The 139,717-nt window shown below is 45.6% G+C and overlaps 5 protein-coding genes across 7 annotated transcripts in view; all 5 read left to right on the top strand.

Annotated features, from left to right (window-relative positions):
- The first annotated feature begins 10,473 nt into the window (after window positions 1-10,473).
- On the top strand, window positions 10,474-13,325 carry LOC133378942 (zinc finger protein 82 homolog). Its single transcript, XM_061613555.1, has 3 exons — window positions 10,474-10,490; window positions 11,482-11,487; window positions 11,999-13,325. Exons 1-3 carry the CDS (start codon window positions 10,474-10,476, stop codon window positions 12,693-12,695), a joined length of 720 nt encoding a protein of 239 aa, XP_061469539.1. The 3' UTR covers window positions 12,696-13,325.
- Window positions 13,326-39,493: 26,168 nt separating this feature from the next.
- On the top strand, window positions 39,494-40,076 carry LOC133378941 (zinc finger and SCAN domain-containing protein 31-like). Its single transcript, XM_061613554.1, has one exon. The coding sequence runs from the start codon at window positions 39,636-39,638 to the stop codon at window positions 40,074-40,076; it is 441 nt and encodes a 146-aa protein (XP_061469538.1). The 5' UTR covers window positions 39,494-39,635.
- A 339-nt stretch (window positions 40,077-40,415) lies between these two features.
- LOC133381412 (zinc finger protein 345-like) lies at window positions 40,416-47,181 on the top strand. The gene is made up of 4 exons (XM_061620503.1): window positions 40,416-40,494; window positions 41,187-41,269; window positions 41,522-41,648; window positions 44,875-47,181. The coding sequence occupies exons 1-4, from the start codon at window positions 40,440-40,442 to the stop codon at window positions 47,178-47,180; spliced, it is 2,571 nt and encodes an 856-aa protein (XP_061476487.1). The 5' UTR covers window positions 40,416-40,439; the 3' UTR covers window position 47,181.
- A 23,279-nt stretch (window positions 47,182-70,460) lies between these two features.
- On the top strand, window positions 70,461-114,658 carry LOC133378940 (uncharacterized). The gene is given in 18 exon segments (XM_061613553.1): window positions 70,461-70,973; window positions 71,254-71,335; window positions 72,028-72,110; window positions 72,362-72,488; window positions 78,120-81,189; window positions 97,064-97,337; window positions 97,377-97,487; window positions 97,782-97,863; window positions 98,071-98,153; window positions 98,388-98,514; window positions 102,504-103,464; window positions 106,204-106,315; window positions 106,632-106,747; window positions 109,513-109,936; window positions 110,188-110,269; window positions 110,565-110,644; window positions 110,875-111,001; window positions 112,900-114,658. Coding segments are annotated over 18 exon segments (7,806 nt in total). The 5' UTR covers window positions 70,461-70,556; the 3' UTR covers window positions 114,348-114,658.
- Window positions 114,659-137,981: 23,323 nt separating this feature from the next.
- Window positions 137,982-139,717, top strand: part of LOC133381415 (zinc finger protein 665-like) — an 8,712-nt gene continuing 6,976 nt past the window's right edge. Inside the window, exons 1-2 of one of the 3 annotated variants that reach the window (XM_061620510.1) lie at window positions 137,982-138,133; window positions 139,629-139,717. The exon at window positions 139,629-139,717 is cut by the window's right edge and continues 63 nt beyond it. The gene's annotated coding sequence lies outside the window, so the exon portion shown is untranslated. Of the gene's footprint in view, window positions 138,134-139,512 lie in introns of all 3 variants that reach the window. The other 2 variants (XM_061620509.1, XM_061620511.1) reach the window with 2 other exon arrangements.

The raw sequence follows: 139,717 nt of genomic DNA, 5'->3' as shown, positions 1-139,717 counted from the left end.
ATGGGAACCTCCAGGAAACCATATACATGGAGCAACCCCCTGGTCACATAGAGAATCCAGCGCTCGTCTGCCGCGTACACAAGGCTATTTATGGGCTTAAGCAAAGCACCCAGTGTTGGAACAAGAAATTACATGACATTCTGACTAAAATGGCATTCGTGCGTAGTGTAGCAGATCCCTGCCTATATCATTGTGACACAGATGGCAGAAAGACGTTCTGTCTAGTATTTGTAGATGATTTATTTATTTATTTATTTCAATTTATATACCGCCCTTAGCAGAATAGCTCTCAGGGCGGTGAACAAACAAGATAAAATACAATATATCATAATAAAAATCATAAAAACATATACAAACAAACAACAAAAAACACTACAAAAACACAATACGACAAAAATTTAAAAATACGGATTAAAAGATTAAAATGGTTAAGAAAATTAAAATGCCTGGGAGCATAAAAAGGTCTTTACCTGGCGCCGAAAAGATAGAAGTGTAGGCGCCAGGCGTACCTCTTCGGGGAGGCTGTTCCACAACTCAGGGGCCACCACAGAAAAGGCCCTAGATCTAGTAACCACCCTCCGGGCTTCCCGATGGGTTGGTACCCGGAGGAGGGCCATAGATTCTGAACGAAGTGAACGGGTAGGTTCGTATCGAGAGAGGCGTTCCACAAGGTATTGAGGTCCCACGCCGTGTAAGGCTTTATAGGTAAGAACCAGCACCTTGAATCTCGCCCGGAAGCAAATAGGAAGCCAGTGCAGACGCGCCAAGACAGGTGTTATATGCGAAGACCGACTGGTCCTCGTCAGTAGTCTGGCAGCTGCGTTCTGCACCAGCTGAAGCTTCCAAATTGTCTTCAAGGGCAGCCCTACGTAGAGCGCATTACAGTAATCCAATCTTGAAGTTACCAGAGTGTGAACAACGGAGGCGAGGTCATCCCTATCCAGATAGGGGCGTAGTTGGGCTACCAGACGAAGATGGTAAAACACATTCCGTGCCACCGAGGCCACTTGGGCCTCGAGAGACAGGGAAGAGTCAAGAAGAACCCCCAAACTACGTACCTGTTCCTTCAGGGGGAGTGTAACCCCATCCAGAACAGGGTTAACATCCACCATCTGAGCAGGGAAGGCATTCACCAACAACGTCTCGGTCTTGTCTGGATTGAGTCTCAGTTTATTAGCTCTCATCCAGTCCATTATCGCGGTCAGGCAACGGTTCAGCACATCAACAGACTCACCTGAAGAGGATGAAAAGGAGAAATAGAGCTGCGTGTCATCAGCATACTGATGGCAACGCACTCCAAAACTCCTGATGACCGCACCCAGCGGCTGCATGTAGATGTTGAAAAGCATGGGGGACAAAACCGACCCCTGAGGGACTCCGCAATGGAGAGTCCATGGTGTCGAGTGATGTTCCCCAAGCACTACCTTCTGGTGACGATCTGCGAAGTAGGAGCGGAACCAGTGCCAAGCAGTGCCCCCGACACCCAACTCCGCGAGTCTCCTCAGAAGGATACCATGGTCGATGGTATCAAACGCCGCTGAGATATCAAGAAGAATCAACAGAGTCACATTCCCCCTGTCCCTCTCCCGACACAGGTCATCATACAGGGCGACCAAGGCTGTTTCGGTGCCAAAACCGGGCCTGAAACCGGATTGAAACGGATCTAGATAATCGGTTTCATCCAAGAGCGCCTGGAGTTGGCTGGCAACCACCCGCTCCAAAACCTTGCCCAAAAAAGGGACATTCGCCACCGGTCTATAGTTGTTTAAATTATCTGGGTCCAAGGAGGGTTTCTTTAAAAGAGGTCTCACTACTGCCTCCTTGAGGCTACCAGGGACCACTCCCTCCCTCAAGGAGGCATTAACCACCTCCTTGGCCCAACCGGTGGTTCCAGCCCTGCCAGCTTTCACTAGCCAAGATGGGCAAGGATCCAGAACAGACGTGGTCGCCCGAACCATTCCAAGCACCTTGTCCACTTCCTCGAGCTGCACCAACTGAAACTCATCCAATAATGAAGGACAAGGCCGTGCTCCGGACACTTCAATGGATTCATCTGTCACAACATCAGAGTCAAGGTCCCTGCGGATACATACAATCTTATCTTGAAAGTGTCCAGCAATTTCATTACAGCGAGTCTCAGATGTTTCCATAGTATCGTGGGGGCCAGAGTGTAAGAGCCCTCGCACGACTTTAAAAAGCTCCGCTGGGCGACTTAAAGATGATCTAATAGAGGCAGCAAAATAGAGCTTCTTTGCTGTCCTTACCCCTTTTGTATACAACTTATTGGTGGCACTTACCAAGGCATGATTGTATCCACTGGGAGTTTTCCTCCATCTGCACTCCAGCCTCCTCCTCTCATGTTTCATCGCTCTCAGCTCCGGGGTATACCACGGAGCTGTATGAGCTCTACAGCGAAGACGCCCGCAACCAGCGGCGGCGATGGCGGCAACACAATCCGCAACAGTGAAGTCCACCGGCAGCAACGCGGCACCTCGGCGAAGATGACAACGCCCCGCGCGTAAATGGGCAGGCAGCAGCAATGGCGGCAGCACGGACCACAGCAACGGAGTCTCCAGCAGCGACACGCCCCCCAGCAGCAACGATTAGCTGATCTCGCTGCATGCTTTCACTACGTATCAGCTCAGACTCTGTTGAGATGATGAATCGGACTCTTTCCGTCTCTGCACTTCTCACTGGTTTCTCCATTGCAAATTCATATTGCTTGGATGTCCAGTTGCTTGGGACAGTGCAGCTTAATTTGAGCTGTAAAAATATATGATATCATGTATGTGTGTGATTCTGAATATGAGGAGAAAGCATTCAACACACAATTACAAACACAGATCAATATCAAGTGCTTAGGTCCCATACAGCAATTCCTGGGAACAGAGATACTTAGGCAGACAGATGGCAGCTTCAGGCTACATCAAACTGCACAAATACTGCAAATATTAAAGGAAATGGACATGGTGGAATGCAAACCAGTGAATACCCCCATGGTGGTAGATTTCCAAAGAGAACAGGATAGCCAGACAATGGCTAATTCCAGTATGTTCAGAAGCATGGTTGGCAAACTGTTATACATTGCAAACATATCCAGGCCGGATATTAGCAGTGCAGTAGGCATTCTTGGCAGGAGAGTGTCAAATCCCATGGAATATGATTGGATGGGATTAAAAAGGGTGATTAGATATCTTAAGGGTACCTGTGGTGTACAACTGTTAATATCTGCCAGTCAGGAGAACGGTGTTGAATGTTATGCAGATGCAGACCATGCATCCGACCCCACTACCGGAAAGTCCACTACAGGGATAGCCATAATGATTCAGGGGTCTCTGATTGAGTGGACTAGCAGGAAACAGTCTGTTGTGGCTGTCTCCAGTACTGAGGCTGAGTACATAAGCCTCTCTATAGCGTGCAATGAGCTCCTCTGGTATCAACAGTTATTGCAGGATATTGGACTAGCCATAGGCACGCCCTATATCGTAAAGGAAGACAACCAAGCTTGTATACACATGGCCAAATCAGAAAGTAACACTAAACGGACTAAACACGTTAGTGTTCGCTGCCATCACGTGAGAGACTGTATACAAAGTGGGCTAATAGAGCTACACCACTGTGAAACCACCAAAATGGTGGCTGATATTCTCACAAAGCCACTATGTGCAGATAAGCACATACAACTCTCAAAGATGCTGGGACTCAGATGGGACTGAGCATGTATATAAACTGAATGTATTAATGTATGTGTACAAGACTACTGTAAATAATAAATGTACACTGTGAAAAGAAATGTAAAACGGAAAAATGTGAAATGCAAAATGCAAAATGTAAGGAAATAGCTGAGCAACAGGAACCCCCGACAATGAGGAATGAGATGGGGGCTGTTAGCTCATTATGCTTAGTCATTCCCCATGTTGGGAATGGGTTAACCACAGCACAGTAATTATGTGAAGGTCACACAGCTGTACCAGATCAAAGGGGCTGGCTATAAAATACAAGCCCAGGGACCCAGGCTGTGTGGGGGAAGATAGGAGTAAAGCTTACGTTGGTGATTGTATTCTGTCTGCACGTTGATAAAGTTTGTTTCGCTTGCACTAAGCTTAACAGTGTCAGTGTGGTCTATTTCTAATTGCCGGTTCAGGAACGCTGTTACTCACACACCTCTGTGTCCTGTGCAACAAGTTAAGTCTGCCTTGTTGGTTCGGGGCACAAGAGAGCTCAACAATCATGTCGGCAAGACCTACTAAATCATATCCCCTTTCTGGTGGAGGAGAAGCTGTTGCTGTCGCCCCAGATCAGGTTGGGGAAAGACTCAGAAGTGGGAAAGGCTGGGGGCAGCCTGGGTGCCTCTCTGTCCCTGGGTCTGAATGAATTTTCCTCCTCCTCTTTGCGTCTCCCAAAGCCACCTCAACAAAAGCTGTGAATGCCATTTAAGAAGGTTTCTGTCCTTAGAACAATGACCAGCCGCCTCACCTTAACTACGTTTTCCACGTAGGTAGCAGATAATCTTTATGCTTGCTATGATGACAAATTGAATTATATTTCTTTTAGGATCCAGTGTCTTTGGAGGATGTGGCTGTGCAGTTCACAGAAGAGGAGTGGGCTTTGCTGAATCCTGACCAGAGAGCTCTGCATAGCGAAGTCATGGATCAATGCTTCCCTCCAGCAAGGCCACCTTCCAGGCAGCCTAAAGGAAGCAATTGTTATTCCCTTATTAAAAAAGCCTTCTTTGAACCCTTCCAGTTTAGATAGTTTCCGTCCCGTGTCCAACTTACCTTTTTAAAGTAAAATTATTGAGAAAGTGGTGGCCTCTCAGCTCCAGAGTTTCCTGGAGCTGACAGATTACTACGACTCATCTCAATCTGGTTTTAGGCCGGGTCATGGAACTGAGACCGTATTGGTGGCCTTAGTGGATGACCTCCGGAGAGAGTTAGACAAGGGGAAAATTTCTTTGTTAGTCCTTCTTGATCTTTCAGCAGCGTTTGACACGATCGACCATGACATTCTCTTGGGCCGCCTCTCCGAGATGGGCTTACGAGGCACTGTTTTTCAGTGGCTCCGCTCTTTCTTGGAGGGCAGATCACAGAGAGTACTATTTGGGGATTTTAGCTCTGATCCCTGGCCGTTGTCATGCGGAGTACCACAAGGCTCGGTGCTTTCACCGATGCTGTTTAACATTTACATGAAACCGCTGGGAGAGATCATCCGGAGGTTTGGAATTCAGTTTCACCAATATGCTGATGACACCCAGCTTTATTTTTCCTTCCCTCCGGATATGAAAGATGCCATCCTTCCTTTAAATAATTGTCTAACAGCAGTTAAGACCTGGATGACACAGAATAAGCTGAAATTGAACCCAGATAAAACAGAGGTGCTGGTGGTTGGGCACCGAACCAAGTTGGAAATAGGGAATGTACCGTTATTAGATGGAGTTTTACTCGCTTTAAAGACCCAGGTTCATAGTTTGGGTGTCCTTCTGGATTCGGCCTTGACTTTGGAGGCCCATGTCTTAGCAACTTCCAGAAGCGCCTTTGCCCGCCTAAAATTGGTTCGCCAATTGCGCCCTTTTCTGGAACCCTCTGACCTAACCACGGTTACCCATGCCTTGGTTACGTCTAAGTTGGACTACTGTAACTCGCTTTATACTGGACTTCCCCTTAAAATACTTCGTCAACTGAAATTAGTCCAAAGAGCGGCTGCCAGGATGTTAATAGGAGCAGGTTGGCGAGTTCACACTACTCCGCTCCTAAAACAACTACACTGGCTTCCAATTTCTTACCGAGTTCAGTTTAAAATCCTGGTTTTAACGTTTAGAGCTTTATCTGGTTCAGGCCCTAGTTATTTTTCAAATCATATTTCGTTTTATGAGCCTGCTCGTTCTTTAAGATCTTCATTAGACCCCGGCCTTAATATTCCTTCTTTTTCCCAAATTCATCGGACTGGTATTAGGAATAGATCATTTTCGGTGGTAGCACCAACTCTTTGGAATTCTCTTCCGCAGGAAATTCGTTCTTCCCCCTCTTTAATTAGTTTTCGTCGCCAAGTTAAGACTTTTTTATTTCGGTTAGCTTTTGAATTGTAATGTGAGAGATAATTTATATATTTTTATATATTGTATATTGTATAATGTGTTTGCACTATGTTATTGTTTTGGCCGTTTAGAATTCTTTGGAACTGAAGCGGGATATAAACTTTTTAAATAAATAAAATAAATAAATAAATGGAGGGGATTTGTGGGACTCTATCCTGTCTTGGTAAGGCAGGTTCCGTTGTAATTTGTTATGTGCCTTCAAGTCGATTACGACTTATGGCAACCCTATGAATCAACAACCTCCAGTAGCATCTGTTATAAACCACCCTGTTCAGATCTTCCTTTATGCAATCAATCCATCTATTGTTTGGCCTTTCCCTTTTTCTATTCCCTGCTGTTTTTCCCAGCATTTTTGTCTTTTCTAGATATCTTCTCCTTATGTGTGCAAAGTATGATATCCTCAGTTTCATCATTTTAGCTTCTAGTGATAGTTCTGGTTTAATTGTCTTTTTGCTGTCCAGGGTATTGGTCGTAATACCTGTTTTCAAATTCCATATTTCTACATTTAATGCACCCGAATATTCTGATGTACTGCCACCTATTTCAACTGGGATTCTTCATCTTCTGCAGATAACTTGAATGGACAGCCATCTATTCTCTCTGAACAGATCTCTAGTTATGCCCTTCTAAAACAATGGTCCAATTAGCTGGAATTTTTCACTAAAATGTTTCCCCAAGTGCTATAACACAGCATAGCTGAGCTCCATTTGAGTTTCTAATATGGCCTACGAGGTGCAACATTTGGCATTCTGGGCTTTGGGGAGACACATCCAAAGCTTCCCTCCTAGTTTATCCTTTTTCCTAGACCTGGAGCAGAGTGGTGGCAGTGCATTATAGGATGTGGGGGAGAGGAGGACCGTTTTAAGACTGGGGTAGCCATCATGGTGTGCTCCACAGATTCCTGGACTCTCACTCCCATAAGCGGTGACCATTGTCCACGCTGACTGGGGCTGATGAGAATGGGATTCCAACAAACTCTGGAGAGCACCACATTGTTATAGGGAAAGGGACTCAGATGGTAAGAAAAGCCTTCCCTATCATAGAATCATAGAATAGTAGAGTTGGAAGGGACCTACAAGGCCATCGAGTCCAACCCCCTGCTCAATGCAGGAATCCAAATCAAAGCATTTCCGACAGATGGCTGTCCAGCTGCCTCTTGAATGCCTCCAGTGTGGGAGAGCCCACTACTTCTCTAGGTCATTGGTTCCATTGTCGTATTGCTCTAACAGTTAGGAATTTTTTCCCGATGTTCAGTCTTAATCTGTCTTCCTGCAACTTGAGCCCATTCCGTGTCCTGCACTCTCCAAGAAGAGATCTTGGCCCTCCTCTGTGTGACAATCTTTCATGTACTTGAAGAGTGCTATCATATCTCCCCTCAGTCTTCTCTTCTCCAGGCTAAACATGCCCAGTTCTTTCAGCCTCTCCTCATAGGGCTTGGTTTCCAGTCTCCTGATCATCTTTGTTGCCCTCCTCTGAACCTATTCCAGTTTGTCTGCATCCTTCTTGGTGCGGAGACTAGAACTGGACGCAGTACTCAGGATGAGGCCTAACCAGTGCTGAATAGAGGGGAAGTAATACTTCACGCAATTTGGAAACTATATTTCTCTTAATGCAGCCTACTACAGCATTTGCCTTTTTTGCAGCTACATCACACTGTTGGCTCATATTCAGCTTGTGATCAACCACAATTCCAAGATCTTTCTCACATGTCGTATTGCTGAGCCAGTCTTATAACTGTGCATTTGGTTTCTTTTTCCTAAGTGTAGAACTTTGCATTTATCCCTGTTGAATTTCATTCTGTTGTTTTCAGCCCAATGCTCCAGCCTATCAAGGCCTCTTTGAATTTTGTTTCTGTCTTCCACAGTATTAGCTATGCCCCCCAATTTTTTATCAGCTGCAAATTTGATAAGCATGCTCTGTACCTCCTCATCCAACTCGATAATAAAAATTTTGAAGAGCACTGGACCCAGGACCAAGCTCCCACTTGTTACTTCTGCCCAGTTTGAGAAGGCACCATTGATAAGCACTCTTTGGGTATGATTCTGGAGCCAACTGTTGATCCACCTGATAGTTGTTCTATCCAGCCCACATTTAGCTATCTTGCTAATCAGAATGTCATGGGGCACTTTGTCAAAAGCTTTGCTGAAGTCGAGATATATTATGTTCACAGCATTCCCACAGTCCACAAGGGAAGTTACCCAATCAAAAAACAAGATAAGATTAGTTTGGCAGGATTTGTCTTTCATAAATCCATGTTGGCTCCTAGTAATCACTGCATTGTTTTCAAGGTGCTTACAGATTGACTACTTTATAATCTGCTCCAGAGTTTTTCCAGGGACTGATGTTAGGTTGACTGGTCTATAGTTCCCCGATTCCTCCTTTTTGAAGATAGGGACTACATTAGTTCTCCTTCAGTCATCGGGCACTTCACCAGTCCTCCATGATTTCACAAAGATAATAGACAATCATTCCGAGAGTTCTTCAGGCAGTTCCTTCAATACTCTAGAATGCAGTTTATCGGGCCCTGCCGATTTGAACTCATTCAAAGTGATTTAAGTATTCATTGACCGTTTGTCTATCAATCTCAAGCTCCAATCCTGCCCCTTCCACTTCATGTTTCCTGGGAGGGTCATAGACCCTTTTCTGGGAGAAGACTGAGCCAAAGTAGGAATTGAGCACTTCTGCCTTTTCTTTGTTATCTGTTATCATTTTGCCATCCTCATTGAGTTGCTGTGACACCATTTCTTTTCTCTGTCTTTTACTACGGACGTACCTGAAGAAAGCTTTTTTGTTGCTTTTAGCATCCCTCGCTAACCTCAGCTCATTCTCAGCTTTAGCCTTCCTGACGCCATCTCTGCAATTCCGTTGTACCTGCCTGTACTCTTCCTTTGTAGCCTGGCCTTCTTTCCACTTCCTGTATGTGTCCTTTTTTCTTTTCAGGTCATCTCTAAGCTTCTTGTGAAGCCACATTGGCTTCTTCTGCTGTTTTCCCCCTTTTTTCCTTGTTGGAATTGCTTGCCATTAAGCTTTTAGAATTTCCTTTTTTAGAAACTCCCACCCATCATAGACTCCTTTTCTCATAAGGGTCACTTGCCATGGAACCGTACTTACAATTGTTCTGAGTTTATGAAAATCAGCTTTCCTGAAGTCCAGGGTGCGTGTATGGCTACTCTCAGCTTTTGCTTCTGTTAAAATCAAGAATTCAAATATGGTGTGGTCACTTCCCCCCGGTGTTCCCGTAACTGCCACTTTATCCACCAAATCATCTCTATTGTCTAGAATCAAGTCCAGGATAGCTTATCCTCTGGTTGCTTCCTCCACTTTCTGTAGGAGAAAGTTATATCCAACACAAGTTAGAATTTTCTTTGAGGGACTGTGTTTGTCAGAGTTTGTCTCCCAACAGATATCGGGATAATTGAAGTCCCCCATTACTACTACATCATGCCTCCTCGAAACACTGGCAATTTGCTTTGCAAAAGTTACATTCTCGTCTTCTCCTTGATTGGGTGGTCGGTAGTAGACTCCAAGCACCACATTCCTTTTATTACTTGCCCCATTAATTTTAATCCAGATACTATTGGTGGAGCTATCAAGCTCATCTTCCTGTATTTCTGTGCAGGGATATATATTTTTAATATATAGTGAGACTCCACCTCCCTTTTTATTCCTTCTGTCTTTTTGAACTAGTTATATCCTTCAATTGCTATAGTCCAGTCATGGGAGTCATCCCACCAAGTTTCAGTTATACCTATCAAGTTGTAATTACCCTCCTGTATTAAGAGTTCAAGTTCGTCCTGCTTGTTTCCCATGCTCTGCACATTAGTATACAGACATCAAAGACCATGTGATTTATGGCTTGGCTTCCTTACTACGTTTTTCTAAGGATTGTTACTGGGCCCTGTTATAGCCGATCTCTCTGTTCCCGTTACTGTGCACAAGCCTTCGTCAGTCGTTACCACCAAGATTACATCTCCCTCCCCCTTACGATTCAGTTTAAAGCCCTCCATGCTGTGGCCAAGCACATTCTTCCCAGTCCTTGTGAGATGCAACCCATCACTTGCCAGCAGTCCATCTTCCAGGAAGCGTAGCTCATGGTCCCAGAATCCAAATCTCTCACGTCGGCACCACCTTCATAGCCATTCATTCACACATTTTTATTTCCCTTTCTACTCCTCTGCTATGTACTGGAAGGATGGATGAAAAAACTATCTGAGCCCCAAAGTCCTTGAGTTTCCTTCCCAGAGCTTCAAAGTGTGACATGATTTCTTCATAGCTCCGTTTGGCAGTATCGTTTGTTCCCATATGGATGAGGAGAAAGGGATACCTATTGGTGGGCTTGATGAGTGATGGCAACCCTTCCGTCGCATCTCTAATCTGACATGCTCCTGAGCGCGCTGTAAGCTAAGTGGTTTGCCTGCATTAGTAGGCCATTAAGATACATTCTCGTCTTGTCCTTGATTGGCTTGTCGACAGTAGACTCCAAGCACCACATTCCTTTTATTACTTGCCCCATCAGTTTTAATGCAGATACTCTTGGTGGAGCTACCAATCTCATCTCCCTGTATTTCTGTGCAGGGATATATATTTTTAACATATAGCGCGAGTCCACTTCCCTTTTTATTCCTTCTGTTCTTTTTGAAAAAGACAATTTGTCTATTTTTATTGATTTAAAACATGTACATCATCTTATTCTGAACAAAAATTCACAAGGAGTATAAAAATGGTTAGAGATCTATACAAGATGCTAGAATCACAACATAATCAAAACAGCAGTACACGAATCAGCACAAAGAAACTTTAAGAGTCACAAGAAATACAAATATAGATGAAAACAATGTTAGAATCCCAGAGATCTGACTCAGCAGCCATGCCATAGTCATTGGCCAAGTAATCCAGGAGTATTTGCCTGACTGGCAGCACATCTGAGGGCTCTTTCTGAGGTCCTTTAAGTGCTGAAGTGGGGGATTCACCTTGGGACCTTCTCCTTGCAATGGACTTTGTCTGCCACTGAAGGATGGAGCCTCCCCTTTTCATTCTCTCACTTCACTTGCTCCAGAGTTCAGAAGAGAATATCTGCAGTTGCTTTATTTACCTTGTCAACTTTGTAGGCTAGGCCGAATGAGAGTGATTGGCCCAGGACCACCCAATGGGATTAACCTCTGACTGGGAGCTGAACCCAGATCACCGTGGTCCAAATCCGACAGTCTGTATCACTCCAATTGTCAGTGAATGCCAGACAACAGAGACTGTTCAACCTGGAGTAAGATCCATCTTTCATCTAATTCCTGTCAATTCTTCCTTTATCACAAAAGTTATTTGGGATTGTTCAGTGATTTGAGGATCCATTTCTTCCCTCATGGTCTTATCAGTTTCTCTCTTCCTTGCAGAAGATGGTGAGTGGAAAGCCAAGAGGAAGGGAGAACTATGTGGGCAAGAGAGATGGAAAAGAGACAGATCTGAAAAGAGGGAAGAGCAGAGAAGGAAACCTGAAGCAGAAGAGAAAAGGAGGAATAAATCTTGCGCTTCTCAGGGCAGTGGCTACCATAAAACTGCCATACGATAAAAAACAGATCAAGGAAGAAAAAGAAATAAATATCTTCATTGTTTGAAATGTCTGAATTCTAAAAGAAAGTGTAAAAAAGCCCACTACAAAAACCAGAAAAGGGAGAAAGCATATCAATGTTTGGAATGTGAAAGGAGGTTTAGCTGCAAGGCAAGTCTCATTTTGCATCAAAGAATGCACACCGGTGAGAAACCATATAAGTGCTTAGAATGTGGAAAGAGCTTCAGTTGGAAAAACAAACTCGCTGCCCACCAAAGAATTCACACTGGAGAGGAACCATATAAGTGGTTGGAATGTGGAAAGAGCTTCAGGTGGAAACAACAACTCGCTGCCCACTAAAGTAATCACACTGGGGAGAAACCATATAAATGTTTGGAATGTGGGAAGAGCTTCCACTGGAAACACTTAGTGACTGCCCACCAAAATGTTCACACCAGGCAGAAACCATATAAGTGCCTAGAATGTGGAAAGAGCTTCTCTCAGAATAGCAATCTGACTTCCCATCAAAGAATTCACACTGGAGAGCAACCATATGAGTGCTTGGAATGTGGAAAGAGCTTCAGTTGGAAACAGCAACTCACTGACCATCAAAGTATTCACACTGGGGAGAAACCATATAAGTGTTTAGAATGTGGAAAGAGCTTCCGTCGGAAACAGCAACTCACTGCCCATCAAAGTATTCACATTGGGGAGAAACCATATAAGTGCTTAGAATGTGGAAAGAGCTTCCGTCGGAAACAGCAACTCACTGCCCATCAAAGTATTCACATTGGGGAGAAACCATATAAGTGCTTAGAATGTGGAAAGAGCTTCAGTAGGAAACAGCAACTCACTGCCCATCAAAGTATTCACACTGGGGAGAAACCATATAAGTGCTTAGAATGTGGAAAGAGCTTCAGTAGGAAACAGCAACTCACTGCCCATCAAAGTGTTCACACTGGGGAGAAGCCATATGAATGCCTGGAATGTGGAAAGGGCTTTACTAGAAATTCCTCTCTCACATTGCATCAAAGAATTCACACAGGGGAGAAACCCTAGAACTGCTTGGAACATGGAAAGAGCTTCAGAAGTAGCTTAAGTCTTTTATGTCATGAAAGATTTCAGAAATGGGGAAACCATATTATGAGTGTAGAACAGAGGGTTGCCGACCTGTTGCCTGTGCGTGTTTTGGAGGCCTGCAAAGCCCTTCAGTGGCACCCCAGCAAATTGCCAAGAGTCTTTATAATACATACTATTTATTCATCTCTTGCACACTACAACTAATAAAATGTAGTCAGTGACCTTATTATAGAAACAGAAAAATAGGGATACATATCAACATGAAAAAAGTTGCTGGAAATCCAATTAACATCAATGTATAAGACTGTGAAGGCACATCTTAGTTAAAACATGTAACAATTGTTGAAGGTCTTTTTGTGTGGGGGTGTGTATGGTGTGAGTGTGTGTTGTGGGGGGTTGCATCATGTGCCTGGGAGAGAGGAGTCAAAGTCGACTGGGAAGATTTGAGGTGGCCCCAATTAGTGTAGTGATGGGTAGAGGGAGATATGACGCTGTGTGGAGGACTTGCCAGGTGAGGGGAACTCGGCCCAGGCAGTTAACGGCTGTGCTGCGTTCCGGTCCTCCACACACCCACAGGTTTGTTGGTTGCCCTATCAGCCAGTTCTCCGATCTCCGGATGCTGCTCCTAAATGCCAGATCGGTACATAATAAGATCTCTCTCATCCACGATTTAATTGTGGATGAGGCAGCTGATCTGGCATGTATAACTCAGAACTGGGTGGGTGAGCAGGGAGGAGTTAGTCTCTCCCAGCTGTGCCCACCGGAGTACTTGGTTCAGCATCAGGGTAGATCTGAGGGCCGGGGAGGGGGGGTTGCTGTGGTGTATAGGAGTTCCATCTCTCTCTCCAAGCACCATGTCCATGCAACTACTGGTCTGGAGTGTTTGCACCTTGTGTTGGATCAGGGGGACAGATTGGGGATTTTGTTGGTGTACCGCCCACCCCGCTGCCCAACAGACTCCCTAACTGAGCTGACGGAGGTGGTCTCGGCTGTATTGTTGAGATCACCCAGACTGTTGGTGCTGGGGGATGTCAACATCCACGCCGAAGCCGCCTTATCTGGGGCGGCTCAGGACTTCATGGCTTCCATGACAACCATGAGGCTGTCCCAATATGCTACTGGCCCAACACACGTGGCAGGGCATACTCTAGACCTGATTTTTGCAACTGGACATGGAGATGGTGATCTGAATGTAGGGAGTCTTACATCAGCCCCTTTGTCATGGACAGATCACCGCTTGTTGAGGTTTAGACGTACAGCGGCTTTTCCCCTCTGCAAGGGTGGAGGACCCATTAAGATGGTCCGCCCCCGGAGACTAATGAATCCGGATGGTTTTCAAAAGGCTCTGGGGAGTTTTCCGGCTGATAGGGCTGGCGCTCCTGTCGAAACCCTGGTCGAACTATGGAATGCTGAAATGACCCGGGCAGTTGACATGATCGCTCCTGTGCGCCCTCTCCTATGTAGAGCTCATTCAGCTCCATGGTATACTTCAGAGCTGAGAGCAATGAAACAGAATAGGAGATGGTTTGAGTGCAGATGGAGACGAACTCCTGATGGATGCAATTATGCACTGGTAAGTGCCTATACCAAGCTGTATTTAGGGGCAGTACGGGCAGCACAAAAACAATATTTTGTTGCCACTATTAAATCTTCTATCTGCCGTCCGGCGGAGCTTTTTAAAGTTGTCAGAGGGCTATTACATTCTGGCCCTAGGGACACGGTAGAACTATCCGAAGCACGCTGTAATGAATTTGCTAGGCACTTCCAGGATAAAATCTCTTGCATCCGTCAAGACTTGGACTCCAGTGTTATAGCAGTTGAATCAAATGAGGTATCCGGAGCACAGCCTGGTCATGATTTTTTGGATGAGTTTCAATTGGTGCAGCTTGAGGACGTTGACAAGGTGCTTGGACAGGTGCGTGCAACCTCTTCTGTTCTGGATCCTTGCCCCTCTTGGCTAATAAAAGCTAGCAGGGATGGAACAGCCGGCTGGGCCAGGGAAGTGATTAATGCCTCACTGTGAGACCACTTTTGAAGAAATCTTTCCTGGACCCAGAAAATCTTAATAATTGCAGGCCGGTAGCAAATGTCCCATTCCTGGGCAAGGTCCTAGAAAGAGTGGTTGCAGACCAGCTCTAGACACTCTTGGATGAGACCGATTATCTGGATCCATTTCAATCGGGTTTCAGGCCCGGTTTTGGCACGGAGACGGCCTTGGTCGCCCTGTATGATGACCTTTGTCGGGAGAAAGACAGGGGAGTGTAACTCTGTTGATTCTCCTTGATCTCTCAGTGGCTTTTGATACCATCGACCATGGTATTCTTCTGGGGAGACTTGCGGATTTGGGAGTTGGAGGTACTGCTTGGCAGTGGTTCTGCTCCTACTTGGCGGGTCGTCTCCAGAAGGTAGTGCTTGGGGAGCATTGCTCGGCACCCTGGGCTCTCCAATATGGAGTTCCGCAGGGGTCAGTTCTGTCCCCCATGCTCTTTAACATCTACATGAAGCCGCTGGGCGCTGTCATCAGGAGTTTTGGAGTGCGTTGTCACCAGTATGCTGATGACACACAGCTCTACTTCTCCTTTTCATCCTCATCAGGTGAGGCTGTCAAGGTGCTGAACCGATGCCTGGCTGCGATAATGGACTGGATGAGAGCGAATAAATTGAAGCTCAATCCAGACAAGACTGAGATGCTGTTAGTAGGCGGTTCCCCTGACCAGATGGTGGATGTGCAAGCTGTCCTGGATGGGGTTGCACTCCCTCTGAAGGAGCAGGTTCATAGTTTGGGAGTTCTTTTAGAACCATCCCTGTCACTGGAGGCTCAGGTAGCCTCGGTGGCACGGAGTGCTTTCTACCAGCTTCGGCTGGTGGCCCAACTATGCCACTATCTGGACAGGGGAAACCTTGCTTCAGTTGTCCATGCCCTGGTAACCTCTAAATTAGACTACTGCAATGCACTCTACGTGGGGCTGCCCTTGAAGACAGTTTGGAAACTGCAGCTCGTGCAAAATGCGGCGGCCAGACTGATAACCGGGACCAGGCGGTCCGAACATATAACACCGATTCTGGCCCGCTTGCACTGGTTGCCTATATGTTTCCGGGCCCCGATTCAAAGTGCTGGTTTTAACCTATAAAGCCTTGTATGGCATGGGGCCACAATATCTGATGGAACACCTCTCCCGATATGAACCTACCCGTACACTGCGCTCCTCCGGGTGCCTACTCAGAGAGAAGCCCGGAAGTTGACAACAAGAAAAAGAGCCTTCTCAGTGGTGGCCCCCGAACTATGGAATATTCTTCCTGATGAGGTACGCCTGGCACCAACATTATTATCTTTTCGGCACCAGGTAAAAACCTTCCTCTTCTCCCAGGCATTTTCAGCATTTTAGTAGTATTTAATATGCATTTTAGTATCTGTTTAATTATGTTTTAATTTTTGATATCTTTAACTTATTTTAAATTGCTTAATATGTGGTTTTAATTGTATGTTAGATGTTTTTACCTGTTGTGAGCCGCCCAGAGAGCTTCGGCTATGGGGCGGTATAAAAATTTAATTAATAATAATAATAATAAGGACCGAGTTAACTTCTTAAGTCATGTCACAAAGCCAGAGTTAGAGTACATGGAAATACATGTCACAATACATCACCCATCAGATGCCATGGATGGAATAGATGTGAGGGTTCCCTCCTGCTTTCTTTGACCCCACCCCCACTTCAACAGAGCCAAGGGGGTCCTGCATGCTATAAAACGCTTGTTGAAAAAGAAAAGTCTTCAAAAGGCGCCGAAAAGATAAGAGAGATGGCACCTGCCTAATATTCAAAGGGAGGGAATTCCACAGGGTAGGTGCCGCCACACTAAAGGTCAGTTTCCCATATTGCACAGAATGAACCTCCTGATAAGATGGTATCTGCAGGAGGCCCTCTCCTGCAGAGCGCAGTGATCGGGATGATGGTCTTTCAGGTATCCTGGTCCCGAGCAGTATTGGGCTTTGTACACCAAAACTAGAACTTTGAACTTGGCCTGGTAGCAAATGGGCAGCCAGTGCAACTCTTTCAGTAGCAGGGTGCCATGTTGGCGTTACCCTGCTCCAGTGAGCAGTCTCACCGCGGCATTTTGCACCAGCTGCAACTTCTGGATCAACTTCAAGGGCAGCCCCACAGAGAGCGCATTACAGTAATCCAGCCTAGAGGTTACCAGTACGTGGACAACAGTGGTCAGGCTATCCTGGTCCAGAAATGGCTGCAGCTGTCTCACCAGCCAAAGCTGGTAAAAGGCACTCCTAGCCACTGAGGTCACCTGGGCCTCTAGCGACAAAGATGGATCCAGGAGCAACCCCAGGCTACGGACCTGCTCTTTCAGAGGAAGTATGACCCCATCCAAAGCAGGCAACTGACCAATTATCCGAACTCTGGAACCACCAACCCACAGTGCCTCCGTCTTGCTAGGATTCAGACTCAGTTTATTGGCCCTCATCTAGCCCACCACCAAGTCCAGGCAGTGATCAAAGGCTTGCACAGCCTCTCCTGATTCAGATGTTATGGAGAAATAGAACTGGGTATCATCAGCATACTGCTGACACCTCCCTCCAAAGCTCCTGATGACTGCTGCCAAGGGCTTCATATAGATGTTAAACAGCATGGGGTAAAAGGTGGTACCCTGTGGCACCCCACAGCACAGCTGCCAGGGGGCCGAAAGACAATCACTCAATGCTACTCTCTGAGAGCGACCCTGGAGATAGGATCGGAACCACTGTAAAACAGTTCCTCCAATACCCATCTCACCAAGTCGGCCCAGAAGGATACCATGGTCAATGGTATCAAAAGCCGCTGAGAGATCAAGTAAGAATAACAGAGTCGCACTCCCCCTGTCCTTCTCCCGATAAAGGTCATCCATCAGGGCAACCAAGGCCGATTCAGTCCCATAACCAGGCCTAAACCCAGACTGGGATGGGTCAAGATAATCTTTCATCCAAGAGTACTTGCAGTTGCTGCGCCACAACCCTCTCAATCACCTTCCCTAAGAAGGGGGTATTTGCAACCGGTAAGTAGTTGTCCCAAACCAATGGGTCCAGGGTGGGCTTTTTCAGGAGTGGTGGAATCACCGCCTCTTTCAAGGCGGCTGGAATCACTCCCTCCCACAATGATGCGTTGACCACACCCTGGCTCCACTTGGTCAGACCCCCCCCGGCAAGCTTTAATAAGCCAATAAGGGCAAGGGTCAAGAAGACACGTTGCTGGCTGCATCATCGCAAGCACCTTGTCCACATCATCAGGCCGCATCAACTGAAACTGTTCCCAAGAAATAGGAGCAGATGTTGCACTGGACACCTCATTGGGGACTACAGTATATGTAGATGGGGCATCAAGACTGCTACGGAGGCGAGCAACTTTACCCTCAAAGTGCCTTGCAAACATTTCACAGTGGTCCTCCGAGGGGTCTAAGACTCCATTTCCTGTTGGAAGCTGGCTAAAATGTAGTTGTGTAGGACACAGAGGGAGGTAGCAATAATATACAGCAGTCTATGTGCAAGAATACTTTACTTGTGCGTTCAGCATACAGCATACTGGTTACAGAATACAGGATACACGGCGGTGGCAGCAGTCCCCGACAGCATACAGTCTCGATATACGTTGCTCACTGTTAACTCCATCCAACTTTCCCCCACACTCAACACATTCCCTCCTGCTTGCTTTATAGGGCCTTGGGCTCATTAGTGGTTACAGCTGCCTGATAGCAGTAACCTGAGTCTCGTTATCTCCCTGGCTCTGCCCAAGAGTAGCTTAACCCTTTCCTACCATTTTTGTGAGGGCAACTGCTGGCTCTATGATAGCCAACATTCCCCACCTGGCATCACAAACATAACAATCCATCTTTTGCAGGGTGTGGTTACTATGCTATACATAATACATGATACATTTATAACATGGGGTACATTTACACATTCATATATATACAGGTTTACATAACCATATATACAGGTTCAAGTACATTAGGTTTCATCATATTCTAAGTGGTCAATCCAATCCCCTCATCCAACATTATGAACCAATTCCTATAGTCTCGTTCTGTCCAGTCATCTTTCTCTGGTGTTTCCTTTGTTACAGGGGTAGGTACTATTTTCTGTGTTGCTGCTTGCCTTTTTCTTTTGTCTACACTTGGTAATGTCTGCTTTTCTGCTTTGGTTTTGGGTTTTATCTTTCCTTCACTCTCTGTGATAATAGACACTGTAAATCTTTCTGGTGGTTGTCCGAAATTGGACCTTTGTGACCGACGTAGTCCGGTTTCTTGCTCTGAGCTTTCTAGATCTTCACCGCTCTGTTCTACTCTAGCTACTGTGCTGCTTGTCGGCTCTTCATCATCAGCCGAGTCAGCCTCTGCAGATTCCTGTTTCATTCCAGCAGGTTTGCTTTCTTTTCCTGCTTCACTGAGCGCTTGAGGTTTTAGCTCTTCACTGCTCTGTTCTGCTCTGGCTAATGTGCTGCTTGTCAGCTCTTCATTATCAGCCGAGTCAGACTCTGCACATTTCTGTTTAATGACAGCAGGTTTGCTTTCTTTTTCTGCTTCACTGAGCGCTTGAGGTTTTACTGCGCTATCTTGTGAAGCTGTGCTTTCTAAATATACCATGTCAAAGTGCTCTGTTTCTTCCCATGCTTTATCATTTGCATTAACACTCCTACCGACAATAACTCTTTCATCATTTGCATAAACACTCCTACTGACAATAACTCTTTCATCATTTGCATAAACACTCCTACTGACAATAACTCTTTGTTTGCCAGGCACCCACACTCTATATGATCTGCTTTGATAAGAACATAAGAACATAAGAAGAGCCTGCTGGATCAGGCCAGTGGCCCATCTAGTCCAGCATCCTGTTCTCACAGTGGCCAACCAGGTGCCTGGGGGAAGCCCGCAAGCAGGACCCGAGTGCAAGAACACTCTCCCCGATAGCCGATGATGTTTCCCTTTAATGCTCTTGCAGCCAATTTACCCTTCCTTTGCGCTTTAGGTATATTAGCCCAACAGGTAGTTCCAAAAGTTCGAATGTGGTTTAGCTTTGGTTTACATTTATACAACATTTCATATGGGCTGCTATTTACTGCCTTTGCATAGAGCCTATTTTGAACATAATTTGCATACATAAGGCTTTCAGCCCAGAACACTGAGGGTAATACAGAGTTTTTAAGCATAGCACGTGACATGTCCTGCAGGTATCGATTTCGGCGTTCCGCCAAGCCGTTCTGAGAGGGTGAAAAGGGGGCTGTTAGGGAATGTTTTATCTCTTGTTCTTTAAAGAAGTTTTGCAGCCCTTGTGATAAGAATTCACCTCCTCGGTCTGAGTATAGTTGTGCTATCTTTTTACCAAACTTGTTTTCAACCCATTTAACGAAATATTTAATTTGCGCAGCAGCTTCTGCTTTGTTTTTCAATAAATATACAAAACCATATCTTGTATAAGCGTCAACCAGTATTAAATAAAACCTGGCTCTGCCTTTTGATTTCCGGAACGGACCGGCTAAATCCATGTGGAGTAACTCAAACTCCCTTGACACTTTTATGTTACTTGTTTTCTCCACAGGCGCTGCAACAGATTTATGTTCTCTACAGACATGACAGTCTACATAATGGTTACAGCTTTTATAGGTTACGTCTAAGCTGTGCTTGGGTGTTGCTTGTAAGGTTGCATAACAAGCATGCCCCAGTCTTTTATGGTACATGTGAATGCATCCATTATGGGGTGGCTTGTTAGTTATAACATTAGCAGTTCTCTCTGGGATTTTAGCGATTACATACAGGGAATTTCTTATAGTGCCTCTAGCAACAATATTCGCACATTTCTTTATCTCACAAACCCCTTTTGAAAAGTTTACATCATAGCCCATTTTGTTTATAACAGATAATATATTTGAGTCAAGCTGAGGCACGAATAGAACGTTTGTTAACAAAGTATTTAGACATGGCATATACAACGTGCCCCTCCCTTTTACCTCTACAGTTTTCCCATCTGTCAAGATGATGCTTTCACTTGCAGGTGTTAACGTTTGAAAGAGAGTCTTTCGTGTTGCAATACAATGGCTTGCTCCAGAGTCTATCGCCCATAACGTTTCTTCTTCAGCTTGATTGGAGTCCTTTCCTGCTCGTACTACACGCACTTGGTTGAGTTCCTTCGGCTGTTTGTTCTTCCTCCGGGTGCAATCTTTACGTAGATGTTGATTTGAGCCGCATGTGTAGCATAGTTTCACAGCAGGTGCCTTCCCTCTTGCTTCTTTTGGCTCTGGATAGCTGGTGCCTTGCTTCTGGTTCTTTTCTTCTCTCCTTACCCATTCTTCAAGGAGTTTTCCTTTTACATACTCTAGTGTGAGAGTAGTTTCATCGATAGTCTCTAATGCGCAGACCAACGCATTCCAGGAGTCATTTAATGTTGACAAGAGTAAGTATACCTGTTGCTGGGGAGAGTAAATAATGTCCCTCTCCTGCAACTCCAATAACAGGCTACTTAAGGTATGTAAATGTTCATGCATTGAAACCCCTTTTTTTAGACGCAGCTGAAACAGCCTTCTAGCAATTCTTATTTTGCTCCCTGCTGTTTTCTTAACATGAACGTCCTTGAGGTTTTCCCAAACATTTTTCGCAGTTTGTTGATTTCTTACGTGGAGCAGCTGGCTGTCCTGTAGTCCTAAGATAACGCAGGCTTTGGCTTTCTCATCCATATGAAGCCATTCAGCGGAGGGTGGAGCCGTGGGAGGAAGACTTTCTATAACACACCACACTCCTCTGCGTAGGTACATCTCCATTCGGACCTTCCAGGTGGCATAATTGGAGTCGTCGAGCCTCTCCAGGGGCAACAATGATGCATATGATGACATCATTGCCTTTTTCTGCCTTCGTTCTAGCACACTGCACTTGCTTTACTTTCACCTCTGAGCATGCACAGACTACAATTTGAGCTCTGGGCCCATAACCCTGTGTTGGAAGCTGGCGAAAATGTAGTCGTGTAGGACACAGAGGGAGGTAGCAATAATATACAGCAGTCTATGTGCAAGAATACTTTACTTGTGCGTTCAGCATACAACATACAGCATACTGGTTACAGAATACAGGATACACGGCAACAGCAGCAGCAGTCCCCGACAGCATACAGTCTCGATATACGTTGCTCACTGTTAACTCCATCCAACTTTCCCCCACACTCAACACATTCCCTCCTGCTTGCTTTATAGGGCCTTGGGCTTATTAGTGGTTACAGCTGCCTGATAGCAGTAACCTGAGTCTCGTTATCTCCCTGGCTCTGCCCAAGAGTAGCTTAACCCTTTCCTACCATTTTTGTGAGGGCAACTGCTGGCTCTATGATAGCCAACATTTCCTGGAGTTGATGTCAAAAGACCCCTGACAATACAGAAAAGCTCCACTGGATGGCTACTTGAGGATGTGATGGAGGCAGAGAAGTGGGCCTTTTTCGCCGCCCTCACCGCCACACAATAGGCAGTTATGATGTTTTACTCGTGCCTGATCTGTCTCACAGGACGTCTTTTGCCACTTGCACTCTAGCCGACATCCAGCCTGTTTCATTGCCCTTAGCTCACTGGTGTACCAAGGTGCAAGCCGGGCTCCACAGTGCCGGAGAGGGCGCTCGGGGGCAACCGTGTCAAGAGCCAGACGCGCCTCGCTGTTCCACAGCATGACAAGGACTTCAACAGGGTCACCTGCTCTATCTCCTGGAAACTCCCCCAGGGCATTCAGGAATCCAGTGGATTCCATTAGTCTCTGGAGGCGGACCATCTTAATCTGTCCACCCCAGGGAAGAATCAGAGCCATAAGTCTAAACTTCACCAGGAAGTGGTCTGACCATGACATCCACCCCCCCATCTCCAGACCACCCCTTCCTGCATCTGGAGCAAAGACCAAGTCAAGGGTGTGCCCTGCTCTATGCGTTTGGCCAATAACAACTTGAGACAGCCCCATGTTTGTCATGGAGGCCATGAAGTCCCGAGCCAGAACACTAGAGGCAGCCTCTGCATGGACATTGAAATCACCCAGCACTATCATTCTGGGCTGCTCCAACGCCACCGCTGAGACGACCTCCACCAGCTCGGTCAGAGAAGCTGCTGGGCAGCAAGGTGGATGTTACACCAGCAGCAACCCTAGTTTACTGTCTCCTCAGCCCAACACCAGGTGCAGGCCCTCACAGCCAGCTCCAAGACAGAGTGGTTTCCTGGTGACAGAGATGGAAGTTCTGTAGACCACAGCAACTCCTCCCGCCCCCATCCCTGCAGCCTGTGCTGGTGCTGCGGTGAGTATCCAGGTGGGCAAAGTTGGGTTAGATCAACTCCTCCAAGCTCACTCACCCAGGTCTCGGTAATACACACCAAATTGGCACATTCATCCACAATCAAGTAATGGATTAGAGTGTTCTTCTTATGTACCGATCTGGCATTAAACAACAACACACACAGGCCAGTGGGCACAGCAGATGAGCAACGAGGAACAAAACCATCAGAGGAGTGGCAGCAAGGAACAAGGCGCAGATAGCCCTGCCTTTGCCTTCTATGGTAATTCACCACATCCCCATGGCTATATTTCCCTCTGCGGGTAATCACTGAAATTGGGGTGGCATCACCCATGTTCCTCCATGCTAAGACTCCTCCTAAATACCTATTATGGGCCCAACACGAGCCCACCAACAAAGCCTACCGGAGCGAATTATCCCAGTAGGCCTCTGCAAGGAGTGGGAACAGTCGCACCCATTCAAACTTACTCACACAGGGCCCATCTACTCCCCCTCCTGTCTCACACCCAGGGAGGGCCAGCCTTCTGCCAATTACACACTCTCACTCTGAAGGCATCTGGCGACTTTCTCCTATCGTGCAGTTCACTGCACAGGCTCCCACCCTGTGCAGGAACTACACATGCACCACACGCCCTCCCCACCACCAATCTCCTCTAGATTGGTTTAACAGAAAACAAATTAAGAAATAATAATAATAAAAAACAGAAAAAGTAATAGAAGGGGAGTAGCACCCTCGCCCTCAGGACTCCATAAGGGACTCCCCAAGGGGCAAACCCCTTTGGTGTCACCCCTTTGGTGGCAGACCCCCCGCCCAAGGGCAGCTGGGCTTTTATGCCTCCTGGCCCAGCCAGCAGCTGTTGCAAGGGGCTGCATGATTAACGCAGCCTCTCTGTGGAGCAAGGGGCAGGCAGGGGATCCCAGTCCTTGCAGCACTTACCAGGAACTTCAGCTGTCTCAACAGACAGCAGCCCAAAGGAGCTCGTAGCAAGCACCCAGATGCCAGATACTCACTCCCAGGGCAGGTCTTCCTCAGTCCCCTCATGCTGCAGCTGTTCCCAGTAAGTGTTAGTGAATGTTAACAAAGCCCATTCCCCCCCCCAAGCCAAATGTTAACACTTTGCAATGTGTCATCACTCCTCCTGACTGACACACGTAGGACCATCCAGGCTGGCAACTCCTGGGATGCAGAAGGGATCTTTCAACATTGAATGGAAAGCGCTACTGGAAAAGTGGCAACCTTTGAATCAAAGGAACCAACTTCAGCAGAACCCAACTGAAAATAACTGTTGTATTAAAAGGGTAAATAGGTGGAGACCGCAATCCAAATGTTAATGTAACATATTGCCTGGCTGCTCAGACACTGTATCTTGTACTGTACTCTGCTTTATAAGAAAACAATGCTTTGTCTAGAAGGGAGGGTTTAAGAAACCCATTTTCAGAAGAGAACTTTTTTCCTCTGTGCACTACTAAACTACAAGCGAAGCCATTATAAGCTTATGTAAATGATTTTAGCACACTCTTTGCACATTTTAAGCCATTATTTGGGCTATCCCATCACACTGTGCTGGGTTTGTCTGAGTGCCTGTAGCGCCCAGACGTTATTTTCTGCAAACGCTACTACACAGTAAGTGTTAGTGAATGTTAACAAAGCCCCTTCTCCTCCCCTGAAGGGAAATGTGAAAACTTTGCAAAGAGGCTTTGGGAGGTCTCCTGATTTGCAACAGCTATAGACCAGGGAGTCATGAAGAATTCCACTTACAGTGCAATGCAGAGCAGCCATTATTCAAGGGAAGGTGGTCCGTTCTGATTTACGTAGTTACAGGATTAGATCCATCTCTAGGGGAGATTTGAAACGTGGCAAATGTTCATGCTGCTCACAAGCGTTACAGATAAAACAGCACGTTCATCCTAAAGATGGAAGGAAATTCCAGCAGCCCAAAGGAGCTGGAAAGCGCTACTCGAAAAGTGGGGACAAGGGAAGATGGCGGCACCCGACTGCAAGTAACTGTTTTTCCTCCCACGTTTTCCTTTCATTTCTCGTTATCTGCTCTATTAACAAAAGCAACGCTCCCCAACATAGACCAGATACTAAATGAATGTTCGGGAAGCTTTTTAACTCCTTGTTAAAAATTGGGAAAGGGTCTAAAAGGATTTAAAAAGCTAAAGTCCTGACAAGTCCAAGATGCCGAGGGGCCCATTTTAGCTTCATCTATACAACAAACAAAGTTTAAAGCAATATCCTTAGTCATTAACTTGAGTAGGAAGAACTGCCGGGAAAGCACCGGGAAAGATCCAGTGCCTGCAAGGGAAGAGGACCATCACCGCCCAGGGAGGGAGAGCCATCTGCCTGCTTTGCTGCTGCTGCTGCTTGGTCAACATCTCTGCTCTCTCCTTCTTGGGCTCCTGCTCTGCACTTGGTCACCTTGCAGGACCAGGCCCCAGGTACTCAGCCAGCTGTGCCTGATACTGTTCCACCTGTCCCTTCTTTGGAGGGGATATATAAGCCGGCTGGCTGAGGGGGCTTGGGAGATCCAGTGCCTGCAAGGGAAGAGGACCATCACCGCCCAGGGAGGGAGAGTCATCTGCCTGCTTTGCTGCTGCTGCTGCTTGGTCAACATCTCTGCTCTCTCCTTCTTGGGCTCCTGCTCTGCACTTGGGCACCTTGCAGGACCAGGCCCCAGGTACTCAGCCAGCTGTGCCTGATACTGTTCCACCTGTCCCTTCTTTGGAGGGGATATATAAGCCGGCTGGCTGAGGGGGCTTGGGAGATCCAGTGCCTGCAAGGGAAGAGGACCATCACCGCCCAGGGAGGGAGAGTCATCTGCCTGCTTTGCTGCTGCTGCTGCTTGGTCAACATCTCTGCTCTCTCCTTCTTGGGCTCCTGCTCTGCACTTGGGCACCTTGCAGGACCAGGCCCCAGGTACTCAGCCAGCTGTGCCTGATACTGTTCCACCTGTCCCTTCTTTGGAGGGGATATATAAGCCGGCTGGCTGAGGGGGCTTGGGAGATCCAGTGCCTGCAAGGGAAGAGGACCATCACCGCCCAGGGAGGGAGAGCCATCTGCCTGCTTTGCTGCTGCTGCTTTGCTGGCATCTTTGCTCTCTCCTTCTTGGGCTCCTGCTCTGCACGTGGGCACCTTGCAGGACCAGGCCCCAGGTGGCGTTTTACGTAGCAAGAAGAACGGTCTTAGAGCTGGCATTTGGGCGCACAGAATACAGGACTGTGTCTTCTGTGTGGGTTTGAAGTGGATGAATAGGTGTTATATGAGTGTATGTTGTGAGTGAATGTGTATTTTTATGTATATGAGTTTTTTGTATTTATAGTTTTATCATGTGCCTCGGGAAGAGATTTTATCATCAAGAGGGGAGACCTGAGGGGGCCCCAATTGCCGTAGTGACGGGTAGAGGGAGGTATGGTGATATGAGAGGGACGTGCCAGGTAAGGAGAACGCAGCCCAGACATGTAGTGGCTGTGCCGCATTCTGGTCCTTCTCATACCCGCAGGGTTGTTGGTTGTCCTATCAGCCAACTCTCAGATCTCCAGTTGCTGCTTTTTAATGCCAGATCGGTACATAATAAAACCTCCCTCGTCCATGATTTGATTGTGGACGAGGTGGCCGATCTGGCATGTATAACCGAGACCTGGGTGGGCGAACAGGGAGGAGTTAGTCTGTCCCAGCTCTGCCCACCGGGGTATCTGGTTCAGCATCATGGTAGATCTGAGGGTCGGGAAGGGGGGGTCGCTGTGGTCTATAAGAGTTCCATCTCACTCACCAAGCACCATGTCCATGCAATCACTGGTCTGGAGTGTTTGCACCTTGTGCTGGGCCAGAGGGACAGACTGGGAATCCTTTTGGTGTACCGCCCACCTTGCTGCCCAATGGCTTCCCTAACTGAGCTGACGGAAGTGGTCTCGGAGATACTGTTGAGATCCCCCAGACTATTAGTACTGGGAGATCTCAACATTCATGCTGAGGCTACTTTGTCTGGGGCAGCTCAGGACTTCATGGCCGCCATGACAACCATGGGGCTGTCTCAATATGTTAGTGGCCCAACACATACATCGGGGCATACTCTTGACCTGGTCTTTGCTACTGGACATGGGGATAGTGATCTGGATGTGGGGAGTTTTACATCTCTCCCGTTGTCATGGACAGATCATTGCTTGCTGAAGTTTAGGCTTTCAGTAGCCTTTTCCCTCTGCAAGGATGGGGGACCTATTAAATTGGTCCGCCCCCGGAGACTAATGAATTCTGAAGGTTTTCAAAAGGCTCTGGGGGTTTTTCCGGCTGATAAGACTGGCGCTCCTGTCGAAGCCATGGTCGATCTGTGGAATACAGAGATGACCTGGGCTGTTGACACGATCGCTCCTGCGCGCCCTCTCCTATGTAGAGCTCATACAGCTCCTTGGTATACTCCGGAGCTGAGAGCGATGAAACAAGACAGGAGGCGGCTTGAGCGGAGATGGAGACGAACTCCCGACGAATGCAATTATGAGCTGGTTCGTGCTTCTACTAAGCTCTATGTAGGAGCGGTGAGGGCGGCAAAAAAACATTTCGCCGCCACTATTCAGTCATCTCTCTCACGCCCACGGGAGCTTTTTAAAGTGGTTCGTGGCCTACTTCATCCAGGCCTAAAAGATACGGCAGATACATTGGTAGCTCGATGTAATAAATTTGCTGAACACTTCCAGCATAAGATCTCATGCATTCGCCGGGACTTAGACTCCTATTTAATAGCAGTTAATCCTACTGAGGTGTCCAGAGCACAGTCTTGTCATGTTTTGTTGGATGAGTTTCAGTTGGTTCAGCTCGAGGACGTGGACAAGGTGCTTGGACAGGTTCGTGCGACCACTTCGGTACTGGATCCTTGCCCCTCTTGGCTAATTAAAACTAGCAAGAAAGGAACAGTTGGCTGGGCCAAGGAAGTGATTAATGCCTCTTTATGAGAGGGAGTGGTCCCTGGCTGTCTGAAAGAGGCGGCAGTGAGACCACTCCTGAAAAAACCTTCCTTGGACCCAGAGGATGTCAGCAGCTACAGACCAGTAGCCAATGTTGCGTTCCTGGGCAAGATCCTGGAACGTGTGGTTGCTGACCAGCTCCAGGCGCTATTGGATGAAACCGATTATCTAGATCCATTTCAATCGGGGTTCAGGCCTGGTTTTGGCACTGAGACTGCCTTGGTCGCCCTGTTTGATGACCTATGTCGGGAGAGAGACAGAGGGAGTGTAACTCTGTTGATTCTCCTTGACCTCTCAGCGGCTTTTGATACCATTGACCATGATATTCTTCTGGAGAGGCTTGCGGAATTGGGAGTTGGAGGCACTGCTTGGCAGTGGTTCCGCTCCTACTTAGCGGGTCGTCTCCAGAAGATAGTGCTTGGGGAGCATTGCTCGACACCGTGGGTTCTCCAATGTGGGGTCCCACAGGGTTCGGTTCTGTCTCCCATGCTTTTTAACATTTATATGAAGCCGCTGGGGGCGGTCATCAGGAGTTTTGGAGTGCGTTGTCATCAGTATGCTGATGACACGCAGCTCTACTTCTCCTTTACATCTTCTTCAGGTGAGGCAGTCGACGTGCTGAACCGTTGCCTGGCTGCGACAATGGACTGGATGAGAACTAACAAACTGAGACTCAATCCTGACAAGACTGAGATGCTGTTGGTGGATGGTTTCTCTGATCGGATGGTGGATATATACCCTGTCCTGGATGGGGTTACACTCCCCCTAAAGGAACAGGTGCGTAGTCTGGGAGTCATCTTAGACTCTTCCCTCACACTTGAGGCTCATGTAGCCTCGGTGGCCCGGAATGCGTTCTACCAACTTCGGTTGGTAGCCCAGCTACGTCCTTATCTGAGTAAGGAGGACCTCTCATCAGTGGTACATGCTATGGTAACCTCGCGTCTGGACTACTGCAATGCGCTTTACGTAGGGCTACCTTTGAAGACGATTCGGAAGCTACAGCTAGTGCAAAATGCAGCAGCCAGACTGCTAATAAGAACTAAGCGGTCTGAGCATATAACACCTGTGCTAGCCCGTTTGCACTGGCTTCCAATATGCTTCCGGGCCAGATTCAAAGTGTTGGTACTTACCTATAAAGCCTTATACGGCGCGGGACCACGATATCTGTCGGAACGCCTCTCCCGATATGAACCGGCCCGTACACTACGGTCTACTACGAAGGCCCTCCTCCGGGTTCCGACTCATAGGGAAGCCCGGAGAGTGGTGACAAGATCTAGGGCCTTCTCAGTGGTGGCCCCCGAACTATGGAATGGTCTCCCCGAGGAGGTGCACCTGGCGCCGACACTATCATCTTTTCGGCGCCAGGTTAAAACCTTTCTCTTCTCTGAGGCATTTTAATTCCTGTTAATTGTAAATTATTATATTTTGATTTTAGACTGTACAGTTTTGTGTACAGTTTTGTGTTATTTTTATTGTATTTTTAATGTTCACCGCCCAGAGAGCTGTTGCTAGTCGGGCGGTATATAAGCTTAATTAAATAAATAAAATAAAATAAATAAATAAACTGGGAGGCAAAGTGGTGAGAAGCTCTAAAACAAGCTAATGACAAGGCAACCTGAACTCCTTACCTTCACAGCCTTTATAGCCTTAAATTGCCGGCAATAAAACAGCTCTTCAGTCAAATTGCCTTATAAATCTTCCGAGCTCTACACAAAATCGTACCAACCTGGAGCAGAGAAATCGAAATGGTTTTTACAAGAAAAAGATATAGAGAGCTGGGTTTGGCTCTCAACTCGGAAGCAGCCCCTTTGAGATCCCGGCAAGCCAAAATAACCCAGTTCTTTTCACCAAATAACGAGCTACTGGCTAAGTTGGACATCTCTCCTGTGCCACCTCTACTGGATCCTGACAAGTTACTCGATTGGTCTCTAGACTATAAAACCTTTAAACATTGTTCTAGAGATTTCGAAGCTGTTCCCGCCACTTTAAATCTAGCAGCGGAAATTGAGGCAGCAAGGCAGAATGAAGATCCCCAGGTGACTCAGTTGCCTGAAGGTCTAACCCCAATTACACTTGAAAATGCACGCAAGGCACTTGACGAGGACCCTCCAGAACCTCTGGAACACCCAGATAATACAAATTCTTCCTTTTTGGTAGGAGGGGTCCTTTTTATCATGCAGGAATTGGACTTGATCAAATCATACATCCTGCAGTGTAATAACCTTTTGTCAACGCTTGTCAGCATTGCGACTATCCTCAAGCAAAGAAATTGTCACTCAACAGACACAAGTGATAAAGTAAACCAAAAAAAAGGGAAAGCCAAAATTAAAGCACAAACCAAAAAAAGGGATCAAGAAACAACCTTCAAAAAAAGGGAAAAACATGAAAAACCAGAAATTCACCAAATACAAGAAAATGGACTACAAATCTCTATTTAAAATTCTGGACCATTTGGACAAGAGCAGAAGAGAAGATTCCATCCAGCTGCCGGCCCCTCCAAAAATCTCTGAGCCGCTCTCTTTGGCTCCACCGACGGGGATTACCCCCGTCCCTCTCAAAACTACTTCAAGCAAAACAAATCTGTTAGTCGCCCCCGGGCCACAATGCCCACCGATCGCACAAAATTCTCCTTTACCTACCAGGGGCCAGGGTTCACCCTATATGTTGAATACCCTGACGGCCAGCCGGCCCCCAAGACCCAATTGGAACCTGATTTTGAACCCAGAAAAGGTGGTTCTAATTAACCTTCCGGGGAGCAAGGCCCCACAAAATCCCCAGGGGAGGAAAAGTCAGATAAAGAAACTGCTGGATAATTGTCTACCATGCTGAGTTCAGGGTGAATCCATAAAAAGTGTTGAAACTCTCCCTTCACTCTATGGCCCTTCTAGGACCATAGTTTCCTTTGAAAACTCTATTACAGTTCGGGCTATCTTGGCAAATTGATCTGCCTTTGAAGAGAGGGGAATTTTGGTAGCAAGACATTTTAGTAACGTAGCCATACCACAACCCTTGATTCCATCTTCTATAGGGCTAGCAAGAAAATGCTTGTCATCAGCAAAGCCCTGCAATATTAATAACCAAAATGAGGTCCACTCAATCGGTCTAATGAACCAGTTGCAGCACGAGCCCTTCGGGCCGCTCTCTCCAGACTCGCTCTCGGGAAAAGACCTTTTACCGGAAGAATTGCAACTAATTAAGACCTTTGAAGAGCTTCCAATGCCTGAGAGGAGACAAGTAATAGCAAGAATGACCAATCTGACAGCTCTTCTAGAAAAACTCCAAGTGGATAAAGTAACCAATTGGCAGAAGAAGGATGTACTCCAGCAAGAGCCAGTTGGCCACTCTTCACAAAATGTCCCAATATCGACATCAGTGTCCCAAAACACATGTTCTTCACCACCTTCGGCAACTTCCCGATATCCGCCCAAGCCCAGCCATCTGGTTGAAATTGACATGCCAACGCATAATTCTAAGCCAATCGCAAGAGAAAATAAGACCCGGGCTGAAACTAACCGGTGGGCCCACGAGAGTTCGAACCAAGCAGGTCCCTCGTGGTTACAAATGCGTTACTTGGCCCCTGACGAACTAGGTTCCCCAGTGAAACCATCACTCCCATCGGAACTAACGAAAGTTGGTTCAGGCCCCTTTTTCTCAAACGTCTGCACAATCATACCAGATGACCTCGTAAGTTTACCTCTATCTGACTCGATGAACTGACACAGTTATTTACCACAGTTACGAAAGCCCACTGACACCCAAATCCATGAGGGTAGCCCCTCTTCGACAAGCAAGCAGATTGGCCCTCCTCATCCGGACCTAACTTACCTTTCCTGGAACATTGCAGGTTGGAACAACAAGGCTAGAGACAGAGATTTTATAAACTTTTTACAAGCATTTGACATCCTCTGTTTACAGGAGACCTGGATCACTGACCAGGAATTACTTTCATTACAAGGTTATAAATCCTGGACGAACCCGGCTATCAAGACCGCAGCGAGAGGTAGAGCTTGTGGGGGCATTGCAACTCTAATAGCTACATCACTGAACGTCCTGGTAACTGTCCCGACTGAACATCCCCCAGATTTCTGTTTGCCATTAATAATTTCGTTTACCGATAGCCATTCCATATTATGTTTGAATGTTTATTTTCCTCCGTCCCATGCTCAGAATTGTGCCCAGAGTTGGATGCTCTTAGGGAACTATCTAGAAAAACTCACATGCGCTTACCCGTCATACTTGTTAGTAATCTGCAGCGAATTAAACGCTAGACTGGGACAACACTACCCATCCATAGACGAACTAGTAGGAGTAACTCTTGATGAATACCCTATTCTCCCTAGAGAATCAAGGGACATAACCATAAATCAAAATGGAAAATCTCTGTTCCGCTTTCTGATTAGCTTTCAGCTGATCTGTATAAATGGAACATATCTAGATTCATCTAATGGCCTATACACCTTTATTTCAAGCAGAGGCGTCAGCGTGGTAGATTATTTTCTAGGTTCCCCTCTTCTAATGCCCCTAGTTAAAGATCTTTTGATAATAAGCAGAGCGGACAGCAATCATCTACCCTTATGCTTAACGTTACGTGACCCCAGTCTATACACACGTCCACGCGTTTTTAAACCATTCCTTGATAGTATCTCTGGCTCAAGACGTACCAAATGGTCTGCGGACATTGAAAAGGCAGTCAAGCAAACCTTAGAATCAGCTCCAGCCCTTGACCTACGCAACCGGGCCATTTTAGCGACCGGGGACATTGTAGGACTATATGAAAAAGCGATTTTACCCTTAAAACCTCAGATATCCACCACTTGTCTCAAAACCCCGAGGGGATTTACCAATGAGTGGTTTGATTGGGAGTGTAGATCAATGAAGAGAGAGTTGTCCACCCAAATTAAAGTAATAAGACGAAATCAGTCAAATGAGGCAATCCAACGTTTACTCCAAATAAAGAGGTCCTATAAGAAGCTTATAAAGGACAAGAAACACCAATTTTACGTAAACAATTGGAGGGAATTGAAACTAGCCCACAGCAAAGGTAACGACACACTTTTTTGGAAACTTGTCCAGGGGGGAAATTCTCGCTGGGAAAATGTCCCAATCCCTCCAATTTTACCGGAGTCATGGATATCTCATTTTAGTTCCATATTTGGAGCCTCCTCGTTAACCCTCTCACTATCTACTCCAAGCCCACCAGATCTCCCTAAATGGCCTCCGGTTACAAGTGCAGAGATCGGCGATTTAATTTTGACGCTTCGCAAAAATAAAGCACCAGGGGAAGACTTGATGCCACCGGAGATCTTTTTGATGGATATAGCATGGTGGGGTCCTGTTCTAGCGGCCCTTTTCTCCCATATTAACACCACGGGAGATTTTCCGCAAGGATGGCATACCAGCATAATTGTTCCCATTTTTAAGAAAGGGGACCCAGCAGACCCCCGTAATTACAGGCCTATTAGCCTACTTGACATTTCGGCTAAGCTCCACAGGCGCTTCCTGCTTAACAAATTAGTGGAATGGGATGCGAAATACTCGATCATCCACCAAGTACAAGCCGGATTTAGAAAAGGCAAGTCCACCAGGGATCAAGCCTTTATTTTACATCATTTAATAAATAAAGTTGCGAAAGGGTCGGGTACATCTTTCTACATAGCCTTTATAGATTTCGCGGCGGCATTTGACTCAGTCGATAGGGAAATTCTCTGGCACAAGCTGGACCAGTCAAATGCCGATAAGAGACTGGTGTGGCTTATTAAAACCCTTCATCAATCCAACATCTCTAGAGTCCGGCTAGGAAGAAATGGGGCTCTATCCTGTAACATTCCAACCTCGAAAGGTGTGAAACAAGGGTGCATACTTGCTCCCTTTCTTTTTAATTTTTTTATAAACAATATAATTCCCTTATTATCTGCACCTAAGTTCCCCCCCCCCGCAGTAGGCACAAAAAAAATTTCTGTATTATTATATGCTGATGATCTGGTTCTATTTTCCCTGACCAAAATTGGCTTAAAAAGATTGTTGACCCACTTAGAGGAATATTGTAAAGTACAACATTTACAGATTAACCAGGCAAAATCAAAAATCATGGTCTGTGGCTGGTACAGGAAGGCCAAAAATAATTGGACACTGAGTGGGGTCAGAGTGGAACAAGTCCAGTCCTTTAAGTACCTTGGAATTTCCTTTACCAACACACTTTCCTGGAAAACACAGGCGGAAGCCATTAAACTAGATTCCGCCAGATCCCTAGGTCAAATAAAAAAGTTCTATTATACCAGAGGTGGCCAACTAATCCCCCCTATGTTAAAAATCTATAGAGCCGTAGCAATCTCTAAAATTCTCTACGGGGCTGAAATATGGGGACACGCCCTTAAACGCATGGTAGAGCCACTCCAAAATTCCTTTTTAAAACAGCTTTTGGGCCTTCCGCGAGGCACCCCCTCAGCACACGTCAGAGCCGAGCTGGGTATACATTCATTAACTGCAAAAACTGACCTGGCAGTCTTAAGATTTGGGAGGAAAATACTCCTGATGGAGGATTCCTCCTTAGTCAAATGCTGCTGGCATGAACAATGACTTAAAGGGGGTTGGACTCAACCTACAAAACTGTTAATTGACTACTACAACCTGTCAACTAAAGACCTCAAATTATTCTCGCCAAGGGAACTTTGTAACTGGGTCTTTAATTTTGACGAGGTCCAAGACAGATCCACGATAATGAGAGCTCCGTTCTCGACTTGGTTCCCCGGTTTCAAAATAAACCACTCTGTCGCCTCTTACTTAATTACCTTTCGTTGCCCCCAAAAACGCAGAGCCTTCACAGAGTTAAGGTTTCAGTCAATGCCCACTGCTTTTCTTGAGGGCAGATACAAGGACCTCCCCAAAAATGAACGTTTTTGTATCTGTGGGAACAAGGCGATCGAGGACCTTGCCCACTATATACTCTACTGCCCCCTCTATAATGGCCCTCGAAAGAAATTTCTAGACCCTTTTATCAAGCCCAGGATGGGCCTCGGCCCAGAAACCATAATTATAGACCTTCTGGCAGATAATTATAAAGAGGTTACCTTGGCGATGGCCAACTTCGCCTTGGCAGCGAAGCATATTAGAGCCCAACTTGTCAAAGTAAATAGTTCAAATTTCCCAACTTTTATAGCCAAGCTATGATGATAAAAATGTGTTTTACTGAAATGTTTTATTGTGTTTTTAAATTCAATATGTAATGGCCAATGGCTACAAACATTAAAGATTACTACTAGTACTCGAAAAGTGGCACCCTTTGAATCAAAGGAATCAACTTCAGGAGAACCCAACTGAAAATAACTGTTGTATTAAAAGGGTAAATAGGTGGAGACCGCAATCCAAATGTTAATGTAACGTATTGCCTGGCTGCTCAGACACTGTATCTTGTACCGTACTCTGCTTTATAAGAAAACAATGCTTTGTCTAGAAGGGTTTAAGAAACCCATTTTCAGAAGAGAACTTTTTTCCTCTGTGCACTACTAAACTACAAGCGAAGCCATTATAAGCTTATGTAAATGATTTTAGCACACTCTTTGCACATTTTAAGCCATTATTTGGGCTATCCCATCACACTGTGCTGGGTTTGTCTGAGTGCCTGTAGCGCCCAGACGTCATTTTCTGCAAACGCTACTACACAGTGTTAGTGAATGTTAACAAAGCCCCTTCCCCTCACCCGAAGGGAAAAGTGAAAACTTTGCAAAGAGGCTTTGGGAGGTCTCCTGATTTGCAACAGCTATAGACCAGGGAGTCATGAAGAATTCCACTTACAGTGCAATGCAGAGCAGCCATTATTCAAGGGAAGGTGGTCCGTTCTGATTTACGTAGTTACAGGATTAGATCCATCTCTAGGGGAGATTTGAAACGTGGCAAATGTTCATGCTCCTCATAAGCGTTACAGATAAAACAGCACGTTCATCCTAAAGATGGAAGGAAATTCAGATTGAACAGTTTCACTAAGTGTCAATCTATTGATGTATGTTATATTTGTACCAACACCATCAACTACGCAATTTATAGATTATATACTCCAGAAGAGGTAAAATATTTCACTAGAGAATTGATCCATATGTCTTGTGACAAAGGCCAAAATCTGCATATTGTGTTACATTTTAGATTTTTGATTTAAATGGACTCACTGACAAGTTTAGCTTATCCTACATACAGTACAGGATAAGCCAGTGTGGTGTAGTGGTTAGAGTGTTGGACTAGGACCTGGGAGACCAGGGTTTGAATCCCCACGTAGCCATGAAGCTCACTGGGTGACATTGGGCCAGTCACTGCCTCTCAGTCTCATGAAAACCCTCTTCATAGGGTCGCCATAAGTCGGAATCGACTTGAAGGCAGTACACTTACACACATATACAGTATAACATCTTTTTGAAATTAATGATGATAATCACCCGTAAAAGTATTCTCTTATTTATTATATATCTTGGTCTTTCGGAAAGATGAGTTTATACTGTTGTTCCCTGAGATGAGTGCAAGGGAGATATATGTGCGAAATATTTAATTGTGGTACGTGCTGTAATTAGTTATACATTTGCAGCATAAGGATGCTAGATGGTTAATAGTGTATTGTACTTACAGCTATGAAATCACCATCTAAAAGCATCTCTGTATAGAAAAGTATTCTTATCGACTAGAGAAGCACAACAAGGACTTAATTCTTCAAGAGAGAATTGTTATCATTCCTCCCAAGGACAGCTGAGAAAATGAACAGGGGAGATTGGAAAAGACAACAATACTTGAAACAGATTGTCCTGCTGTTTCTTAATTTGGGCTGTGTAATGTAAGTCTAACTTAAGAAATGGGAATCTTTCAACTTCTAGACCTTTTCAATTTTGAGTTCAATATGGAACCTTTTTACACTTTGGGTTTTGCTAGTGCTTATATGTTGATGGCTAGGTGTTTGGCATTGCGTGGCTCAGTGTACAAAGTAAGCAGATGGATTTCGAGTTCCCTTCCTCCTCTTAATTCCCATTCACAGGACCTCCATTGCATCCCATTGAGACTTCAGGACAAGGTCATCCCTCAATACAAGGCATGCTGTATAGTGTCTCAGGCTTTCAGAGCATCATTTTAGACTTCATAGCAAAGCCATACGCTGGGCAGGAGTCTCTTGCACTCCAGTGGAGGCGTTTTTTCTTCCTTTCTGTTAAACTGAGTTTAACCTTCTCTAAGTGACAAAAGTAGCTGAACTGACTTGGCTTTCCGGTTCCATTCATCTTCCAGATACAGCAACATATATCATCACATCTTCCCTTCTCACGCAAGCCAAACCAGTTTGGGAGCCTTGTCTGCCAGCCTCCCCATATTTCTATGATCTATATATTTGTCTTGAACCCCCAGGAGGGTCCAAACCCCCAGGAAGGAGCCACAGCTCAGTGGGTAGAGCAGCTGCTTTGCATGCAGAAGGTCCCAGGTTCAATCTCCAAGGACAGACTCCCTGCCTGAAACGCTGGAGAGCTGCTGCCAGTCAGTGCAGATCCCACTGAGCTAGATCGACCCCCATGCTCTGACTCGGTACAGGGCAGGAGCTCCGTGTCTTCCTCCGTTCTGCGCAACGCCTCTTTCCTTCTTGGCTCCCGCTCTGAGAGATCATCAGGAGGCTTGACTTCGTGAGGGTTAAAATAAACGAAACCAGATTCCTAGAAAGGAAAGAGGAGGAGGAGGTGCGGGAGGCTTCAAAGAAAATGCGGCTCCTCTCCCTCTGACGTCACTTCCTGCCGGGCTCTTCCCTTGGAGGAAAGTGGCTCCCTGGTCAAGAGCGCAGTTTGATCCGCCATTAAACGCCAGAAGCAGCAGCAGTGCTGCAGCGTCGGTGGCGCCTTCTGGGGTCTGGTAAGCCCCTTGTCCCTGCTGTGCATTTGGGCGAAGGGGAGTCCCAGGGCCTAGGGGAGGAGCTGCAGGGCGGGGGAGCCAGGAGGGGGCGGGAGACCCCAGATTGGAGCCCCACCCGGTGAAGGCAGAGGAGCGGCTGGAGAGCCCACGACAGCAAGGGAGACCCTCACCCCGTAAGGAGGTGGCCTCTGTTCTGCGACCCTTCAGGATCCCCCGTCAGAACATCCCCCATAATAACAGATAGACAAAGGGAATAGAACAGAAGAAAAAAGATAGGCAGGGCCTTGGTACAATGAGTGGAAAGTGGAGCTTCCTTATGCAGAAGCAGTATACCAGGCTTAGTGTGTTAAATGACCTCAGTTTGATGGCTAGACAGGAGGGGAATCCTGGGGGGGGCTGTATCCCTCAGAGCAAAAGCTCCTCTGTTCAAAGTCCCCTTCATTCTCATTTGGTGGTAAATACCCAAGCCCTGCATGGGTGGCCCCCTCTGAAACCTTGTGAGCATCCTCTGCCTTTACACCTTTGGTGGAAAGGTTTTCACAGAGCAGGGCGCACAGGAGGCCTGTTCAGCTGATCCATCCAAATCAGGGAGGAGAGCTACCTCTCCCTCCCCAGCAAGGCCAGGGCACCACTTTGAATTCAGGGGCAATTGAAAGTATGCCTATCAATGCCCCCGTTATTCACACACTGACTGGTGTTATCACACATGTGCCCATCCAGGCAAGTAACCCCTGGGATACAGAAGGGACCTTTAAGTGTGAATAGAAAGTGCTACTGAAAATTGGCAATCTTTTCATCAAAGGAATCAAACTCGGAAGACCCCGACTGAAAGTGAACAACCGTGTTTTATTAAAAGGGTAAATAGGTGAAGAGAGCCTACAGGACAGGGCAGCCCCCACCCGCATCCATATCCCATCACTCAATGCCTGCTGAGGTGAAGGTAAAGTCAGTTCTTCCTTAATTTATGATGACAATCCCAAAAATGTAGGTTCATTGCTTTCTTCCACCACATTATACTCAAAGATCTTTCCATTTCCTTATCACAACCAGGTCATAAACTCCAGGAACTGCAGCGTTCCAATTTAATTTAATATGCAACAATATAGCTCACGTTTAACTCTGAAGGGGGACAGTTCTAAAGATAAGCAAATCTATCAAGAGATGAAAGGAATAACGTATTTCATTCACAATTAAACCAAAATTCTGTATTCCAGGAGAGGCTTGTAAAAGTTCAGAGATAAGTTAGGGAGTATAGGATCTTATATTGAATTAGACAATTGTCCCATCTAGCTCAGTATTGTCTGCACTAACTGGCAGCGTCTCTCTAGGATTACAGGCAGGGAGTCTTTCCCAGCCCTACCTGGAGATTCAAAGTGGGACATTCTGTGTACAAAGCAGCTGCTCTACCACTGAGCTACAGCCTGTCTTCTGAAAGGGTCTCCCCTTTAGCTTGTTTTTAATTAAGAATAAGGGGGTAATGAGGATGATGCTGGTCCCTGGGTCCCTTTGGAGCTGCTGTCAGAGATCTGTCACCCATCCAGGGATCCATCTTCAGAGTAAGGCATAGGCCCCATCACTGGGTTTTTATCAAAGGTTATATGGTAGAAACAATAATCCTCACATTTCACTATTCTCACCCAGCACCTTTCCTGCTCTGCAAGCCTTCGGCCTCGGCATAGTGATCCCTGTTTGGCTTCGCTCATAGAATAAGTGGACCTGCTCCTTCTGAACGTGGCCTCAGAAGGCAGAAAACTATTCCCAGAAGCAGAGAAGGGATGAGGACCCCGTGAAAGGCCAAGAGATCAAAGATGGAACAGCAAGACCCAGCTACCCCTGAAGTAGGACATGACCCTGATGCCATCAAGATTGAGACCCATGCGGAGGAATTCCTGGGGGAAAATGTGCAGAAGATCTTGGGGGAGAATCCCCTCAGCTCAGATGTGCAGTGCCAGCAGTTCCGGCGTTTCCGCTACCAGGCAGCTGAGGGGCCCCGAGAGGCTTGCAGCCGACTCCACCTTCTTTGCCGTGAGTGGTTGAAGCCAGAGCGACACTCAAAGAACCAGATCGTGGACAAGGTGATCCTGGAGCAGTTCCTGGCTGTCCTGCCCCCAGAGATGGAGAGCTGGGTGAGGGAATGTGGGGCCGAGACCAGTTCCCAGGCGGTGGCCCTGGCAGAAGGTCTCTTGCTGAACGTGGCAGAGGACGAGAAGCAGGCAGAGCAGCAGGTAAGATGGCTGTCCCTGGTCTAGATGAAGCCTTCCAGATGTTGTTGAAGTAAAAGTCCTATAATCGCTGGCCATTCATGGTATTGTCTGGGGCTGATGTGAATTCGAGTCTGGTCCCATCTGAAGGGCACCACGTTGGCTACCCCAATATCAAGTATCTCTAAGAGTTTTGCATCTATCCTTCCTTTCTATATCAAATATTTATTTATTTATTTATAAAATAAATTAATTAAATAATAATAAAGGGTTTTGCATCTATCCTTCCTTTCTATATGAAATATTCCTGTGGTATTGCCTCTGTCACTCTTTTTCTAATTCTGCTCCCCATTATATGACTTGAGTTCTTATTATGCTTTTCAGGAAAAGGGTCTCTGTGCAGAAACAGGAATGGATTTCCCTGAGGCAGAGAGGACTCCATTGGACCCCAGGCAGAGGCCGCTGGGTAAAGATGAATGGGGCGTGTTTCCGTTTGGTCTGTCTCTGTTGATTTTGCCTGCGAGAACCAGTGTGATGTAGTGGTTAAGGGTTTGGACTACGACCTGGGAGACAAGGGTTGAAATCCCCACACAGCCATGAAGCTCACTGGGTGACCTTGGGCCAGTCGCTGCCTCTCAGCCCCAGAGGCAGGCAATCGTAACCCCCGTCTGAATACAGCTTACCATAAAAACCCTATTCATAGGGTCACCATAAGTCAGAATCGACTTGAAGGCAGTACAGTGGTTAAGGTGTTGGACTACGACCTGGGAGAGCAGGGTTCAGTCACTGCCCCTAAGTCCCAGAGGAAGTCAATGGTAAACCCTTTCTGAATACCGCTTACTATGAAAACCCTAAACACCATAAGTCAGGATCAACTTGAATTTCCATTTTCCACTCTTGTCTCCAGCCTTTTCCACAGCTCAGAAATGCTCCTACTTACATCGTAATTTTTTACGTGGGAACCATCACTTTGATTTCTGGCTTGGAGCTCAAATGAGGAGAGATGTTTTATCACACAACTGAAACATAAATTGTGCATAAATACCTGAAACTCACTCAGCTGAGAAGAACCCTTGTGCAGTTATACCTCTATGGTTTAATCTCTGACAATAGCATACGGTATACTAATGGCTTTTGGGCCCATTTTCTTTCTCACAGGGGATGGAATCATGTCAGCAAGACCTACTAAATCATATCCCCTTTCTGGTGGAGGAGAAGCTGTTGCTATCGCCCCAGATCAGGTAGGGGAAAGACTCAGAAGTGGGAAAGGCTGGGGGCAGCCTGGGTGCCTCTCTGTCCCTGGGTCTGAATGAATTTTCCTCCTCCTCTTTGCGTCTCCCAAAGCCACCTCAACAAAAGCTGTGAATGCCATTTAAGAAGGTTTCTGTCCTTAGAACAATGACCAGCCACCTCACCTTAACTACGTTTTCCACGTAGGTTGGAGATAATCTTTATGCTTGCTATGATGACAAATTGAATTATATTTCTTTTAGGATCCAGTGTCTTTGGAGGATGTGGCTGTGCAGTTCACGGAAGAGGAGTGGGCTTTGCTGAATCCTGACCAGAGAGCTCTGCATAGCGAAGTCATGGAGGGGATTTGTGGGACTCTGTCCTGTCTTGGTAAGGCAGGTTCCGTTGTAATTTGTTATGTGCCTTCAAGTCGATTACGACTTATGGCAACCCTATGAATCAACAACCTGCAGTAGCATCTGTTAAAAACCACCCTGTTCAGATCTTCCTTTATGCAATCAATCCATCTATTGTTTGGTCTTCCTCTTTTTCTATTCCCTGCTGTTTTCCCAGCATTATTGTCTTTTCTAGTGAATCATCTCTTCTCCTTATGTGTCCAAAGTATGATATCCTCAGTTTCATCATTTTAGCTTCTAGTGGTAGTTCTGGTTTAATTGTCTTTTTGCTGTCCAGGGTATTGGTCGTAATACCTGTTTTCAAATTCCATATTTCTATATTTAATGCACCCTAATATTCTGATGTACTGCCACCTATTTCAACAGGGATTCTTCATCTTCTGCAGATAACTTGAATGGACAGCCATCTATTCTCTCTGAACAGATCTCTAGTTATGCCCTTCTAAAACAATGGTCCAATTAGCTGGAATTTTTCACTAAAATGTTTCCCCAAGTGCTATAACACAGCATAGCTGAGCTCCATTTGAATTTCTAATATGGCCTACGAGGTGCAACATTTGGCATTCTGGGCTTTGGGGAGACACATCCAAAGCTTCCCTCCTAGTTTATCCTTTTTCCTAGACCTGGAGCAGAGTGGTGGCAGTGCATTATAGGATGTGGGGGAGAGGAGGACCATTTTAAGACTGGGGTAACCATCATGGTGTGCTCCACAGATTCCTGGACTCTCACTCCCATAAGCGGTGACCATTGTCCACGCTGACTGGGGCTGATGAGAATGAGATTCCAACAAACTCTGGAGAGCACCACGTTGTTATAGGGAAAGGGACTCAGACGGTAAGAAAAGCCTTCCCTATCATAGAATCATAGAATAGTAGAGTTGGAAGGGACCTACAAGGCCATCGAGTCCAACCCCCTGCTCAATGCAGGAATCCAAATCAAAGCATTCCCGACAGATGGCTGTCCAGCTGCCTCTTGAATGCCTCCACTGTCGGAGAGCCCACTACCTCTCTAGGTCATTGGTTCCATTGTCGTATGGCTCTAACAGTTAGGAATTTTTTCCTGATGTTCAGTCTTAATCTGGCTTCCCGCAACTTGAGCCCATTATTCCGTGTCCTGCACTCTCCAAGAAGAGATCTTGGCCCTCCTCTGTGTGACAATCTTTCATGTACTTGAAGAGTGCTATCATATCTCCCCTCAGTCTTCTCTTCTCCAGGCTAAACATGCCCAGTTCTTTCAGCCTCTCCTCATAGGGCTTGGTTTCCAGTCTCCTGATCATCTTTGTTGCCCTCCTCTGAACCTATTCCAGTTTGTTTGCATCGTTCTTGGTGCGGAGACTAGAACTGGACGCAGTACTCAGGATGAGGCCTAACCTGTGCTGAATAGAGGGGAAGTAATACTTCACGCAATTTGGAAACTATATTTCTCTTAATGCAGCCTACTACAGCATTTTCCTTTTTTGCAGCTACATCACACTGTTGGCTCATATTCAGCTTGTGATCAACCACAATTCCAAGATCTTTCTCACATGTCGTATTGCTGAGCCAGTCTTATAACTGTACAGTTGGTTTCTTTTTCCTAAGTGTAGAACTTTGCATTTATCCCTGTTGAATTTCATTCTGATGTTTTCAGCCCAATGCTCCAGCCTATCAAGGTCTCTTTGAATTTTGTTTCTGTCTTCCACAGTATTAGCTATGCCCCCCAATTTTTTATCAGCTGCAAATTTGATAAGCATGCTGTTACCGTGCACAAGCCTTTGTCAGTCGTTACCACTAAGATTACATCTCCCTCTCCCTTACGATTCAGTTTAAAGCCCTCCATGCTGTGGCCAAACACATTCTTCCCAGTCCTTGTGAGATGCAACCCATCACTTGCCAGCAGTCCATCTTCCAGGAAGCGTAGCTCATGGTCCCAGAATCCAAATCTCTCACGTCGGCACCACCTTCATAGCCATTCATTCACACGTTTTTATTTCCCTTTCTACTCCTCTGCTATATACTGGAAGGATGGATGAAAAAACTATCTGAGCCCCAAAGTCCTTGAGTTTCCTTCCCAGAGCTTCAAAGTCTGACATGATTTCTTCATAGCTCCGTTTGGCAGTATCGTTTGTTCCCATATGGATGAGGAGAAAGGGATACCTATTGGTGGGCTTGATGAGTGATGGCAACCCTTCCGTCACATCTCTAATCTGACATGCTCCTGAGCGCGCTGTAAGCTAAGCGGTTTGCCTGCATTAGTAGGCCATTAAGATACATTCTCGTCTTGTCCTTGATTGGCTTGTCGACAGTAGACTCCAAGCACCACATTCCTTTTATTACTTGCCCCATCAGTTTTAATGCAGATACTCTTGCTGGAGGTACCAATCTCATCTCCCTGTATTTCTGTGCAGGGATATATATTTTTAACATATAGCGCGAGTCCACTTCCCTTTTTATTCCTTCTGTTCTTTTTGAAAAAGACAATGTGTCTATTTTTATTGATTTCAAAGATGTACATCTCCATCTTATTCTGAACAAAAATTCACAAGGAGTATAAAAATGGTTAGAGATCAATACAAGATGCTAGAATCACAACATAATCAAAACAGCAGTACATGAATCAGCACAAAGAAACTTTAAGAGTCACAAGAAATACAAATATAGATGAGAACAATGTTAGAATCCCAGAGGTCTGACTCAGCAGCCCTGCCATAGTCATTGGCCAACTAATCCAGGAGTATTTGCTCTTACTGGCAGCACATCTGAGGGCTCTTTCTGAGGTCCTTTAAGTGCTGAAGTGGGGGATTCACCTTGGGACCTTCTCCTTGCAATGGACTTTGTCTGCCACTGAAGGATGGAGCCTCCCCTTTTCATTCTCTCACTTCACTTGCTCCAGAGTTCAGAAGAGAATATCTGCAGTTGCTTTATTTACCTTGTCAACTTTGTAGGCTAGGCCGAATGAGTGATTGGCCCAGGACCACCCAATGGGATTAACCTCTGACTGGGAGCTGAACCCAGATCACCGTGGTCCAAATCTGACAGTCTGTATCACTCCAATTGTCAGTGAATGCCAGACAACAGAGACTGTTCAACCTGGAGTAAGATCCGTCTTTCATCTAAGTCCTGTCAATTTTTCCTTTATCACAAAAGTTATTTGGGATTGTTCAGTGATTTGAGGATCCATTTCTTCCCTCATGGTCTTATCAGTTTCTCTCTTCCTTGCAGAAGATGGTGAGTGGAAAGCCAAGAGGAAGGGAGAACTATGTGGGCAAGAGAGATGGAAAAGAGACAGATCTGAAAAGAGGGAAGAGCAGAGAAGGAAACCTGAAGCAGAAGAGAAAAGAAGGAATAAATCTTGCGCTTCTCAGGTCAGTGGCTACCATAAAACTGCCATCCGAGAAAAAACAGATCAAGGAAGAAAAAGAAATAAATATTTTCATTGTTCGAAAAGTCTGAATTCTAAAAGAAAGTGTAAAAAAGCCCACTACAATAACCAGAAAAGGGAGAAAGCATATCAATGTTTGGAATGTGAAAGGAGGTTTAGCTGCAAGGCAAGTCTCATTTTGCATCAAAGAATGCACACCGGTGAGAAACCATATAAGTGCTTAGAATGTGGAAAGAGCTTCTGTCAGAATAGCAATCTGACTTCCCATCAAAGAATTCACACTGGAGAGAAACCATATAAGTGCTTGGAATGTGGAAAGAGCTTTCGTCGGAAGATACATCTGAATTTCCATCAAAGAATTCACACTGGGGAGAAACCTTTTAAGTGCTTGGAATGTGGAAAGAGCTTCCACTGGAAAAACTTACTCACTGCCCATCAAAGTATTCACACTGGAGAGAAACCATATAAGTGCTTGGAATGTGGAAAGAGCTTTCGTCGGAAGATACATCTGAATTTCCATCAAAGAATTCACACTGGGGAGAAACCTTTTAAGTGCTTGGAATGTGGAAAGAGCTTCCACTGGAAAAACTTACTCACTGCCCATCAAAGTATTCACACTGGAGAGAAACCATATAAGTGCCTAGAATGTGGAAAGAGCTTCTGTCAGAATAGCAATCTGACTTGCCATCAAAGAATTCACATGGGGGAGAAACCTTTTAACTGCTTGGAATGTGGAAAGAGCTTCCATCAGAAGATACATCTGACTTTCCATCAAAGAATTCACATGGGGGAGAAACCTTTTAAGTGCTTGGAATGTGGAAAGAGCTTCAACTGGAAAAACTTACTCACTGCCCATCAAAGTAATCACACTGGAGAGAAACCGTATAAATGCTTGGAATGTGGAAAGAGCTTCAGATGGGAAGTGCAATTCACTGCCCATCAAAGAACTCACACTGGGGAGAAACCATATAAGTGCTTAGAATGTGGAAAGAGCTTCAGTAGGAAACAGCAACTCACTGCCCATCAAAGTATCCACACTGGGGAGAAACCATATCAGTGCTTAGAATGTGGAAAGAACTTCAGTAGGAAACAGCAACTCACTGCCCATCAAAGTATTCACACTGGGGAGAAACCATATCAGTGCTTAGAATGTGGAAAGAGCTTCCGTCAGAAGACAAATCTGACTTTCCATCAAATAATTCACACTGGGGAGAAACCATATCAGTGCTTAGAATGTGGAAAGAGCTTCCGTCAGAAGACAAATCTGACTTTCCATCAAAGAATTCACACTGGGGAGAAACCATATAAGTGCTTAGAATGTGGAAAGAGCTTCAGTAGGAAAAACCAACTCACTGCCCATCAAAGAATTCACACCGGAGAGAAACCATATAAGTGCTTAGAATGTGGAAAGAGCTTCAGTAGGAAACAGCAACTCACTGCCCATCAAAGTATTCACACTGGGGAGAAACCACATAGATGCCTGGAATGTGGAAAGTGCTTTACTAGAAATTTCTCTCTAACTTTGCATCAAAGAATTCACACCGGAGAGAAACCATATAAGTGCTTAGAATGTGGAAAGAGCTTCAGTAGGAAAAACCAACTCACTTCCCATCAAAGTATTCACACTGGGGAGAAAACGTATAAATGCTTGGAATGTGGAAAGAGCTTCTTTTGCAAAGAGCAACTCTCTCCCCATCAAAGAATTCACACCGGAGCGAAAGCATATAAGTGCTTAGAATGTGGAAAGAGCTTCAGTAGAAAACAGAAACTCACTGACCATCAAAGTATTCACACTGGGGAGAAGCCATATAAGTGCTTAGAATGTGGAAAAAGCTTCCACCAGAAGATAAATCTGACTTCCCATCAAAGAACTCACACTGGGGAGAAACCATATAAGTGCTTAGAATGTGGAAAGAGCTTCCGTTGGAAACAGCAACTCACTCCTCATCAAAGTATTCACACTGGGGAGAAACCATATAAGTGCTTAGAATGTGGAAAGAGCTTCAGTAGGAAACAGCAACTCACTGCCCATCAAAGTATTCACACTGGGGAGAAACCGTGTAAGTGCTTAGAATGTGGAAAGAGCTTCATTTGCAAAGAGCAACTCACTCCCCATCAAAGAATTCACAGAGGAGAGAAACCATAGAACTGCTTGGAACATGGAAAGAGCTTCAGAAGTAGCTTAAGTCTTTAATGTCATGAAAGATTTCAGAAATGGGGAAACCATATTATGAGTGATGAACAGGGGGTTGCCCACCTGTTGCCTGTGAGTGTTTTGGAGGCCTGCAAAGCCCTTCAGTGGCACCCCAGCAAATTGCCAAGAGTCTTTATAATACATGCTATTTATTCATCTCTTGCACACTACAACTAATAAAATGTAGTCAGTGACCTTATTATAGAAACAGAAAAATAGGGATACATATCAGCATGAAAGAAGTTGCTGGAAATCCAATTAACATCATTGTATAAGACTGTGAAGGCACATGTTAGTTAAAACAGGTTACAATAGTTGAAGCCCTTTTTGTGTGGGGGTGTGTATGGTGTGAGTGTGTGTTGTGGGGGGTTGCATCATGTGCCTGGGAGAGAGGAGTCAAAGTCGACTGGGAAGATTTGAGGTGGCCCCAATTAGTGTAGTGACGGGTAGAGGGAGATATGACGCTGTGTGGAGGACTTGCCAGGTGAGGGGAACTCGGCCCAGGCAGTTAACGGCTGTGCTGGGTTCTGGTCCTCCACACACCCACAGGTTTGTTGGTTGCCCTATCAGCCGGCTCTCCGATCTCCAGATGCTGCTCCTAAATGCCAGATCGGTGCATAATAAGAGCTCTCTCATCCACGATTTAATTGTGGATGAGGCAGCTGATCTGGCATGTATAACTCAGAACTGGGTGGGTGAGCAGGGAGGAGTTAGTCTCTCCCAGCTGTGCCCACCGGGGTACTTGGTTCAGCATCAGGGTAGATCTGAGGGCCGGGGAGGGGGGGTTGCTGTGGTGTATAGGAGTTCCATCTCTCTCTCCAAGCACCATGTCCATGCAACTACTGGTCTGGAGTGTTTGCACCTTGTGTTGGATCAGGGGGACAGATTGGGGATTCTGTTGGTGTGCCGCCCACCCCGCTGCCCAACAGACTCCCTAACTGAGCTGACGGAGGTGGTCTCGGCTGTATTGTTGAGATCACCCAGACTGTTGGTGCTGGGGGATGTCAACATCCACGCCGAGGCCGCCTTATCTGGGGCGGCTCAGGACTTCATGGCTTCCATGACAACCATGAGGCTGTCCCAATATGCTACTGGCCCAACACACGTGGTAGGGCATACTCTAGACCTGATTTTTGCAACTGGACATGGAGATGGTGATCTGAATGTAGGGAGTCTTACATCAGCCCCTTTGTCATGGACAGATCACCGCTTGTTGAGGTTTAGACTTACAGCGGCTTTTCCCCTCTGCAAGGGTGGAGGACCCATTAAGATGGTCCGGCCCGGAGACTAATGAATCCGGATGGTTTTCAAAAGGCTCTAGGGAGTTTTCCGGCTGATAGGGCTGGCGCTCCTGTCGAAACCCTGGTCGAACTATGGAATGCTGAAATGACCTGGGCAGTTGACATGATCGCTCCTGTGCGCCCTCTCCTATGTAGAGCTCATTCAGCTCCATGGTATACTTCAGAGCTGAGAGCAATGAAACAGAATAGGAGACGGCTTGAGTGCAGATGGAGACAAAGTTATCAGAGGGCTATTACATTCTGGCCCTAGGGACACGGTAGAACTATCCGAAGCACGCTGTAATGAATTTGCTAGGCACTTCCAGGATAAAATCTCTTGCATCCGTCAAGACTTGGACGCCAGTGTTATAGCAGTTGAATCAAATGAGGTATCCGGAGCACAGCCTGGTCATGATTTTTTGGATGAGTTTCAATTGGTGCAGCTTGAGGACGTTGACAAGGTGCTTGGACAGATGCGTGCAACCTCTTCTGTTCTGGATCCGTGCCCCTCTTGGCTTATAAAAGCTAGCAGGGATGGAACAGCCGGCTGGGCCAGGGAAGTGATTAATGCCTCACTGTGTGAGGGAGAGGTCCCTGGCTGCCTAAAGGCAGCGGTAGTGAGACCACTTTTGAAGAAATCTTCCCTGGACCCAGAAAATCTTAATAATTACAGGCCGGTAGCAAATGTCCCATTCCTGGGCAAGGTCCTAGAAAGAGTGGTTGCAGACCAGCTCCAGACACTCTTGGATGAGACCGATTATCTGGATCCATTTCAATCGGGTTTCAGGCCCGGTTTTGGCACGGAGACGGCCTTGGTCGCCCTGTATGATGACCTTTGTCGGGAGAAAGACAGGGGAGTGTAACTCTGTTGATTCTCCTTGATCTCTCAGCGGCTTTTGATACCATCGACCATGTTATTCTTCTGGGGAGACTTGCGGATTTGGGAGTTGGAGGTACTGCTTGGCAGTGGTTCTGCTCCTACTTGGCGGGTCGTCTCCAGAAGGTAGTGCTTGGGGAGCATTGCTCGGCACCCTGGGCTCTCCAATATGGAGTTCCACAGGGGTCAGTTCTGTCCCCCATGCTCTTTAACATCTACATGAAGCCGCTGGGTGCTGTCATCAGGAGTTTTGGAGTGCGTTGTCACCAGTATGCTGATGACACGCAGCTCTACTTCTCCTTTTCATCCTCATCAGGTGAGGCTGTCAAGGTGCTGAACCGATGCCTGGCTGCGATAATGGACTGGATGAGAGCGAATAAATTGAAGCTCAATCCAGACAAGACTGAGATGCTGTTAGTAGGCGGTTCCCCTGACCAGATGGTGGATGTGCAACCTGTCCTGGATGGGGTTGCACTCCCTCTGAAGGAGCAGGTTCGTAGTTTGGGAGTTCTTTTAGAACCATCCCTGTCATTGAAGGCTCAGGTAGCCTCGGTGGCACGGAGTGCTTTCTGCCAGCTTCGGCTGGTGGCCCAAGTACGCCACTATCTGGACAGGGGAAACCTTGCTTCAGTTGTCCATGCCCTGGTAACCTCTAAATTAGACTACTGCAATGCACTCTACGTGGGGCTGCCCTTGAAGACGGTTCGGAAACTGCAGCTCGTGCAAAATGCGGCGGCCAGACTGATAACCGGGACCAGGCGGTCTGAACATATAACACCGATTCTGGCCCGCTTGCACTGGTTGCCTATATGTTTCCGGGCCCGATTCAAAGTGCTGGTTTTAACCTATAAAGCCTTGTACGGCATGGGGCCACAATATCTGATGGAACGCCTCTCCCGATATGAACCTACCCGTACACTGCGCTCCTCCGGGTGCCTACTCAGAGAGAAGCCCGGAAGGTGACAACAAGAAAAAGAGCCTTCTCAGTGGTGGCCCCCGAACTATGGAATATTCTTCCTGATGAGGTACGCCTGGCACCAACATTATTATCTTTTCGGCGCCAGGTAAAACCTTCCTCTTCTCCCAGGCATTTTCAGCATTTTAGTAGTATTTAATATGCATTTTAGTATCTGTTTAATTATGTTTTAATTTTTGATATCTTTAACTTATTTTAAATTGCTTAATATGTGGTTTTAATTGTATGTTAGATGTTTTTACCTGTTGTGAGCCGCCCAGAGAGCTTCGGCTATGGGGCGGTATAAAAATTTAATTAATAATAATAATAATAAGGACCGAGTTAACTTCTTAAGTCATGTCACAAAGCCAGAGTTACAGAGTACATGGAAATACATGTCACGATACATCACTCATCAGATGCCATGGATGGAATAGATGTGAGGGTTCCCTCCTGCTTTCTTTGACCCCACCCCCACTTCAACAGAGCCAAGGGGGTCCTGCATGCTATAGAACTGGCCTTTTATACACCCTATTTACAAAGGGATGGCTTGTTCCCATGGCTTTATCAATTTTGCTACCCACTAGAGTAGAAATTTTGGAAATTTGCATTTGCTGCCTCCCGGAAGCACTCCATATCTTCTTCTCACTTACTGGTGACAGTTCATGTAACATATTGGCTGTCTGCTCAGAGATTGTATCTTGTACCGTACTCTGCTTTATAAGGAAACAATGCTTAGTCTAGAAGGGAGGGTTCAAGAAACCCATTTTCAAAAGAGAACTTTCTTCCTCTGTGTAAACTACCAGCGAAGCCATTAAAAGCTTATGTAAATAATTTCAGCACATTATATGCACATTTTAAGCCATTATTTGGGCTATCTCTTTATTTATTAGTTGATGTATATCCCATCCTTCCTCCCAGCAGGAGCCCAGGGCAGCAAACAAGGCACTAAAAACATTTTAAAACATCATAAAAACAAAACTTGAAATACATTAACACTAAACAGCGTTAAAAACATCTAAAAAAAAAATTTTTAAAGGTTAAAAACATTATCGAAAAATAAGCAATTCTGACACAGAGACAGAAAGGGATAGCTCTCAACTTAAAACGCTTGTTGAAAAAGAAAAGTCTTCAAAAGGCGCCAAAAAGATAGGAGAGATGGCACCTGTTTAATATTCAAAGGGAGGAAATTCCACAGGGTAGGTGCTGCCACACTAAAGGTCCGTTTCCTATATTGCACAGAATGAACCTCCTGATAAGATGGTATCTGCAGGAGGCCCTTGTGAGGCGTCCTTCCCTGGCTCTCCCTGTCAGGTTCCTACCTGCTCGTGGTTACTGCCTGTCACTAGGCACCACCAGGGACTCCACAAGTCCGGCCCGCTCTCCCTTATGGTTTCTCTCCCCACTCTAGCACAGATCTCAACAGATCCCCCTGCTAGGCAACCACCAGTAACGTCCCAATACTAGTATTCCCAGATACTCTGAATACTGGTATTGTTATTCTCTTCACCGCTGCCACCATTTGTTACAGTTCCCCTTCAGCCTTGATCATTACCTTACCCTCCCTTCTGGTCTGTGAAACCCCAGCCAAGGATCAGGCCTTTGGTAAACCAAATTAAGTATTTATTACAGATAACAAAGCTAACAAGATTAACAAGATTTCTTCTTAAGGCACATAAGCATATGGTTTTACTCAATACTAATCCGAACTCCACCTCCCTCCTGGTAAACAATTCTCTAAACCCCACCAAGCAACCCACTCAGTTCTCTTCTCCCCCCAGATTCCACTCTCACTCCTCCCTTTATACATTCAGCCATTTTAAACACTCAGCCAATCATCTCGCATTCTACTGCCCATTCACTCCCCCTCTTTCACTCCACTTACCATGTATCTTCTAAAACAACAACACTTACCATATATACATTAATATAGGAACATCACATTTCCCCCCCCCCTTAAACAACAGCAGAGTATTATTCCTGTTCCAGGATTTATACGTCGCGTTAACAAATAAAAGTCTCTATGGGGAAAATGTCTTTCTTTGTTCCTCTGTCTGGTCACGTCACTGCAGTCCCAGCCACTTGCCTGGAAAGTCCATCGGCCAGTACGTTGTCCTTGCCTTTTATGAACTGGAAGTCCACTTGATAGTCCTGTAGGGCCCAGGACCACCTCTGCAGCATAGTGTTATGGTTTTTCATAGTCTGCAACCATAACAAGGCCCGATGATCCGTAGTCACTGTGAATCTTCGTCCCCACACGTATGGGTGCAACTTGTTCAGTCCCCACACGACCGCTAGGCACTCCTTCTGGACCGACGAATAGTTTTTCTCCCTCGGCGTCAGCTTGCGACTCAGGTACGCCACTGGATGTCTGGTGCCTTCTCTCTCCTGTAGCAAGACGACTCCCAGCGCCAGGTCCGACGCATCTGTAGCCACGATGAATGGTTTCTCATAGTCTGGTGCTATTAATATGGGTCCTTGGCACAGGGCTTGCTTCAGTAGATCAAAAGCCTTCTGACATTCATCCGTCCATACCACACGTTCAGAACACTTTGTTAATTCATACAAGGGGGTTGCTATTTCCCCAAAATTTCTCACAAACTTCCTATAAAATCCAGCCACACCCAGAAATGCCCTTACTTGTTTTTTGGTTAAGGGGATCGGCCACGCTTGTATTGCCTCCACCTTGCTCCATAAGGGGGTGATTTTCCCACTCCCCACCTTATGTCCTAAATAGATTACTTCCTTTAGTCCAAACTGGCATTTCTTAGCTTTTATTGTGAGGCCTGCTTTTCTTAAGGCCTCCAATACTGTTGTCAGGTGTTGGACATGCTCAGGCACCGACTTGCTAAAACTGGCCACGTCATCGATATAGGCCACTGCAAAATCTGACATGCCTCGCAACACAGTATTGATTAGCCTCTGAAATGAACTTGGTGAGTTCCTTAGTCCCATGGGTAAGGTCACAAACTCATATAACCCATCTGGTGTACTGAAGGCAGTTTTGGCTCTGGATTGCTTGTCTAGTTCCATTTGCCAAAATCCTTGACAGAGATCTAGTGTAGAGATAATGGTTGCTGCCCCCAATAACTCTAACATTGCGTCTACCCTAGGCATGGGATACGCATCTGGGACAGTAATTTTATTGATTAGCCGATAATCAATGCAAAACCTTGTCGTTCCATCTTTTTTCGGAACCAGGACAATACTTGAGGCCCAGGGACTGATGGATTCCCTGATCACTCCTAATTCCAGCATATCTTCCACCTCCTTTTTGATCTCATTCAAAACTTTCCCATTCACACGGTACGGAACAGATCTGATTGGGGCATGATCTCCAGTATCAATGGAATGTATAACTATACTGGTTCGGCCAGGTTTTAAGAACATAAGAAGAGCCTGCTGGATCAGGCCAGTGGCCCATCTAGTCCAGCATCCTGTTCTCACAGTGGCCAACCAGGTGCCTGGGGGAAGCCCGCAAGCAGGACCCGAGTGCAAGAACACTCTCCCCTCCTGAGGCTTCCTGCAACTGGTTTTCAGAAGCATGCTGCCTCTGACTAGGGTGGCAGAGCACAGCCATCACGGCTAGTAGCCATTGATAGCCCTGTCCTCCATGAATTTGTCTAATCTTCTTTTAAAGCCGTCCAAGCTGGTGGCCATTACTGCATCTTGTGGGAGCAAATTCCATAGTTTAACTATGCGCTGAGTAAAGAAGTACTTCCTTTTGTCTGTCCTGAATCTTCCAACATTCAGCTTCTTTGAATGTCCACGAGTTCTAGTATTATGAGAGAGGGAGAAGAACTTTTCTCTATCCACTTTCTCAATGCCATGCATAATTTTATACACTTCTATCATGTCTCCTCTGACCCGCCTTTTCTCTAAACTAAAAAGCCCCAAATGCTGCAACCTTTCCTCGTAAGGGAGTCGCTCCATCCCCTTGATCATTCTGGTTGCCCTCTTCTGAACCTTTTCCAACTCTATAATATCCTTTTTGAGATGAGGCGGCCAGAACTGTACACAGTATTCCAAATGCGGCCGCACCATAGATTTATACAACGGCATTATGATATCAGCTGTTTTATTTTCAATACCTTTCCTAATCGCTAGCATGGAATTTGCCTTTTTCACAGCTGCCGCACACTGGGTCGACATTTTCATCGTGCTGTCCACTACAACCCCGAGGTCTCTCTCCTGGTCGGTCACCGCCAGTTCAGACCCCATGAGCGTATATGTGAAATTAAGATTTTTTGCTCCAATATGCATAATTTTACACTTGTTTATATTGAATTGCATTTGCCATTTTTCTGCCCATTTACTCAGTTTGGAGAGGTCTTTTTGGAGCTCTTTGCAATCCCTTTTTGTTTTAACAACCCTGAACAATTTAGTGTCATCAGCAAACTTGGCCACTTCACTGCTCACTCCTAATTCTAGGTCATTAATGAACAAGTTCAAAAGTACAGGTCCCAATACCGATCCTTGAGGGACTCCACTTTCTACAGCCCTCCATTGGGAGAACTGTCCGTTTATTCCTACTCTCTGCTTTCTGCTTCTTAACCAATTTCTTATCCACAAGAGGACCTCTCCTCTTATTCCATGACTGCTAAGCTTCCTCAGAAGCCTTTGGTGAGGTAGCTAAAGGTTTGTTGCTAAAGAGATTCCTATAGGTTTTCAAAACTCTCAGAATCTCCTCTTTTACTTCCTCCTTCACCTCCTCTGACCATTCCACTTGATCTACCCCTCCTTTGTCTTTGCTTTCCTGTACCAAATCTGGAAGTTCAGGCCCACTTCCCTCAGGGAATAAGGTAACTTGCAACACCTGTGCATCCCTGGTATGGTAAGGCTTCAACATATTTACATGAACCACTTTGCTTTTGTTTAATTGGTCTGTGGTAATTACGTCACTGTGTCAAGCCTTTCTCTGATGGTATATGGTCCTTCCCAGTTAGCCTGTAATTTGTCATGTTTCCTGGGTATGAACGCCATAACCATATCTCCCACATCATACACACGTTCCCTGGCTGTTCTGTCATACCAGTAATGTTGCTTCTCCTGTGCTTGACTGAAATTCTTTTCCACCACCTCCATCATTGATGTTAATTTATTGCGGAATTCCAATACAAAATCTACTACAGATGTTTTGTACTCTCCCAGGGTTCCTTCCCATGAATTTTTTAATAGTTCCAAAGGTCCCCTCACTTTTCTAGTGAACATCAGTTCAAAGGGTGAGAAGCCTGTTGACTCCTGAGGGACTTCTCTGTATGCAAATAAGAAGCATCCAAACCGTTCATCCCAGTCTTGTGGGTGATCTTGAACATAGCTTCTGATCATGCCCTTCAAAACGCCATTGAATCTCTCTGTTAACCCATTAGTGGTGGGATGGTAAGTAGTGGTCTTTAGATGTTTTAGACCACAACATTTCCACATACATTGCATCACTTCTTCCATGAATACACTGCCTTGATCTGTCAGCACTTCATGAGGGAAACCCAGCCTCATAAAGATTTTTAATAAAGCCTCTGCCACTACAGGGGCTTCCACGGATCTTAGTGCTTCTGCGTCTGGGTACCTGGTGGCAAAATCCACCACCACCACTAGATATTTCTTGCCATGCCTTGTGGGTTTGGAAAAAGGGCCCACCAAATCTATTCCCACTCTATAAAAGGGTTGTCCAATTATAGGAAGGGGCTTTAAGGGTGCCTTAGACTTTACTCCACTTTTTCCCACCTTTTGGCATATTCCACAAGATAGACAATGTTGTTTTACATCTTTGGAGATGTTTGGCCAATAATAGTGTGCTGCCAATCTCCTCTTGGTCTTTTTTATTCCCAGATGTCCTGCACATGGGACATCGTGGGCTACCTCTAGCAATCTGGTTCTGTATTTGCTAGGTACTATTAATTGCTTCACTGGTTCATATTCATCCTTTCTCTCAGCAGGCATCCACAGTCTATATAAAATCCCATTCTCACACACAACTTGATTCCTCAGTTTGTCAGTGAAAGGAATCTGTTGGGTCAGAGCTTGTTCCTTTATCTGCTTCAAACTTATATCTTTTTGCAGCTCTTCCCTGAATTGATCTGCCTCATCATTATCAGAGACCACTTGATACAGTTTGTCTCCTTCAGCAGGCCTGCTAGTGGTTGCTATGGTGACCTGAGACTGGTTAACAGATTCCACCCTGTTTGTTTCAGCCCCCCTTAATATGGCTTCTTTTTCTCTGCCAATTTGCTGTCTGGTCACTACATAGATCTTTCCTTGGGCGCCCATTACATCCCTTCCCAGTATTACTGGTTCTTGTTGCTGGGCATTAATGCCTACTTTATATCGGCCCTCTCGGCCTCTCCAAGTCATATCCACCAGGGCCACAGGCAAACTTTCTGGTTGACCCCTCACTCCTTGGATAGTCACAGTTTCCTGAGGTAATATTACCTCAGATTTTATTAAATCTGGCCTCAGTAATGTCTGAGCGGCACCAGTATCAAGCAATGCCCAATAATTTGCCCCTTGTACACTCACTTCCTCTCTCAGACTTGAATCAAGGTCTGTTACTTCTGTCCAGTTTATCTGGCAGAACTGAACCTTTTTCGCTGTTTCTAAAGCCTTGGGCTCTGTTTTCACTGTCCTTGTCTGAGCAGGATTACTAATGGGGTTGGCAACCTCACATTGAAAACGTAGGTGCCCCGGTCTACCACATTTGTAGCATAATTTCTCCTCACTTTTAGGGTACACAGATCCACTCTGGGGTGTCCTGTGCCCTTCAGATTTTACTGGAGGACTCACTCTCTGTGGTACCACATCCCTTCTGCCAGCGTTATATGGTCTGGGTTTAAAATCTCTTGATGTTTTCCCCACCCAGCCAGTTCTGTTGGAGGCAAAGTGATCCGCCATCTCTGCGGCCTCCTGCACCGATGTAGGGGAACGGTCTCTGACCAGGAGCCTTATTTCTGGTGGTAACTGATGGTATAATTGATCCAATATCATGAGGTTTTTCACCTCCTCCACAGACTGAGCTTTTGCACTTGTCAGCCATTTCCCAAATATGTCCATCAGTTTTGCCCCCAGCTCCACGAAAGACCTTCCTGTCTGTATCTGGCAGTTTCTGAAAAGCTTTCTAAAATAATCAGGTCCCAGTCTGAATCTTTTAAACACTGCTTCTTTGAATTCAGCATAGGTGACGGGCCTGTCTGAGGGGAAATATTGGTATACCTCAGCCAATTCCCCTTTAATCAGGTTTGATAAATATTGCATGTATTTATCTTCAGGTAGCCCCCACAACTGAGCTGCTTTTTCAAAGGTGCTGAGGTAAATTTGAGGATCTTGACCAGGCTCATAGACAGCAAAGTCCTTTGGAGTAATTTTTATTTTTGCTCCATCTCTGTCCTTTCTTGTTTCATCAGAATGAAACTTCTCTCTTTCCAATTTTAATCTTTCCCCTTGTATCTCCGCATCCACTCTCATTCTCTCAGTTTCCATCCTCAATCTCTGTTTCCAACTCCCTCTGCTTGTCTTTTTCCTCAGCCTCCATCCTCAATCTCTCAGCTTCCAACTCTCTCTGTTTTTCCTTCTCTGCACCTTCCATCCTCAATCTCTCAGTTTCCATCTTCAACTTCTCTCTCAAGTACTCTATATAAGCGGGATTGCTTAAATAGCCTTCTGGGGTCTCTTCCCTGACCGGTTGTTTTTGCTGGGCAGTAGCAAATCCTATAAGTGCTACCCTCAATTCATCTACCCCTTTACCCTCGTGAGGTAAATTGAATGTTATGCACTTCTCCACCAGCTCCTCTCTTTTCATTTTTATGTATTCAGCCATGGTGTTTGAGTTCACTCACTCTTTGCCACACACTCTTTGCCAGTCACTCTCACAAGTAATCTTGTTTTGTTATTTCTGTTTGCCACACAACTATTAGGGATTGTCTAGTATTCGTATCTCACTGCTACAGCCAACACCTGTGACGTAGTCTCCTTTGTCACCACGTGTCTTTGGGACTCTCTTTGGTTCGTATCTGGATTCTCTGTTGTTCGTATCCCACCGCTACTGCCACCACATGTGAGGCGTCCTTCCCTGGCTCTCCCTGTCAGGTTCCTACCTGCTCGTGGTTACTGCCTGTCACTAGGCACCACCAGGGACTCCACCAGTCCGGACTGCTCTCTCTTATGGTTTCTCTCCCCGCTCTAGCACAGATCTCAACAGATCCCCCTGCTAGGCAACCACCAGTAACATCCCAATACTAGTATTCCCAGAGACTATGAATACTGGTATTGTTATTCTCTTCACCGCTGCCACCATTTGTTACAGTTCCCCTTCAGCCTTGGTCATTACCTTACCCTCCCTTCTGGTCTCTGAAACCCCAGCCAAGGATCAGGCCTTTGGTAAACCAAATTAAGTATTTATTACAGATAACAAAGCTAACAAGATTAACAAGATTTCTTCTTAAGGCACATAAGCATATGGTTTTACTCAATACTAATCCGAACTCCACCTCCCTCCTGGCAAACAACTCTCTAAACCCCACCAAGCAACCCACTCAGTTCTCTTCTCCCCCCAGATTCCACTCTCACTCCTCCCTTTATACATTCAGCCATTTTAAACACTGAGCCAATCATCTCGCATTCTACTGCCCATTCACTCCCCCTCTTTCACTCCACTTACCATGTATCTTCTAAACAACCAACACTTACCATATATACATTAATATAGGAACATCACAGCCCTCACCTGCAGAGCGCAGTGATTGGGATGATGGTCTTCCAGGTATCCTGGTCCTGAGCAGTATTGGGCTTTGTACACCAAAACTAGAACTTTGAACTTGGCCCGGTAGCAAATGGGCAGCCAGTGCAACTCTTTCAGTAGCAGGGTGCCATGTTGGCATTACTCTGCTCCAGTGAGCAGTCTCACCGCCGCATTTTGCACCAGCTGCAACTTCCAGATCAACTTCAAGGGCAGCCCCACATAGAGTGCATTACAGTAATCCAGCCTAGAGGTTACCAGTACGTGGACAACAGTGGTCAGGCTATCCTGGTCCAGAAATGGTAAAATGGTAAAAGGCACTCCTAGCCACTGAGGTCACCTGGGCCTCTAGCGACTAAGATGGATCCAGGAGCACCCCCAGGCTACGGACCTGCTCTTTCAGAAAAAGTACGACCCCATCCAAAGCAGGCAACTGACCAATTATCCGAACTCTGGAACCACCAATCCACAGTGCCTCCGTCTTGCTAGGATTCAGACTCAGTTTATTGGCCCTCATCTAGCCCACCACCAAGTCCAGGCAGTGGTCAAAGGCTTGCACAGCCTCTCCTGATTCAGATGTTATGGAGAAATAGAACTGGGTTCATCAGCATACTGCTGACACCTCCCCCCAAAGCTCCTGATGACTGCTGCCAAGGGCTTCATATAGATGTTAAACAGCATGGGGTACAAGATGGTACCCTGTGGCACCCCACAGCACAGCTGCCAGGGGGCCGAAAGACAATCACTCAATGCTACTCTCTGAGAGCGACCCTGGAGATAGGATCGGAACCACTGTAAAACCGTTCCTCCAATACCCATCTCACCAAGTCGGCCCAGAAGGATACCATGGTCAATGGTATCAAAAGCTGCTGAGAGATCAAGTAAGAATAACAGAGTCGCACTCCCCCTGTCCTTCTCCCAATAAAGGTCATCCATCAGGGCAACCAAGGCCGATTCAGTCCCATAACCAGGCCTAAACCCAGACTGGGATGGGTCAAGATAATCTTGCATCCAAGAGTACTTGCAGTTGCTGCGCCACAACCCTCTCAATCACCTTCCCTAAGAAGGAGGTATTTGTAGCCGGTAAGTAGTTGTCCCAAACCAATGGGTCCAGGGTGGGCTTTTTCAGGAGTGGTCGAATCACCACCTCTTTCAAGGCGGCTGGAATCACTCCCTCCCACAATGATGCGTTGACCACACCCTGGATCCCCTAGGTCAGATCCCCCCCGGCAAGCTTTAATAAGCCAAGAAGGGCAAGGGTCAAGACACGTTGCTGGCTGCATCATCACAAGCACCTTGTCCACATCATCAGGCCGCATCAACTGAAACTGTTCCCAAGAAATAGGAGCAGATGTTGCACTGGACACCTCATTGGGGACTACAGTATATGTAGATGGGGCATCAAGATTGCTACGGAGGCGAGCAACTTTACCCTCAAAGTGCCTTGCAAACATTTCACAGTGGTCCTCCGAAGGGTCTAAGACTCCATTTCCTGGAGCTGATGTCAAAAGACCCCTGACAATACGGAAAAGCTCCACTGGACAGCTACGTGAGGATGTGATGGAGGCAGAGAAGTGGGCCTTCTTCGCCGCCCTCACCGCCACACAATAGGCACAGTTATGATGTTTTACTCGTGCCTGATCTGTCTCACAGGACGTCTTTTGTCACTTGCACTGTAGCCGACATCCAGCCTGTTTCATTGCCCTTAGCTCACTGGTGTACCAAGGTGCAAGCCGGGCTCCAGAGTGCCAGAGAGGGCGCTCGGGGGCAACCGTGTCGAGCCAGACGCGCCTCGCTGTTCCACAGCATGACAAGGGCTTCAACAGGGTCACCTGCTCTATCTCCTGGGAATTCCCCCAGGGCATTCAGGAATCCAGTGGATTCCATTAGGCTCCGGAGACGGACCATCTTCATCTGTCCACCCCAGGGAAGACTCGGAGCCATAAGTCTAAACTTCACCAGGAAGTGGTCTGACCATGACATCCACCCCCCCATCTCCAGACCACCCCTTCCTCCATCTGGAGCAAAGACCAAGTCGAGGGTGTGCCCTGCTCTATGCGTTTGGCCAATAACAACTTGAGACAGCCCCATGTTTGTCATGGAGGCCATGAAGTCCCGAGCCGGAACACTAGACGCAGCCTCTGCATGGACATTGAAATCACCCAGCACTATCATTCTGGCCTTCTCCAATGCTACTGCTGAGACGACCTCCACCAGCTCGGTCAGAGAAGCTGCTGGGCAGCAAGGTGGACGTTACACCAGCAGCAACCCTAGTTTACTGTCTCCTCAGCCCAACACCAGGTGCAGGCCCTCACAGGCAGCTCCAAGACAGAGTGGTTTCCTGGTGACAGAGATGGAAGTTCTGTAGACCACAGCAACTCCTCCCCCCCCCCGTTGGCTATTAAACCGAGAAAGCAGAGGTTAAATTTCCACAAGTGAGCTACGTGACTTAGAAGCGAAAGTTGGCAGAGCTCGAGCCATCTTCAAGGACACGTTGCCATGCAACCTAGGCTCGGGCAGCTGGCCTTATCTATATAGAGGGCCAGCAGACACTTGTGAGTGTGGGGGTCGAGGAGTTTGTACAGAGAGAGCTTGTGATATATTGTCAGTAAAGTGACTCTGAAAACTTATTGCTTGTCCGGCTCATTGCTTCAACTGGCATCTAGCCTGTCACTATACTGTTCTGCATCCTGGGCATCTGCTTGCGCCAGATACAACATCCAACAAGTGGTAGCAGAGGATGGTTACCTGGTGCTGATGGTTACCTGGTGTTGAGGATTGCAGAAAAGCGGCAGAGAAAAGCCAGAACTGCAGACCAGCGAGAAAAACAGCAGAGAGACGGAGAAACCGAAAGCTGAGCTGAAAGCTGTGAGACAGCCGTGGGAAAGAAAAAAAACTAACTGAAGGACAGAGGTGAGAAGCTCTAATTACAAAGGCGGTGAACTGTGAAAAGTGAAAGTATGTCTGTTACGTTATCGGCCGGGATTCCCTTGGAAAGGCTGACAGGGAAAAATTATGGCACTTGGAAACAGAGAATGCAGGCTTTTCTAGTGAAAGAAGACCTGTGGAAAGCTATCGCAGAAGACCCACCCGCCGGGGTGCCTATTCTAGCAGATTGGAGAAGGCTGGATGAGAGGGCAAAGGCGTTAATTGTTCTTGCTATTGATGATTCTCAATTACTGCACGTGCGTGATGCAACAACGGCAAAGGAAACCTGGGAAACTTTAAGAAATATTCATGTGAAAAAGACTGCCAGTTCTAAAATATATCTTGCCAGAAGATTGTATCAGATGCGCTTATCTGGAGGTACAACCATGTCAGAGCATTTGTTGGAAATAAACAGACTGTTTACTGAGTTGTCAGAATGTGAAATTGAACATTCTCAAACGCAAAAAGTGTATATCACATTAGCTTCACTAGATTCAAGTTATGATAGTCTGGTGAGCTCTTTGGAAGCAATGGACGATGCCAATCTCAATATGGATTATATAGAAGGCAAACTTTTACAAGAATTTCAAAGGAGGCAAGAAATGGCAAAGCAGGAAAAGACTGAGTCTAAACACAACGTGGAAAAGCAGAACAACAAAGCAGCACAAGAGAGACTGTATGGACAAAAGGCATGTTATTTTTGTGGTTCCAAGCAACATCTTCAAAGGAATTGTGAAGCAAGAAGAAGAGAAAGAGGAAGAAAACCATGTGTACAGGTGATCTATGCTAGTAAGAATAAGCAATGTATTAACAATGAGCAGGGAAATAACTGTAAAGATTTATGGGCAATTGACAGTGGGGCAACAAATAGTATAATCAAAGATAAATCCATGTTTCATACATTTTGTGACGTAGAGGATCATGTAATAATGGCTGATGGAACTAAGAAACTTATCAAGAGTATGGGTACAGTGAAATTAGCAGGTTTCAATACCATTATGACAGATGTGCTGTTTGTTCCTGATATCGAATGTAACATTATGGCTGTGTCGAAACTCAATGAAATGGGGTTCACAGTAATGTTCAAAAGGGGTTCAGTGCATGTAATGAGAGGAGAAAAAATATTCATGAAAGGAATAGTGAGGAACTCATTGTTCTTCTTACACATGAAACAAACAAATCATGTACTCATGTGTGCTAATAAGAAACCCCATAATAATTGTGTTCATTTATGGCACAGAAAACTAGGCCATATAGGATATGAAAATGTGGTGAAAACAACAGAGAACAGTAATGATGTGACATTGAGAAACTGTGAAAAATATGTAGACTGCCACGTGTGTAAACAAACTAGGGCAGTTGTGGCTGCAAAGAACAAAGAAGCCATGCCCAGTACAAATGCACCGTATCAATTAATACACGTGGACTTAGTGGGGCCATTTCAACCTACTCAGGGGGGTGCAAGATATTTCCTGACAATAGTTGATGATTTTTCAAAATTCTGCACTGTTTATTTACTAAAAGCTAAAAGTGAAGCTGCAGAGAAACTGAAAAGATTTATTACAAAAATTGAAGTGCAGTTTGGTGTCAAAATACAGAGAATAAGATCAGATCAAGGAGGAGAGTTCTTAGGACACTCGTTTACTGAATACTTGGATAAAAGAGGAATAAAACAGGAGTTAACAGCCCCTTATAGTCCTCATCAGAACGGGTTAGCTGAACGCTGGAACAGGTTGCTTCAGGACTCAATAAGATCAATGCTATGTGACTCCTCTTTAACACAAGGTTTCTGGGGAGAGTGTGTTCTGTATTCAGCTTACATTCAAAACAGAATATTCCATAAGGCCACTGGAATGTCTCCTTATCAGAAATTGTATGACAGAAAACCCAGATTAAACCATTTGATTAGGTTTGGAGCAGAATGCTGGGTACATGTTCCCAAAAATAAAAGGACAGGGAAGCTGCAAAGGAGTGCAGACAAAGGGTACATGCTGGGATTTGAAAACACGTATTACAGAATATGGCTGCCAAAACAAAGGTCTGTAGTGTTAAGCAGAAGCGTGCAAGCAATAGAGCAGGATTGGGAAGAGAAAACATATGTGGAGTTGGGAAACACTGAAGGTAGTAATGAACAAGAACAGGCAGACACAGTACCAATAAAACAAGAAGAAACAGGCAGCAGTAGTGAATCAAGTTCTAGCTCTGAGAGAGAAACAGAGGAATCGCCAGACACAGACACTAAGGCAGAAATACAACCACGCAGATCAGAGAGAACAACAAAAGGTATTCCATCTGTTAGATTTAAAATAAATTCCATTAAACATATAGACTTCAGTAACTGGAAAAAGTGGGATGATGGAAATCATGAAGAGTAATGAAATATAATGAAAATGATGCTGAGATTGCAATGGAGTAACTGTATTACAAATGAAAGTGATGTAAACTGAAATAAAAGGAAATGTATCAGAAGAATAAAACCAAATGATGTAAAATGTAACACATGTAAATGGAAGAGAAATGTAACTGGCTGAATGTGGAAATTTAAGGTGGGGGATTGTTGGCTATTAAACCGAGAAAGCAGAGGTTAAATTTCCACAAGTGAGCTACGTGACTTAGAAGCGAAAGTTGGCAGAGCTCGAGCCATCTTCAAGGACACGTTGCCATGCAACCTAGGCTCGGGCAGCTGGCCTTATCTATATAGAGGGCCAGCAGACACTTGTGAGTGTGGGGGTCGAGGAGTTTGTACAGAGAGAGCTTCTGATATATTGTCAGTAAAGTGACTCTTAAAACTTATTGCTTGTCCGGCTCATTGCTTCAACTGGCATCTAGCCTGTCACTATACTGTTCTGCATCCTGGGCATCTGCTTGCACCAGATACAACATCCAACACCCCCGTCCCTGCAGCCTGTGCTGGTGCTGCAGCGAGTATCCAGGTGGGCAAAGTTGGGTTAGATCAACTCCTCCAAGCTCACTCACCCAGGTCTCGGTAATATACACCAAACTGGCACATTCATCCACAATCAAGTAATGGATTAGAGTGTTCTTCTTATGTACCGATCTGGCATTAAACAACAACACACACAGGCCAGTGGGCACAGCAGATGAGCAACGAGGAACCAAACCATCAGAGGAGTGGCAGCAAGGAACAAGGCGCAGATAGCCCTGCCTTCACCTTGTATGGTAATTCACCACATCCCCATGGCTATATTTCCCTCTGCGGGTAATCACTGAAATTGGGGTGGCATCACCCATGTTCCTCCATGCCAAGACTCCTCCTAAATACCTATTATGGGCCCAACACGAGTCCACCAACAAAGCCTACCGGAGCGAATTATCCCAGTAGGCCTCTGCAAGGAGTGGGAACAGTCCCACCCATTCAAACTTACTCACACAGGGCCCATCTACTCCCCCTCCTGTCTCACACCCAGGGAGGGCCAGCCTTCTGCCAATTACACACTCTCACTCTGAAGGCATCTGGTGACTTTCTCCTATCGTGCAGTTCACTGCACAGGCTCCCACCCTGTGCAGGAACTACACATGCACCACACGCCCTCCCCACCACTAATCTCCTTTAGACTGGTTTAACAGAAAACAAATTAAGAAATAATAATAATAAAAAAACAAAAAGTAATAGAAGGGGAGTAGCACCCTCGCCCTCGGGACTCCCTAAGGGACTCCCCAAGGGGCAAACCCCTTTGGTGTCACCCCTTTGGTGGCAGACCCGCCGCCCAAGGGCAGCTGGGCTTTTATGCGTCCTGGCCCAGCCAGGAGGTGTTGCAAGGGGCTGCGAGATTAACTGCAGCCTCTCTGTGGAGCAAGGGGCAGGCAGGGGGTCCCAGTCGTTGCGGCACTTACCAGGAACTTCAGCTGTCTCGACAGACAGCAGCCCAAAGGAGCTAGTAGCAAGCACCCAGGTGCCAGATACTCACTCCCAGGGCAGGTCTTCCTCAGTCCCCTCATGCTGCAGCTGTTCCCAGTAAGTGTTAGTGAATGTTAACAAAGCCCCTTCCCCCCCAAGCCAAATGTTAACACTTTGCAACGTGTCATCACTCCTCCTGGCTGACACGCGGGACCATCCAGGCTGGCAACTCCTGGGATGCAGAAGGGATCTTTCAACATTGAATGGAAAGCGCTACTGGAAAAGTGGCAACCTTTGAATCAAAGGAACCAACTTCAGCAGAACCCAACTGAAAATAACTGTTGTATTAAAAGGGTAAATAGGTGGAGACCGCAATCCAAATGTTAATGTAACATATTGCCTGTCTGCTCAGACACTGTATCTTGTACCGTACTCTGCTTTATAAGAAAACAATGCTTTGTCTAGAAGGGAGGGTTTAAGAAACCCATTTTCAGAAGAGAACTTTTTTCCTCTGTGCACTACTAAACTACAAGCGAAGCCATTCTAAGCTTATGTAAATGATTTTAGCACACTCTTTGCACATTGTAAGCCATTATTTGGGCTATCCCATCACACTGTGTTGGGTTTGTCTGAGTGCCTGTAGCGCCCAGATGTTATTTTCTGCAAACGCTACTACACAGTAAGTGTTAGTGAATGTTAACAAAGCCCCTTCCCCTCACCTGAAGGGAAAAGTGAAAACTTTGCAAAGAGGCTTTGGGAGGTCTCCTGATTTGCAACAGCTATAGACCAGGGAGTCATGAAGAATTCCACTTACAGTGCAATGCGGAGCAGCCATTATTCAAGGGAAGGTGGTCCGTTCTGATTTACGTAGTTACAGGATTAGATCCATCTCTAGGGGAGATTTGAAACGTGGCAAATGTTCATGTTGCTCATAAGCGTTACAGATAAAACAGCATGTTCATCCTAAAGATGGAAGGAAATTCAGATTGAACAGTTTCACTAAGTGTCAATCTATTGATGTATGTTATATTTGTACCAACACCATCAACTACACAATTTATAGATTATATACTCCAGAAGAGATAAAATATTTCACTAGAGAATTGATCCATATGTCTTGTGACAAAGCCCAAAATCTGCATATTGTGTTACATTTTAGATTTTTGATTTAAATGGACTCACTGACAAGTTTAGCTTATCCTACATACAGTATAGGATAAGCCAGTGTGGTGTAGTGGTTAGAGTGTTGGACTAGGACCTGGGAGACCAGGGTTTGAATCCCCACATAGCCATGAAGCTCACTGGGTGACATTGGGGCAGTCACTGCCTCTCAGCCTCATGAAAACCCTTTTCATAGGGTCGCCATAAGTCGGAATCGGCTTGAAGGCAGTGCACTTACTTACACACATATACAGTATAACATCTTTTTGAAATTAATGGAATTAATGATGATAATCACCCGTAAAAGTATTCTCTTATTTATTATATATCTTGGTCTTTCGGAAGATGAGTTTATATTGTTGTTCCCTGAGATGAGTGCAAGGGAGATATATGTGCGAAATATTTAATTGTGGTACGTGCTGTAATTAGTTATACATTTGCAGCATAAGGATGCTAGATGGTTAATAGTGTATTGTACTTACAGCTATGAAATCACCATCTAAAAGCATCTCTGTATAGAAAAGTATTCTTATCGACTAGAGAAGCACAACAAGGACTTAATTCTTCAAGAGAGAATTGTTATCATTCCTCCCAAGGACAGCTGAGAAAATGAACAGGGGAGATTGGAAAAGACAACAATACTTGAAACAGATTGTCCTGCTGTTTCTTAATTTGGGCTGTGGAATGTAAGTCTAACTTAAGAAATGGGAATATTTCAACTTCTAGACCTTTTCAATTTTGAGTTCAATATGGAACCTTTTTACACTTTGGGTCTTGCTAGTGCTTATATGTTGATGGCTAGGTGTTTGGCATTGCGCGGCTCAGTGTACAAAGTAAGCAGATGGGTTTCGAGTTCCCTTCCTCCTCTTAATTCCCATTCACAGGACCTCCATTGCATCCCATTGAGACTTCAGGACAAGGTCATCCCTCAATACAAGGCATGTTGTATAGTGTCTCAGGCTTTCAGAGCATCATTTTAGACTTTATAGCAAAGCCATACGCTGGGCAGGAGTCTCTTGCACTCCAGTGGAGGCGTTTTTTCTTTCTTTCTGAGTTTAACCTTCTCTAAGTGACAAAAGTAGCTGAACTGACTTGGCTTTCCGGTTCCATTCATCTTCCAGATACAGCAACATATATCATCACATCTTCCCTTCTCACGCAAGCCAAACCAGTTTGGGAGCCTTGTCTGCCAGCCTCCCCATATTTCTATGATCTATATATTTGCCTTGAACCCCCAGGAGGGTCCAAACCCCCAGGAAGGAGCCACAGCTCAGTGGGTAGAGCAGCTGCTTTGCATGCAGAAGGTCCCAGGTTCAATCTCCAAGGACAGACTCCCTGCCTGAAACGCTGGAGAGCTGCTGCCAGTCAGTGCAGATCCCACTGAGCTAGATCGACCCCCATGCTCTGACTCAGTACAGGGCAGGAGCTCCGTGTCTTCCTCCGTTCTGCGCAACGCCTCTTCCCTTCTTGGCTCCCGCTCTGAGAGATCATCAGGAGGCTTGACTTCGTGAGGGTTAAAATAAACGAAACCAGATTCCTAGAAAGGAAAGAGGAGGAGGAGGTGCGGGAGGCTTCAAAGAAAATGCGGCTCCTCTCCCTCTGATGTCACTTCCTGCCGGGCTCTTCCCTTGGAGGAAAGTGGCTCCCTGGTCAAGAGCGCAGTTGGATTCGTCATTAAACGCCAGAAGTAGCAGCAGCGCTGCAGCGTCGGTGGCGCCTTCTGGGGTCTGGTAAGCCCCTTGTCCCTGCTGTGCATTTGGGCGAAGGGGAGTCCCAGGGCCGAGGGGAGGAGCTGCAGGGCGGGGGAGCCAGGAGGGGGCGGGAGACCCCAGATTGGAGCCCCACCCGGTGAAGGCAGAGGAGCGGCTGGAGAGCCCACGACAGCAAGGGAGACCCTCACCCCGTAAGGAGGTGGCCTCTGTTCTGCGACCCTTCAGGATCCCCCGTCAGAACATCCCCCATAATAACAGATAGACAAAGCAAATAAAACGGAAGAAAAAAGATAGGCAGGGCCTTGGTACAATGAGTGGAAAGTGGAGCTTCCCTATGCAGAAGCAGTATACCAGGCTTAGTGTGTTAAATGGCCTCAATTTGATGGCTAGACAGGAAGGGAATCCGGGGGGGGGGCTGTATCCCTCAGAGCAAAAGCTCCTCTGTTCAATGTCCCCTTCATTCTCACTTGGTGGTAAATACCCAAGCCCTGCATGGGTGGCCCCCTCTGAAATCTTGTGAGCATCCTCTGCCTTTACACATTTGGTGGAAAGGTTTTCACAGAGCAGGGCGCACAGGAGGCCTGATCAGCTGATCCATCCAAATCAGGGAGGAGAGCTACCTCTCCCTCCCCAGCAAGGCCAGGGCACCACTTTGAATTCAGGGGCAATTGAAAGTATGCCTATCAATGCCCCCGTTATTCACACACTGACTGGTGTTATCACACATGTGCCCATCCAGGCAAGTAACCCCTGGGATACAGAAGGGACCTTTAAGTGTGAATAGAAAGTGCTACTGAAAATTGGCAATCTTTTCATGAAACGAATCAAACTCGGAAGACCCCGACTGAATGTGAACAACCGTGTTTTATTAAAAGGGTAAATAGGTGAAGAGAGCCTACAGGACAGGGCAGCCCCCACCCGCATCCATATCCCATCACTCAATGCCTGCTGAGGTGAAGGTAAAGTCAGTTCTTCCTTAATTTATGATGACAATCCCAAAAATGTAGATTCTTTGCTGTCTTCCACCATATTATACTCAAAGATCTTTCCATTTCCTTATCACAACCAGGTCATAAACTCCAGGAACTGCAGCGTTGCAATTTAATTTAATATGCAACAATATAGCTCACGTTTAACTCTGAAGGGGGACAGTTCTAAAGATAAGCAAATCTATCAAGAGATGAAAGGAATAACGTATTTCATTCACAATTAAACCAACATTCTGTATTCCAGGAGAGGCTTGTAAAAGTTAAGAGATAAGTTAGGGAGTATAGGATCTTATATTGAATTAGACACTTGTCTCATCTAGCTCAGTATTGTCCGCACTGACTGGCAGAGTCTCTCCAGGATTACAGGCAGGGAGTCTTTTCCAGCCCTACCTGGAGATTCAAAGTGGGACGTTCTGTGTACAAAGCAGCTGCTCTACCACTGAGCTACAGCCTGTCTTCTGAAAGGGTCTCCCCTTTAGCTTGTTTTTAATTAAGAATAAGGGGGTAATGAGGATGATGCTGGTCCCTGGGGCCTTTTGGAGCTGCTGTCAGAGATCTGTCACCCATCCAGGAATCCATCTTCAGAGTAAGACATAGGCCCCATCACTGGTTTTTTATCAAAGGTTATATGGTAGAAACAATAATCCTCACATTTGACTATTCTTACCCAGCACCTTTCCTGCTCTGCAAGCCTTCGGCCTGGGCATAGTGATCCCTGTTTGGCTTCGCTCATAGAATAAGTGGACCTGCTCCTTCTGAACGTGGCCTCAGAAGGCAGAAAACTATTCCCAGAAGCAGAGAAGGGATGAGGACCCCGTGAAAGGACCAAGAGATGAAATATGGAACAGCAAGACCCATCTACCCCTGAAGCAGGACTTGGCCCTGATGCCATCAAGATTGAGACCCATGCGGAGGAATTCCTGGGGGAAAATGTGCAGAAGATCTTGGGGGAGAATCCCCTCAGCTCAGATGTGCAGCGCCAGCAGTTCCGGTGTTTCCGCTATCAGGCAGCTGAGGGGCCCCGAGAGGCTTGCAGCCAACTCCACCTTCTTTGCCGTGAGTGGTTGAAGCCAGAGCGACACTCAAAGAACCAGATCGTGGACAAGGTGATCCTGGAGCAGTTCCTGGCTGTCCTGCCCCCAGAGATGGAGAGCTGGGTGAGGGAATGTGGGGCCGAGACCAGTTCCCAGGCAGTGGCCCTGGCAGAAGGTCTCCTGCTGAACGTGGCAGAGGACGAGAAGCAGGCAGAGCAGCAGGTAAGATGGCTGTCCCTGGTGTAGATGAAGCCTTCCAGATGTTGTTGAAGTAAAAGTCCTATAATCGCTGGCCATTCATGGTATTGTCTGGGGCTGATGTGAATTGGAGTCTGGTCCCATCTGAAGGGCACCATGTTGGCTACCCCGATATCAAGTATCTCTAAGGGTTTTGCATCTATCCTTCTTTTCTATATGAAATATTCCTGTGGTATTGCCTCTGTCACTCCTTTTTTAATTCTGCTCCCCATTATATGACTTGAGTTCTTCTTATGCTTTTCAGGAAAAGGGTCTCTGTGCAGAAACAGGAATGGATTTCCCTGAGGCAGAGAGGACTCCATTGGACCCCAGGCAGAGGCCGCTGGGTAAAGATGAATGGGGCGTGTTTCCGTTTGGTCTGTCTCTGTTGATTTTGCCTGCAAGAACCAGTGTGATGTAGTGGTTAAGGTTTTGGACTACGACCTGGGAGACCAGGGTTCAAATCCCCACACAGCCATGAAGCTCACTGGGTGACCTTGGGCCAGTCGCTGCCTCTCAGCCCCAGAGGAAGGCAATCGTAACCCCCGTCTGAATACAGCTTACCATAAAAACCCTATTCATAGGGTCACCATAAGTCAGAATCGACTTGAAGGCAGTACAGTGGTTAAGGTGTTGGACTACGACCTGGGAGAGCAGGGTTCAGTCACTGCCCCTAAGTCCCAGAGGAAGTCAATGGTAAACCCTTTCTGAATACCGCTTACTATGAAAACCCTAAACACCATAAGTCAGGATCAACTTGAATTTCCATTTTCCACTCTTGTCTCCAGCCTTTTCCACAGCTCAGAAATGCTACTACTTACATCATATTTTTTTATGTGGGAACCATCACTTTGATTTCTGGCTTAGAGCTCAAATGAGGAGAGATGTTTTATCACACAACTGAAAGATAAATTGTGAATAAACACCTGAAATTCACTCAGCTGAGAAGAACCCTTGTGCAGTTATACCTCTATGGTTAAATCTCTGACAATAGCATACGGTATACTAATGGCTTTTGGGCCCATTTTCTTTCTCACAGGGGATGGAATCATGTCAGCAAGACCTACTAAATCATATCCCCTTTCTGGTGGAGGAGAAGCTGTTGCTATCGCCCCAGATCAGGTAGGGGAAAGACTCAGAGTGGGAAAGGCTGGGGGCAGCCTGGGTGCCTCTCTGTCCCTGGGTCTGAATGAATTTTCCTCCTCCTCTTTGCGTCTCCCAAAGCCACCTCAACAAAAGCTGTGAATGCCATTTAAGGAGGTTTCTGTCCTTAGAACAATGACCAGCCGCCTCACCTTAACTACGTTTTCCACGTAGGTTGGAGATAATCTTTATGCTTGCTGTGATGACAAATTGAATTATATTTCTTTTAGGATCCAGTGTCTTTGGAGGATGTGGCTGTGCAGTTCACGGAAGAGGAGTGGGCTTTGCTGAATCCTGACCAGAGAGCTCTGCATAGCGAAGTCATGGAGGGGATTTGTGGGACTCTGTCCTGTCTTGGTAAGGCAGGTTCCGTTGTAATTTGTTATGTGCCTTCAAGTCGATTATGACTTATGGCAACCCTATGAATCAACAACCTTCAGTAGCATCTGTTATAAACCACCCTGTTCAGATCTTCCTTTATGCAATCAATCCATCTATTGTTTGGTCTTCCTCTTTTTCTATTCCCTGCTGTTTTCCCCAGCATTATTGTCTTTTCTAGTGAATCATGTCTTCTCCTTATGTGTGCAAAGTATGATATCCTCAGTTTCATCATTTTAGCTTCTAGTGATTGTTCTGGTTTAATTGTCTTTTCACTGTCCAGGGTATTGGTCGTAATACCTGTTTTCAAATTCCATATTTCTATAATGCACCCGAATATTCTGATGTACTGCCACCTATTTCAACTGGGATTCTTCATCTTCTGCAGATAACTTGAATGGACAGCCATCTATTCTCTCTGAACAGATCTCTAGTTATGCCCTTCTAAAACAATGGTCCAATTAGCTGGAATTTTTCACTAAAATGTTTCCCCAAGTGCTATAACACAGCATAGCTGAGCTCCATTTGAGTTTCTAATATGGCCTACGAGGTGCAACATTTGGCATTCTGGGCTTTGGGGAGACACATCCAAAGCTTCCCTCCTAGTTTATCCTTTTTCCTAGACCTGGAGCAGAGTGGTGGCAGTGCATTATATGATGTGGGGGAGAGGAGGACCGTTTTAAGACTGGTGTAGCCATCATGGTGTGCTCTACAGATTCCTAGACTCTCACTCCCATAAGCGGTGACCATTGTCCACGCTGACTGGGGCTGATGAGAATGGGATTCCAACAAACTCTGGAGAGCACCACGTTGTTATAGGGAAAGGGACTCAGACGGTAAGAAAAGCCTTCCCTATCATAGAATCATAGAATAGTAGAGTTGGAAGGGACCTACAAGGCCATCGAGTCCAACCCCCTGCTCAATGCAGGAATCCAAATCAAAGCATTCCCGACAGATGGCTGTCCAGCTGCCTCTTGAATGCCTCCAGTGTGGGAGAGCCCACTACCTCTCTAGGTCATTGGTTCCATTGTCGTATGGCTCTAACAGTTAGGAATTTTTTCCTGATGTTCAGTCTTAATCTGGCTTCCTGCAACTTGAGCCCATTATTCTGTGTCCTGCACTCTCCAAGAAGAGATCTTGGCCCTCCTCTGTGTGACAATCTTTCATGTACTTGAAGAGTGCTATCATATCTCCCCTCAGTCTTCTCTTCTCCAGGCTAAACATGCCCAGTTCTTTCAGCCTCTCCTCATAGGGCTTGGTTTCCAGTCTCCTGATCATCTTTGTTGCCCTCCTCTGAACCTATTCCAGTTTGTCTGCATCCTTCTTGGTGCGGAGACTGGAACTGGACGCAGTACTCAGGATGAGGCCTAACCAGTGCTGAATAGAGGGGAAGTAATACTTCACGCAATTTGGAAACTATATTTCTCTTAATGCAGCCTACTACAGCATTTGCCTTTTTTCCCGCTACATCACACTGTTGGCTCATATTCAGCTTGTGATCAACCACAATTCCAAGATCTTTCTCACATGTCGTATTGCTGAGCCAGTCTTATAACTGTGCACTTGGTTTCTTTTTCCTAAGTGTAGAACTTTGCATTTATCCCTGTTGAATTTCATTCTGTTGTTTTCAGCCCAATGCTCCAGCCTATCAAGGCCTCTTTGAATTTTGTTTCTGTCTTCCACAGTATTAGCTATGCCCCCCAATTTTTTATGAGCTGCAAATTCGATAAGCATGCTCTGTACCTCCTCATCCAAGTCGTTAATAAAATGTTGAAGAGCACTGGGCCCAGGACCGAGCTCCCACTTGTTACTTCTGCCCAGTTTGAGAAGGAACCATTGATAAGCACTCTTTGGGTATGATTCTGGAGCCAACTGTTGATCCACCTGATAGTTGTTCCATCCAGCCCACATTTAGCTAGCTTGCTAATCAGAATGTCATGGGGCACTTTGTCAAAAGCTTTGCTGAAGTCGAGATATATTATGTTCACAGCATTCCCACAGTCTACAAGGGAAGTTACCCAATGAAAAAACAAGATAAGATTAGTTTGGCAGGATTTGTCTTTCATAAATCCATGTTGGCTCCTAGTAATCACTGCATTGTTTTCAAGGTGCTTACAGATTGACTGCTTTATAATCTGCTCCAGAGTTTTTCCAGGGATTGATGTTAGGTTGACTGGTCTATAGTTCCCCGATTCCTCCTTTTTGAAGATAGGGACTACATTAGTTCTCCTTCAGTCATCGGGCAGTTCACCAGTCCTCCATGATTTCACAAACATAATAGACAATCATTCCGAGAGTTCTTCAGCCAGTTCCTTCAATACTCTAGAATGCAGTTTATCGGGCCCTGCCAATTTGAACTCGTTCAAAGTGATTAAGTATTCCTTGACCGTTTGTCTATCAATCTCAAGCTCCAATCCTGCCCCTTCCACTTCATGCTTCCTGGGAGGGTCATAGACCCTTTTCTGGGAGAAGACTGAGCCAAAGTAGGAATTGAGCACTTCTGCCTTTTCTTTGTTATCTGTTATCATTTTGCCATCCTCATTGAGTTGCTGTGACACCATTTCTTTTCTCTGTCTTTTACTATGGACGTACCTGAAGAAAGCTTTTTTGTTGCTTTTAGCATCCCTCGCTAACCTCAGCTCATTCTCAGCTTTAGCCTTCCTGACGCCATCTCTGCAATTCTGTTGTACCTGCCTGTACTCTTCCTATGTGGCCTGGCCTTCTTTCCACTTCCTGTATGTGTCCTTTTTTGTTTTCAGGTCATCTCTAAGCTTCTTGTGAAGCCACATTGGCTTCTTCTGCTGTTTTCCCCCTTTTTTCCTTGTTGGAATTGCTTGCCATTGAGCTTTTAGAATTTCCTTTTTTAGAAACTCCCACCCATCATAGACTCCTTTTCTCATAAGGGTCACTTGCCATGGAACCGTACTTACAATTGTTCTGAGTTTATGAAAATCAGCTTTCCTGAAGTCCAGGGTGCGTGTATGGCTACTCTAAAACTTTTGCTTCTGTTAAAATCAAGAATTCAAATATGGTGTGGTCACTTCCCCCCGGTGTTCCCGTAACTGCCACTTTATCCACCAAATCATCTCTATTGTCTAGAATCGAGGCCAGGATAGCCAATCCTCTGGTTCCTTCCTCCACTTTCTGTAGGAGAAAGTTATATCCAACACAAGTCAGAATTTTCTTTGAGGGACTGTGTTTGTCAGAGTTTGTCTCCCAACAGATATCAGGATAATTGAAGTCCCCCATTACTACTACATCATGCCTCCTCGAAACACTGGCAATTTGCTTTGCAAAAGTTACATTCTCGTCTTCTCCTTGATTGGGTGGTCGGTAGTAGACTCCAAGCACCACATTCCTTTTATTACTTGCCCCATTAATTTTAATCCAGATAATATCGGTGGAGCTATCAAGCTCATCTTCCTGTATTTCTGTGCAGGGATATATATTTTTAATATATAGTGAGACTCCACCTCCCTTTTTATTCCTTCTGTCTTTTTGAACTAGTTATATCCTTCAATTGCTATAGTCCAGTCATGGGAGTCATCCCGCCAAGTTTCAGTTATACCTATCAAGTTGTAATTACCCTCCTGTATTAAGAGTTCAAGTTTATCCTGCTTGTTTCCCATGCTCTGCGCATTAGTATACAGACATCAAAGACCATGTGATTTATGGCTTGGCTTCCTTACTATGTTTTTCTGAGGATTGTTACTGGGCCCTATTATAGCCCATCTCTCTGTTCCCGTTACTGTGCACAAGCCTTCGTCAGTCGTTACCACCAAGATTACATCTCCCTCCCCCTTACGATTCAGTTTAAAGCCCTCCATGCGGTGGCCAAACACATTCTTCCCAGTCCTTGTGAGATGCAACCCATCACTTGCCAGCAGTCCATCTTCCAGGAAGCGTAGCTCATGGTCCCAGAATCCAAATCTCTCACGTCGGCACCACCTTCATAGCCATTCATTCACACGTTTTTATTTCCCTTTCTACTCCTCTGCTATGTACTGGAAGGATGGATGAAAAAACTATCTGAGCCCCAAAGTCCTTGAGTTTCCTTCCCAGAGCTTCAAAGTCTGACATGATTTCTTCATAGCTCCATTTGACAGTATCATTTGTTCCCATATGGATGAGGAGAAAAGGATACCTGTTGGTGGGCTTGATGAGTGATGGCAACCCTTCCGTCACATCTCTAATCTGACATGCTCCTGAGCGCGCTGTAAGCTAAGCGGTTTGCCCTCACTAGTAGGTCCTCAAGATACATTCTTGTCTTGTCCTTGATTGGCTTGTCGACAGTAGACTCCAAGCACCACATTCCTTTTATTACTTGCCCCATTAATTTTAATGCAGATACTCTTGGTGGAGCTACCAAGCTCATCTCCCTGTATTTCTGTGCAGGGATATATATTTTTAACATATAGCGCGAGTCCACCTCCCTTTTTATTCTTTCTGTTCTTTTTGAGAAAGACAATTTGTCTGTTTTTATTGATTTCAAACATGTACATCATCTTATTCTGAACAAAAATTCACATGGAGTATAAAAAATGGTTAGAGACCTATACAAGATGCTAGAATCACAACATAATCAAAACAGCAGTACACGAATCAGCACAAAGAAACTTTAAGAGTCACAAGAAATACAAATATAGATGAGAACAATGTTAGAATCCCAGAGGTCTGACTCAGCAGCCCTGCCATAGTCATTGGCCAACTAATCCAGGAGTATTTGCTCTGACTGACAGCACATCTGAGGGCTCTTTCTGAGGTCCTTTAACTGCTGAAGTGGGGGATTCACCTTGGGACCTTCTCCTTGCAATGGGCTTTGTCTGCCACTGAAGGATGGAGCCTCCCCTTTTCATTCTCTCACTTCACTTGCTCCAGAGTTCAGAAGAGAATATCTGCAGTTGCTTTATTTACCTTTTCAACTTTGTAGGCTAGGCCGAATGAGTGATTGGCCCAGGACCACCCAATGGGATTAACCTCTGACTGGGAGCTGAACCCAGATCACCGTGGTCCAAATCCGACAGTCTGTATCACTCCAATTGTCAGTGAATTATTGATTTAAAACATGTACATCATTTTATTCTGAACAAAAATTCACAAGGAGTATAAAAAATGGTTAGAGATCTATACAAGATGCTAGAATCACAACACAATCAAAACAGCAGTACACGAATCAGCACAAAGAAACTTTAAGAGTCACAGGAAATACAAATATAGACAAGAACAATGTTAGAATCGGAGACTCCCCTGTTCATTCTCTCACTTCACTTGCTCCAAAGAGTTTCAAAGAGAATATCTGCAGTTGCTTTATTTACCTGTACAACTTTGTAGGCTAGGCTGAATGAGAGTGATCGGCCCAGGACCACCAAATGGGATTAACCTCTGACTGGGAGGTTAACCCAGGTCACCGTGGTCCAAATCCGACAGTCTGTATCACTCCAATTGTCAGTGAATGCCAGACAACAGAGACTGTTCAACCTGGGGTAAGATCTGTCTCCCATCTAAGTCCTGTCAATTCTTCCTTTATCACAAAAGTTATTTGGGATTGTTCAGTGATTTGAGGATCCATTGCTTCCCTCATGGTAATATCAGTTTCTCTCTTCTTTGCAGAAGATGACAAGTGGAAAGCCAAGAGGAAGGAAGAACTATGTGGGAAAGAGAGATGGGAAAAAGACAGATCTGAAAGCAAGGAAGAGCAGAGGAGGAAACCTGAAGCAGAACAGAAAAGGAGGAATAAATCTTGCTCTTCTCAGGGGAGTGGCTACCATAAAACTGTGATCCAAGAAAAAACAGATCAAGGAATTAAAAGAAATAAATATTTTCATTGTTGGAGAAGCTTGGAATGTGGAAATGGCTTCAGCTGGAAAAGCAAACTCAGTGCTCATCAAAAAATTCACACCGGGAAGAAACCATATAAGTACTTAGAATGTGGAAAGAGCTTCCATCGGAAGACACAACTGACTGCCCGTCAAGCAATTCACACCGGGGAGAAAGCATATAAGTGCTTAGAATGTGGAAAGAGCTTCAGTTGGAAAGAGCAACTCACTGCCCATCAAAGTATTCACACTGGGGAGAAACCATATAAGTGCTTAGAATGTGGAAAGAGCTTCACCAGATTTTCCTATCTCACTTTGCATCAAAGAATTCACACTGGGGAGAAACTATATAAGTGCTTAGAATGTGGAAAGAGCTTCCGCAGGAAACAAGCACTCACTGGCCATCAAAGTATCCACACTGGGGAGAAACCATATAAGTGCTTAGAATGTGGAAAGAGCTTCAGTTGGAAAGAGCAACTCACTGCCCATCAAAGTATTCACACTGGGGAGAAACCATATAAGTGCTTAGAATGTGGAAAGAGCTTCACTAGATTTTCCTATCTCACTTTGCATCAAAGAATTCACACTGGGGAGAAACCATATAAGTGCTTAGAATGTGGAAAGAGCTTCTGCAGGAAACAAGCACTCACTGGCCATCAAAGTATCCACACTGGGGAGAAACCATATAAGTGCTTAGAATGTGGAAAGAGCTTCAGTTGGAAAGAGCAACTCACTGTCCATCAAAGTATTCACACTGGGGAGAAACCGTATAAATGCTTGAAATGTGGAAAGAGCGTCACTAGATTGTCCTCTCTCACTTTGCATCAAAGAATTCATACTGGGGAGAAGCCATATAAGTGCTTAGAATGTGGAAAGAGCTTCAGTAGGAAACAGCAACTCACTGCCCATCAAAGTATTCACACTGGGGAGAAGCCATATAAGTGCTTAGAATGTGGGAAAAGCTTCCACCAGAAGATAAATCTGACTTCCCATCAAAGAACTCACACTGGGGAGAAACCATATAAGTGCTTAGAATGTGGAAAGAGCTTCAGTTGGAAACAGCAACTCACTGCCCATCAAAGTATTCACACTGGGGAGAAACCATATAAGTGCTTAGAATGTGGAAAGAGCTTCAGTAGGAAACAGGAACTCACTGCACATCAAAGTATTCACACTGGGGAGAAACCATATAAGTGCTTAGAATGTGGAAAGAGCTTCCACCAGAAAATCAATCTGACTTCCCATCAAAGAACTCACACTGGGGAGAAACCATATAAGTGCTTAGAATGTGGAAAGAGCTTCCGTCGGAAGATACATCTCACTTTCCATCAAAGTATTCACACTGGGGAGAAACCATATAAGTGCTTAGAATGTGGAAAGAGCTTCACTAGATTTTCCTATCTCACTTTGCATCAAAGAATTCACACTGGGGAGAAACCATATAAGTGCTTAGAATGTGGAAAGAGCTTCCGCAGGAAACAAGCACTCACTGGCCATCAAACTATCCACACTGGGGAGAAACCATATAAGTGCTTAGAATGTGGAAAGAGCTTCAGTTGGAGAGAGCAACTCACTGCCCATCAAAGTATTCACACTGGGGAGAAACCGTATAAATGCTTAGAATGTGGAAAGAGCTTCACTAGATTTTCCTATCTCAATTTGCATCAAAGAATTCACACTGGGGAGAAACCATATAAGTGCTTAGAATGTGGAAAGAGCTTCCGCAGGAAACAAGCACTCACTGGCCATCAAAGTATCCACACTGGGGAGAAACCATATAAGTGCTTAGAATGTGGAAAGAGCTTCAGTAGGAAACAGCAACTCACTGCCCATCAAAGTATTCACACTGGGGAGAAACCATATAAGTGCTTAGAATGTGGAAAGAGCTTCAGTAGGAAACAGCAACTCACTGCCCATCAAAGTATTCACACTGGGGAGAAGCCATATGAATGCCTGGAATGCGGGAAGGGCTTTACTAGAAATTCCTCTCTCACTTTGCATCAAAGTATTCACACTGGGGAGAAGCCATATAAGTGCTTAGAATGTGGAAAGAGCTTCAGTAGGAAACAGCAACTCACTGCCCATCAAAGTATTCACACTGGGGCGAAGCCATATAAGTGCTTAGAATGTGGAAAAAGCTTCCACCAGAAGATAAATCTGACTTTTCATCAAAGTATTCACACTGGGGAGAAACCGTATAAATGCTTGGAATGTGGAAAGAGCTTCATTTGCAAAGAGCAACTCACTCCCCATCAAAGAATTCACACCGGAGAGAAAGCATATAAGTGCTTAGAATGTGGAAAGAGCTTCAGTAGGAAACAGAAACTCACTGACCATCAAAGTATTCACACTGGGGAGAAGCCATATAAGTGCTTAGAATGTGGAAAAAGCTTCCACCAGAAGATAAATCTGACTTCCCATCAAAGAACTCACACTGGGGAGAAACCATATAAGTGCTTAGAATGTGGAAAGAGCTTCAGTTGGAAAGTGCAACTCACTGCCCATCAAAGTATTCACACTGGGGAGAAACCATATAAGTGCTTAGAATGTGGAAAGAGCTTCAGTAGGAAACAGCAACTCACTGCCCATCAAAGTATTCACACTGGCGAGAAGCCATATGAATGCCTGGAATGTGGAAAGGGCTTTACTAGAAATTCCTCTCTCACTTTGCATCAAAGTATTCACACTGGGGAGAAACCATATAAGTGCTTAGAATGTGGAAAGAGCTTCCGTCGGAAGATACATCTGACTTTCCATCAAAGTATTCACACTGGGGAGAAACCATATAAGTGCTTAGAATGTGGAAAGAGCTTCAGTAGGAAACAGCAACTCACTGCCCATCAAAGTATTCACACTGGGGAGAAGCCATAGAACTGCTTGGAACATGGAAAGAGCTTCAGAAGTAGCTTAAGTCTTTAATGTCATGAAAGATTTCAGAAATGGGGAAACCGTATTATGAGTGATGAACAGGGGGTTGCCCACCTGTTGCCTGTGAGTGTTTTGGAGGCCTGCAAAGCCCTTCAGTGGCACCCCAGCAAATTGCCAAGAGTCTTTATAATACATGCTATTTATTCATCTCTTGCACACTACAACTAATAAAATGTAGTCAGTGACCTTATTATAGAAACAGAAAAATAGGGATACATATCAGCATGAAAGAAGTTGCTGGAAATCCAATTAACATCAATGTATAAGACTGTGAAGGCACATCTTAGTTAAAACAGGTTACAATAGTTGAAGGCCCTTTTTGTGTGGGGGTGTGTATGGTGTGAGTGTGTGTTGTGGGGGGTTGCATCATGTGCCTGGGAGAGAGGAGTCAAAGTCGACTGGGAAGATTTGAGGTGGCCCCAATTAGTGTAGTGACGGGTAGAGGGAGATATGATGCTGTGTGGAGGACTTGCCAGGTGAGGGGAACTCGGCCCAGGCAGTTAACGGCTGTGCTGGGTTCCGGTCCTCCACACACCCACAGGTTTGTTGGTTGCCCTATCAGCCAGCTCTCCGATCTCCGGATGCTGCTCTTAAATGCCAGATCGGTACATAATCAGATCTCTCTCATCCACGATTTAATTGTGGATGAGGCAGCTGATCTGGCATGTATAACTCAGACCTGGGTGGGTGAGCAGGGAGGAGTTAGTCTCTCCCAGCTGTGCCCACCGGGGTACTTGGTTCAGCATCAGGGTAGATCTGAGGGCCAGGGAGGGGGGGTTGCTGTGGTGTATAGGAGTTCCATCTCTCTCTCCAAGCACCATGTCCATGCAACTACTGGTCTGGAGTGTTTGCACCTTGTGTTGGATCAGGGGGACAGATTGGGGATTCTGTTGGTGTACCGCCCACCCCGCTGCCCAACAGACTCCCTAACTGAGCTGACGGAGGTGGTCTCGGCTGTATTGTTGAGATCACCCGGACTGTTGGTGCTGGGGGATGTCAACATCCATGCCGAGGCTACCTTATTTGGGGCGGCTCAGGACTTCATGGCTTGCATGACAACCATGGGGCTGTCCCAATATGTTACTGGCCCAACACACGTGGCAGGGCATACTCTAGACCTGACTTTTGCAACTGGACATGGAGATGGTGATCTGAATGTAGGGAGTCTTACATCAGCCCCTTTGTCATGGACAGATCACCGCTTGTTGAGGTTTAGACTTACAGCGGCTTTTCCCCTCTGCAAGGGTGGAGGACCCATTAAGATGGTCCGCCCCCGGAGACTAATGAATCCGGATGGTTTTCAAAAGGCTCTGGGGAGTTTTCCGGCTGATAGGGCTGGCGCTCCTGTCGAAACCCTGGTCGAACTATGGAATGCTGAAATGACCTGGGCAGTTGACATGATCACTCCTGCGCGCCCTCTCCTATGTAGAGCTCATTCAGCTCCATGGTATACTTCAGAGCTGAGAGCAATGAAACAGAATAGGAGACGGCTTGAGTGCAGATGGAGACGAACTCCTGATGGATGCAATTATGCACTGGTAAGTGCCTATAGCAAGCTGTATTTAGGGGCAGTACGGGCAGCACAAAAACAATATTTTGTTGCCACTATTAAATCTTCTATCTGCCGTCCGGCGGAGCTTTTTAAAGTTATCAGAGGGCTATTACATTCTGGCCCTAGGGACATGGTAGAACTATCCGAAGCACGCTGTAATGAATTTGCTAGGCACTTCCAGGATAAAATCTCTTGCATCCGTCAAGACTTGGACTCCAGTGTTATAGCAGTTGAATCAAATGAGGTATCCGGAGCACAGCCTGGTCATGATTTTTTGGATGAGTTTCAATTGGTGCAGCTTGAGGACGTTGACAAGGTGCTTGGACAGGTGCGTGCAACCTCTTCTGTTCTGGATCCTTGCCCCTCTTAGCTAATAAAAGCTAGCAGGGATGGAACAGCCGGCTGGGCCAGGGAAGTGATTAATGCCTCACTGTGTGAGGGAGAGGTCCCTGGCTGCCTAAAGGCGGCGGCAGTGAGACCACTTTTGAAGAAATCTTTCCTGGACCCAGAAAATCTTAATAATTACAGGCTGGTAGCAAATGTCCCATTCCTGGGCAAGGTCCTAGAAAGAGTGGTTGCAGACCAGCTCCAGACACTCTTGGATGAGACCGATTATCTGGATCCATTTCAATCGGGTTTCAGGCCCGGTTTTGGCACGGAGACGGCCTTGGTCGCCCTGTATGATGACCTTTGTCGGGAGAAAGACAGGGGGAGTGTAACTCTGTTGATTCTCCTTGATCTCTCAGCGGCTTTTGATACCATCGACCATGTTATTCTTCTGGGGAGACTTGCGGATTTGGGAGTTGGAGGTACTGCTTGGCAGTGGTTCTGCTCCTACTTGGCGGGTCGTCTCCAGAAGGTAGTGCTTGGGGAGCATTGCTCGGCACCCTGGGCTCTCCAATATGGAGTTCCGCAGGGGTCAGTTCTGTCCCCCATGCTCTTTAACATCTACATGAAGCCGCTGGGTGCTGTCATCAGGAGTTTTGGAGTGCGTTGTCACCAGTATGCTGATGACATGCAGCTCTACATCTCCTTTTCATCCTCATCAGGTGAGGCTGTCAAGGTACTGAACCGATGCCTGGCTGCGATAATGGACTGGATGAGAGCGAATAAATTAAAGCTCAATCCAGACAAGACTGAGATGCTGTTAGTAGGCGGTTCCCCTGACCAGATGATGGATGTGCAACCTGTCCTGGATGGGGTTGCACTCCCTCTGAAGGAGCAGGTTCGTAGTTTGGGAGTTCTTTTAGAACCATCCCTGTCACTGGAGGCTCAGGTAGCCTCGGTGGCACGGAATGCTTTCTACCAGCTTCGGCTGGTGGCCCAACTACGCCACTATCTGGACAGGGGAAACCTTGCTTCTGTTGTCCATGCCCTGGTAGCCTCTAAATTAGACTACTGCAATGCACTCTACGTGGGGCTGCCCTTGAAGACGGTTCGGAAACTGCAGCTCATGCAAAATGCGGCGGCCAGACTGATAACCGGGACCAGGCGGTCCGAACATATAACACCAATTCTGACCCGCTTGCACTGGTTGCCTATATGTTTCCAGGCCCGATTCAAAGTGCTGGTTTTAACCTATAAAGCCTTGTACGGCATGGGGCCACAATACCTGATGGAACGCCTCTCCCGATATGAACCTACCCGTACACTGCGCTCAACATCGAAGGCCCTCCTCCGGGTGCCTACTCAGAGAGAAGCCCGGAAGTTGACAACAAGAAAAAGAGCCTTCTCAGTGGTGGCCCCCGAACTATGGAATATTCTTCCTGATGAGGTACACCTGGCGGCAACATTATTATCTTTTCGGCGCCAGGTAAAAACCTTCCTCTTCTCCCAGGCATTTTCAGCATTTTAGTAGTATTTAATATGCATTTTAGTATCTGTTTAATTATGTTTTAATTTTTGATATCTTTAACTTATTTTAAATTGCTTAATCTGTGGTTTTAATTGTATGTTAGATGTTTTTACCTGTTGTGAGCCGCCCAGAGAGCTTCGGCTATGGGGCGGTATAAAAATTTAATTAATAATAATATTAATAATAATAAGGACCGAGTTAACTTCTTAAGTCATGTCACAAAGCCAGAGTTACAGAGTACATGGAAATACATGTCACGATACATCACTCATCAGATGCCATGGATGGAATAGATGTGAGGGTTCCCTCCTGCTTTCTTTGACCCCACCCCCACTTCAACAGAGCTAAGGGGGTCCTGCATGCTATAGAACTGGCCTTTTATACACCCTATTTACAAAGGGATGGCTTGTTCCCATGGCTTTATCAATTTTGCTACCCACTAGAGGAGAAATTTTGGAAATTTGCATTTGCTGCCTCCCGGAAGCACTCCATATCTTCTTCTCACTTACTGATGACAGTTCATGTAACATATTGGCTGTCTGCTCAGAGATTGTATCTTGTACCGTACTCTGCTTTATAAGGAAACAATGCTTAGTCTAGAAGGGAGGGTTTAAGAATCTCATTTTCAAAAGAGAACTTTCTTCCTCTGTGTAAACTACAAGCGAAGCCATTAAAAGCTTATGTAAATAATTTCAGCACATTATATGCACATTTTAAGCCATTATTTGGGCTATCCCTTTATTATTTGATGTATATCCCATCCTTCCTTCCAGCAGGAGCCCAGGGCAGCAAAGAAGGCACTAAAAACATTTTAAAACATCATAAAAACAAAACTTGAAATACATTAACACTAAACAGCGTTAAAAACATTAAAAAAAATTTTTTTAAGATTAAAAACATTATTAAAAAACAAGCCATTCTGACACAGAGACAGACTGGGATAGCTCTCAACTTAAAACGCTTGTTGAAAAAGAAAAGTCTTCAAAAGGCACCGAAAAGATAGGAGAGATGGCACCTGCCTAATATTCAAAGGGAGGGAATTCCACAGGGTAGGTGCCGCCACACTAAAGGTCCGTTTCCTATATTGCACAGAATGAACCTCCTGATAAGATGGTATCTGCAGGAGGCCCTCACCTGCAGAGCGCAGTGATCGGGATGATGGTCTTTCAGGTATCCTGGTCCCGAGCAGTATTGGGCTTTGTACACCAAAACTAGAACTTTGAACTTGGCCTGGTAGCAAATGGGCAGCCAGTGCAACTCTTTCAGTAGCAGGGTGCCATGTTGGCGTTACCCTGCTCCAGTGAGCAGTCTCACCGCGGCATTTTGCACCAGCTGCAACTTCTGGATCAACTTCAAGGGCAGCCCCACATAGAGCGCATTACAGTAATCCAGCCTAGAGGTTACCAGTACGTGGACAACAGTGGTCAGGCTATCCTGGTCCAGAAACGGCTGCAACTGTCTCACCAGCCGAAGCTGGTAAAAGGCACTCCTAGCCACTGAGGTCACCTGGGCCTCTAGCGACAAAGATGGATCCAGGAGCACCCCCAGGCTACGGACCTACTCTTTCAGAGGAAGTATGACCCCATCCAAAGCAGGCAACTGACCAATTATCCGAACTCTGGAACCACCAACCCACAGTGCCTCCGTCTTGCTAGGATTCAGACTCAGTTTATTGGCCCTCATCTAGCCCACCACCGAGTCCAGGCAGCGGTCAAAGGCTTGCACAGCCTCTCCTGATTCAGATGTTATGGAGAAATAGAACTGGGTATCATCAGCATACTGCTGACACCTCCCTCCAAAGCTCCTGATGACTGCTGCCAAGGGCTTCATATAGATGTTAAACAGCATGGGGTACAAGATGGTACCCTGTGGCACCCCACAGCACAGCTGCCAGGGGGCCGAAAGACAATCACTCAATGCTACTCTCTGAGAGCGACCCTGGAGATAGGATCGGAACCACTGTAAAACAGTTCCTCCAATACCCATCTCACCAAGTCGGCCCAGAAGGATACCATGGTCAATGGTATCAAAAGCCGCTGAGAGATCAAGTAAGAATAACAGAGTCGCACTCCCCCTGTCCTTCTCCCGATAAAGGTCATCCATCAGGGCAACCAAGGCCAATTCAGTCCCATAATCAGGCCTAAACCCAGACTGGGATGGGTCAAGATAATCTTGCATCCAAGAGTACTTGCAGTTGCTGCGCCACAACCCTTTCAATCACCTTCCCTAAGAAGGGGGTATTTGCAACCGGTAAGTAGTTGTCCCAAACCAATGGGTCCAAGGTGGGCTTTTTCAGGAGTGGTCGAATCACCGCCTCTTTCAAGGCGGCTGGAAACACTCCCTCCCACAATGATGCGTTGACCACACCTTGGATCCACTTGGTCAGACCCCCCCCCCGGCAAGCTTTAATAAGTCAAGAAGGGCAAGGGTCAAGAAGACACGTTGCTGGCTGCATCATCACAAGCACCTTGTCCACATCATCAGGCCGCATCAACTGAAACTGTTCCCAAGAAATAGGAGCAGATGTTGCACTGGACACCTCATTGGGGACTACAGTATATGTAGATGGGCCATCAAGACTGCTACGGAGGCGAGCAACTTTACCCTCAAAGCGCCTTGCAAACATTTCACAGTGGTCCTCCGAAGGGTCTAAGACTCCATTTCCTGGAGTTGATGTCAAAAGACCCCTGACAATACGGAAAAGCTCCACTGGACGGCTACTTGAGGATGTGATGGAGGCAGAGAAGTGGGCCTTTTTCGCCGCCCTCACCGCCACACAATAGGCACAGTTATGATGTTTTACTCGTGCCTGATCTGTCTCACAGGACTTCTTTTGCTACTTGCACTCTAGCCGACATCCAGCCTGTTTCATTGCCCTTAGCTCACTGGTGTACCAAGGTGCAAGCTGGGCTCCACAGTGCCGGAGAGGGCGCTCGGGGGCAACCGTATCAAGAGCCAGACGCGCCTCGCTGTTCCACAGCATGACAAGGGCTTCAATAGGGTTACCTGCTCTATCTCCTGGGAACTCCCCCAGGGCATTCAGGAATCCAGTGGATTCCATTAGTCTTCGGAGACGGACCATCTTAATCTGTCCACCCCAGGGAAGAATCGGAGCCATAAGTCTACACTTCACCAGGAAGAGGTCTGACCATGACATCCACCCCCCCCATCTCCAGACCACCCCTTCCTCCATCTGGAGCAAAGACCAAGTCGAGGGTGTGCCCTGCTCTATGCGTTTGGCCAATAACAACTTGAGACAGCCCCATGTTTGTCATGGAGGCCATGAAGTCCCGAGCCGGAACACTAGAGGCAGCCTCTGCATGGACATTGAAATCACCCAGCACTATCGTTCTGGGCTGCTCCAACGCCACCGCTGAGACAACCTCCACCAGCTCGGTCAGAGAAGCTGCCAGGCAGCAAGGTGGACGTTACACCAGCAGCAACCCTAGTTTACTGTCTCCTCAGCCCAACACCAGGTGCAGGCCCTCACAGCCAGCTCCAAGACAGAGTGGTTTCCTGGTGACAGAGATGGAAGTTCTGTAGACCACAGCAACTCCTCCCCCCCCCATCCCTGCAGCCTGTGCTGGTGCTGCGGTGAGTATCCAGGTGGGCAAAGTTGGGTTAGATCAACTCCTCCAAGCTCACTCACCCAGGTCTCGGTAATACACACCAAATTGGCACATTCATCCACAATCAAGTAATGGATTAGAGTGGTCTTCTTATGTACCGATCTGGCATTAAACAACAACACACACAGGCCAGTGGGCACAGCAGATGAGCAACGAGGAACCAAACCATCAGAGGAGTGGCAGCAAGGAACAAGGCGCAGATAGCCCTGCCTTTGCCTTCTATGGTAATTCACCACATCCCCATGGCTATATTTCCCTCTGCGGGTAATCACTGAAATTGGGGTGGCATCACCCATGTTCCTCCATGCTAAGACTCCTCCTAAATACCTATTATGGGCCCAACACGAGCCCACCAACAAAGCCTACCAGAGCGAATTATCCCAGTAGGCAAGGAGTGGGAACAGTCGCACCCATTCAAACTTACTCACACAGGGCCCATCTACTCCCCCTCCTGTCTCACACCCAGGGAGGGCCAGCCTTCTGCCAATTACACACTCTCACTCTGAAGGCATCTGGCGACTTTCTCCTATTGTGCAGTTCACTGCACAGGCTCCCACCCTGTGCAGGAACTACACATGCACCACACGCCCTCCCCACCACTAATCTCCTTTAGACTGGTTTAACAGAAAACAAGTTAAGAAATAATAATAATAAAAAACAGAAAAAGTAATAGAAGGGGAGTAGCACCCTCGCCCTCGGGACTCCCTAAGGGACTCCCCAAGGGGCAACTCCCCAAGGGGCAACTCCCCAAGGGGCAACTCCCTTTGGTGTCACCCCTTTGGTGGCAACCCCGCCAGGGGCAGACCCGCCGCCCAAGGGCAGCTGGGCTTTTATGCCTCCTGGCCCAGCCAGCAGCTGTTGCAAGGGGCTGCGAGATTAACTGCAGCCTCTCTGTGGAGCAAGGGGCAGGCAGGGGGTCCCAGTCCTTGCAGCACTTACCAGGAACTTCAGCTGTCTCGACAGACAGCAGCCCAAAGGAGCTAGTAGCAAGCACCCAGATGCCAGATACTCACTCCCAGGGCAGGTCTTCCTCAGTCCCCTCATGCTGCAGCTGTTCCCAGTAAGTGTTAGTGAATGTTAACAAAGCCCATTCCCCCCCCAAGCCAAATGTTAACACTTTGCAACGTGTCATCACTCCTCCTGGCTGACACACGTGGGACCATCCAGGCTGGCAACTCCTGGGATGCAGAAGGGATCTTTCAACATTGAATGGAAAGCGCTACTCGAAAAGTGGCAACCTTTGAATCAAAGGAACCAACTTCAGCAGAACCCGACTGAAAATACCTGTTGTATTAAAAGGGTAAATAGGTGGAGACCGCAATCCAAATGTTAATGTAACATATTGCCTGGCTGCTCAGACACTGTATCTTGTACCATACTCTGCTTTATAAGAAAACAATGCTTTGTCTAGAAGGGAGTGTTTAAGAAACCCATTTTCAGAAGAGACCTTTTTTCCTCTGTGCACTACTAAACTACAAGCGAAGCCATTATAAGATTATGTAAATGATTTTAGCACACTCTTTGCACATTTTAAGCCATTATTTGGACTATCCCATCACACTGTGCGGGTTTGTCTGAGTGCCTGTAGCGCCCAGACATTATTTTCTGCAAACGCTACTACACAGTAAGTGTTAGTGAATGTTAACAAAGCCCCTTCCCCTCATCCGAAGGGAAAAGTGAAAACTTTGCAAAGAGGCTTTGGGAGGTCTCCTGATTTGCAACAGCTGTAGACCAGGGAGTCATGAAGAATTCCACTTACAGTGCAATGCAGAGCAGCCACTATTCAAGGGAAGGTGGTCTATTCTGATTTACGTAGTTACAGGATTAGATCCTGTAGGCTGCTGGGAAGTCTATCCATCTAGTTTTCCAGAAAGACAGAAATGAAAGACAAGTAAAGGGTTAAGGTGTGCAGCAGCTCAAGGACAGTGCACAGAACAAGGCTGCAGCTGGCACAGAGCTAACCCAGTCTATAAAGCCTTGAAAAAGAGACTACAAGGTGTGGGAGTGTTAGGAGTGTGAAGGAAAGCATTCGTATCTGTATTGTATCTGTTCCTGTACGAAATCCTGTCAGTAAAGACTCTTAACAAATAACGGCCTGTGCGTGTGGATATCTTCGATGCGAGCTATTCCTCTGGGCACACGCATTCGACACACCGCTGCCAACATGGGTTATGGGCCCAGCTAGCCCAGCAACCCAGCTAGCCCAGAAAGCTCAGCTCGTCCACAGGAAAGAAAGAGTGAGTGATCGTGAAGGTCAGTAGTGTCCAAGAGCATTTAGGAGACGTGGCTATGGGCATGGCGGTCTCACTTTCAGCCAGGATGCCTTTGGAAAGGCTCACCGACCGAAACTATTCCTGTTGGCGATTAAGGATGCGAGCTTTCCTTACTAAGGAAGATTTATGGCAGGTGATTGTGAACGACCCACCGGCGGAACTGCAACCGGCTCCATGGATTTGAATGGATGAAAGAGCATTTATCATCTTGGCAGTAGATGATTCCCAGTTGCTGCATATACAAGATAAGCCGACAGCGAGGCTGATATGGACTGCTTTAAACGTGGTGCATGTAAGAAAAACAGCCAGCAGTAAAATCCATTTAGCACACAGACTCTTATCAGATGAAGCTGCCTGATGACAGGACAATGTCTGCTCACTTATTGGAAATTAAGAAACTGTTTGCGGAGTTGCAAGAAAGGAATGTGGTGCACACACAGTTGCAACAAGTGTATATCATTCTCTCTTCACTAAATTCGTCATGGGATCCGGTTGTAAGCTCGTTAGAAGCCATGCCAGACGAGGGTCTGACAGTCGAGTACATATCGGGCAAGCTGCTCCAGGAGTGGGAGAGATGAAATAAAGCCGAAGGAAGGGAGTGAAATGAGAAAAGAGAAAGCAGAAAGCTAAACTTTAAGGACACAGAAGCACGGTCTTTTGGACTAAAGGCCTGCTACTTATGTGGTTCTAATACTCATCTACAAAGAGACTGTGACGCGAAGCGGAAAGGACAAGGAAGGAAGTCTTCAAAAGTGCAAGTTGTAAGAGTATCAGGTTCGAGAAAAGAGGACAGAGATTGCACTGTATGGGTTGTAGACTCAGGCGCTACCCACAGTATGGTAAAGGACAAAACATTATTCAAAACTACACTTCCCACGAAAGAGGAGGTTGTGCTTGCAGATGGCACGCACAGACAGGTATTGGGGAGGGGAACTGTAAAGTTAAGTGTACTTAACACTGTAATGATTGACATATTGTATGTACCAGGTTTAGAGAGTAATATCATGTCTGTTCGGAAACTGAACGCAATGGGATATGTTGTCACGTTTAGACAAGGGACATGTCAGATAAAGAAAGGGGACAAGCTCTGTTTAAAGGGGTATCTTGAGAATTCACTGTTTTACATACAATTGAACCCCACAGGAAGTGCCACTATGATAGCAAACAAGAAACCTCATGATAGATGCATTCACCTATGGCACAGAAAACTTGGCCACGCTAATTTCGGTACCATCATAAAAACACCCAAGAATAGTAAGGATGTAACATTCAAGGAGTGTAACCAGCATGTGAAATGTGATGTATGTAATCAAACTAAAGCCACAGTTGCTCCCACATGTAAAGAAGCAGAGAGTAGCACCAGCGCACCATATCAAACTATCCATATTGATCTTGCAGGACCATTTCAAAGCTCCCAAGGTGGTGCCAAATATGCCCTAGTAATAGTAGATGACTATACCAGGTTTTCCACCATATATTTGTTACATGCGAAAGACGAAGCAGAGGGGAAACTGAAACTGTTTGTGAAAAGGATTGAGGTTCAACATGGTATAACAATCCAATGAATATTATTATTATTATTATTAATTAAATTTACACTCTGACCAAGGGGGAGAATTCACTGGTAAATCACTAGAGCAGTATCTGTTAAGGAAAGGGATAGAACATATTTTAACAGCCCCATTTTCTCCGTTTCAGAACGGAATAGCAGAGAGAAAAAATAGAACTCTACAGGATGCAACTAGAGCCATGTTAAGGGACTCTGATTTAACGAATGCTTTTTGGGGAGAGTGTATGTTATACACCAATTATATTCAAAACAGGCTGTATCATAGGGCAATACACATGTCACCATATGAAAAACTCAATGGAAAGAAACCAAAACTGCAGCATATTGTGAGATTTGGGTCGAAGTGCTGGGTGCACATCCCCAAGGGAAAACGGAAGGGGAAACTGGCTCCCAGAGCACAAAAAGGACATGTACTGGGATTCCAAAATGCCTATTACCGTATCTGGATACAGAATCAAAGAAGGGTGGTGCTTAGCAGAAGCATCAAAGTCCAGGAACAGGATTGGGATAACATTGAGTATGTCGAACTAGGCAACTCACATAGGCAGGACGAACCCACTGAACAAGAGATAGAGCAAGGGATAAAACAGGAGGAAGAGGAACAACCTCTTGCTAGCATGAATGAGAGAGGCAAAGAGGAAACAGAGCCTCCGGTGACATTGAGACGCTCAGAAAGAGCAAATCTAGGTAAGCCAACTGAGAGGTTTCAGATTGGTACAGTAAAGGGCCAAGACACAATGAGGTGCAAAGAAAAGGACGATGGTGAAACATTGTACCTGGATTGTGTAAAATAAAGATCGCCAGAACGGTAGAATATGACTAAAGAATATGACTGTAACTGTGAAAATTGTCTTTATGGAAAAGGTGGGAACTGTAGGCTGCTGGGAAGTCTATCCGTCTAGTTTTCCAGAAAGACAGAAATGAAAGACAAGTAAAGGGTTAAGGTGTGCAGCAGCTCAAGGACAGTGCACAGAAAGAGGCTGCAGCTGGTACAGAGCTAACCCAGTCTATAAAGCCTTGAAAAAGAAACTACAAGGTGTGGGAGTGTTAGGAGTGTGAAGGAAAGCATTTGTATCTGTATTGTATCCGTTCCTGTACGAAATCCTGTCAGTAAAGACTCTTAACAAATAACGGCCTGTGTGTGTGGATATCTTTGACGCGAGCTATTCCTCTGGGCACACGCATTCGACACACCGCTGCCAACAGATCCATCTCTAGGGGAGATTTGAAATGTGGCAAATGTTCATGCTGCTCACAAGCATTACAGATAAAACAGCACGTTCATCCTAAAGATGGAAGGAAATTCAGATTGAACAGTTTCACTAAGTGTCAATCTATTGATGTATGTTATATTTGTACCAACACCATCAACTACGCAATTTATAGATTATATATCCAGAAGAGATAAAATATTTCACTAGAGAATTGATCCATATGTCTTGTTACAAAGGCCAAAATCTGCATATTGTGTTACATTTTAGATTTTTGGTTTAAATGGACTCACTGACAAGTTTAGCTTATCCTATATATGGTATAACATCTTTCTGAAATTAATGATTAATCACCTGTGAAGGTATTCTCTTATTCATTATATATTTTGGTCTTTTGGAAAGATGAGTTTACATTGTTCCCCGAGATGAGTGCAAGGGAGATATATGTGCGAATATTTTAATTGTGGTACGTGCTGTAATTAGTTATACATTTGCAGCATTAGGATGCTAGATGGTTAATAGTGTATTGTACTTACCGCTATGAAATCACCATCTAAAAGCATCTCTGTATAGAAAAGTATTCTTATCGACTAGAGAAGCACAACAAGGACTTAATTCTTCAAGAGAATTGTTATCATTCCTCTCAAGAGCTGAGAAAATTAACGGGAGATTGGAAAAGACAACAATACTTGAAACAGATTGTTCTGCTGTTTCTTAATTTGGACTGTGTAATGTAAGTCTAACTTAAGAAAGGGAATCTTTCAACTTCTAGATCTTTTCAATTTTGAGTTCAATATGGAACCTTTTTACATGTTGGATCTTGCTAGTGCTTATATGTTGATGGCTAGGTGTTTGACATTGCGCGGCTCAGTGTACAAAGTAAACAGATGGATTTCGAGTTCCCTCCCTCTTAATTCCCATTCACAGGACCTCCATTATATCCCATTGAGATTTCAGGGCAAGGTCATCCCTCAATACAAGGCATACTGTATGGTGTCTCAGGCTTTCAGAGCATCATTTCAGATTTCCTAGCAAAGCCATACGCTGGACATGAGTCTCTTGCACTCCAGTGGAGGCCTTTTTTATTTCTTTCTGTTTTAACTGAGTTTCACCTTCTCTAACTGCCAAAAGTAGCTGAACTGACTTGGCCTTCAGACTCCATTCACCTTCCAGGCAGAGTCACAGATACCATCACGTCTTTCCTCCTCACACAAGCAACCGCAGCTGTAGAGCCTTCTCTGCCAGCTCCCTCATACTTTTCAGGGGTTGGGAGTCTTGAGCTCCCCGAGAGGCCGAACCCCCAGGGAGGGGCCACAGCTCAGTGGGTAGAGCAGCTGCTTTGCATGCTGAAAGCCCCAGCTTCAACCTCCAAATACATCTGCAGGTGGAGCTGGGACAGACTCCCTGCCTGAAACTCTGGAGAGCTGCTGCCAGTCAGTGCAGACACCACTGTGCTAGATGGACCCCAGTGCTCTGACTCAGTGTAGGGCAGGAGCTAGCTCCATGTCTTCCCCTTTCTTGTGCAATGCCTCTTTGCTCCAGCGTTGAGAGATCATTGGGCTGTTTGACTTCGTGAGGGTTAAAATATACAAAATGATATTCCTAGAGAGGAAAAAGAGGAGGTGCAGGATCCTTCAAAGAAAGGCGGGTCCTCTCTCTCTCTGACATCACTTCCTGCCTGGCTCTTCCCTTGCATATAAGTGGCTCCCTGGCGAGGCGCTGCAATTTGTTTCGCCATTAAACAACAGTAGTGGAATCCCCAGCAGCAGCGCTGCAGCGTCGGTGGCGCCTTCTGGGGTCTGGTAAGCCCCTTGTCCCTGTTGTGCATTTAGGCGAAGGGGAGTCCCAGGGCCGCTGGGAAGGCTGCAGAGGAGGAGCTGCGGGAGGATGGCGCAGGGAGGGCCCGTGACAGCAAGGGAGACCCTCATGCCATAAGTAGGTGACTTCTGTTCTGTTGACCCTTCAGGATCCCCCATCAGAACATCCACCATAATAACATGGACAAAGCAATTAAACCTGAAGAAAAAAGACAGGCAGGGCCTTGGTACAATGAGTGGAAAGTGGAGCTTCCTTATGCAGAAGCAGTATACCAGACTTAGTTTGTTAAATGACCTCAATTTGATGGCTAGACAGGAAGGGAATCCCAGAGGGAGCTGTATTCCCCAGAGCAAAAGCACCAAAGTCCCTTTCTTTCTCACTTGGGGGTAAGTACCCAAGCACTGCATGGGTGGCCCCCTCGGATACCTTGTGAGCCCCCTCCACCTTTGCACATTTGGTTGAAGTGTTTTCCCATGGCCGCAGGGCAAGGCGCACAGGAGGCCTGTTCAGCTGACCCATCCAAATCAGGGAGGAGAGGTACCTACCTGACTCCAGCAAGGCTAGGACACCACTTGGAATTAAGGGGCGATTGAAAGTATGCCTGTGAATGCCCCCATTAGTCACACACTGACTGGTGTTATCAGTCCTCCTGGCTGACACACATGTGCCCATCCAGACAGGCATCCCGTAGGATGCAAAAGGGACCTTTTAAGAGTGAATATAAAGTGCTACTGAAAACTGGCACTCTTTTCATCAAAGGAAACAAAGTCAGAAGACCCCGACTGAAAGTGAACAGCCATGTTTTATTAAAAGGGTAAATAGGTGAAGAGAGCAATCTAAATGCCTACAGGGCAGGGCAGCCTCCACCTGCATCCATATCCCACCACTCAATGCTGGCTGAGGTGAAGGTTAAGATAGTCCTTCCTTAATATATTACAACAATCTCAAAAATGTAGATTCTTTGATTTCTTCCACCACATTACACCCAAAGATCTTTCCATTTCCTTATCACAACCGGGACATAAACTCCAGGAACTGCAGCGTTCCAATTTAATTTAATATGCAACAATATAGCTCACGTTTAACTCTGAAGGGGGACAGTTCTAAAGATAAGCAAATCTATCAAGAGATGAAAGGAATAACGTATTTCATTCACAATTCACAAAAATTCTGTATTCAAGGAGAGGCTTGTAAAAGTTAAGAGATAAGTTAGGAAGTCTAGGATCTTACACTAAATTAGACAATTGTTCCATCTAGCTCAGTACAGGCATACCCCGCTTAACGTTCTCGAGCTTCGCAATAACGTACATTTTATTGGCATGACGCCGCTGCCATCTAGTGGTGATTGCATGCAATACAATTGAAATTGCTTCACTTAAAGTAGATTTTCACTTAAAGTAGATTATACTCTCTGGTTCCATTGCGAACGTTAAAGCGCGGTATGCCTGTATTGTCCGCACTGACTGGCAGAGTCTCTCCAGAATTACAGGCAAGGAGTCTTTTCCAGCCCTACCTGGAGATTCAAAGTGAGGCCTTCTGTGTACAAAGCAGCTGCTCTACCACTTGAGCTACAGCCCATCCCCTGAAAGCTTGTTTAGCTAGTTTTTAATTAAGAATAAGATGGTAATGAGGATGACACTGGTCCCTGGGGCCCTTTGGAGCTGCTGTCAAACTGTCCAGGGGCCGATCTTCAAAGTAAGGCATAGTGATCCCTATTTGGCTTTGCTCATAAAATAATGGACCTGCTCCTTCTGAACGTGGCCTCAGAAGGCAGAAAACAATTCCCAAAAGCACAGAAGGGAGGAGGACTGAGTGAGAGGCCAGGAGAGGATGTGTGCATGGAGGGGTCAGAGTTGCAAGGGACAGATCAGCAAGACAGATGCTGCATCTTCTTACCCACAGATCAAAGATGGAACTGCAAGACTCAGCTACTCCTGAAGCCGGACTTGGCCCTGATGCACTCAAGACTGAGACCCATGCAGAGGAATTCTGTGGGGGAAACGTGCAGAAGATCTTGGAGGAGAACCCCCTCAGCTCAGATGTGCAGCGCCAGCAGTTCCGGTGTTTCCGCTACCAGGCAGCTGAGGGGCCCCGAGAGGCTTGCAGCCGACTCCACCTTCTTTGCCGTGAGTGGCTGAAGCCGGAGCGACACCCAAAGAACCAGATCCTGGACCTGGTGATCCTGGAGCAGTTCCTGGCTGTCCTTCCCCTGGAGATGGAGAGCTGGGTGAGGGAGTGTGGAGCAGAGACCAGTTCCCAGGCGGTGGCCCTGGCAGAAGATTTCCTCCTGAGTCGGGCAGAGGATGAGAAGCAGGAAGAGTGGCAGGTGAGAGGGCTTCATCCAGACCAGGGTCAGCCAACTTGGTGCCTTCCAGATGTTGTTGAAGTAAATGTCCTATAATCGTTGGCCATTCATGGTATTGGCTGGGGCTGATGTGAATTGGAGTCCACTCCCATCTGAAGGGCACCACGTTGGCTACCCCGATATCAAGTATCTCTTAAGGGGTTTGCCTCTATCCTTCCTTTTCTACATCAAATACTCCTCTGGGTTTTGCCTCTGACACTCCTTTTTTAATTCTGCTCCCCATTATATGACTTGAGTTCTTATTATGCTTTTCAGGAAAAGGGTCTCTATGCAGAAATAGGAATGGATTTCCCTGAGGCAGAGAGGACTCCATCGGACACCAGGAAGAGGCTTCTGGGTAAGGATGAATGGGGTGTGTGTCCATGATTTTGACTCCATTACTCTTGTCTCCAGCCTATTCCACAGCCCAGAAATGTTCCTACTGATTTTGTGATTTTTTACTGATAAGCTGATAAGACCTTTCCACAGTTTTACCTATATGGTTTAACCTCTGAGAATAGCATACTGTATACTATAGAGTTGGGGCCCATTTTCTTTTTCACAGGTGATGGAATCATGTCAGCAAGACCTACTAAATCATATCCCCTTTCTGGTGGAGGAGAAGCTGTTGCTATCGCCCCACATCAGGTAGGGGAAAGACTCAGAAGTGACAGAGGCTGAGGGCCCTATCCCCTGTTCCTCTCCCTGGGTCTGAATGAATTTCCCCCCTCCTCTTTGTGTCTCCATTCTCAACAAAATCTGTGAGAAGGTTTCTATCCTTAGAACAATGACCAGCCACCTCACCTTAACTACGTTTTGCATGTAGGTAGGAGATAATCTTTATGCTTTCTGTGATGACAAAATGTATTGTTTTTCTTTCAGGATCCAGTGTCTTTGGAGGATGTGGGTGTGCAGTTCACGGAAGAGGAGTGGACTTTGTTGAATCCTAACCAGAGAGCTCTGCATAGCGAAGTCATGGAGGGGATTTGTGGGACTCTGTCCTGTCTTGGTAAGGCCCCCTGTTTGGTCGTAATTTGTTATGTTCCATCAAGTCGATCATGACTTATGGCGAATCTATGAATCGACAACCTCCAGTAGCACCTGTCATGAACCACCCTGTTCAGATCTTGTAAGTTCAGGTCTGTGGCTTCCTTTATGGAATCAATCCATCTCTTGTTTGGTCTTCCTCTTTTTCTACTCCCTACTGTTTTCCCCAGCATTATTGTTTTTTCTAGTGAATCATGTCTTCTCTTTAAGTGTCCAAAGTATGATAACCTCAGTTTCATGTTAGCTTCTAATGATAGTTCTGGTTTAATTTGTTCTAACACCCAATTATTTGTCTTTCTCGTGGTCCATGGTATCGGTCATAATATCTGTTTTCCAATTCCATATTTCTATATTTAATGAACCCAAATATTCTGATGTACTGCCACCTATTTCAGCTGGGATTCTTTATCTTCTGCAGATAACCTTGTATGGACAGCCATCTATTCTCTCTGAACACAGAGCTCTAATTGTGCCCTTCTAAACAATGGTCCAATTCACTGCAATTTCTCACTAAAATGTTTCCCCAAGTGCTAACACAGCATAGCTGAGCTCCATTTGAGTTTCTAACATAGCCCACTAGGTGCAACACTGGGCATTCTGGGCTTTGGGAAGACACATCAAAAGCTTCCCTCTTAGATTATCCTTTTTCCTAGACCTGGAGCAGAGTGGTGGCAGTGCATCCTACTATTTGGGGGAGAGGAAGGCCATTTTAAGACTGAGATAGCCATCAAGGTGTGCTCCACAGATTGCTGGACTATCACTCCCATAAGTGGTGAGCATTGTCCATGCTGATTTGAGCTGAGGGAATGGGATTACACAACAGGCTCTGGAAAGCACCACGTTGTTATAGGGAAAAGGACTCAGATGATAAGAAAAGCCTTCCCTATCATAGAATCATAGAATAGTAGAGTTGGAAGGAGCCTACAAGGCCATTGAGTCCAACGCTCTGCTCAATGCAGGAATCCAAATCAAAGCATTTCCGACAGATGGCTGTCCAGCTGCCTCTTGAATGTCTCCAGTGTTAGAGAGCCCACTACTCCTCTAACTCATATTGCTCTAACAGTTAGGAAGTTTTTCCTGATATCCAGTCGAAATCTGGTTTCCTGCAACTTGAGCCCATTATTCTGTGTCCTGCATTCTGGGATGATTGAGAAGAGATCCCAGCCCTCCTCTGTGTGACAACCTTTCATGTACTTGAAGAGTGCTATCATATCTCCCCTCAGTCTTCTCTTCTCCAGGCTAAACATGCCCAGTTCTTTCAGTCTCTCTTCACAGGGCTTTGTTTCCAGTCCCCTGATCATCCTTGTTGTCATCCTCTGAATATGTTCCAGTTTGTCTGCATCCTTCTTGAAATGCGGAGATCCGAAGTGGACACAGTACTCAAGATGAGGCCTAACCAGTGCTGAATAGTGGGGAACTAATACTTCACGTGATTTGGAAACTATACTTCTGTTAATGCAACTTAATTTAGCGTTTTCCTTTTTTGCAACCATATCGCACTGTTGGCTGATATTCAGGTTCTGATCAATGACAATAGTATTGCTGAGTCAAGTATCCTCCATCTTAGAATTGTGCATTTGGTTTCTTTTTCCTAAGTGTAGATCTTTGCATTTATCAGCCCAATGCTCCAGCCTATCAAGGTCCCTTTGAATTTTGTTTCTGTCTTCCACAGTATTTGCTATACCCTTCAATTTTGTATCATCTGCAAATTTGATAAGGATTCTCTGTACCTCCTCATCCAAGTCGATAATAAAAATGTTGAAGAGCATTGGGCCCAGGACCGAGCCCTGTGGTACCCCACTTGTTACTTTTGCGCACTTTGAGAAGGAACCATTGATAAGCACTCTACGATTCTGGAGCCAACTGTGCATCCAGCTGATATTTGTTCCATCCAGCCCACATTTAGCTAGCTTGCTAATCAGCATATCATGGGACACTTGGTCAAAAGCTTTGCTGAAGTCAAGATATATTATGTCCACAGCATTCCCACAGTTTACAAGGGATGTTACCCAATCAAAAAATGAGATAAGATTAGTTTGGCAGGATTTGTTCTTCATAAATCCATGTTGGCTCCTAGTAATCACTGCATTGCTTTCAAGGTGCTTACAGATTGACTGCTTTATAATCTGCTCCAGTTTTTCCAGGGATTGATGACAGTGGTTCTGAGAGTTCTTCAGCCAGTTCTTTCAATACTCTAGGATGCAGTTTATCGGGCCCTGCCGATTTGAACTCATCCAAAGTGATTAGGTATTCCTTGACCATTTGTCTATCAATCTCAAGCTCCAATCCTGCCCTTTCTACTTCATGTTTCCTGGGGGGGGAGTGTTGACCCTTTTTTGGGAGAAGACTGAGCCAAAGTAGGAACTGAGCACTTCTGCCTTTTCTTTCTCATCTGTTGTCATTTTGCCATCCTCATTGAGTAGCTGTGCCACCATTTCTTTTCTCTGTGTTTTACCACGGACGTACCTGAAGAAAGCTTTTTTGTTGCTTTTAGCATCCCTCGCTAGCCTCAGCTCATTCTCAGCTTTAGCCTTCCTGACGCCATCTCTGCAGTTCCTTGATACTGCTTGTACTCTTCCTTTGTGGCCTTCCCAGTCCTTGTGAGATGCAACCCATCACTTGACAGCAGTCCATCTTCCAGGAAACGTAGCTCATGGTCCCAGAATCCAAATCTCTCATGTCGGCACCACCTTCATAGCCATTCATTCATACATTTTTATTTCCCTTTCTACTCCTCTGCTATGTACTGGAAGGATGGATGAAAAAACTATCTGAGCCCCAAAGTCCTTGAGTTTCCTTCCCACAGCTTCAAAGTCTGACATGATTTCTTCATAGCTCCGTTTGGCAGTATCGTTTGTTCCCATATGGATGAGGAGAAAGGGATACCTATTGGTGGGCTTGATGAGTGATGGCAACCCTTCCGTCGCATCTCTAATCTGACATGCTCCTGAGCGCACTGTAAACTAAGCGGTTTGCCTGCATTAGTAGGCCATTAAGATACATTCTCGTCTTGTCCTTGATTGGCTTGTCGACAGTAGACTCCAAGCACCACATTCCTTTTATTACTTGCCCCATTAATTTTAATCCAGATACTCTCAGTGGAGCTACCAAGCTCATCTTCCTGTATTTCTGTGCAGGGATATATATTTTTTAACATATAGCGCGAGTCCATCTCCCTTTTTATTCCTTCTGTTCTTTTTGAAAAAGACAATTTGTCTATTTTTATTGATCTAAAACATGTACATCTCCATTTTATTCTGAACAAAAATTCACAAGGAGTATAAAGAAATTGTTAGAGGTCAGTACAAGATGCTAGAATCACAACACAATCAAAACAGCAGTACATGAATCAGCACAAAGAAACTTTTAGAGTCGCAAGAAATACACATACGGACGAGAACAATGTTAGAATCCCAGAGGTCTGACTCAGCAGCCCTGCCATAGTCATTGGCCAACTAATCCAGGAATACTTGCTCTGACTGGCAGCACATCTGAGGGTTCTTTCTGAGGTGCTTTAACTGCTGAAGTGGGGGATTCACCTTGGGACCTTCTCCTTGCAATGGACTTTCTCTGCCACTGAAGGATGGAGCCTCCCCTTTTCATTTTCTCACTTCACTTGCTCCAGAGTTCAGAAGAGAATATCTGCAGTTGCTTTATTTACCTGTACAACTTCGTAGGCTAGGCTGAATGAGAGTGATTGGCCCAGGACCACCCAATGGGATTAACCTCTGACTGGGAGGTGAACCCAGATCACCATGGTCCAAATCTGACAGTCTGTATCACTCCAACTGTCAGTGAATGCCAGACAACCGAGATTATTTAATCTGGGTAAGATCCATCTCCCATCTAAATCCCATCAATACTTGGTTTATCACAAAGGTTTTTTGGGATTGTTCAGTGATTTGAGGGTCAATTTCTTCCCTCATGGTCTTATCAGTTTCTCTCTTACAGAAGATGACAAGTGGATAGCCAAGAGGAAGGAAGAACTATGTGGGAAAGAGAGACTGGAAAGAGACAGATCTGAAAAGAGGGAAGAGCAGAGAAGGAAACCTGAAACAGAAGAGAGAAGGGGGAATAAATCTTGCGCTTCTCAGGGCAGTGGCTACCATAAAAGTGCCATCCGAGAAAAAACAGATCAAGGAAGAAAAAGAAATAAATATTGTCGTTGTTGGGAAAGTCTCAATTCTAAAAGAAAATGTAAAGCCCACTACAAAAACCAGAAAAGGGAGAAACTGTATAAATGCCAGGAATGTGGAAAGAGCTTCAGCTGGAAAAGCATACTCACTGCCCATCAAAGAATTCACACCGGGGAGAAACCATATGACTGTTTAGAATGTGGAAAGAGCTTCCGTCGGAAGGCACATCTGACTTCCCATCAAAGAATTCACACCGGAGAGAAAGCATATAAGTGCTTAGAATGTGGAAAGAGCTTCATCATGAAACGACTACTCACTTCCCATCAAAGAATTCATACTGGGGAGAAACCATATAAGTGCTTAAAATGTGGAAAAAGCTTCAGGGATTGTTCTACCCTTTCTTCCTATCAAAGTATTCACACAGGGGAGAAACCATATAAGTGCTTAGAATGTGGGAAGAGCTTCCGTCAGAAGAGATATCTGACTTCCCATCAAACAATTCACACCGGGGAGAAGCCATATAAATGCCTGGAATGTGGAAAGGGCTTCACTAGAAATTTCTCTCTCACTTTGCATCAAAGAATTCACACAGGGGAGAAACCATAGAACTGTTAGGAATGTGGAAAGAGCTTCAGAAAGAGCATAAGTCTCTATTGTCATGAAAGATTTCATGCAGAAGGTCCCAGGTTCAGTCCTCAATGGCATTTCCAGGTAGCTCTCGGAGAGACTCCTTATCTGAAACCCTGGAGAACTGCTGCCAGCAAGTGCAGACAGCAGTGACCTAGATGGACCCCAGTGCTCTGACTCAGTACAGGGCAGGAGCTCCCCGTCTTCCTCTGTTCTCTGTAAGGCCTCTTTCCAAGCATCCGTCTGCCTGATTTCATAAGGGTTAAAATAATCGGGTGTATTTTATTACCCTATTTATTTAATCTATACGCAGAACATATCATACACAAAGCAGAATTGGACCAAGCTGAAGGAGGTGTGAAAATTGGAGGGAGAAATATCAATAATTTAAGATATGCAGATGATACCATACTACTAGCAGAAACTAGTAATGATTTGAAACAAATACTTATGAAAGTTAAAGAGGAAAGCACAAAAGCAGGTCTACAGCTAAACGTCAAGAAGACTAAAGTAATGGCAACAGAAGATTTATGTAACTTTACAGTTGACAATGAGGATATTGATCTTGTCAAGGATTATCAATACCTCAGCACAGTCATTAACCAAAATGGAGACAATAGTCAAGAAATCAGAAGAAGGCTAGGACTGGGGAGGGCAGCTGTGAGAGAACTAGAAAAGGTCCTCAAATGCAAAGATGTATCACTGAACACTAAAGTCAGGATCATTCAGACCATGGTTTTCCCGATCTCTATGTATGGTTGTGAAAGTTGGACAGTGAAAAAGGCAGATAAGAGAAAAATCAACTCATTTGAAATGTGGTGCTGGAGGAGAGCTTTGTGCATACCATGGACTGCGAAAAAGACAAATAATTGGGTGTTAGAACAAATTAAACCAGAACTGTCACTAGAAGCTAAAATGATGAAACTGAGGATATCATGCTTTGGACACATCATGAGAAGACATGATTCACTAGAAAAGACAATAATGCTGGGAAAAACAGCAGGGAGTAGAAAAAGAGGAAGGCCAAACAAGAGATGGATTGATTCCATAAAGGAAGCCACAGGCCTGAACTTACAAGATCTGAGCAGGGTGGTTCATGACAGATGCTCTTGGAGGTCGCTGATTCATAGGGTCGCCATAAGTTGTAATCGACTTGAAGGCACATAACAACAACAACAAGCTCGTTGAGTGCCTTCTGACCTGGGGGTCTCATCTTCCAGCACTATCTCTAGTGTTACATTTTGGATACTCTATTCATAGGGTTTTCGTGGGAAGAGATATTCAGAGGTGGTTTACCATTGCCTTCCTCTGAGCTTGGATGCATTAGTCGAGGGCGGATGGGAAGTAGACGGCACAATTTATATACGAAGTAGCAGGCCAGGAAATCCTCTACCTCCCCTCGAGCTGCTGCTCCCATCGTTCTTCACAGATACGCCGCAGACCACCAGCATGAAGCTTGCGGACCAGTTGTAGTCCACAGACCACAGTTTGGGAATCTCTGTTCTAGAAAATAAAAGAAAGACTTCTACCAATAAGGTATTTGGGTCTGTTGAGTATAGCACCATGTCTCCTGCTGCAAAATGTATGCTATGTAAATACTGACATTTAATTAAAGATATATCTGCATGTCAGGATCCTTTAGTTAAAGGCTTTTGCAGAGCAGCCACTGTTAAAGATAAGGCAATCCATTCTGATTTATATAGTTACAGGAGTAGATCTACCACTAGCGGAAACTTTACATGTGGGAAATGTTCATGCTGCTGCTCCACAAGCATTACAAGTAAAACAGGACATTCATCCTAAAGGTGGAAGGAAATTCATTTTGAACAGGTTCACCATTTATCAATCTTCTAATCGTACCAACAGCATGGAAGCCCCATTAGCTATGCATTCTGTAGACTGGAAACATACTCCAGAAAAGCTAAATTCTTTAGCCATAGAAGAGATCCATATGTCTCGTTACCAAGGGCAAGATCTGCATCTACCATTACCAGTTTAAACTCTGTAAATCCAAACACTCATTCAGAAGGTTGAGCTATCTTCCTAAGTATAACATCATGTAATTCATAATTTTATCAGGATGAATCATCTGTAAAAATAGTCTCAGATTCAATATATATTTTTATATTTTGGGAAGTCAAGATATTTGTGTGAAAGTTTTAATTGTGGTAAGTGTAAAGATTGGGTATTATTTATATGTTTGTAGCATAATAGTCCTAGATGGTTGACACAGTATTGTACAACTAAGAAATCGCTTTCTAAAAGCATCTGCATATATAAAAATATTCTTATCGACTAGAGAAGCACAACAAGGACTTACTTCTTCAAGACAGAATTGTTATCCTCCCGCGAATAAGAGAGAAAATTAACAGATATTTATTTATTTATTTATAAATGGAGGAAGGGCAGGATATAAATCTAAGAAATAAATAAATGATTTTAAGAATAGGTGGAACAATCCATTTCAGTGTCTTGTCTTTTCCAATTTTGAGTTCAATATGGAACCTTTTATTATTCTTTGGTCTTGTTATTGCTTACATCTTCATGGCTAGGCGTTCAACGTTGCCTGGCTCAGTGGACTAAGTTAGAAGATGGAATTAGAGATCCCTCCCTTTTATTAATTCCCCTTGGCAGGACCGTCATTGCATCAAATTGAGATTTAAGGGCAGGGTCATCCCTCAATACGAAGGCAGACGGTGTTTCAGGCTTTCAGAGCATCTTTTTGGATTTCCTAGCAAAGCCATACGCTAGGCCCGATTCTCTTGCCTTTGCACAGAGGGCTGGTTTCCCCCCCTGTTTGAACTTAATTTTCTCTAGCTGACAAAAGTACCTGAACTGACTTGGCCTTCAAATAGAGTCACCAATACCCTCCCGTCTTCCCTTCTCAGGGAAACAGCTCCAGCTCAGAGCCTTCTCTGCCAGCTCCCTCAAGCTATTCAGGGGTGGGAAGTCTTGAGGAGAGGCCAAAGCCCCAGGGAGGGGCTGCAGGTGGCTCAGTGGGTAGAGCAGTTGCTTGGCATGCAGAAGGTCCCAGGTTCAATCGCTAATGCCATCTCTAGGTAGGGCTGGGAGAGACTCCCTGCTGGAAACCCTGGAGAGCTGCTGCCGGCCAGTGCAGACAGCACTGAGTTAGATCGACCCCAGTGCTCTGCCCCAGTACAGAGCAGGAGCTCCCTGTCTTCCTCTGTTCGTTGCAATACCTCTTTCCTTCCTGGCTCCCGCTTTGGGACATCATCAGGCTGCATAAGATAAACGAAACCACATTCCTAGAGAGGAAAGAGAAAGAAGCATGGAAGAGTGTCTGTGCCTTTCATAGGAAAAGCTCCTCCTCTCCCTCCGACGTCACTTCCTGTCTGGTTCTTCCATTCGAGACAAGCGGCGCGGCCCCCTGTCTCTCCTCCAAGGGCTCTTGCATCGGTGGCCCCTTCTGGGGTATGGTAAGCCTCCCTTACCCCGTTGTGCATTGGGGCGAAGGGGAGTCCCTCTGGGGCAACTGCAGAGGAGGAACTGCAAGGCAGGGGATCGAGGAGGGGGATTAGGAGACCCCTTTGTGTACGTGGGGAGATGCCCCAGATTGCAGGGCCAGCCGATGAAGGGAGAGAAAAGGCTGGAGCAATAGCACGGGAGACCCTCACCCCGTAAGGAGGTGGCCTGTCTTCAGCTGACCCTTGCAGGATCCCCCATCACAACATCCGCCAAGTCTGCGCAATAACCGATGGTCAAAGGAAATAAAACGGGGGGGAAAGATAGGCAAGGCCTTGGTACCATGAATTAAATGGGAGGGGGGCAGCGGTCATATTGCAGGTGGGTGGTGTATGTGACGGGAGTACTTTTGGGTGGGAAGTGGAGCTTCTATATACAGAAGCAGTATACCAGACCTTAGTGTGTTAAATGACATGATTCCTAGAAAGGCAGGGAATTCCAGGGCGGGGGGCTGTATTCCCCAGAGCAAAAGTACCTGTGTCCAAACCCCCTTTCCTGGCTTTTCACTTGGGAGAAAGTAGCTGCTGTTTTCCCCAAGCATGGCATCTGAGCCTCCCTATGAAATCTGATCAGTCTCCTTCCCCTTTGCACATTTGGTTGAAGGGTTTTCCCAGGGCCACAGGTGAGGACTGCATAGAAGGCCTGTTCAGCTGATACATCCAAATCGGGGAAGGGAGGATTTTCCTTCCCTCTCTTCTTTGCAAGGCCAAGACACAAGTTTCAGTGAGGAGGGATAGAAAGTAGGTCTTTGAATGCCCCCGTTGCTCACATACGAACTGGTGTTATCACTCCTCTTGGCTGACACGCATGGCCCATCCAGAGTGGCAACCCCTGGGATGCAGAAGAGATCTTTTATCGGTGAATAGAAAATGTGGGAGGAGAGCTTTGCCCATACCATGGACTGCGAAAAAGACAAATAATTGGGTGTTAGAACAAATTAAACCAGAACTATAACGAGAAGCTAAAATGATGAAACTGAGGTTATCATACTCTGGACACATAATGAGAAGACATGATTCACTAGAAAAGACAATAATGCTGGGAAAAACAGAAGGGAGCAGAAAAAGAGGAAGGCCAAACAAGAGATTGATTGATTCCATCAAGGAAGACACAGACCTGAACTTACAAGATCTGAACAGGGTGGTTCACAACAGATGCTCTTGGAGGCAGCCAATTCATAGGGTCTCCATAAGTAGTAATTAACTTGAAGGCATGTAACAAGAACAGAAAATGCTACTCAGAAAGTAGCAACCTTTTAATCAAAGGAATCAACTTCAGGAGACCCCGACTGAAAGTGGAAAAAACTGTTGTATTAAAAGGGTAAATAGGTGGAGACAGCAATTCAAATGCTTATAGGACAGCTCAGCCACCACTTGCCTCAGTTACCCCGTCACTCGTGCTGGCTGGGATGAGGGCAAAGTTGAAATGAAATGGACTGCCTTCAAGCTGATTCTGATTTATGGGCGATCCTTACCACAACCAGGCCATCAACTCCAGGAACTGTGGAGTTCCAGTATTTTAATTAAACATTGCATTTAATTAAACATTAAACAGCAACATTGGAAAACATTGGCATCTTCCAGCAGAGGCCTGGAAAGGTCATAGAGATAAGTCAGAGAACATAGGAAGTTGCTTTATACTGTTGCAGAGTAGCAAAATTAGGTATTTGAGCATCTGAGTGAGCTTTGTGTATTTGAATCTTTGCTAAATATTACACCTTCCCTGGAATTAGTCAGGCAGAGACTTTAAGCTTTAAAATAAGAAAACTATTCTGGAAGTACATACTTGATAGGAAAGAGCTCTAATTAGCTAAGTTGGAGATGCAAACACTAAGCCTAGTGTTTGCCCTCATGGTTGGAGGAGAGGGAGAGACAAAGAGAAGATGTCTGCTCTCCCTCTCAAGAGAAAGGAGGACGAGGAAGGAGATGTGGTCAACATCCTAAGCACATCAGTCTAGCAGGAAGGGAGAGTCAGCAGGAGATCAAAGGACAGGTATTAGCCTAGCAACCAAGAGGTCTCCTCTCTAGCTACCCTTTTAACCCCATGCAGCCTCAACCCACCAATTCGAGTTGAACCACATATTCCAACATATACTGAGTCAGATCATTGATCCCTCTATTTCAGTATTGTCTGCACTGACTGGCAGAGTCTCTCAAGAATTACAGGCAGGGAGTCTTTTGCAGCCCTGTCTGGAGATACTGGCGATTGAAACTGGGACCTTCTGCAAGCAAAGCAGCCGCTCTATCACTGAGCTGCTGCCCTTCCCCTAAAAAAGTCTCTCCTTTTGCTTGTTTGTTCTTAAATAGGCATGGGGGTAATCAGGATTACAGCTCCTTTCGAGCTGCTATCAGAGATCTGCCAACCATCCAGACACCCTCTTCAAAGGAAGACATGGGCCCCATCACTGGGTTTATCTCAAAGGTTATATGGTAGGAAGAATGATCACATTCAAGGATGCTTACCCGAACCTTTTCTGCCCCGCCAGCCATTGCCTAGGCGTGGGGTTCCCCATTTAGTTTGGGTCATACAATAAGTGGGTCTCTTTCTGTATAGGGCCTCAGAACCCAGGAAACAATTCCAAAAAAGACATAAGTAAGAGAATGCATGGGGGTTGCAGTGAAAGGCTGGGAGAGGGTGAGTGCATGGGGGTTGGGGGTGGGCAGAGTTCCAAGAGACAGACCAGCAGGACAGAGGCTGCATCTTTCCCCCCACAGATCAAAGATGGAACAGCAAGACTCAGTTGACCCTGAAGTTAGAAGAGGCCCTGATTCCATCAAGACTGAGACCCATGGGGAGGAATTCCTGGGGGGAAATGTGCAGAAGATCTTGGGGGAGAATTCCCTCAGCTCAGATGTGCAGCGCCAGCAGTTCCGGCATTTCCGCTACCAGGAGGCTGAGGGGCCCCGAGAGGCTTGCAGCCGACTCCACCTTCTTTGCCGTGAGTGGCTGAAGCCACAGCAACACACAAAGAACCAGATCCTGGACCTGGTGATCCTGGAGCAGTTCCTGGCTGTCCTTCCACCAGAGCTGGAGAGCTGGGTGAGGGAATGTGGAACAAAGACCAGTTCCGAGGCGGTGGCCCTAGCAGAAGGTTTCCTCCTGAGCCGGGCAGAGGATGAGAAGCAGGCAGAGCAGCAGGTGGGTGGGCTTCATCTAGACCAAGGACTGCCAACGTGGTGCCCTCCAGATGTTGTTGAAGTAAAACTCCCATCATCGCTGACCATTTATCACATTGCCTAGTCCTGATGCAGGTTGCAGTACAGCAACCTGTGGAGGGCACCACCTTGGCTACCCCTGATATCCAGTACCCCTCTGGGTTTTGCCTCCGTCAGTCCTCTTCTAATCTTGCTCCCCGTTATATGACTTGAGTTCTTATTATGCTGTTTCAGGAAAAGGGTCTGTATGCTGAAATAAGAACTGATTTCCCTGAGACAGAGAGGACTCCATTGGACCCCAGGCACAGGCTGCTGGGTAAGGATGGCTCCTATTTGGCTCCTCTCTTTAATCTTGTTTCCGGCCTTTTTCACAGCTCAGAAATGTTCCTACATTTATCATGTCAAGATTTTGTACGTAGGAACTAGCGCTTTGATTTATGGAAGAGCTCAAATGGGGAGAGATGATGTATTACACAATAGAAATATAAACTCAAAATAAACATCTGAAACTCACTCAACTGATAAGACCCTTGTGCACTTAGAGATATAATCGCTTTAGCTCGGACACAAGGATATAATAATGGCTTCTGAGCCCATTTTGTTTCTCACAGGTGATGGAATGATGTCCGCAAGACCTACTAAACCATCTCCTCTTTGTGGTGGAGAAGCTGTTGCTATTGCCCCAGATCAGGTAGGGGAAGACTCAGCAGGGGAAGAGTCTGGGGGCAGCCTGGGTGCTTCTGTCCCCTGTTCATCTCCCTGGGTCTGAATGAATTTCTTAAAGCTTCTCGCGAAGCTGCCCTCAACATTATTCTGTCCTGAGAATAATGACCAGTCACCTCACCTGAACTAACTTTTGAATGCAGGTAGTAGATCATCTTCACGTTTTCTATGAGGAGGTAATGCTTTCTTGACTTTCAGGGTCCCGTGTCCTTGGAGGATGTGGCTGTGTATTTCACAGAAGAGGAGTGGGCTCTGCTGGATCCTGACCAGAGAGTTTTGCATAACGAAGTCATGGAGGAGATTTGTGGGACTCTGTCCTGTCTTGGTAAGGCCCCCTGTTGGATCCTAATATCTGTTCTGAAACTCAATATTCCTTCATGTAATGACCCTGAGTCTTCTGAGGTGGTGCCACTTAATTCATCTGGGATTCTTACCCCTCTGCAGTAAACATTTAATGGGCAGCTATCTACTGTATTTTCTAGACAATGGCCCAAGTGTTTTATGCTGTCCAGATCAGTTGAGATTTTTTACATCTGTTAGGGAGCTGGAACAAGCCTCTCGGTCATTTTCTGGTTGGCCAAAGTCAACAGAAATTAGAGATGGAGGGCATTTTATCATTGGGCCAAACAACATTCCATCTCAAAAAACAGGCAGGCTTTTATTAGGCTTAAATTCCCACAAATATGTGAGGTTTTTCGCCTTCCCGCAAACATCTGATCAGGAGTTCAAATATGCTCTCTCAGAACCCACTTTTCATTTTTCTCTATTCCTCTGCCCCTAAAATATTTCTTTAAATGCAATTCTCTGGAATTTCTCACTAAAATGTTGCCTCATGTGCTAACACAGCATAGCTGGGCTGCATTTTGGTTTCTAATATACCCACAAGGCACAAAATTTGGCATTCTGGCCTTTGGGAAGACAAGTCCAAAGCTTCCCTAGACCTGAACAGAGCTCTGACAGTGTATAGCACTATTTTGGAGCAGGGGGGTTACTTTCTAGGGGTAGCCAACATGGTGTCCTTCAGAGATTGTAGGACTCTCACTCCTATCAATGGTGACCATTGTCCATGCTGACTCAGGTTGGTGGGAGTGGGAGTCCAACAATCAGTGGAGTGCACCACGTTGGCTACCCTTGTTATAAGGAAAGGGACTCAACCAGTAAGAAAATCCAACCCTACATCTGCACATTTCCTGTATTGCAACATTTGAAGTTCCCTTTTTCCTACTAGCACAAGATTTGCAGCCTGTCTTTTTTTTGGAGGGGGGAGGAGGAACCCTTGTACGAGAATGGACTTGACTAGTACAGGGCCACCCCTCCTGCTGTTTGTCTACCTATGGGTATGTGAACATGCACACAGAGCATATTCCCACACTTTAAAATTTCAGCATTTCAAGCCCTTTTCTTCAAGCCTAGTAGGATTTGCCTAAATCTGTTTATATATTAGATTTATATCCTGCCCTTCCTCCCAGAAGGAGCCTGGGGTGGCATTTAAACCATGTATATCTCCACTTTCCACTGTCAAAACTTCACAAGGAGTAAAAAAATAATTAAGATATCGGTACAAGTTGTTAAAATCACAATATAATCAAAACAACAATATATCAATCAGAACGAGGAAACATAAAGTGTCACAATAAATGCAAACACAGATAAGAACCATCTTAGAGTCCCAGAAGCCTGACTCAACAGCCCTACCATAGTCATAGCCCAACTAGTCCAGGATTGTCTGCTCTGAGTGGCAGCATTCCTCCAATGCCTAGCACACCTGAGGGCTCCTTCTGTGGTCCTTTACCTGCTGAAGCTGTGGACTAACCTTGCGACCTTCTGCATAACAATGACTTGCTCTGCCATGAGGCCTCCCCTTTTTATCTTCTCATTTCTTTGCTCCAAACACTTCAGAAGAGAATACCTTTGATGGCTCTATTTGCCTGTACAACGTTGTAGGCTAGGCTGAAAGAGGGTGATTGGCCCAAGATCACCCAATGAGATTCAGCTCTGACTGGGATCTGAACCCAGATCTCCACTGTCCAAATCCAGCAATCTATGGCCCTCCAATTGTCAATGAATGCTAAATCACAGAGACTATTCAACCTGGGTTAAGATCATTCTCCCACCGAAATCCTTTCACATCTTCCTTTATGACACCTGCTTACTGGGATTGTTCAATGATTTGAGGGTCCATTTCTTCCCTCACTCTCTTACCACTTTCTCTCTTCATTGCAGACGGTGACGAGTCAGAAGCCAAGAACAAGAGAGAACTATGTGGGAAAGCGGCGTGGTTAAGAGACAGATCTGAAAAGAGCAAAGAGCAGAGAATGAAAACTGAAGCAGAAGAGAAGAGGAGGACTAAATCTTCTGCTTTTCAGGCCAGTGACTACCATATAACTGCAGATAAAAGAAACAAAAGTAGTAAATATTTTGGTTATTGGAAATGTCTCAATTCTAAAAGAAACTGCAAAGCCCGCTCCAAAAACCACAAAGGAGAGAAAGTATATAAATGCTTGGAATGTGGAAAGACCTTCAGTCATAAGATCTCTCTCATTAATCATCAAAGAATTCACATTGGGGAGAAACCATATCAATGCTTAGAAAGTGGAAAATGCTTCAGGTGGAAGCTAATCCTCACTGCCCATCAAAGAATTCACACTGGGGAGAAACCATATAAATGCTTGGAATGTGGAAAGACCTTCAGTCACAAGATATCTCTCACTAATCATCAAACAATTCACACCGGGGTGAAACCATATCAATACTTAGAATGTGGAAAAAGCTTCAGGTGCAAGACCAATCTGACTTCCCATCAAAGAATTCACACTGGGGAGAAACCATATATATGCTTAGGATGTGGAAAAAGCTTCAGCTGGAAGGAAAATCTCAAGGCCCATCAAAGAATTCACACTGGGGAGAAACCATATAAATGCCTGGAATGTGGAAAGGGTTTCCGTCAAAAGATACATCTGACTTCCCATCAAAGAATTCACACTGGGGAGAAACCATATAAATGCTTAGAATGTGGAAAGAGCTTCAGCTGCAAAAACCAACTCACTTCCCATCAAAGTATTCACACCGGGGAGAAACCATATAAATGCTTGGAATGTGGAAAGAGCTTTAGCTGGAAAACCCAACTCACTTCCCATCTAACTATTCACACCGGAGAGAAACCATATAAGTGCATAGAATGTGAAAAGAGCTTCCGTCAGAAGATACATCTGACTTCCCATCAAAGAATTCACACGGGAGAGAAACCATATAAGTGCTTAGAGTGTGGAAACAGCTTTAGCTGGAACACCCAACTCATTTCCCATCAAAGTATTCACACCGGGGAGAAACCATATAAATGCCTGGAATGCGGAAAGAGCTTCAGCTGGAAACACCAACTCACTTCCCATCAAACAACTCATACTGGGGAGAAGCCATATAAATGCCTGGAATGCGGAAAGGGCTTCAGTAGAAATTTCTCTTTCACTTTGCATCAAAGAATTCATACTGGGGAGAAACCATATAAATGCCTTGAATGTGGGATGAGCTTCAGCTGGAAAACCCAACTCACTTCCCATCAAACAATTCACACTGGGGAGAAGCCATATAAATGCCTGGAATGTGGAAAGGGCTTCAGTAGAAATTCCTCTCTGACTTTGCATCAAAGCATTCACACTGAGCAGAAACCATAGAATTGCTAGGAATGTGTAACAAATTTCAGGAGTAGCACAAGTCTCTATTGTCATGAAAGAATTCAGAAAGGGGAAACAATGTTATGAGTGTAGAACGGGGGTTGCTAACCTGTTGCCTGTGGGTGTTTTGGAGGCCTGTGGAGACTGGGATGTTAGAGAAGAGATCCTGACCTTCCTCTGTGTGATCCTGGTCCCTACCCCTGTTTTCACACAACACTGTCCTCACCCAGAACCCATCCACCCTTTCTTTGTAGAGAGAATTCGGATTTTCCCAATCCTGAGAAAATCCTAAAATAAAGAAACTAACTGAATCTGCCGCTGACTGGTTGCTGCTGCTGTTTGCATTCTCTTCAGTTGAGGTGGAACCAGAAACAGCTGTGAACCATTAATATTAAGAGGCCTAAGTTTGTCATGTCCATTAATTTTAATGCATCTACTCTGAGCAGAAAGTTGGGTGCAACCCACATATTATTTTTACCACCCTTTTTTGCAAATCTGACATATTGGAGAAACTTGTATTTTTTTTAAAAAAATAATTCATGCCCAGAATGGACCTCAAGTTTCTAGAGCTTATGGTGGTCAGGGAAGAAGTACTAATCCAGGGGAGACAACAACACTTAGTGTGAATGCATCTCATCAAGCACAATCCACTAAAACATATTTTGGAGACTAAGCACCTGGTCCTCCAACAGATAGGAATGGGGGGTAATCCAAATTATAGCTTCTTTCGAGCTGTTATCAGAGAGCTGTCAACCATCCAGACACCCATCTTCAGAGGAAGACATGGGCCCCATCACTGGGTTTATCTCAAAGGTTATATGCTAGGAAGAATAATCCTTATTATACAGCCACAAGAGTGGCTGTATAGTATAGCCAGCGTGCATTTTTCATATTCCGCAATGTTAAATTGAAAATAACCCGCATGCCATTCTGTTGCTGCCCATAAACTCATTTCAGAACAAAACCTTACCAAACTTCAGAGAGAACAGAGTTCAAAGTCTAAAAAGAGAGAGAGAAAACCCAGAGCTCTTTTGGACTTTTTTCTCTCAGAGTTCTCCTAATCTGTTGAAATTCATTGAAAATCAGCCATGTTCACAGAGTACCTGTAATCCTAATGCTAACTTTGCCCCATACTCTGACCTTCATCTTCTCCAGTTTAAAAGTTAAAAAAATGCCTGGCTGATTTTTAATTAATTTAAGAAATTTTGGCTGGAACCCAATGATAGTGTCGGGCATGCTCAGTAAGAACCAACTGTCAGTGTTCTAAAAGCCTCACAGCTGCTGGGCTTGGCTAATCAGGGAGCCACACCCACACCAGACTTGATTTCACTTGAGACAGTCATGGCTTCCCCCAGAGAATCCTGGGAAGTGTAGTTTGTGAAGGGTGCTGAGAGGAGACTCCTATTCCCCTGACAGAGGCCCAGTGGCCAGAGTGGTTTAACAGTCAGCCACTCTGATTGAAGGTCTGTGAGGAGAACAGGGCGTCTCCTAGCAACTCTCAGCACCCTTCACTAACTACACTTCCCAGGATTCTTTGGGAAAAGCCATCATTGGCTTTGAGCCATGGCTTTGAGAGAAGCCATGATACTGTTTTAAATTGTTTTTAAAAGATGTGTTTTTAAATTTGTATATTTGTTTTTAATGTTTTTAGTTATTGTAAACTGCCCAGAGAGCTTCGGCTATGGGGCGGTATATAAATACAATAAATAAATAAATGATTGTCTAAAGCGTAATAGAGGCCTGATGTGGATGTGGCCAGGGACACTTTTGTTTTAAATTTGGGTGGGAGGTAGGGTTGCCAGGTTCAAGGTCTGAGGCTGATCCTGTATCTTTAGGAGAAGAGAAAGTCAGCAAAGTGCAGGTATTCTTGCAACATTGTAATGGGAAAAACCACAAGGTGGAATTCTCCCTTCCCCCTGCCCAACTTTTAAAGATACAGAAGGCCTCTGGGAGGCCAGGCCTGGCAACCAAGAGGTCTTCTGTATCTATAAAAGTTGTGCAAGGGGAAGGGAGAATTCCACCTTGTGGTTTTTCCCATTACAGAGTTGCAAGAACATCTGCACTTGGCTGACATTCTCTTCTCCTAAAGATACAGGATCAGTCTCAGGCCCTGAACCTGGCAGTCCTAGAGGGAGGCTACATGTGCCTTCTGTAGAATAAAAAGGTGGGGGAAACGCTGAAAAGCAATGATACTGTTCACAATGTTTTCCTTTTAGAAAGAAAAGGAGTTTCCCTTCTGCCCAGTGCCTACTCACCCAATCTCCCCTCCCCCCTCCCTGCCCCTCCCCCAGGTCAGTGTTGGACTACGACCTGGGAGACCAGGGTTTGAATCTCCACACAGCCATGAAGCACACTGGGTGACCTTGGGCCAGTCACTGCCTCTCACCTCGGAGGAAGGCAATGGAAAACCACCTCTGAATACCGCTTACCATGGAAACCCTATTCAAAGGGTCGCCATAAGTCCAGTCGACTTGAAGGCAGTTCATTTCCATTTTCAAACATGATTGCACAGAGATAAATCCCATTGAACTCAAAAAGTATGCAAATAACCAAACCCACCCTCCCTTCTCCCTCCTATCCCCTCCCTCTTGCCCCTTCCCTCCCCTTTCCTTTGACCCTCCCTCCCCTTCCAATCCCATCCTTCCCCCTCCTCTCCCTCCCCTTCTTCCTCCCCATGGCCAATTTTACCTGTCTTAAGCATGATTGCATAGGAGTAAATCCGACTGAACTCAATAATCATGCAAATGATCAGATCTGCCTTTGCCCTCCTTCCCCTTTCCTCTCCCTTCCTCCTGCCCTCCCCTCTTCCTTCTTCCTCCTCCCCTGCCCACTTCACCCCTCTGTCCCTCCCCTCCCCTGGTCAGTTACATATCCTAAGCATGATTGCATGGGAGTAAATCCCACTGAACTCAATAAACATGCAAATGATCACATCTTTCCTTCTCCCCTCCCCTCCTGCCTGCTCCCATCAGTCCTCCCCTCTGCCTTTCCACCCCTCCCTCCTCCTCTTCCTCCCTTCCCCATCCCCTGTGGTCAGTTTCACCCATCCTAAGCATGATTGCAGGGGAATAAATCCCACTGAACTCAATAAGCAAGCAAATGATCAATCCATTCTCAGCAAACTTGCACATGATCCCATTTCTTACCTCCAGTATTAAAAAGCAGGGAAATTCACTAATAGGCAAAAAAACCCTTGCGGTTTAAGAACATACTTATAGCCCACAGATATTTCTATCAAACTTTAAAAAGCAGGGAAATTGGGCAGCTATAGTGAATGCACCAGAGAAGCAGGAGACCTGACCTCCTCTGAGATACTGGACTGCCCTACAAATTTGCCTCTGAGCATATGGTGAGCGGTGGCAAAACCTGCTCTCCAAAGATGGAGAATTATATTTTTGTATGTTTGTTGGTGTTCTTCTTACTTTGCTTCTTTCCTGTGTTACTAATGTTTCTACAGAGAATCTAAACCAGAAAATTTTATTTCCCTCATTATTCATCCTAGAAATCTGTGTCAAATTTATTTTTATTAATTTCAAAGTCTTTTTATTGGTCAGTGTCATATGATGGTGAAGACAGCCTTTTGTGTTTCAAATTGGAGGTTATGTTCTGTTTCTATTTTGGGTGCATTAACAGTTGAATCTGAAACTGCAGTTTGATGTAAAATCAGACTGATTACAATATGTTGCTCCTTCAGCAATGACTCTAGCTGTTATTATTATTATTTTATTTATTTATTTATTAAATTTATATACCACCCGACTAGCGATAGCTCTCTGGGCGGTGAACATAAAATAGTATAAAAATACAATGAATAACAAAATAATATTAAAATACAATCAACAATACAATAAACATTATTAAAATTAGATCAATGTAACTTAAAATGCTTCAGAGAATAGGAAGGTTTTGACCTGGCGCCGGAAGGAAAGCAGAGTCGGCGCCAGGCGTACTTCCTCAGGGAGACTGTTCCATAGTTCGGGGGCCACCACTGAGAAGGCCCTAGATCTTGTCATCACCCTCCGGGCCTCCCTGTGAGTTGGAACCCGGAGGAGGGCCTTCATAGCAGAACGTAGTGCACGGGCCGGTTCATATCGGAAGAGGCGTTCCGCAAGGTATCGTGGTCCCGCACCGTATAAGGCTTTATAGGTTAATACCAACACTTTGAATCTAGCCCGGAAACATATTGGCAACCAGTGCAAGCTGGCCAGAACAGGTGTTATATGCTCGGACCGCTTGGTCCTTGTCAGCAATCTGGCCGCCGCATTTTGCACTAGTTGTAGCTTCCGAACTGTCTTCAAAGGTAGCCCTACGTAAAGCGCATTACAGTAATCCAAACGTGAGGTTACCAGAGCATGTACCACTGATGTAAGGTCCTCTTTACTCAAATAGGGACGTAGCTGGGCTACCAACCGAAGTTGGTAAAACGCATTCCTAACCACCGAGGCTACTTGAGCCTCAAGTGAGAGGGAAGAGTCTAAAAAGACTCCCAGACTACGAACCCGGTCCTTTAGGGGGAGTGTAACCCCGTCCAGGACAGGGTATATATCCACCATCCGATCAGAGAACCCGTCCACCAACAGCATCTCAGTCTTGTCTGGATTGAGCTTCAGTTTGTTAACTCTCATCCAGTCCATTGTCGAGGCCAGGCAACGGTTCAGCAAATCGACAGCCTCACCTGAAGAAGATGAAAAGGAGAAGTAGAGCTGCGTGTCATCAGCATACTGATGACAACGCACTCCAAAACTCCTGATGACCTCTCCCAACGGCTTCATGTAGATATTAAAAAGCAGGGGGGACAAAACTGACCCCTGCGGGACCCCATATTGGAGAGCCCGCGGTGTCGAGCAATGTTCCCCAAGCACTACCTTCTGGAGACGACCCGCCAAGTAGGAGCGGAACCACTGCCAAGCAGTACCTCCAACTCCCAACTCCGCGAGCCTCTCCAGAAGGATACCATGGTCGATGGTATCAAAAGCCGCTGAGAGATCAAGGAGAATCAACAGAGTTACACTCCCTCTGTCTCTTTCCCGACATAGGTCATCGTACAGGGCGACCAAGGCTGTCTCAGTGCCAAAACCGGGCCTAAAACCCGATTGAAATGGATCTAGATAATCAGTTTCATCCAATAGCGCCTGGAGCTGGCCAGCAACCACCCGTTCCAAGACCTTGCCCAGGAATGGAATGCGCATGCGAGCAAAATATAGGAGTAACACCTGAAGCAAAACCAGGCGACCATCCAAGGAGTGCCAGAGATGGTCAGGATGCAAAATGCACCCAGCAACACTCCGTGAATGTTTTTCAGTCTCTGCTGCAGTTCCTTAAACCTTCGTGAGGTCCTCAAGGGAGGTCAATGGAGGCTGCTCAATGAGGACACGAGAATGCGCAGCCTGAGGAGAAGAAAGGGTTCTTAGCTGCTGAATCAGCCAAGGCATTTCAATGTGTAACTTCATCATGAGAGGTTTGGGGAGCTACGCATTTCACAACCGCAATAGCTTTAGGCAACAGAAGGGCATCTAGAAGAGCACACACATAAGGCCCATTCTTGATAGGGGAACCAGAGGAAGTGTGGAAGCCTCTTTGTTTCCAAAGTTTATTGATTGATTGATTGATTGATTCAATTTATTAGTTGCCCATCTGGCTGGATACCCAGCCACTCTGAGCGACGTACAAAAGCAAAAACAATATAAAACATCAAAAGGCTAAACAATAAAAGTAATAGGTAGAGGCCAACTCAGTTTCAATAATAGGGCTTCTCGCCTGTACAGTCCGAAAGGTGTGTCTTCAAATGGAGCTCCTGGTGTAAGCCTTCCATACTGGCATAAAAACCAGAATGGCGCCCCTCATTCTATAACAGAATACAAGTTTTGGGTTTTGGAAAAGGTTTTTGGAAAAAACATAGACAATTTATTGTGTAGAGAACTATATTGGATTTTGGAATTAGATACTATGATTCCTAATGGGTTAAATGAGGAATTCAACATGTTACCTCTACTCTAATTCAGAACAAACACAGTCAACTTAAGTCAGGTGTGGTGAAGTAATTATCAAGCAGGTTCAACTCATTGCATGCTGCAGAGTTCTATATTTCTTTGAATTTGGGTTCAGTTTGCTTTACATGACAACAGCGATAAGGAAAATACCAGAAAAAGTTTGTCTTAATATGTTACTGAAGAGTTTAATTTTGTAAGTATATTTTGAAAATATTGAAGCAATATTGACTGCAATATTATTTCTGTAATTGTGTTTTTTTAGAATTAGATATGTATTTAAGTTGTTAGAGTTTTGCAACTATATTCTGAGATTAATGAAAGCAACATTTGGCTGCAACATTTCTGTAACTGTGTCCTTCCAGAAATGAAAATGTGTGTGTTTAAGTTGTTAGTATGTATTTAAGTTGTTAGAGTTTTGTAACTATATTCTGAGATTAATGAAAGCAACATTTGGCTGCAACATTTCTGTAACTGTGTCCTTCCAGAAATGAATGTGTGTGTTTAAGTTGTTAGTATGTTTTTTTTAAAAATATCCAATATTTTGTATTTTAGCCCCTGATGAAGGCTTGACTGCACAAGCTGAAATGCGTTGGGCTTTAGCATATTTTACACAGAAATTTCTTCTTTTTTTATATACAAGAAATCAATGGTGCCTCTGTGCACAGAATAAAGCTACATCTTTCCAGCATTCTGGTTTTTGACCTCCTATTTGTGCTTCCAGTGAATGCTTCACACTTTTATCTTGTTACTGAGCAAACGGCATAGCCAGCAATCAATCGACCATTAGGATTTCGGAGACCAGGAGCCACCTACAAAGTAGATGAGGTTGGGTTTTGCAAAGGTGTATCAAGGTGGTTGTCTCACAGACAGGTAAGGGCAGAAGTTATGGACGCACGACCATCAGGCTCGCTGTCTTGAGGTCTAGGCATAAGAGAGGCTGGATTCAAGATGGAACAACCACTTAGGGTTATGTGAGAAGAAGACAACAAAAGTAGTTCATGTTTGGTAAGGAGAGCGGTAGAAAGGTGTTGAGTTTTAGTTTTAAGCAAGAGGACAGCCACAGCACAAGGAACCGCAACGTTCAAAGGGGATCCTAAGACTATGGAATTGGACAATTCAACAGCCGAAGTTGCTGCTGCCACAGCTCAAAGGCAAGGGGGAAACTTGGCTGCATCCAGAGCAGTGCTATAGTAAGCGAGCGGGTGATGTTTGCCCCCATGTTTTTTGAGTTCATTCCGCCAAAGCAAAATCATTTTGCTCATGGCAGAAAAGAACGAATGGTTTGGTGTAATCCAGAAGCACAAGAGCTGGCGCACTGGAAAGAGCTTGCTTGATGACCACAAATGCCTGCTCTGTCTCTTGCAACCATGAAAGCGGCTCAGGAGTCTCTGCCCTAATTGTAAAGCCATATGTTTAGTTCCTGTATTCGCCTTTTCTGTTCCTGGCAGGCCAGACAGTGATTAGCAACTGCCACTAGTTCCTGTAGGAGTTTGGTCTGCCATCCAACACAAATTACTCTAAGTTGCCGTTGGAGTTTAGGTAACAAGCCTTGGACAAAAGCAGCTGCTACTGCTTCTGTGGCATTTTCAGCTGGCTGGGCCATCCCTGAGTGTCGCTCAAACACACTTTTTACCCTATCTAAGTAGTCAGCGAGGGATTCACCTGTGCTTTGTTTGCAATTACTTATTTTTGCCCGGTCGGTTTTCTTGGGGCAGCCTTCTGGGATTGCACCCAAACGGCAGACGCTAGCCTGGGTCAGCTCTTGGCTACTGAGCTGTGTGGGGATTCGAACCCTGGTCTTCCAGGTCATAGTCCAACAGCTTAACCACTACACCACATTGGCTCTCAGGACCACACATAGGAGGTAATTAATGTTGCTATGAATGTTCGGGCTAACCCCCACTTTGGTTCATTGGGAGTCGAAGGGGTGGCAAGGCCCTGGAATATTCTGGACTACATTTCCCACCCCATACCCCCTGTTTTCTGACTCGTTGTGCCTTCCTGAATACTATGAAATGAGGACAAGAAGCAAAGACCATCTTTTGGCACTTTTGGAGGAATGTGAAGACCCTGAAGTAAATGTTATCTCATTTTTTGGCAGATTTCCCTCATGCCCAGCAGAACAATCCCATTGTTCAAAGACAGCATTAGAAAACAGAACTAATTTTCTTGAGTGTCAGTAAGAAATACACACACAACGTGAGATCACCTCATACCCAAGACCTCTCCTTTTCATGTTGATTTGTAAGAGGGAAAATGTATTTAAGAGCAGGGTTTGAGACCCAAGATGTCAATCTGAGCTCCAACATGTGTAACTACGCTCTCAAGGAACACGGCGCAGGACTGCCGGCCACAAAGCAGGAAGGGAGTCTGTGTCTGGGTGCAAACCTTGAGGCAAAGAGATTCCTTCCTGCTTTCCGGCCAGAGCCTCCTTCACATCACTTCAGCTGTATTCCGCTGCCCACTCCTGGGCCTAGGACAGGTAATATCTTCTATCTGACATTTCTTATAGCAATAGGGACCTTTTATCTCTTTAGAGTTATGAATGGGTTAGTGTGTTAATAATTAATACTACCATGCACCCAGTAATTTTGTAATGCTATTCTTCTCTTTTCTCCCAATAAAAGCTTTGCTTTAGTCTGGTTTGTGTTGCTGTGTGTATTTGTGTTGCTTAATTTCGTTTAAAGCAGCACCACAGCAGCAGAGAGGAACAGCGGATGTTGAAATGCGAGTGTGCCAGCGTGTGCATGCGTTTGCCTAAGAAAGCAGGCTTTTACCCTGCATCAGGATCACTGAGACTGGAGACTTAGTAAAATAAGAAAAGCTACTTTATTTATAGAAATACATAGTAGATAGAAAAGGCACACCTAGTTCTAACTAAGTTGGAGGCATAACACCCAGGTGTGGGAGTCAGCCTCATGGCTTTGGGGAGAGAGAGCAGAGACAAAGGGATGTCTCTCCTGGACAGTCGGAGAAGGAAGAAGAGGAAAGGGTGGAAGGAGGAGGGGCAGGTAAGCTTCCCTAAAGGCGTCACAGTCTAGCGACAGAAGGAAGTCAGTCAGAGCATCACAGGTAAAAGGTAAACAAAGCCTATCTATCTGGAGGACCCTGGCCCTATCTTCCTTCTGGAGCTTAAACAAAAGAACAAAACAGGAGCTGCTCTTGCCCCACTTCCAACAGTTTGGACCTGCATTTCTTGGGTTATCCACACACTGTTTAGGCACATTTCAGGGCAAAGTGCTTAGTTTATCCCTAGCAAAAGATCCCCCTCCTCTTAAGGAGGTGTGTTTAATGGCACATGTGGGTGGCAGGTTCACACACTCAGGTTCCCAACAGTCCCATGTGTTAACAATGTCTGACCATGATGGATTGTAACATTGAACAACTGTTTGGAGTTCTCTGAATTTTTCAGGTTCCTCCCTGATGGTAGGAAATTCTTTAACTAGATTCCAAAGATCTCCTGGAGTCCACGGAGCATGCACCGTGGCCAAGTTGTTTCCGTCACCGGGCAATTGTCTTAAGGGTGCTTGGATTACTCCTGGTGTGCTGTGGACTGAAAGTTTCAGATCCAAAAGTCACACCTGTCTCTTTATTTATTTTTTTTATTTTATTTCATTTCATTTATACACTGCCCTAAGCCTGACGGCTCTCTGGGCGGTGTACACAAGAGATAAAAACAGCACAATATATAACTACAATAACACAATAAAATCAAAAAACAAAAGCAAACAGCCTCATAATACAACATAAAAAGTACAGTTAAAATACACTTTAAAATCCCTGGGAGAATAAAAAGGTTTTCACCTGACGCTGAAAAGATAGCAGCGTCGGCGCCAGGCGCACCTCATCGGGGAGACTGTTCCACTGTATCCTCTTGATACGACGGGCGTTCTTCTCCTCCCACTGCCCTTTGTTCTACCTCCAGCAAGGGTAGCAGTGGAGGGGCGGGAGTCTGGTGGCTAAAAAAATATATCTTCCACAGTTTCTCCATCATTCTCTGTTTTGGCCAATTGGGGATATAGAGAAGCTGAGGGAGGTGGGGAAGTTGGGCCAGGTAGGCATCCAGGTGCTTCACATTTAGAGTTACCAAGCAATTCAAGTATCTTAAAAAGACATTACACCACATAGACTTTAGATCCTGTACTTAGGCTTGTAGTTTTTCTTGGGAGTCCTTTAGACTCCTCATTTGAGACTCATGGAGTCTCTGAAGTTTCCTCATACCTACTGAAAGAGGCTTCCCATTGACTGCCAGGGGTTTTACTGCCTCTTGACACAAGGCCTCCTTATAAGTGCACAATTTTATCCACATCAAGTGGAAACTGTTTAGATGAGTCATCACACATGTAAAAATACTTGCAAGTCCAGTGGCCATAATGCACGTACATATAGTACGTCAGGGTGCTGTTTGGCTGGGTAGGTACACCTTTTGACTGACTGCCCCAAATTCTTCAGTCACTCAGGGAAGGTTCCACTGGGTCACTGGGTTCGGCTGCATAGAGGCTTAAGTCCCAGACCCGGTCAGTGGAGTAGTGAGGAAAGGTTTTCACTGGGTCACAAGGTTCGGCTGTCCCCCCTTGCTTTCAGAACTCCCTCACGGGGTAGTCCTGGGCCAGCTGCTCCTCTGATAACACCAATAGATATTTCAAAAGATCTTTTACCTTGTATGGTGCCTTGGGATTTGAAGGGGAACGGTCCACAGCTGTTGCCGCTGCCTCAACTGGGCGTTGCCATCTGAGTCATGGCACCAAGAATTGGGGAAGAAAACAAGTCTTCACTTTGTATTGTGAACAAAGTCAGAGACATTTCATTTCAGCAATTGCAAGGGAAGATAGCAACTGAACAGTGTGTGCCCTGTCCTTGAGCAGATCTTCAGCCAGTGTAACCTTTTGGGAAAGTATTTATACATTTAGGTTATCAAAGTTGCAGCATCAGCTGTTATGTCCTGTTAGACATGTGCCTAATTGGGCATTGCATACTTTACCCACTTTGTTCCTGAAACACAAATGAACAGCACATTTTGTGGTTTTCTTGACGCAAAAACAAGTTCTTTTCCCTCATCACGTATACAAGTCATCCAAGATGGCTGCAATTAGGCTATTTCCTTCTTTTCTACTTCCACAGACACCAGGAAATAGGAATCCCTGGGGTCCAAAAGAGCTGGTGTGTTGCCCTCCTTTTTAGTGCACCTTTCCTGCTTCTGTATTTCCCCCCCTAGTCCTTACAATCTTCATCGTTTGCTCTTTTCCCTAGCAACCAGGATGCATCTTTCCTCTGCTGGGTTTGTCTGAGTTATGGTAGTTTCAGAAGTTATTTTCTGCAAACAATACTACACAATAAGTGAATGTTAATGAAGCTCCTACTGCCCACCCCAAGCCAAATCTGAAAACTGCACGACGTTGAAATTGGTTCCTAGTTCCCAGTTCCTTATTTGCTTGAAAGCTCAAAACACTAAAAAAGAAAAGTTCACAGCTACAGCAACTCCAAAGGAAAGTTAACATGTCTCTGAATCCCAAAATATACATTGGGGTACCCCGTTCAGGGCCGGTTCTAAAGGGCGGCCAGGTGGGGCACTGGCCCGAGGGCCCCTGGAGCTACAGAGGCCCCTGAGGGCCCACTGCTCCCCTTCTGCGATCTGCGGCCGGAGCCATGGATTGCAGGACAGAAGTAGCTTCCGAGCAGCCCCTCCATCCCCCTGCTTGACCTACCTTTCTTTCTAAGGGGCTGAAGCCTCTGCCGCCATCTTAGTTGATGGCAGCAATGTGCGCACGTGCGTGTCATCAACCAAGACAGTGGCAGAGGCTTCAGTCCCTTATGGAAACCTCGGCAGCCCTCTTTATTGATGGCAACCTTGCGCACGCAGTTCGCTCAGCTGCAAAAAACAGCAGAGAAAGGTAGGTGAAATGGAGGGCTAGCAGGGGGATGTGGGTGGCTCACGGGTGGCTCAGAAGCTTTTGTCCTGCGATCCGTGGCTCCTGCCGCGGATCATGGAAGGGGAGTGGAGGGGTTTGGGGCAGGCTGGTGCCCAAGGGCCCTGGCATGCCTGGAGCCGGCCCTGACCCCGTTTCACATATCGCTGTGATCTGGGGACTCTCCCTGTCAAGAATCGACCATGGTATCCTTCTGGGGAGACTCATGGAGTTGGGAGTTGGAGGTACTGCTTGGAAGTGGCTCCGGTCCTACTTGGTGGACCGTCTCCAGAAGGTAGGGCTTGGGGAGCACTGCTCGATACCCTGGACTCTCCATTGTGGAGTCCTGCAGGGATCGGTTCTGTCCCCCATGCTTTTTAACATCTACATGAAGCCGCTGGGTGCGGTCATCAGGAGTTTTGGAGTGCGTTGTCACCAGTATGCTGATGGCACGCAACTCTATTTCTTCTTTTCATCTTCCTCAGGTGAGGCTGTCAAGGTGCTGAACCGTTGCCTGGCCGCGATAATGGACTGGATGAGAGCTAATAAACTGAGGCTCAATCCTGACAAGACTGAGACGCTGTTGGTGGGTGCCTTCTCGGCCCAGATGGTGGATGTTCAACCTGTTCTGGATGGGGTTACACTCCCCTTGAAGGAACAGGTTCGTAGCTTGGGGGTTCTTTTCGATCCATTCCTGTCTCTTGAGGCTCAGGTAGCCTCGGTGGCACGGAATGTGTTCTACCACCTTCATTTGGTAGCCCAGCTATGTCCCTATCTGGACAGTGACGACCTCGCCTCAGTTGTGCATGCTGTGGTAACCTCTAGATTGGACTACTGCAATGCTCTCTACGTGGGGCTGCCTTTGAAAACAGTCCGGAAACTACAGCTAGTGCAAAATGCAGCAGCCAGACTGTTGACGAGGACCAGACGGTCCGCACATATAACACCTGTTCTGGCGCGTTTACACTGGCTACCTATCTGTTTCCGGGCTAAATTCAAAGTGCTAGTTTTGACTTACAAAGCCTTACATGGTGCGGGACCACAATACCTAGCGGAACGCCTCTCTCGATATGAACCTACCCGTTCACTACGGTCAACATCAAAGGCCCTCCTCCGAGCTCTGACTCACAGAGAGGCTCGGAGGGTTGTAACGAGATCTAGGGCCTTTTCAGTGGTGGCCCCCGAACTATGGAATAGTCTCCTTGACGAGGTGCGCCTGGCGCCTACACTTCTATCTTTTCGGCGCCAGGTTAAAACATTTTTTTCTCCCAGGCATTTTAACATATTTTACTGTTGTTAATATATACCAGGCTGTTAAATGCTTAAAATGTATGTTTTTAGTGTTTTTATTGTCATTTTATTGTATTTTTGCATTGTATTTACTTTATGCTGTACACCGCCCTGAGAGCCTCTGGCTTTGAGCGGTATAAAAATCGAATAAAATAAATAAATAAATAAAATAAATAACAATAAATTTATTCAATCAAAATGATCAGGCTTCTGAAATGTTTGTAAATGTGTATCGATGTCATAAAATCATGAAAAATAAGTAACTGAGGGTGACCACCCCAAACTCTGCTCTGGGACAGGACAAATCATACACGCCAGGAAATGGGAGGGTGTCCTCTACGACATGCCACTGCTTCCTGTCTGGCCCAGGGCTTCTGCTGGGCACAGGGCACAGATAAGAGCATCTACACAAAACCAAAACAGACAAAAACATGTAGAAAAAAAATAACTGGGGTTGCCTGCCCTAAACTCTGCTCTGGGCCAGGACAAATCATACACCCCAGGAAAAAAGAAGCTGTCCTCTAGGAGATGCCAGTGCTTCCTGTCTGACCCAGAGCTTCTACTGGGTTCAGGGCACAGATAAGAGCATTTACGCACAACTAAGATAGACAAAAACATGCAGAAAAATTTAAATAACTGGAGGTGCCCACCCCTAAGTCTGCTCTGGGCCAGCACAAATCACACACCTAATGAAAGGAGGTGTTCTTCATGAGATGCCAGTGCCTCCTGCCTGGCCCAGAGTTTCTGCTTGGCACAGGGCACAGATAAATGTATCAATGCTGAACCAAAATAGACTAAAACATGTAGAAATAAAGATATAATTGGGGGTGCCCATGTGACGCCCTTCCCTGGTTCTCCCTGTCAGGTTCCCACCTGCTTGTGGCTACTGCCTTTCACTAGGCACCACCAGGGACACCACTAGTCCAGACCGTCCTTTATATGGTTTCTCACTCCGCTTTAGCAAAGATCTCACTAGATCCCACTGCTAGGCAACACCACCAGTCATGTCCTGTAACCAATACTCCCAGAGACTTTGCCTGAGTCTCTCTCTAGCTGGTTACTTTTGTGACTGATTGCCTATGCTGTTCCCAACCCCCTTGTATCTTTATATAAAAAGCATACAACTCTGGGTTGCTCTGGATACTTGACTTTTTACAATTTTTCCCTTCACCGCTGCCACCATTAGATACTGCTTCTGTTCAGCCTTGGTAATTACCTTGCCCTCCCTTCTGGTCTGTATATTCCCCAGCCAAGAATCAGGCCTTTGGTAAACCAAATAAGTATTTATTTACTAATAACAGGAAATAACAAGATTACTTTAGGAATGTTTCACAAGCATATGGTTTCATATATGGTCACTCTTTAGGTTTCTGTTCAAATATATCCTCTTTAAATATCAGCCAAATCCAATCCAAACTTCCCTCAGAACTCTGCCAACCAACTCAACAACCTCTCTCTAACCGACTCTCTCTCCCACCTTCCAACCGACCCCCCTTCATCACTCACAAACCTCCATTTATACCTTCAGCCAGCCAGCCACTCAGCCAATCATCATCCAGCACACTTCAGCTTCTCACCCATGTACTCCCCCTTTCTCTCTCAGTCATTTACCATACATCACCCAATAGACCCGCACTTGCCATATTTACAGATGCTAACTTACAGGAACATCACAGCCCAACCCAAAATCTGTTCTGGGTCAAGATAGCGCATGCATTCCATAAAAGGGGAGGGTGTCCTCTATGACATGCCAGTGTTTCCTGCCTGGCCCAGAGCTTCTGCTGGGCGTAGGGCATGGCTAAGGGCATCAGTGCATAACTAAAAGAGACAAAATGTGTAGGGGGGAAAAGTAACTTTTCCTTTACAGTCACACCACTATTTAGGGACTTTTGTTCATATCCGGACTCTCCTTTTGTTTGTATCCTCTTTTGTTCGTATCCCACCACTACAGCCACCACATGTGACGCCCTTCCCTGGTTCTCCCTGTCAGGTTCCCACCTGCTTGTGGCTACTGCCTTTCACTAGGCACCACCAGGGACACCACCAGTCTGGACCGTCCTTTATATGGTTTCTCACTCCGCTCTAGCAAAGATCTCACTAGATCCCACTGCTAGGCAACACCACCAGTCACGTCCTGTAACCAATGCTCCCAGAGACTTTGCCTAAGTCTCTCTCTAGCTGGTTAATTTTGTGACTGAGAGCTTATGCTGTTCCCAACCCCCTTGTATCTTTATATAAAAAACATACAACTCTGGGTTGCTCTGGATACTTGACTTGTTACAATTTCTCCCTTCACCGCTGCCACCATTAGATACTGCTTCTGTTCAGCCTTGGTAATTACCTTGCCCTCCCTTCTGGTCTGTATATTCCCCAGCCAAGAATCAGGCCTTTGGTAAACCAAATAAGTATTTATTTACTAATAACAGGAAATAACAAGATTACTTTAGGAATGTTTCACAAGCATATGGTTTCATATATGGTCACTCTTTAGGTTTCTGTTCAAATATATCCTCTTTAAATATCAGCCAAATCCAATCCAAACTTCCCTCAGAACTCTGCCAACCAACTCAACAACCTCTCTCTAACCGACTCTCTCTCCCACCTTCCAACCGACCCCCCTTCATCACTCACAAACCTCCATTTATACCTTCAGCCAGCCAGCCACTCAGCCAATCATCATCCAGCACACTTCAGCTTCTCACCCATGTACTCCCCCTTTCTCTCTCAGTCAATTACCATACATCACCCAATAGACCCGCACTTACCATATTTACAGATGCTAACTTACAAGAACATCACATTCCCCCCCCCTTAAATAACAGTGGAGTATTTCTCCTGTACCCAGGATTAATACGTCGTGTTTATATACAAGTGTCCATCACTTTGGGGTAAAGTGTCCTTTTCACATTACATCTTACTCACTTGATTGTAGTATCCGCCATCTGCCTCGAAAGTCCATCTGCCAACATGTTGTCCTTTCCCTTGATGTAAACAAAGTCTATCTGGTACTCCTGCAGTGCCCAAGACCACCTTTGCAGCATGGTGTTGCTATTTTTCATAGTGCCCAGCCACAGCAATGCGCGATGATCCGTGATGACCGTGCACTTCCTTCCCCAGATGTAGGGTCTCAGCTTTCCCAGGCCCCACACGACTGCTAGGCACTCCTTCTGGACCGAAGAGTAGTTTCTTTCCCTTGACGACAGTTTACGACTTAAGTAGGCAATGGGGTGCTTGATGCCCTCTCGCTCTTGCATCAGCACAACTCCAAGAGCCAAATCAGATGCATCTGTTGCCACTATAAACGGTTGTTCAAAGTCTGGAGCTATCAATATTGGACCCTGACACAGCGCTTGCTTCAGTTGGTCGAAAGCCTTTTGGCACTGTTCATCCCATCTCACACACTCAGCACACTTTTTCTGCGTTAACTCATGCAGTGGGGTTGCTATCTCACCAAACCCCTTTATAAACTTTCTGTAAAAACCAGCCATACCTAAAAATGCTCTCCCTTGTTTCCTGATTTCCTCAAGCACTCTTTCATTCTGACTCACTCGTTTGTGTAATGACTCATTTGTGTAATGACTCACTCGTTTGTGTAATGGCTCCTTTAAACTGCTGGGATGCTTGGGTAAGGTACATGTTATGTCTGCACCATGAAGCTTTTTAACCCCATGATCTAGAGTCATTAGGATTTTTACTTCTGTAGACAGACTAGTGAAGAAATCCTTCAAGAACCCCAGGGTATTCAGATCAATATTGAAACTAAGTGGCACTAATGACACTCGTAAACAACACTCTTGTGATCTGCCCGACTCAGGACACACCTGCAATGCTTTGACTGTCAACATATTAGAATGTGCCTTTCTAAACATTCCTTTACTACAGTAAAGGTATAGAAATTTATTCATCTGAGATGTATCCAAACTATCTCTGTTCTCAAAATCTTGAACCACAACCACTTGACAAGAAACTGGTTGCTTTAACAAGTTGACCTCACATTCTGATTCGCCAGATGGATATACTTCAGGCTTGAATCTCACCCTGCTTAATTGTATTTCCAGCAAGAAATCTGGGCTCCTTCCTCTTTCCCCACAGGATGTATTACACCCATGCCTCATGGATGTATGAGAAGGAAAATTCTGAGGACTCATGTAGTTTTTAACCAAATATGTAGGTTGTGCACTTCCAAAGTCCTTCCCCCCATAAAAGTACCAAATGGGTAAGGTTTCTTTCACAACATAGCACACCAGTGGAACAGGAAATCTTAGTAGAGCTTTTGATTTCCCCCCACTTTTCCACACATTTTCACAGTGGTTCTTCCATTCATTGGGCAACCTCAGCCTGTACAGCACACCATTCTCCCATACAGTTTGATCCCTCTGAGTTTCTGTAAAGGGAATTCTGTTTTGGAGGGCTTTTTTCTTCATTACATTCAAACTGCTATCATTTTTCAGCTCCTCTCTGAACTGCTGTGTCTCTGTGACAGACCCCATTTGTAACAATGTTTCTTTTGCTCTAGGCATACTAGCAGTTGTTATGGCAACCTCAGGCCCAATCACAGGTTCCACCCTATTTTCTTTAGCCTCTGACAAAATGGCTTCTGCTGCTTTGCCAAGTTGTTGTCTAGTCACCACATAATTTTTTCCTCCTGCCCCCATAATATCTCTGCCCAGAATCACAGGTTCTTCTTGCTGAGCATTGATACCCACTTTGTACGTCTCCTCCTTTCCCCTCCATTTTAGTTTTATTAGGGCCATGGGAATGCTTTCTGGTTCGCCTGTTACCCCTTGGATTACCAGCTTTTCCTGAGGTAAAATTTATTCAGATTTTATTAAATCTGGCTTCAGTAAGGTCTGAGCAGCCCCAGTATCTAGCAAAGCCCAATATTTTGCCCCTTGCACACATACTTCTTCTCTCAAGCCTGAGTCCAAATCTTGGACCTTTGACCAGCTTATTTGACAAAACTGTATCTTTTTCGGTTCTCCCTCTCTCAGTTCACTCTTTACTGTCCTTCCTTGAACAGGATTACTGAGGGGGTTTACACTCTCACATTGAAAACGCAGATGGCCTGGCTTCCCACATCGGTAACAGATTTTCTCCTCTGTTTTAGGGAACACACACCCAAACTGAGGTGTCTTGTGCTCTTCTGATTTTATTTGAGGGTTTACTCTCTGTGGTGCCACATCTTTTCTGCCATTGTTATTTGGTCTCAGTTTAAAATCTCTTTGTGGTTTTGCCATCCACCCAGATCTGTTTGAGGCAAAATGATCGACCAGCTCCGCTGCTTCTGTTACAGTTTTAGGAGCACGATCTTTCACCAACAACCTAACTTTGGGCGGCAATTGATGGTACAACTGATCCAATATCATGAGGTTTTTCACCTCTTCCACAGACTGTACTTTCGCACTTGTCAGCCATTTCCCAAATATGTCCATCAGTTTTGCCCCCAGCTCCACGAAAGACCTCCCTGTCTGTATCTGGCAGTTTCTGAAAAGCTTTCTAAAATAATCAGGCCCCAGTCTGAATCTTTTAAACACTGCTTCTTTGAATTCAGCATATGTTACTGGCCTGTCTGAGGGGAAGTACTGATACACTTCAGCCAATTCCCCTTTAATTAGATTTGATAAATACTGCATGTATTTATCTTCAGGTAGCCCCCACATCTGAGCTGCCTTTTCAAACGTTGTGAGGTAAATTTGAGGATCTTGACCAGGCTCATAGACAGCAAAGTCCTTTGGAGTAATTTTTATTTTTGCTTCATCTCTCTCTTTCCTTGTCTCGTCAGAGTGAAATTTCTCTCTATCCAATTTTAATCTTTCAGCCTCCATTCTCACTCTTTCAGCATCCATTCTCAACCTTTCAGTTCCCAACACACGTTCCTTTTCCTTTTCCTCCACCTCCATTCTCACTTTCACCATTGCAATTTCTCTATCCTTATCTTTTTCCTCACGTTCCTTATCTTTTTCCTCACGTTCCCATCTTAACTTCTCTCTTAAATACTCTATATAGGCAGGATTACTTGAGCACCTTTCTGGGGTCTCCTCTCTTGCAGGTTCTTTGGTTTGGATTGTCATATATGTTATTAATGCCACTCTCAATTCATCCACCCCTTTACCCTCATGAGGTAACTGGAACGTTATACATTTTTCCACCAACTCCTCTCTCTTCATTTTCATGAACTCAGCCATGTTTCTTGGAACTCACTCTTTGACACTCACTCACAAGTAATCTTTATTTGTTATTCCTTTACAGTCACACCACTATTTAGGGACTTTTGTTCATATCCGGACTCTCCTTTTGTTTGTATCCTCTTTTGTTCGTATCCCACCACTACAGCCACCACATGTGACGCCCTTCCCTGGTTCTCCCTGTCAGGTTCCCACCTGCTTGTGGCTACTGCCTTTCACTAGGCACCACCAGGGACACCACCAGTCTGGACCGTCCTTTATATGGTTTCTCACTCCGCTCTAGCAAAGATCTCACTAGATCCCACTGCTAGGCAACACCACCAGTCACGTCCTGTAACCAATGCTCCCAGAGACTTTGCCTAAGTCTCTCTCTAGCTGGTTAATTTTGTGACTGAGAGCTTATGCTGTTCCCAACCCCCTTGTATCTTTATATAAAAAACATACAACTCTGGGTTGCTCTGGATACTTGACTTGTTACAATTTCTCCCTTCACCGCTGCCACCATTAGATACTGCTTCTGTTCAGCCTTGGTAATTACCTTGCCCTCCCTTCTGGTCTGTATATTCCCCAGCCAAGAATCAGGCCTTTGGTAAACCAAATAAGTATTTATTTACTAATAACAGGAAATAACAAGATTACTTTAGGAATGTTTCACAAGCATATGGTTTCATATATGGTCACTCTTTAGGTTTCTGTTCAAATATATCCTCTTTAAATATCAGCCAAATCCAATCCAAACTTCCCTCAGAACTCTGCCAACCAACTCAACAACCTCTCTCTAACCGACTCTCTCTCCCACCTTCCAACCGACCCCCCTTCATCACTCACAAACCTCCATTTATACCTTCAGCCAGCCAGCCACTCAGCCAATCATCATCCAGCACACTTCAGCTTCTCACCCATGTACTCCCCCTTTCTCTCTCAGTCATTTACCATACATCACCCAATAGACCCGCACTTGCCATATTTACAGATGCTAACTTACAGGAACATCACAGCCCAACCCAAAATCTGTTCTGGGTCAAGATAGCGCATGCATTCCATAAAAGGGGAGGGTGTCCTCTATGACATGCCAGTGTTTCCTGCCTGGCCCAGAGCTTCTGCTGGGCGTAGGGCATGGCTAAGGGCATCAGTGCATAACTAAAAGAGACAAAATGTGTAGGGGGGAAAAGTAACTGCGGGTGCCCAACTCAAAATCTGCCCTGGGCCAGAACAAATCATACATACACCCCAGGAAAAGAGAGGGTGTCCTCTACGAGATGCCTGTGCTTCCTCCCTGACCCAGAGCTTCTGCTGGGCACAGGGCATGAATAAGTGCATCTATGCACAACCAAGATAGACAATAACATGCATGAACAAGTAAGCAACTGGGTGTACCCACCCCAAAATCTGCTCTGGGCCAGGACAACTCATATACCGCAGGAAAGGGGAAGGTATCATCTACAAGATTCCACTACTCCCCACCTGGCCCGAGCTTCTGCTGGGTGCAGGGCATGGATAAGGGCATCTATGAACAACCAAAAAGACAATTATGTGTAGACAAAAGAAGTAACTGAAGGTCCTCATCCCAAAATGTGCTCTGGGCCAGGACAAATCATACACCCCAGGAAAGTGGAAGATGTCTTCTACAAGATGGCAATGCTTCCCACCTGGCCCAGAGCTTCTGTTTGGTGCAGAGCATCTATGCACAACCAAAAGAGACAAAAAGCGAAGAAAAAAATATGTATCAGGGGGGGAAATAAGAAAAAAATTACCAAGTTCACCACAAAATTTTCTCTGGGCCAAGACAAATCAAACACCACAGAAAATGATAGGGTGTCCTCTATGATACTCCAGTGCTTAAGGTCAGTGCTTATGATGTATATGGAATCTTTTAATGTTTAAGTTTTGTATTGGTGTTCTCTGTTACTAACCTTATTATAGCTCAATTATTATTATTTTTAAAAACCATTGATGTTGGTGACAGAAGGACTCGTGGCAGGGTCAACAAACAATGATTTCTTGAAGAAGATGTAATTTCCTAGATGACACTCTAAAGTATGCATGGATGGTGTATCATAGAACACACTCTTTCAGATGCATGGAAGTATTATTTGTGGTGCCCCAAATAATCTTTTAGAATGGGCATCACAGTTCCTTATTTTCTTTCCTCTACATATTCACTATTTTTCTAATACATAAAGGCCCTTGTCTGTACCATATATACAAAAGTATACATATGGGCTCTCCGACACTGGAGGCATTCAAGAGGCAGCTGAACAGCCATCTGTCGGGAATGCTTTGATTTGTATTCCTGCATTGAGCAGGGGGTTGGACTTGATGGCCTTATAGGCCCCTTCCAACTCTACTATTCTATGATTCTATGATAAGTGTTATGTAAATTTGTGTATATGCAGAGATCGTTAACGGTCTGAGATGCATGTGTGCCAGTGTGTGTATTTACCTAAGGAGCAGGCTTTTACCCTGCATTGAGATCACTGAGACTTAAGACTTAGTAAAATAAGAAAAGCTACTTTATTTATAGAAATAAAATCTACATAGCAGATAGGAAAGGCATACCTAGTTCTAACTAAGTTGGAGGTGCAATGCGCAGACATGGGTATTGCCCTCATGGTTCAGGAGAGAGAGCAAAGACAAAGACGTCTCCTCTCTCTATCTTCCTTCTGGAATACAAACAAAAGAACCCAAACAGGAGTTGCTCTTGCCCCACAACAAAAAGCTCTGAACTGGGTGGGAACTCTCTTCCGCATGCATGAATGTATGATTTTAGTTCCCAAAGCATGTTTTGGGGTGGGATCCCGCAGTTCCTTATATACATTCTACATTGCTTGTTGTGCATAGATACACTTATCCATTTCGTGTTTCCACAAGAAAATACATGGCAGGCAGCATGCAGTGGCATCTAGTTGGAGACACTTTCCCCTTTTCCCAGGTCAATGATGTTTCATGGCCCACAGGAGATTTTGGAGTGGCCACCCCAAATTACATATTTTTCTCTACTTACTCTTCATTATTTCAGTTCTGCATAGATGCCCTCATGAGTCCCCTGAACCCAGCAGAAATAATGGGCCAGTTGGGAAGTACTGGCATCTTGTAGAGGACACTCCCCCCTTACCGGGATGTATGAATTGTCCTGGCCCAGTGCAGATTTTGGAGTGGGCACCCCCAGGTACTTCCCCCCCCCTGCATTTTTTCATCTGTTTTGGTTGTGCATTGTTATGTGCCTTCAAGTGGATGACAACTTATGGCAACCCTATGAATCAGCAGCCTCCATGAGCATCTGTTATAAACCACCCTGTTCAGATCTTGTAAGTTCAGGTCTGTGGCTTCCTTTATGGAATCAATCCATCTCTTGTTTGGCCTTCCTCTTTTTCTACTTCCTTCTGTTTTTCCAAGCATTATTATCTTTTCTAGTGAATCATGTCTTCTCATGATGTGTTCAAAGTATGATAACCTCAGTTTCATCATTTTAGCTTCTAATTATATTTCTGGTTTAACTTGTTCTAACACCCAATTATTTCTCTTTTTCGCAGTCCATGGTATGCACAAAGCTCTCCTCCGACACCACGTCTTATCCGCTTTTTTTGCTGTCCAACTTTCACATCCATACTTACAGATTGGGTATACCATGGTCTGAATGATCCTGACAAAAGGGACCAAATGAAATTTGTGTTTGCTCTCTTTTCCTTAATTGTCGTTCACAGGATGACCGTTGCCTCAAACTGACATGTATACAAAGATATATACTGAGATATATACAAAGTATACAATTTTCCAGGCTTTGTAGCAAAGCTGTATGCTGGTCATGAGTCTCATGTCCTCCCAGGGAGGACTGGGTTTTCCCCCCGTTCTGTCTGAACTTAATTTTCTGTAACTGCCAAAAGTAGCTGAACTGACTTGGCCTTCGGAGGCCATTCACCTTCCAGGCAGAGTCACAGACACCATCACGTCTTCCCTCCTCACGCAAGCAACCCCAGCTGTAGAGCCTTCTCTGCCAGCTCCCTCATACTTTTCAGGGCTTGGGAGTCTTGACCCCCTGAGAGGCCAGACCCCCAGGGAGGGACCACCGCTCAGCGGGTAAAGAGATGGACTCCCTATAAAGCAGGAGCTCCCTGTCCTCCTCTGTTCTGCTCAATGCCTCTTTCCTCCTTGGCTCCCGCTTTGAGAGATCATCAGGCTGATTGACTTCGTGAGGGTTAAAATAAACGAAACCAGAATCCTAGCGAGGAGGAGGAGGTGCGGGTACCTTCAAAGAAAATGCGGCGCCTCTCCCTCTGACGTCACTTCCTGCCTGGCTGTTCCTGTTCCCTTGGAGTAAAGGGGGTCCCTGGTCAAACTCTGCAGTTTGATCCGCCATTAAACACCAGCAGTAGAAGCAGCAGCGCTTCAGCGTCAGTAGCCCCTTCTGGAGTCTGGTAATTCCCTTGTCCCTCGTTGGGCGAAGGGGAGTCCCAGGGCCGCTGGGGAGGGCGGAGAGGAGGAACTGTAAGGCGGGGGAGCGAGGAGCTGGCTGGGAGGGGGGGAGATGCCCCAGATTACAACGACAAACGGTGAAGGGAACAAACGTGGCTAAGGAGGTGGCCTGTGTTCAACTGTTCCTTGCAAGATCCCCCATCACAACATCATAAGAACATAAGAAGAGCCTGCTGGATCAGGCCAGTGGCCCATCTAGTCCAGCATCCTGTTCTCACAGTGGCCAACCAGGTGCCTGGGGGAAGCCCGCAAGCAGGACCCGAGTGCAAGAACACTCTCCCCTCCTGAGGCTTCCGGCAACTGGTTTTCAGAAGCATGCTGCCTCTGACTAGGGTGGCAGAGCACAGCCATCACGGCTCGTAGCCATTGATAGCCCTGTCCTCCATGAATTTGTCTAATCTTCTTTTAAAGCCATCCAAGCTGGTGGCCATTACTGCATCTTGTGGGAGCAAATTCCATAGTTTAACTATGCGCTGAGTAAAGAAGTACTTCCTTTTGTCTGTCCTGAATCGTCCAACATTCAGCTTCTTTGAATGTCCACGAGTTCTAGTATTATGAGAGAGGGAGAAGAACTTTTCTCTATCCACTTTCTCAATGCCATGCATAATTTTATACACTTCTATCATGTCTCCTCTGACCCACCTTTTCTCTAAACTAAAAAGCCCCAAATCCCCTTGATCATTCTGCTTGCCCTCTTCTGAACCTTTTCCAACTCTATAATATCCTATCCATCCACCAAGTCTGCATAAAAACCGCTGGACAAAGCAAATAAAATGGAAGAAAAAAGACAGAGAAGGACTTGGTACAATGAATTAAATATTAAGGGCAGGGATCATAAGGCATTTGGGTGGTGTGTGTGACAGGAGTACTTTTGGGTGGAAAGTGGAGCTTCCATATACAGAAGCAGTATACCAGACTTAGTGTGCTAAATTTCTCAGTCTCAGTTTGATTCCTAGACTGGAGGGGAATTCTGGGGGTGGGGAGCTGTATCCCCCAGAGCAAAGCACCTCTGTTCAAAGTCACTTTTGTTCTTGGCTTCTCCCTTGGGGAAAAGTACCTGTGATTTCCCCCCAAGCACTGCATGGGTGGCCACTTCTGAAATCTTGTGAGCTCCTTCCCCCTTTGCACATTTGGTTGAAGGGTTTTCCCCTGGCCACAGGTGAGGGTGCACAGGAGGCCTGTTCAGCTGATCCATCCAAATGAGGGAGGAGAGCTCCCCCCACTGCTCTCTGCAAGGCTAGGACACCACTTTGAATTAAGTGGCGATTGAAAGTAAGCCCATGAATGCCCCCATTACTCACACACTGACTGGTGTTATTAGTCCTCCCGGTTGACAGGCACGTGCCCATCCAGACAAGTAACCCCTGGGATACAGAAGGGACCTTTTAAGAGTGAATAGAAAGTGCTATTGAAAACTGGCAATCTTTTCATCAAAAGAATCACACTCGGAAGACCCTGGCTGAAAGTAAACAACCATGTTGTATTAAAAGGATAAATAGTTGAAGAGAGCAATTCAAATGCCCACA

The sequence above is a fragment of the Rhineura floridana genome, chromosome 3, assembly GCF_030035675.1.
Source record: "Rhineura floridana isolate rRhiFlo1 chromosome 3, rRhiFlo1.hap2, whole genome shotgun sequence".
NCBI classification, from domain to species: domain Eukaryota; kingdom Metazoa; phylum Chordata; class Lepidosauria; order Squamata; family Rhineuridae; genus Rhineura; species Rhineura floridana.
The sequence above is the reverse complement of the archived record's forward strand: the minus strand, read 5'-3'. Positions and strand labels throughout refer to the sequence as shown.

Coding starts and splice junctions, on each gene's coding strand:
- LOC133378941 (XM_061613554.1), top strand. CDS start 39,636: ATGGAACAGCAAGACCCAGCTACCCCTGAAGTAGGACATGACCCTGAT.
- LOC133381412 (XM_061620503.1), top strand. CDS start 40,440: ATGGATTTCCCTGAGGCAGAGAGGACTCCATTGGACCCCAGGCAGAGG. Junction 40,495..41,186: donor CCCCAGGCAGAGGCCGCTGG/GTAAAGATGAAT, acceptor TCTTTCTCACAG/GGGATGGAATCATGTCAGCA. Junction 41,649..44,874: donor TGGGACTCTGTCCTGTCTTG/GTAAGGCAGGTT, acceptor TCTTCCTTGCAG/AAGATGGTGAGTGGAAAGCC.